Source organism: Oncorhynchus masou, chromosome 5, assembly GCF_036934945.1.
Source record: "Oncorhynchus masou masou isolate Uvic2021 chromosome 5, UVic_Omas_1.1, whole genome shotgun sequence".
Taxonomy (NCBI): domain Eukaryota; kingdom Metazoa; phylum Chordata; class Actinopteri; order Salmoniformes; family Salmonidae; genus Oncorhynchus; species Oncorhynchus masou.
Genome location: NC_088216.1, coordinates 7,633,299 through 7,777,477, shown reverse-complemented (window position 1 = coordinate 7,777,477; position 144,179 = coordinate 7,633,299). Strand labels below are relative to the sequence as shown.

The following is a 144,179-nucleotide window of genomic DNA, read 5'->3' as shown; positions in this document are numbered from 1 at the left end:
AGTGTGTAATATTACTAATTCTATGTCATATGGTATGATAAGTGTGTAATATTATTAATTCTATGTCATATGGTATGATAAGTGTGTAATATTACTAATTCTATGTCATATGGTATGATAAGTGTGTAATATTACTAATTCTATGTCATATGGTATGATAAGTGTGTAATATTACTAATTCTATGTCATATGGTATGATAAGTGTGTAAAATTACTAATTCTATGTCATATGGTATGATAAGTGTGTAATATTACTAATTCTATGTCATATGGTATGATAAGTGTGTAATATTACTAATTCTATGTCATATGGTATGATAAGTGTGTAATATTACTAATTCTATGCCATATGTAATGATAAGTGTGTAATATTACTAATTCTATGTCATATGGTATGATAAGTGTGTAATATTACTAATTCTATGTCATATGGTATGATAAGTGTGTAATATTACTAATTCTATGTCATATGGTATGATAAGTGTGTAATATTACTAATTCTATGTCATATGGTATGATAAGTGTGTAATATTACTAATTCTATGTCATATGGTATGATAAGTGTGTAAAATTACTAATTCTATGTCATATGGTATGATAAGTGTGTAATATTACTAATTCTATGTCATATGGTATGATAAGTGTGTAATATTACTAATTCTATGTCATATGGTATGATAAGTGTGTAAAATTACTAATTCTATATGGTATATAAGGTATGTCATATAAGTGTGTAATATTACTAATGATTATTTATTGTTGTTGACCTGTGTGATTATCAATGAATAGAGGAAGATGAGGTGAACTTACACTGAACGTCCACAAACACAGAAGAAGAGTTGAGTCGTCCATATTTATTCTCAGCCTCACAGTAATATTCTCCTCTGTCCTCAGAGATGATGTTAGTGATGCTGTAACTCTGTCCTGATGCTTTTGGTGAGGCTACGTTCTTCTTGTACCAGGTGTATTTGTCCACAGGTGGGTTGGCATCACTGCTGCAGGTCAGAGTCACTGAACTGCCCTCCACTATTTCACCAGAGGGACTGACTGACACTGAGGTGTTCCTTGGAGCATCTAGTTAAGGAGAATATGTCAGAGGATCAGGACTGTAGTATACTACCTCAAATGAAGTCATGTCAAAAATAAATCATATCTAAAGTCAGAGGACTATCTAAAACTATCACTTACTAAAACTATCACTCACTTATCTAAAACTATCACTTACACAAAACGTTAACAATAATACATAGAGACACTTTAGGACTTTAGTCTACTAAACTATTCTTCAAGTGTCTGAGGTACTGAACACTCTAACTATGGACATGCATACATCTATGACATTGTCTGTCATTTCTATGTAATGATGAATATGTACAGATAAAGCAGTAATACTCTTCTCATTGATTTAAAGTTTTTGATGCTTTCTAAGTAGAATAGTAGTTTAATTCATACTCACACACTGCAGGAGAGTGGAGGTCCTCATGGTGTTCTACAGCACAGGAGTAACTGTCCACAGAATGACCCAACACTACTAGGGTATTACTAGAGTATTGTTGGGAAGTGGGCTCATCTACACGTTGTCCGTTCTTGTACCAGATGTAGGTGGGGTTGTCAGTCAGAGTACAGGTGGTGATACAGGTCAGTGTCTTCTGTCCCTCTGCAGCAGGAGTCACCTTCACCTGCAGACCTGAAACAATATGTATAAAACCACATACACCTCTGTGTCAACAGGATGGTCAATGTATTTATCCTGTAATTCATTATGATTTACAGTTGTATCATACAGTGTAGTATTACCTGTGACAGACAGAGTTGTTCCTGGGAAACTATGACCCCATTCAAAGCTGTGAGTTTTAAAAGTGAAGCGATACTCAGCTGAGTCGTCCTCTCTCAGATCTGTGATTCTCAGGGTGAAGGGACCTCTGTATGTTCCAGTGTACTCCACACGACCTGCATACCCTGGGTCTGTGGTTAGGTCTTCAGGGGTCGACTTATCACTTCTAAACCAGAATGATGATGTGGTGGAATAATAACCAACATAAGTACAGGATATGTCCACTGTTGACCCCTTCAAGACACAGATTCTCCTCTTGGTGTAAGTCACTCTGTTGCAGCTCTGACCCTGAACACCTGAAACACAGTGACATAACAAGAGGTCAACTGGATTCTATTCTCAGTTCTATCTAGAAATGCTAAAAGTTCTCGAGTTCTCATAGTGAAACCAAAACACACAGAGGTTAAACAGTATTGTTAATGAAGAAACACTCACACACTGCAGGAGAGAGGAGACCCTCATGGCCTTTTACAGCACAGGAGTAGCTGTCTGCAGCATTAGGGAGGACTGAATAGGGAGAAGTGTTGTCAGTTACTATCTGTCCGTTCCTGTACCAGATGTAGGTGGGGTTACCAGTCAGAACACAGGTGGTGATACAGGTCAGTGTCTTATACTCTGAAAACTGTTCAGGAGTCACCTTCACCTGAAAACCTGAATTAAAGCAGAGCAAAAACAGATGACATCGTTTAGAATTAATGATTCATTTCCTGACTCTTCAACACTGTATAATGTGCTATGCAGTGTTACCTGTGACATACATACATCTATGACATTGTCTGTAATTTCTATGTAATGATGAATATGGAAGTATTTCCCTTCTCATTGACCTTAAATGACTGATTCTTCCTAAGTAGAATCCTAGTTTCATTCAGACTCACAGACTACAGGAGAGTGGAGAGCCTCGTGACCTTCAACAGCACAGGAGTAAATGTCCACAGTAGAATCCCAGACCACCAGCATATTACTGGAGTGTTGTTGTGAAGTGGGCTCATCTACACGTTGTCCGTTCTTGTACCAGATGTAGGTGGGGTTGTCAGTCAGAGTACAGGTGGTGATACAGGTCAGTGTCTTCTGTCCCTCTGCAGCAGGAGTCACCTTCACCTGCAGACCTGAAACAATATGTATAAAACCACATACACCTCTGTGTTAACAGGATGGTCAATTTATTTATCCTGTAATTCATTATGATTTACAGTTGTATCATACAGTGTAGTATTACCTGTGACAGACAGAGTTGTTCCTGGGAAACTATGACCCCATTCAAAGCTGTGAGTTTTAAAAGTGAAGCGATACTCAGCTGAGTCCTCCTCTCTCAGATCTGTGATTCTCAGGGTGAAGGGACCTCTGTATGTTCCAGTGTACTCCACACGACCTGCATACCCTGGGTCTCTGGTTAGGTCTTCAGGGGTCGACTTATCACTTCTAAACCAGAATGATGATGTGGTGGAATAATAACCAACAGTACAGGATATGTCCACTGTTGACCCCTTCAAGACACAGATTCTCCTCTTGGTGTAAGTCACTCTGTTGCATCTCTGACCCTGAACACCTGAAACACAGTGACATAACAAGAGGTCAACTAGATTGTATTCTCAGTTCTATCTAGAAATGCTAACAGTTCTCAAATGACAAAGTGAAACCAACACACACACAGGTTGTACAGTATTGTTAGTTAAAGAAACACTCACACACTGCAGGAGAGTGGAGAGCCTCGTGGCCTTTTACAGCACAGGAGTAGCTGTCTTTACTGTTAGTGTAGACTGAGTATTTGTACTGGGGGGAGGTGCTCTCATCTAGACGTTGTCCGTTCTTATACCAGATGTAGATGGGGTTGGGGTTACTCAGAGTACAGGTGGTGATACAGGTAATTGTCACCTGATTTTGCCAGCTTGAATAAGTCACCTTCACCTGCAGAGCTGGAGTAGATCACAACATTAAAACCCTGAATCACCTGTTCTTTAGTTTAATCACATGATGCAAGACATTCTCAAACTCATTTCATTCTCAAATCTGTTTCATATATGCAAATCCAATTTCTAGACCTAAATGGACAGTAGATATTAATTCAACAGACTAGCAGTATAAAGCATATTACTGTACCTGTTACAGACAGAGTGACTCCAGGACTTCCAGAATATTTCCCTCCGGTCTGATCTGTTATAAATCTGAACCAATACGTAGCTGAGTCTCTCTCTCTCAGGTCTGTGATTCTCAGGGTACAGTCTTTCTTCTTATCTCCATGATACTCCAGACGACCTGCATACTCTGGGTCCTGACCTAGATCTTCAGGTTCTACACCAGTCCCCCATTTAGTGAACCAGAGTGTTGTTGTGACTTTACCTCTGGGATATGTATAAGAGCAGGACATCTCCACTGTTGACCCCTTCAAGGTACAGATACTCTGACTGGTGTATGTAACACTCCAGCCATTCTGACCCAGTACCACTGAAACACACAGTCACAACACAACACAACATTTATTAAATAAAAATTATTCCAAAATGGCTTTCACTAACAAGATGGTTTGTCCACACTTTGTTGCCATAGTTACTGAGTTGGGTGTGAATGGGAACAACAGATACGCATTGTGTCGACAGAAGAGCAAAAAATGTTTATGCTTTTAGAAATGTATGTAGATCGATAAACAGAGCAACTTAAAGATAAGAATGAGACCATACCTGCTACAGACCAGAGAAAGACCACCAACACACTTCCTGCTGTTCTCAAGGCCATTGTTGCATCTCCCACCCTGCAGTCTTAGAAACATAAACAACAACTCACTCTATAGCTGGTGAATAACTCCACCTGATACATTGAAGTAGAAACTGTAAATGGGGTACAGGGCCTCATTACTGAAAATGAACCAGGCTCATATTGTGTTGTGTTGTATTGTGTTATATGGTTGTCTATGTGAATACTGTCTGTCTGTAAGTCTATTCCACTATGTATGTAATGTGTGTGACGTGTTGCATGTCTGTCTACATCTGTCTATTTAAGATGAATTGATGCAAAAATTACTTCCTAATGTAGTCATCATCATCATTATAAACAACATTGGCGGTCGGTCGGCGCGCACACACACACACACACACACACACACACACACACACACACACACACACACACACACACACACACACACACACACACACACACACACACACACACACACCATCTGTATTGAAGGCCCATAAGGCCCATGGAGTCTGTATCAAAGTCTAGAGAGCTGGTTGTTATGGATGTAGAAAAGTTAAAACACACATCCTACACAGTGTAGATGTCAACCCTCCTCCCTATCAGTCTGGTCTTAAAGGGCTCTCAGATAAACCCACTGTGTCAATCACACACACACAGGCCAGTACACTGAGCAGTGATTCAATTGTTTGTCTGCATGTCTCTTTTACCCTGGTTAATCATCTCATCCCTATGTAGATCAACACTCCTACACTGAGACACTTTATGAATACTGACCCTGATGTAACAACCAAAACAGAGCTCAAAACATAACAAGAAGTAAAATGATACATTAACCTCAAGAATATGACTAATGACTAAAAACAAATAACCAGAAACTATAATTCAAGATATTGTCAAGAGTAGTTACAGAGTGAAGTGAAGAGGAGAGGTCTTGTACAGTGAGTCAACTGTGTGGTAGTGAGTGAAAACCTGAAGTGTTGAAACATTATAAAAGCAGTCAGAACACAAGTAGTGGATGCAGAACTGTCCTTCCTGTTTAGTAAAGACATTAACATCCACGACAACCAGACCAACACGCCAGAAAAGGGCTGTTACTGTAATAGAACAGAAATTGTGTAAAAGACAAGTCTGGGCATATATTTATTTTATTTAAAAAATGTGTCAATTTTCACTGTGGTCTTTTATACTACATACAGAACCATGTAAACACTGTGTTGACTATACTATTTATAACGTTAACATTTTAATGACCTACCTTGCCCTTCTGAGTTCTGCATATACAGGTCAAAGTTCCATGATGTTATTCAATTAGAACCCATTCAATTTAAACACCCATGACCATCACTCCTTATCAGCTGCATCAAAGTGGTACTGAAGGTTCAGTGGTCTAGACTAGAGCTCCACCTACTGGCATCTCAACATTACTGCAGCCTCCAGTCCTCATGATGTCCTCATTCATTTGGGAAGTAATGGGAATAAATTGAATGATGTTCCTGTCATTCCAGCCATTATAATGATCCCATCCACCTGTATACCAGCCTCCTCTGTTGTACAGTGCTGGTAGAAGCTGTATCTAGGAGAGGCATGATTGAACATCACCATAGCCCGCTGTACTGACTGTGTGGTCTATTGTAGTCTGCTGTCCATAAATATTGCCATTTAGTTATCAAAAGCAATGTACAGTCTTTGTGCATATATTTTACCTATGGGTGGTCCCAGGAACGAAACCCATAACGTTGCAGGTGCCATGTTCTACCAACTGAGCTACAGAGGAACATATTCTGAATAGTGTAATGTGCATATATAGATGTCTGATATGATTCAGGAGGCCTGTCAGAGGACAGACAGGAAAGGAGAACAGGGAAGTGATACTGAGTGTGTGCATCTAAACCAACAAAACCACAACCCACCATCACTGTCTCATGTTTATACTACTCCTAAACACAACCCACCATCACTGTGTTTCATGTTAATACTACTCCTACACACAACCCACCATCACTGTGTCTCATGTTAATACTACTCCTAAACACAACCCTCCATCACTGTCTCATGTTAATACTACTCCTAAACACAACCCACCATCACTGTCTCATGTTAATACTACTCCTAAACACAACCCACCGTCACTGTCTCATGTTAATACTACTCCTAAACACAACCCACCATCACTGTCTCATGTTAATACTACTCCTAAACACAACCCACCATCACTGTCTCATGTTAATACTACTCCTAAACACAACCCACCATCACTGTGTCTCATGTTTATGCTACTCCTAAACACAACCACCATCACTGTGTCTCATGTTAATACTACTCCTAAACACAACCCACCATCACTGTGTCTCTTGTTAATACTACTCCTAAACACAACCCACCATCACTGTGTCTCATGTTAATACTACTCCTAAACACAACCCACCATCACTGTGTCTCTTGTTAATACTACTCCTAAACACAACCACCATCACTGTGTCTCATGTTAATACTACTCCTAAAGCTCTTACGAAGCATCCACTCAATCACTCTTAATCTTACTCTCACTCTTACTTGAGGCCATTTTCAAAATGTCTCCACATTAATTGTTTTGCTCTCAGTGCTCTTAAAACAGCAGGCACACGTCTTGTGAAACCACATGAACAATGTACATCCCGTCGTTTGTAGCACACAGCGTCGCTCAGTATTTGTCAAGGGTGGCAATAATTTTGGAGACTGTATATCTAACAATCAGATTAATATGTAAAAATACATTTACACACACATACACATGGACAGAAACATCACATCACACACGTTTTCCTCACCCTGTTATACTATGACAGTGAAAACGACCCTATAGAATTGAGATCCGTCCCCCTTTCGGCATAAATGCATCTGGGTATTACTGGCAAACTCTACTAATCATGCTTTAAACATGCAACTGAATAAACTGAACTAAACTAAACACATGAAACCCCAGTCCAGAGTCAGTATTCACAAAGTGTATCAGAGTAGGAGAGCTGATCTGGGATCAGTTTAGCCTTTTAGATCATAATTATATGGACCGTCTGAGACACTTTATGAATACAGGCCCTGATGTAACAACCAAAACACAGTTCAATATAAACCACCAAGTACAAAGATACAGGCAGTCATGTGATGTTTGGCTAAAAATGTCAAAACTAAAACTATATTTCAAGATATTGTCAAGTGTACTTACAGAGTGAAGTGAAGGGGAGAAGTCTTGAACAGTTAGTCAACCTAATGTCACTGTGTGGAAACAAGAAGTAGTTTACTGTAAGTGTTAGTAGAAGCAGGCGTAGCCTATGTGTGAGTTCTGTGGTTGACACATTTTAAAGTAGCCTAGTCAGGTCATTAACATGCAGCAACAACATGTCACATAAGGGATGTTACTGTATCTAAATAGAAAATGGTCTAAAGTCAGAATACTGTAGTTGCATTTCTTTATTTGAGGAGTGGACCTACATGTTTTACAAGAGACAAAATGTGACCCATTCCCATCACTCCTCATCAGCTGGTACTGAAGGTTCCAGAACAGATGAAAGGGGAGTATCTTTGGTTCCAGTGTTCTAGACTAGAGCTCTCCCTACTGACATCTCAACATTACTGCAGCTTCCAGGCTTCATATGTCCCTTCTAGTCCGATGAAAATATACAAAATAGAAGGTAAAATAACATGACACTGCTGTTATTCAGTGATAAACAAGCATTTTTGTGCATCACACAGCTACTCTGAATGTACTGGATTGTGAACAATATGATGTGCTGCTACTGAATTACAGCAAGACCCCATAGTTAACTAGTGACCTAGTTAGTTAGCTAGTGACCTAGTTAGTTAGCTAGTGACCTAGTTAGTTAGCTAGTGAGCTAGTTAGTTAGCTAGTGAGCTTGTTAGCTAACATTTAGCTATCAACATTAGCTAGCTAGAAACAACAGACAACAGTGAGCTGTCATTATGCCAAGGCCAAGGCAAGCTGCTCTGAGTTTCCACTGTGTTCTTGTGTGAAAGAGATGTCTTCATCTCACTGATCTTCAGGACAACAGACCCAAAGGGAACCCTGACATGCATATACAGTGCCTTGCGAAAGTATTCGGCTCCCTTGAACTTTGCGACCTTTTGCAACATTTCAGGCTTCAAACATAAAGATATAAAACTGTATTTTTTTGTGAAGAATCAACAACAAGTGGGACACAATCATGAAGTGGAACGACATTTATTGGATATTTCAAACTTTTTTAACAAATCAAAAACTGAAGAATTGGGCGTGCAAAATTATTCAGCCCCTGTCAGGATTTGGCCAGGGTTGTTCCGGGTTTTGGTCACTAGATGCCCCCCATTGTGCTTTTTGACCTTATGTTTTTTTCCCTTGATTCCCATTATTATTTGCACCTGTGCCTCGTTTCCCCTGATTGTATTTAAACCCTTAGTTTCCCTCAGTTCTGTGCTCTATGTTTGTATGTTAGCACCCAGCCCTAGTGTCCTGTGTATTCTTGTCGATTCCGGTGGACGCTCTTGTGGAATTCTGTTTTTGTTTTTTGAGTATCTCTTGAGGCTTTTTTGTGCTATACCTACCACCTTTTGGATTTGCCATTTTGTATTGAAGGACTTCTCCTTTTTACTTTATTAAATACACCGTCTTAAGTACTGCTGTGTCTGCCTCATCTTCTGGGTTCTGCTGACTATTCGTGGCTCAGTTGGTTAAGTGACTGTTTCTCACTCCGGAGACCCAGGTTCGTAACCGGGTCCTGACAGAAACACAGAGCCAAAAATGAACCCAGAGGCAGCCAGTTCCCAGGACCTTTTTTGCCATGCTGTCCCACCACCAGGAGACTGTCCAACGCCATGAAGCCGCCCTGGTTCAGCAAGAGGCCTTAATGGCTAGACATTCTCATCTTCTGTCGGAGATGCTGACTTCCATTAAGCAAATATCTGATCGTCTTACCCCGGCAACAGTTCCCGTCCCAGTACCTCAGATTCACGTACCCATGGCAGTTAACCCCCTGGCTGAACCTCGTCTTCCACCTCCCCAACGGTTCTCAGGTGATCCAAGTGCTTGTAAAGGGTTTCTCACCCAATGTTCTCTCTCCTTTGAGCTACAACCCTCGTCGTTTCCCACCGACCGGTCTAAGATCGCTTATATCATCACCCTGCTGTCGGAAAAAGCCCTGGCCTGGGCTACTGCTGTGTGGGATGCCCATAGTTCCTGCTGTGCCAGCTACTGTGCCTTTGCTGAGGAATTCAAACGAGTGTTTCAAGGCCCAAGCAGTGGTTCTGACTCAGCCAAACAGCTCCTGACTCTCCACCAAGGTTGGCGCAGCGTGACGGACTATGCCATCCAGTTCCACACGGTGGCAGCTGCGAGTGGTTGGAACAACGAGGCGCTCACGGTGTGCTTTCTGAAAGGCCTTTCCGACACTATCCAAGATGAACTGGCCACTCGGGAACCACCGGACAATCTCGAGTCCCTGATCAAGTTGGCCTCACGCATTGACCAGCGTCTGAGAGAGAGAGAACTCAACCGTAGACCTCTAGCCCCTATCAGTCCCAGCTCCGAGTCCCCACCTTTATCCTCGCTGGCTCCACCGGAACCCATGCAGATTGGACGCATCTCCCAGGCTGAGAGAGACCGCCGGATGAGGGAGCGACGCTGTCTATATTGCGGCAAACCGGGCCATTTCCGTTCCACGTGTTCCGGGCTCCAGGGAAACGCTCTGTCCCGTACAGACCGGGGGGGAACTGTAACGGGAAACATAACCTCCTCCCATCCGTCCAACTCCCGTCTGCTCATTCCAGTCACCCTCTCCTGGGACAACCACAAGCTTCACCTTCAAGCCTTGGTAGACTCTGGAGCCGCAGGTAACTTCATGGATGGTGTCTGGGCGAAGGAGAATGGCGTTCCCTCTGAACCTCTAAGTGAACCCATGAGGGTCACTACATTGGATGGAAGCCCTTTGGGATCTGGACTTGTCACTCATGTCACTACCTCCTTGCGACTTTCAGTTTCACAACACCAGGAATTGATGAACTTTCATTTGATCTCCTGTTCCGAGTTCCCTCTCGTCCTTGGATACCCCTGGCTTCACAGCCATAACCCTCACATCGACTGGTCTGTGGGCACTATCAAGCAGTGGGGTCCTACGTGCCAAGCTACTTGTATTTTCCAGAATTCCCCGAGTTCTACTCCCGAGTCTTTAGAATCCATCGACCTGACCCGAGTTCCCGAGTGTTACCATGACCTCAAACTGGTGTTTAGCAAACAGAGGGCCACCATGCTACCACCCCATAGACCTTACGATTGCCCCATCGACCTGTTTCCGGGCACTTGCCCCCCAGGGGTCGGATCTTTTCCCTATCTCCACCCGAACGAGCTGCTATGGATACCTACATCAAGGACGCTCTGGAAGCAGGCCTCATGCGTCCATCCACCTCCCCGGCGGGAGCAGGGTTTTTCTGTGTGGCCAAGAAAGACGGTGGATTACGTCCTTGCATCGACTACCGGGGACTCAATGCCATAACCGTCCGTAACCGTTACCCGCTACCCCTTATGGCCACAGCCTTCGAGCTGCTCCAGGAAGCAGTTGTTTTCACTAAGCTTGACCTGCGGAACGCATACCATCTTGTGCGGATCAGACCTGGTGACGAGTGGAAGACCGCTTTCAACACGCCTACTGGTCACTATGAATACTTGGTGATGCCCTTCGGCCTGACCAACGCCCCAGCGGTGTTCCAAGCGCTCATAAACGATGTGCTTAGGGATATGCTTAACATATTTGTGTTCGTTTACTTGGATGACATCCTCATCTTTTCGAGCTCCCTTCAAGAACACACTAAGCATGTCAGACAAGTACTCAAACATCTCCTGGACAGCCATCTGTACGTTAAGCCGGAAAAATGTGAATTCCATTCATCCCGAGTACAATTCCTGGGATTTGTAGTGGAACCCGGTCGAGTCCAAATGGACCCCAGGAAGGTAGGGGCGGTAGCGGATTGGCCCACCCCCAAATCCGTTAAGGAAGTTCAGCGTTTCCTGGGCTTCACAAACTTCTACCGCAAGTTCATCAAGAACTTCAGCTCGGTGGCAGCCCCTCTCTCAGCTTTAACCAAGGGTGGCAATGCAAGGTTTTTGTGGGGAAGAGAAGCTGAGACGGCCTTCCAAGGACTCAAGCAGCGCGTTCTCTCTGCTCCCATCCTGATACTACCGACTACGGATGAACCATTTGTGGTGGAGGTAGACGCATCAGAGGTTGGTGTTGGAGCTGTCCTGTCTCAGAGGGGTGAAGACAAGAAGCTTTATCCGTGCGCTTTCTTCTCACACTGGCTTACCCCGACTGAGAGGAACTACGATGTGGGGGATCGTGAACTCCTAGCAGTTAAGATGGCATTGAAGGAATGGAGACACTGGCTCGAGGGGGCTTCTCACCCGTTTCAAGTGCTTACGGACCACAAAAATCTGGAGTATATCCAGCAGGCGAAGCGGTTGAACTCTAGACAAGCTAGATGGTCTCTTTTCTTCAATCGATTCCAGTTTATCCTCACCTATCGGCCCGGGTCGAAGAATCTCAAACCGGATGCCCTGTCCCGAGTCTACGCTCCTGCCATTCGAGATGACACGGACATGCCTGTCCTTCCTGCTGCTAAGATTGTGGCTCCGATCTCGTGGCAAGTTGAGGATACCGTGAGACGTGCTCAAGCTAGCGAACCGGACCCGAAAGGAGGTCCTGCCAATCGGTTGTTTGTCCCCAAGGCAGTGAGGACTCAGGTCCTTCTGTGGGGGCACTCCTCTCGCCTCACCTGTCATCCGGGCGTAGGTCGCACCTTGGAGTTCATCCAGCGTAAGTTCTGGTGGCCTACCATAAGAGAAGACGTTGCCACTTTCGTCAATGCCTGCCCCGTGTGCTGCCAGGGCAAATCTTCTCACCTCCGCCCTCAAGGACTCCTTCACCCTTTACCTGTTCCCCACAGACCCTGGTCCCATATCTCATTGGACTTTATTACTGGACTTCCTCCATCCCATGGCAGTACTACTATCCTAGTCATAATCGACAGGTTTTCAAAGGCGGCCAGGTTCGTCCCTCTGACTAAGTTACCTTCTGCCAAGGAAACGGCTGAGTTAGTTATTAATCATGTGTTCCGAGTCTTCGGCATTCCTCAAGATATGGTTTCTGACAGAGGTCCCCAGTTCGCCTCAAGGTTTTGGAAGGCCTTCTGCCAACTCATGGGGGCTTCTGCCAGTCTATCTTCAGGGTACCATCCGGAGTCCAACGGCCAAACAGAGAGGATGAATCAAGAGCTGGAAACCACCCTCCGATGTATGACTCGTGACAACCCGTCCACATGGTCATTCTTTATTGTTTGGGCCGAATACGCGCACAACACCTTGCGCTCCTCCTCCACTGGTATGTCCCCGCACGAGTGTCAGTTTGGCTATGCTCCTCCATTGTTCCCGGACCAGGAGGCAGAAGTCAGAGTGCCTTCAGCCTTGAAGTTCGTCAGACGCTGTCGGCTTATGTGGAGGAAGACCCGTCTTAATCTTATGCGTTCCTCACAGAGGTACCAACAACAAGCCAACAGACGTCGCCGTCCCGGGCCTACCCTGCGCCCCGGCCAGAGAGTCTGGCTCTCCACAAGAGACTTACCACTACGGGTGGAGTCTCGCAAGCTGTCCCAGAAATACATCGGTCCCTTCAAGGTTGCCAGGAGAGTTAACCCAGTTTCTTATCGCCTACACTTACCCAGATCCCTTAAGATTAATCCCACATTTCACATTTCATTGTTAAAACCTGTTGTTTTTTCTCCCCTTGTCCCGGCAGACAGACCTCCCCCTCCGCCTCGTGTCATTGGAGGCCAGCCGGCTTATACCGTCCATCGGATACTGGATTCCCGCCGGGTGCAGCGGTCCTGGCAGTATCTGGTGGACTGGGAAGGCTACGGTCCCGAGGAGCGCTCCTGGGTTCCTGCCAAAGACATCCTGGACCCTGACCTCATTCGTCAGTTCAGGGCCCTCCACCCTGAGAGAGCTGGTAGGAACGTCAGGAGCCGTTACTAGGGGGGGGGGGGGATTCTGTCAGGATTTGGCCAGGGTTGTTCCGGGTTTTGGTCACTAGATGCCCCCATTGTGCTTTTTGACCCAATGTTTTTTCCCTTGATTCCCATTATTATTTGCACCTGTGCCTCGTTTCCCCTGATTGTATTTAAACCCTTAGTTTCCCTCAGTTCTGTGCTCTGTGTTTGTATGTTAGCACCCAGCCCTAGTGTTCTGTGTATTCTTGTCGATTCCGGTGGACGCTCTTGTGGAATTCTGTTTTTGTTTTTTGAGTATCTCTTGAGGCTTTTTTGTGCTATACCTACCACCTTTTGGATTTGCCATTTTGTATTGAAGGACTTCTCCTTTTTACTTTATTAAATACACCGTCTTAAGTACTGCTGTGTCTGCCTCATCTTCTGGGTTCTGCTGACTATTCGTGGCTCAGTTGGTTAAGTGACTGTTTCTCACTCCGGAGACCCAGGTTCGTAACCAGGTCCTGACAGCCCCTTTACTTTCAGTGCAGCAAACTCTCTCCAGAAGTTCAGTGAGGATCTCTGAATGATCCAATGTTGACCTAAATGACTAATGATGATAAATACAATCCATCTGTGTGTAATTAAGTCTCTGTATAAATGCACCTGCACTGTGATAGTCTCAGAGGTCCGTTAAAAGCGCAGAGAGCATCATGAAGAACAAGGAACACACCAGGCAGGTCCGAGATACTGTTGTGAAGAAGTTTAAAGCCGGATTTGGATACAAAAAGATTTCCCAAGCTTTAAACATCCCAAGGAGCACTGTGCAAGCGATAATATTGAAATGGAAGGAGTATCAGACCACTGCAAATCTACCAAGACCTGGCCGTCCCTCTAAACTTTCAGCTCATACAAGGAGAAGACTGATCAGAGATGCAGCCAAGAGTCCCATGATCACTCTGAATGAACTGCAGAGATCTACAGCTGAGGTGGGAGACTCTGTCCATAGGACAACAATCAGTCGTATATTGCACAAATCTGGCCTTTATGGAAGAGTGGCAAGAAGAAAGCCATTTCTTAAAGATATCCATTAAAAGTGTTGTTTAAAGTTTGCCACAAGCCACCTGGGAGACACACCAAACATGTGGAAGAAGGTGCTCTGGTCAGATGAAACCAAAATTGAACATTTTGGCAACAATGCAAAACGTTATGTTTGGCGTAAAAGCAACACAGCTCATAACCCTGAACACACCATCCCCACTGTCAAACATGATGGTGGCAGCATTATGGTTTGGGCCTGCTTTTCTGCAGCAGGGACAGGGAAGATGGTTAAAATTGATGGGAAGATGGATGGAGCCAAATACAGGACCATTCTGGAAGAATGGAGTCTGCAAAAGACCTGAGACTGGGACGGAGATTTGTCTTCCAACAAGACAATGATCCAAAACATAAAGCAAAATCTACAATGGAATGGTTCAAAAATAAACATATCCAGGTGTTAGAATGGCCAAGTCAAAGTCCAGACCTGAATCCAATCGAGAATCTGTGGAAAGAACTGAAAACTGCTGTTCACAAATGCGCTCCATCCAACCTCACTGAGCTCGAGCTGTTTTGCAAGGAGGAATGGGAAAAAATTTTAGTCTCTCGATGTGCAAAACTGATAGAGACATACCCCAAGCGACTTACAGCTGTAATCGCAGCAAAAGGTGGCGCTACAAAGTTTTAACTTAAGGGGGCTGAATAATTTTGCACGCCCAATTTTTCAGTTTTTGATTTGTTAAAAAGTTTGAAATATCCAATAAATGTCGTTCCACTTCATGATTGTGTCCCACTTGTTGTTGATTCTTCACAAAAAAATACAGTTTTATATCTTTATGTTTGAAGCCTGAAATGTGGCAAAAAGTCGCAAAGTTCAAGGGGGCCGAATACTTTCGCAAGGCACTGTAGCTAAGTCTGTCTGTCTGGGATTATTGTGTCCCATTGTGTCTGTATGATGCGTGTTCTTTTTAAATGACAATGAATAATCTTTCATGTAATTGTTTATTGCTGCTTCATTATTGTAATTTTATTATCTGATCTGTTTTTTGAAGCATTTTAAAAATAATTTTCAAAAATGGTTTACTTACATAAAAACAACTGCAATGTTAGTTAAGAGCTTGTCATTAACCGTTTCACAGTAAGGTCTACTAGACCTGTTGTATTCGGTGCATTTGACTATTACAATTTGATTTGATTTGTGTGTGTAGGTGCTGGTCATTGCTCCCTCTGACACTGGGTTTCTGATCCTCTAAAAGTCGAAGCCGTTTGCGGGGGTGGGTTGGGGGTTCTACTGGCTGACATATGGAATTGATTTAAGGTGGTCATTCCATGGATCATTTAGATATTTGATTTAGATTTATAGTACCCCTTTAGGTAAACAAGGAGAATGACTAATGTTTGTGAGAGCAGGCAGATGACTGCAATATAGTCTGCCTGGAACATGCCCCATATTCAACTGTAATTCAATTCAAAATAACATTAATGTTTCCCATGTAGGGGCAATTACTAGGCACCCTATAGCATCAGGCTGGCACTGAGTCTCACAATGACATCACAAGGGGTCACATGTCCAGTCACATGACCATATATACATACACAGCAAAACACATGATAACAACAGATGTCAGCCCCCTTAGTGTCTACAACATGGTCATCATAGAGGAGGTTCACTGGGCAGAGATCCCTTCAAGTTCTAATGATGATGTCATTTCCATGTTTCACAGCTCTGGCCGAGGGAGAGGGGGAAGGAAATCAGAGGTGCACTCCTCTTCACTTTGATTGACACTTCACACACTCATTATATATGTCCAGTGTTCTGTCTGGGATCTGTGGTCTGTGCCAGAGGACTACAAACGGGGTGACACCCCCCCCCCCCATCCACCATCCCCCCCAAACCTCCTGTTCCCTTTTAAAGTAGGGACACAGTCCCTCATCCTCATCATTCTCCTCCCTCTGTACTATCCATTCCCTGCGTGGTGGTCAGGGTTGTCATGGTGGACAGGGTTGACATGGTTTCCTGTCTCTTCCTCTCTGGTCAGGCTTGTGTTTGAAGCGGCACTTGTCACCATAGAAACAGCCGGTGGTCCTCCAGAAGAAACACTCGTCACCATTGATGGGAGCCGTCCTCCTGGTCCTGGGAGAGAGAGAGACAAACAGTATGAAAACACAAACACCTGCACCTGAGCTCCTGCTTCCTCCTTCCATCACTTTGTACATTTCAAAAGTGTATATGAGTTGATTGGTAACACTTTAGAATAACTCATAATGATGTGTTGAATGACAGATGGATGTCTTTACCCTGTGGAGGCGTACTGGGAGGCTGAGGAGGTGTTGAGGCCTATAGGGTTGGTCCTCTGAGGAGAGGGAGGGGTTCTCTGGACCCAGCGGTCTGGGTACCTGATCACCAGCCTGGTGCTCTCCAGCTCCACCCTTTGGACAGCAGGACAAACAACAGGAACAGCCAAAATACTTAGAATGGAACCAATAGCATAGTCCCAAAAGTACAATGAACCAAAAGCATTATCCCAAAAGTCCAATGAAACCATTATTTGTAAAAACAGAGTCGTTCGAAATTACAATCTTTGCAGCTAAACTACATTGTAGCTAATCTTCAAAATAAATCAATGCTAGATGTACAGTATGTATTTCTTTATTGTTGTAGTATTTTGGGTAAATCATAAATCAAGCCCCTCTATAGTCAATGGCTATGTCACCTTGGAGTGGGGTCTGGTAGTGCAGCCTGTCTATACTATGTCCCTGTGGTGGGGTCTGGTAGTGCAGCCTGTCTATACTATATCCCTGTGGTGGGGTCTGGTAGTGCAGCCTGTCTATACTATATCCCTGTGGTGGGGTCTGGTAGTGCAGCCTGTCTATACTATGTCCCTGTGGTGGGGTCTGGTAGTGCAGCCTGTCTATACTATGTCCCTGTGGTGGGGTCTGGTAGTGCAGCCTGTCTATACTATGTCCCTGTGGTGGGGTCTGGTAGTGCAGCATGTCTATACTATGTCCCTGTGGTGGGGTCTGGTAGTGCAGCCTGTCTATACTATGTCCCTGTGGTGGGGTCTGGTAGTGCAGCCTGTCTATACTATGTCCCTGTGGTGGGGTCTGGTAGTGCAGCATGTCTATACTATGTCCCTGTGGTGGGGTCTGGTAGTGCAGCATGTCTATACTATGTCCCTGTGGTGGGGTCTGGTAGTGCAGCATGTCTATACTATGTCCCTGTGGTGGGGTCTGGTAGTGCAGCATGTCTATACTATGTCCCTGTGGTGGGGTCTGGTAGTGCAGCATGTCTATACTATGTCCCTGTGGTGGGGTCTGGTAGTGCAGCATGTCTATACTATGTCCCTGTGGTGGGGTCTGGTAGTGCAGCATGTCTATACTATGTCCCTGTGGTGGGATCTGGTAGTGCAGCATGTCTATACTATGTCCCTGTGGTGGGGTCTGTCCCTGTCTATACTATGGTGGTGGGGTCTGGTGCAGCCTGTCTATACTGTCCCTGTGGTGGGGTCTGGCATGTCTATACTATGTCCCTGTGGTGGGGTCTGGTAGTGCAGCATGTCTATACTATGTCCCTGTGGTGGGGTCTGGTAGTGCAGGTCTATACTATATCCCTGTGGTGGGGTCTGGTAGTGCAGCATGTCTATACTATATCCCTGTGGTGGGGTCTGGTAGTGCAGCCTGGTAGTGTCTCTATACTATGTCCCTGTGGTGGGGTCTGGTAGTGCAGCATGTCTATACTATGTCCCTGTGGTGGGGTAGATCACTTATTGGGCTCTCCTCTAGTGCAGCCTGTCTATACTATGTCCCTGTGGTGGGGTCTGGTAGTGCATGTCAGTCCTGTGTTATAGCTGTCTTTATGTCCCTGTGGTGGGGTCTGGTAGTGTCATACCTGTATATTACTATGTCCCTGTGACTGTAGGGCCTGTCTACTTCCCTGTGGTGGGGTCTGACAGTCCCTGTGAAGGGGTCTGGTAGTTTGTTATGCAGCCTGTAAAATTGTTCTGTCATCCTGTATTAGTTATGTTAACTGTGAGGGCTATTTAGCTGACAGAATAGTTACAGTAGACCACTTATTGGCCAGCTCATACTCCACTAGATCACTTATTGGCCAGCTCATAGTCCTCTAGATCACTTATTGGCCAGCTCATCCTCCTCAGGAGTATGACATCATCTTCTATTAGGAAATAGCAAGCATTTTTGAAACAGTCTGTTTGAGGTGAGTTTTAAAAGAATAGTTTAGCTGCAAATACGAGCTTTGTATGAGTCAACAAAATTATTTTGGTATGAGTGTATTGTCAGTAAACAGAATATTAACAGAATATTACATTTTAAAAGTGAGAGTTTCACTGGACAGTTACTTTAAGAACCTGCCATTGTACTGTTAAAAACGTATCTCCAACTGCTTCTTATCTGTTATGCTATTTGTCCCTTCCAACTACCAACTATGCTAGCTAGCTCGTTACCATCTACAGAATAGACTTTCCCATGCAATCTGTTGAGTTATTGGAAATTAGCTATCAAGCTAGCTCGCTAACTAGTTTTCTTACGTTGACTACCTAAGCTGGCAAATAGCTATGCTGTAATGACAACTCTAAAGCTAGCTGGCCTCAATGGTCTAATCTTCCCTGAACCTTGTTCACAGGGTATCGGTACCTCGGTGGTATTATGTAAGACACACCTAGCATGTTAACCTTAGTTAGCTAGCTATATACTCATGTCAGCACACTATCAGTAACATTAGTTACTTCTGAATGTAGCTAAACGCTAGCTAACTAGCTAACTATGGCATGGTAGACGCCAGTCAGTGAGGTTGACCTTTACTGTATCTGATCTGTTAACCCAGATGGTAAACTTTTTGGGTGCAAGTGCTAACAACAACATAATTAGAGCAGGTAGGTAATTAGGGCCTATCTAATATCGGGACACCCACCGCATCAGTCCACGAGAGATTACAACCTTGTGATAGTTATTACTTAATCAAATGCAGCTGAGAAGAAACAAAACACTAAATGTGGGGCCCCGAGTGGTGCAGGGGTCTAAGTCACTGCATCTCAGTGCTAGAGGCACAGACCCTGTTTCGATTCCAGGCTGTACACAACCGGCAGTGTTTGGGAAATCCCATAGGGCGGGGCAGAATGTGTCGGGGTTGGGCCGGGGTAGGCCATCATTGTGAATAATAATTCATTCTTAACTGACTTGCCTAGTTAAATAAAGGTTTAATAAAGTAAAATAAAAATAAAATAAAATGATTGAATTTAGTGAAAACTTTTTGAAACAAGCATCTCTGTAATTACATTTCTACTGCCCTTCAGGATTTATTTCACTAATATATCCTCTATTTGTTATGCACTTGAGTGAAGACCCAAAAGCGGTTTTAACAGAAAACATAGTTCTTTAATGAAAAACAGGAATGGCATAAATTCTCTTCCAACGTTGACAATGGAACAAAAAGAACGTAGTATAGTGCAGGATGCACCTGCCAGGCAGACTCCGACAGGATAGGACAAGGTGGAAGCAAACGAGACGACAGCTTGCTTCTGGCATCAAAAACACAAACAAGAATCAGACACTGAAAGTAGCAGGAACAGAGAGAGAAATAGAGACCTAATCAGAGGGGGAAGAGAGAACAGGTGTGAAAGAGTGAATGAGCTAGTTAGGGGAGATGTAGAACAGCTGAAGAATGAGAGACAGAGAAGGTAACCTAAAAAGACCAGCAGAGAGAGACAGAGTGAAGAGAAAGGACAGGAACAGACATAACAAGACATGACAGTACCCCCCCCCACTCACCGAGCGCCTCCTGGCGCACTCGAGGAGGAAACCTGGCGGCAACGGAGGAAATCATCGATCAGCGAACGGTCCAGCACGTCCCGAGAGGGAACCCAACTCCTCTCCTCAGGACCGTACCCCTCCCAATCCACTAGGTACTGATGACCACGGCCCCGAGGGCGCATGTCCAAAATCCTACGAACCCTGTAGATGGGTGCGCCTCGACAAGGATGGGGGGGAGGGACGAGCGGGGGCGCGAAGAACGGGCTTAACACAGGAGACATGGAAGACCGGGTGAACGCGACGAAGATAGCGCGGGAGAAGAAGTCGCACTGGGACAGGATTAATGACCTGGGAAATACGGAACGGACCAATGAACCGCGGGGCCAACTTGCGAGAAGCTGTCTTAAGGGGAAGGTTCTGAGTGGAGAGCCATACTCTCTGACCGCAACAATATCTAGGACTCTTGGTCCTACGCTTATTAGCGGCCCTCACAGTCTGCGCCCTATTACGGCAAAGTGCCGACCTGACCCCCTTCCAGGTGCGCTCGCAACGCTGGACAAAAGCCTGAGCGGAGGGGACGCAGGACTCGGCGAGCTGAGATGAGAACAGCGGAGGCTGGTACCCGAGGCTACTCTGAAAAGGAGATAGACCGGTAGCAGACGAGGGAAGCGAGTTGTGGGCGTACTCTGCCCAGGGGAGCTGTTCTGACCAAGACGCAGGGTTACGAAAAGAAAGACTGCGTAAAATGCGACCAACAGTCTGATTGGCCCGTTCGGCTTGACCGTTAGACTGGGGATGAAAGCCGGACGAGAGACTGACGGAAGCCCCAATCAAACGGCAAAACTCCCTCCAAAATTGAGACGTGAACTGCGGGCCTCTGTCGGAAACGACGTCAGACGGAAGGCCATGAATTCGGAAAACATTCTCGATAATGATCTGAGCCGTCTCCTTAGCAGAAGGGAGCTTAGCGAGAGGAATGAAATGAGCCGCCTTAGAGAATCTATCGACAACCGTAAGAATAACTGTCTTCCCGCTGATGAAGGCAGTCCGGTGATGAAATCTAAAGCGATGTGAGACCACGGTCGAGAGGGAATGGGAAGCGGTCTGAGACGGCCGGCAGGAGGAGAGTTCCCAGATTTAGTCTGCGCGCAGACCGAACAAGCGGCGACAAATCGACGCGCGTCACGTTCCCGAGTGGGCCACCAGAAACGCTGGCGGATGGAAGCGAGCGTACCCCGAACGCCGGGGTGGCCGGCTAACTTGGCAGAGTGGGCGCACTGAAGAACGGCCGGACGAGTAGGAACGGGAACGAACAGAAGGTTCCTAGGACAAGCTCGCGGCGACGGAGTGTGAGCGAGTGCTTGCTTTACCTGCCTCTCAATTCCCCAGACAGTCAACCCGACAACACGCCCTTCAGGGAGAATCCCCTCGGGTCGGTGGAGACCTCAGAAGAACTGAAGAGACGAGATAAAGCATCAGGCTTGGTGTTTTTTGAGCCCGGACGATAAGAAATAACAAACTCGAAACGAGCGAAAAACAGAGCCCAACGAGCCTGACGCGCATTAAGTCGTTTGGCTGAACGGATGTACTCAAGGTTCCTATGGTCAGTCCAAACGACAAAAGGAACGGTCGCCCCTCCAACCACTGTCGCCATTCGCCTAGGGCTAAGCGGATGGCGAGCAGTTCGCGATTACCAACATCATAGTTACGTTCTGACGGCGATAAGCGATGAGAGAAAAACGCGCAAGGATGGACCTTGCCGTCAGAGAGAGAGCGCTGAGAAAGAATGGCTCCCACGCCCACCTCTGACGCGTCAACCTCAACAACAAACTGACTAGAGATGTCAGGTGTAACAAGAATAGGTGCGGATGTAAAACGATTCTTAAGAAGATCAAAAGCTCCCTGGGCGGAAACGGACCACTTAAAGCACGTCTTAACAGAAGTAAGGGCTGTGAGGGGAGCTGCCACCTGACCGAAATTACGGATGAAACGACGATAGAAATTAGCGAAGCCCAGAAAGCGCTGCAGCTCGACGCGTGACTTAGGAACGGGCCAATCAATGACAGCCTGGACCTTAGCGGGATCCATCTTAATGCCCTCAGCGGAAATAACGGAACCGAGAAAAGGGACAGAGGCGGCATGAAAAGTGCACTTCTCAGCCTTCACATAAAGACAGTTCTCCAAAAGGCGCTGGAGGACGCGTCGCACGTGCTGAACATGAATCGAGAGAGACGGTGAAAAAATCAGGATATCGTCCATGTAAACGAAAACAAAAATGTTCAGCATGTCTCTCAGGACGTCGTTAACTAGTGCCTGAAAGACAGCTGGAGCGTTAACGAGGCCGAAAGGAAGAACCCGGTATTCAAAGTGCCCTAACGGAGTGTTAAACGCCGTCTTCCACTCGTCCCCCTCCCTGATGCGCACGAGATGGTAGGCGTTAAGAAGGTCCAATTTGGTGAAAAACCTGGCTCCCTGCAGGATCTCGAAGGCTGAAGACATAAGAGGAAGCGGATAACGATTCTTAACTGTTATGTCATTCAGCCCTCGATAATCCACGCATGGGCGCAGGGACCCGTCCTTCTTCTGAACAAAAAAAAACCCCGCTCCGGAAGGAGAGGCCTGAGTAGTTGCGCTCACCAGTAGCCCTCCCCTTACTGATGAGCTCTGGCTTTTACTGGACATGAGGTGACAAAATGACCAGCGGAGCCGCAGTAGAGACAGAGGCGATTGGTGATTCTCCGTTCCTTCTCCTTGGCCGAGATGCGGATACCCCCCAGCTGCATAGGCTCAGCATCCGAGCCGGCGGAGGAGGGTGGCAGTGATGCGGCAGGTGGCAGTGATGTGGAGAGGGGAGCAACGGAGAACGCGAGCTCCTTTCCACGAGCTCGGCGACGAAGATCAAACCGTCGCTCTATGCGAATAGCGAGGGCTATTAAGGAGTCCAGACTGGAAGGAACCTCCCGGGAGAGGATCTCATCCTTAACCTCGACGAGGAGACCCTCCAGAAAACGAGCGAGCAAAGCCGGCTGTTCCAGTCACTAGAGGCAGCGAGAGTGCGAAACTCAATAGAATAATCCGTTATGGATCGATTCCCCTGACATAGGGAAGACAGGGCCCTGGAAGCCTCCTCCCCAAAAACAGAACGGTCAAAAACCCGTATCATCTCCTCCTTAAAGTCCTGAAACTGGTTAATACACTCAGCCCTCGCCTCCCAGATTGCCGTGCCCCACTCACGCGCCCGTCCGGTAAGGAGAGAAATGACGTAGGCGATGCGGGCTGCGCTCCTGGAGTAAGTGTTGGGCTGGAGAGAGAACACCACATCACACTGAGTGAGGAATGAGCGGCACTCAGTGGGCTCCCCAGAGTAACAGGGCGGGTTGTTGATCCTGGGCTCCGGAGACTCGGAAACCCTGGAAGTGGGCGGTGGATCGAGGTGGAGTTGGTGAACCTGTCTTGTGAGGTCGGAGACTTGGACGGCCAGGGTCTCAACGGCATGTCGAGCAGCAGACAATTCCTCCTCGTGTCTGCCTAGCATCGCTCCCTGGATCTCGACGGCGGAGTGAAAAGGGTCCGGAGCCGCTGGGTCCATTCTTGGTCTGATTCTTCTGTTATGTACTTGAGTGAAGACCCAAAAGCGGTTTTAACAGAAAACAGAGTTCTTTAATGAAAAACAGGAATGGCATAAATCCTCTTCCAATGTTGACAATGGAACAAAAAGAACATGGTATAGTGCAGGATGCACCTGCCAGGCAGACTCCGACAGGATAGGACAAGGTGGAAGCAAACGAGACGACAGCTTGCTTCTGGCATCAAAAACACAAACAAGAATCAGACACTGAAAGTAGCAGGAACAGAGAGAGCAATAGAGACCTAATCAGAGGGGGAAGAGAGAACAGGTGTGAAAGATTGAATGAGCTAGTTAGGGGAGATGTAGAACAGCTGAAGAATGAGAGACAGAGAAGGTAACCTAAAAAGACCAGCAGAGAGAGACAGAGTGAAGAGAAAGGACAGGAACAGACATAACAAGACATGACACTATTAGGTTAGAGTTAGAGAAGATGGAAGTGAAGGCTGAAAGGCAGGTATCTTACATCACAGTCAGGACAGGAAGGGAGAAGGTATGACTGTCTTGTGGTAGTTGCAGACTGTCAACTTTAACATGGTTCTCAAAAGGGGGTCTGATCAAATAGGGAGGGGATGTTTAGTCTGCTTGTTGTAGGACAGAACTGTACAGTACTGTACCCCAGACATGTGTGTGTTTAGGGAGGGGATGTTTAGTCTGCTTGTTGTAGGACAGTACTGTACAGTACTGTACCCCAGCCATGTGTGTGTTTAGGGAGGGGATGTTAAGTCTGCTTGTTGTAGGACAGTACTGTACCCCAGCCATGTGTGTGTTTAGGGAGGGGATGTTTAGTCTGCTTGTTGTAGGACAGTACTGTACAGTACTGTACCCCAGCCATGTGTGTGTTTAGGGAGGGGATGTTAAGTCTGCTTGTTGTAGGACAGTACTGTACAGTACTGTACCCCAGCCATGTGTGTGTTTAGGGAGGGGATGTTTAGTCTGCTTGTTGTAGGACAGTACTGTACAGTACTGTACCCCAGCCATGTGTGTGTTTAGGGAGGGGATGTTAAGTCTGCTTGTTGTAGGACAGTACTGTACAGTACTGTACCCCAGCCATGTGTGTGTTTAGGGAGGGGATGTTAAGTCTGCTTGTTGTAGGACAGTACTGTACAGTACTGTACCCCAGCCATGTGTGTGTTTAGGGAGGGGATGTTAAGTCTGCTTGTTGTAGGACAGTACTGTACAGTACTGTACCCCAGCCATGTGTGTGTTTAGGGAGGGGATGTTAAGTCTGCTTGTTGTAGGACAGTACTGTACAGTAGTGTACCCCAGCCATGTGTGTGTTTAGTTAGGGGATGTTTAGTCTGCTTGTTGTAGGACAGTACTGTACAGTACTGTACCCCAGCCATGTGTGTGTTTAGTTAGGGGATGTTAAGTCTGCTTGTTGTAGGACAGTACTGTACAGTACTGTACCCCAGCCATGTGTGTGTTTAGTTAGGGGATGTTAAGTCTGCTTGTTGTAGGACAGTACTGTACAGTACTGTACCCCAGCCATGTGTGTGTTTAGGGAGGGGATGTTTAGTCTGCTTGTTGTAGGACAGTACTGTACAGTAGTGTACCCCAGCCATGTGTGTGTTTAGGGAGGGGATGTTTAGTCTGCTTGTTGTAGGACAGTACTGTACAGTACTGTACCCCAGCCATGTGTGTGTTTAGGGAGGGGATGTTTAGTCTGCTTGTTGTAGGACAGTACTGTACAGTACTGTACCCCAGCCATGTGTGTGTTTAGGGAGGGGATGTTTAGTCTGCTTGTTGTAGGACACTACTGTACAGTACTGTACCCCAGCCATGTGTGTGTTTAGGGAGGGGATGTTTAGTCTGCTTGTTGTAGGACAGTACTGTACAGTACTGTACCCCAGCCATGTGTGTGTTTAGGGAGGGGATGTTTAGTCTGCTTGTTGTAGGACAGTACTGTACAGTAGTGTACCCCAGCCATGTGTGTGTTTAGGGAGGGGATGTTAAGTCTGCTTGTTGTAGGACAGTACTGTACAGTACTGTACCCCAGCCATGTGTGTGTTTAGGGAGGGGATGTTTAGTCTGCTTGTTGTAGGACAGTACTGTACAGTACTGTACCCCAGCCATGTGTGTGTTTAGGGAGGGGATGTTAAGTCTGCTTGTTGTAGGACAGTACTGTACAGTACTGTACCCCAGCCATGTGTGTGTTTAGGGAGGGGATGTTAAGTCTGCTTGTTGTAGGACAGTACTGTACAGTAGTGTACCCCAGCCATGTGTGTGTTTAGGGAGGGGATGTTTAGTCTGCTTGTTGTAGGACAGTACTGTACAGTACTGTACCCCAGCCATGTGTGTGTTTAGTTAGGGGATGTTAAGTAGGACAGTACTGTACAGTACTGTACCCCAGCCATGTGTGTGTTTAGGGAGGGGATGTTAAGTCTGCTTGTTGTAGGACAGTACTGTACAGTACTGTACCCCAGCCATGTGTGTGTTTAGGGAGGGGATGTTTAGTCTGCTTGTTGTAGGACAGTACTGTACAGTACTGTACCCCAGCCATGTGTGTGTTTAGGGAGGGGATGTTAAGTCTGCTTGTTGTAGGACAGTACTGTACAGTACTGTACCCCAGCCATGTGTGTGTTTAGTTAGGGGATGTTTAGTCTGCTTGTTGTAGGACAGAACTGTACAGTACTGTACCCCAGACATGTGTGTGTTTAGGGAGGGGATGTTTAGTCTGCTTGTTGTAGGACAGAACTGGACAGTACTGTACCCCAGCCATGTGTGTGTTTAGGGAGGGGATGTTTAGTCTGCTTGTTGTAGGACAGAACTGGACAGTACTGTACCCCAGCCATGTGTGTGTTTAGTTAGGGGATGTTTAGTCTGCTTGTTGTAGGACACTACTGTACCCCAGCCATGTGTGTGTTTAGGGAGGGGATGTTTAGTCTGCTTGTTGTAGGACAGTACTGTACAGTAGTGTACCCCAGCCATGTGTGTGTTTAGGGAGGGGATGTTTAGTCTGCTTGTTGTAGGACACTACTGTATGTTGTGTTTAGGGAGGGGATGTTTAGTCTGCTTGTTGTAGGACAGTACTGTACACTACTGTACCCCAGCCATGTGTGTGTTTAGTTAGGGGATGTTAAGTCTGTTTGTTGTAGGACAGTACTGTACAGTACTGTACCCCAGCCATGTGTGTTTAGTTAGGGGATGTTTAGTCTGCTTGTTGTAGGACAGTAGTGTACCCCAGCCATGTGTGTGTTTAGGGAGGAGATGTTTAGTCTGCTTGTTGTAGGACAGTACTGTACACTACTGTACCCCAGCCATGTGTGTGTTTAGGGAGGGGATGTTTAGTCTGCTTGTTGTAGGACAGTACTGTACAGTACTGTACCCCAGCCATGTGTGTGTTTAGGGAGGGGATGTTTAGTCTGCTTGTTGTAGGACAGTACTGTACAGTAGTGTACCCCAGCCATGTGTGTGTTTAGGGAGGGGATGTTAAGTCTGCTTGTTGTAGGACAGTACTGTACAGTAGTGTACCCCAGCCATGTGTGTGTTTAGGGAGGGGATGTTTAGTCTGCTTGTTGTAGGACAGTACTGTACAGTACTGTACCCCAGCCATGTGTGTGTTTAGGGAGGGGATGTTAAGTCTGCTTGTTGTAGGACAGTACTGTACAGTACTGTACCCCAGCCATGTGTGTGTTTAGGGAGGGGATGTTTAGTCTGCTTGTTGTAGGACAGTACTGTACAGTACTGTACCCCAGCCATGTGTGTGTTTAGGGAGGGGATGTTAAGTCTGCTTGTTGTAGGACAGTACTGTACAGTACTGTACCCCAGCCATGTGTGTGTTTAGGGAGGGGATGTTAAGTCTGCTTGTTGTAGGACAGTACTGTACAGTACTGTACCCCAGCCATGTGTGTGTTTAGGGAGGGGATGTTTAGTCTGCTTGTTGTAGGACAGTACTGTACAGTACTGTACCCCAGCCATGTGTGTGTTTAGGGAGGGGATGTTAAGTCTGCTTGTTGTAGGACAGTACTGTACAGTACTGTACCCCAGCCATGTGTGTGTTTAGGGAGGGGATGTTAAGTCTGCTTGTTGTAGGACAGTACTGTACAGTACTGTACCCCAGCCATGTGTGTGTTTAGGGAGGGGATGTTAAGTCTGCTTGTTGTAGGACAGTACTGTACAGTACTGTACCCCAGCCATGTGTGTGTTTAGGGAGGGGATGTTTAGTCTGCTTGTTGTAGGACAGTACTGTACAGTAGTGTACCCCAGCCATGTGTGTGTTTAGGGAGGGGATGTTAAGTCTGCTTGTTGTAGGACAGTACTGTACAGTAGTGTACCCCAGCCATGTGTGTGTTTAGGGAGGGGATGTTTAGTCTGCTTGTTGTAGGACAGTACTGTACAGTACTGTACCCCAGCCATGTGTGTGTTTAGGGAGGGGATGTTAAGTCTGCTTGTTGTAGGACAGTACTGTACAGTACTGTACCCCAGCCATGTGTGTGTTTAGGGAGGGGATGTTTAGTCTGCTTGTTGTAGGACAGTACTGTACAGTACTGTACCCCAGCCATGTGTGTGTTTAGGGAGGGGATGTTAAGTCTGCTTGTTGTAGGACAGTACTGTACAGTACTGTACCCCAGCCATGTGTGTGTTTAGGGAGGGGATGTTTAGTCTGCTTGTTGTAGGACAGTACTGTACAGTACTGTACCCCAGCCATGTGTGTGTTTAGGGAGGGGATGTTAAGTCTGCTTGTTGTAGGACAGTACTGTACAGTACTGTACCCCAGCCATGTGTGTGTTTAGTTAGGGGATGTTTAGTCTGCTTGTTGTAGGACAGAACTGTACAGTACTGTACCCCAGCCATGTGTGTGTTTAGGGAGGGGATGTTTAGTCTGCTTGTTGTAGGACAGAACTGGACAGTACTGTACCCCAGCCATGTGTGTGTTTAGGGAGGGGATGTTTAGTCTGCTTGTTGTAGGACAGTACTGGACAGTACTGTACCCCAGCCATGTGTGTGTTTAGTTAGGGGTTTATCTGTTGTTGTAGGACACTCTGTACCCCAGCCATGTGTGTGTTTAGTCTGTTGTTGTAGGACAGTACTGTGTGTTTAGGGAGGGGATGTTTAGTCTGCTTGTTGTAGGACACTACTGTACCCCAGCCATGTGTGTGTTTAGGGAGGGGATGTTTAGTCTGCTTGTTGTAGGACAGTACTGTACACTACTGTACCCCAGCCATGTGTGTGTTTAGTTAGGGGATGTTAAGTCTGTTTGTTGTAGGACAGTACTGTACAGTACTGTACCCCAGCCATGTGTGTTTAGTTAGGGGATGTTTAGTCTGCTTGTTGTAGGACAGTAGTGTACCCCAGCCATGTGTGTGTTTAGGGAGGAGATGTTTAGTCTGCTTGTTGTAGGACAGTACTGTACACTACTGTACCCCAGCCATGTGTGTGTTTAGGGAGGGGATGTTTAGTCTGCTTGTTGTAGGACAGTACTGTACAGTACTGTACCCCAGCCATGTGTGTGTTTAGGGAGGGGATGTTTAGTCTGCTTGTTGTAGGACAGTACTGTACAGTAGTGTACCCCAGCCATGTGTGTGTTTAGGGAGGGGATGTTAAGTCTGCTTGTTGTAGGACAGTACTGTACAGTAGTGTACCCCAGCCATGTGTGTGTTTAGGGAGGGGATGTTTAGTCTGCTTGTTGTAGGACAGTACTGTACAGTACTGTACCCCAGCCATGTGTGTGTTTAGGGAGGGGATGTTAAGTCTGCTTGTTGTAGGACAGTACTGTACAGTACTGTACCCCAGCCATGTGTGTGTTTAGGGAGGGGATGTTTAGTCTGCTTGTTGTAGGACAGTACTGTACAGTACTGTACCCCAGCCATGTGTGTGTTTAGGGAGGGGATGTTAAGTCTGCTTGTTGTAGGACAGTACTGTACAGTACTGTACCCCAGCCATGTGTGTGTTTAGGGAGGGGATGTTAAGTCTGCTTGTTGTAGGACAGTACTGTACAGTACTGTACCCCAGCCATGTGTGTGTTTAGGGAGGGGGGATGTTTAGTCTGCTTGTTGTAGGACAGTACTGTACAGTACTGTACCCCAGCCATGTGTGTGTTTAGGGAGGGGATGTTAAGTCTGCTTGTTGTAGGACAGTACTGTACAGTACTGTACCCCAGCCATGTGTGTGTTTAGGGAGGGGATGTTAAGTCTGCTTGTTGTAGGACAGTACTGTACAGTACTGTACCCCAGCCATGTGTGTGTTTAGGGAGGGGATGTTAAGTCTGCTTGTTGTAGGACAGTACTGTACAGTACTGTACCCCAGCCATGTGTGTGTTTAGGGAGGGGATGTTTAGTCTGCTTGTTGTAGGACAGTACTGTACAGTAGTGTACCCCAGCCATGTGTGTGTTTAGGGAGGGGATGTTAAGTCTGCTTGTTGTAGGACAGTACTGTACAGTAGTGTACCCCAGCCATGTGTGTGTTTAGGGAGGGGATGTTTAGTCTGCTTGTTGTAGGACAGTACTGTACAGTACTGTACCCCAGCCATGTGTGTGTTTAGGGAGGGGATGTTAAGTCTGCTTGTTGTAGGACAGTACTGTACAGTACTGTACCCCAGCCATGTGTGTGTTTAGGGAGGGGATGTTTAGTCTGCTTGTTGTAGGACAGTACTGTACAGTACTGTACCCCAGCCATGTGTGTGTTTAGGGAGGGGATGTTAAGTCTGCTTGTTGTAGGACAGTACTGTACAGTACTGTACCCCAGCCATGTGTGTGTTTAGTTAGGGGATGTTTAGTCTGCTTGTTGTAGGACAGTACTGTACAGTACTGTACCCCAGCCATGTGTGTGTTTAGGGAGGGGATGTTTAGTCTGCTTGTTGTAGGACAGAACTGGACAGTACTGTACCCCAGCCATGTGTGTGTTTAGGGAGGGGATGTTTAGTCTGCTTGTTGTAGGACAGAACTGGACAGTACTGTACCCCAGCCATGTGTGTGTTTAGTTAGGGGATGTTTAGTCTGCTTGTTGTAGGACAGTACTGTACCCCACCCCAGCCATGTGTGTGTTTAGGGAGGGGATGTTTAGTCTGCTTGTTGTAGGACAGTACTGTACAGTAGTGTACCCCAGCCATGTGTGTGTTTAGGGAGGGGATGTTTAGTCTGGTTGTAGGATGTTGTGTGTGTTTAGGGAGGGGATGTTTAGTCTGCTTGTTGTAGGACAGTACTGTACACTACTGTACCCCAGCCATGTGTGTGTTTAGTTAGGGGATGTTAAGTCTGCTTGTTGTAGGACAGTACTGTACAGTACTGTACCCCAGCCATGTGTGTGTGTTTAGTTAGGGGATGTTAAGTCTGCTTGTTGTAGGACAGTACTGTACAGTACTGTACCCCAGCCATGTGTGTGTTTAGGGAGGGGATGTTTAGTCTGCTTGTTGTAGGACAGAACTGGACAGTACTGTACCCCAGCCATGTGTGTGTTTAGTTAGGGGATGTTTAGTCTGCTTGTTGTAGGACACTACTGTACCCCAGCCATGTGTGTGTTTAGGGAGGGGATGTTTAGTCTGCTTGTTGTAGGACAGTACTGTACAGTAGTGTACCCCAGCCATGTGTGTGTTTAGGGAGGGGATGTTTAGTCTGCTTGTTGTAGGACACTACTGTACCCCAGCCATGTGTGTGTTTAGGGAGGGGATGTTTAGTCTGCTTGTTGTAGGACAGTACTGTACACTACTGTACCCCAGCCATGTGTGTGTTTAGTTAGGGGATGTTAAGTCTGCTTGTTGTAGGACAGTACTGTACAGTACTGTACCCCAGCCATGTGTGTGTTTAGTTAGGGGATGTTAAGTCTGCTTGTTGTAGGACAGTACTGTACAGTACTGTACCCCAGCCATGTGTGTGTTTAGTTAGGGGATGTTTAGTCTGCTTGTTGTAGGACAGTAGTGTACCCCAGCCATGTGTGTGTTTAGGGAGGGGATGTTTAGTCTGCTTGTTGTAGGACAGTACTGTACACTACTGTACCCCAGCCATGTGTGTGTTTAGTTAGGGGATGTTAAGTCTGCTTGTTGTAGGACAGTACTGTACAGTACTGTACCCCAGCCATGTGTGTGTTTAGTTAGGGGATGTTAAGTCTGCTTGTTGTAGGACAGTACTGTACAGTACTGTACCCCAGCCATGTGTGTGTTTATTGTTGTAGGACAGTACTGTAACCCAGCCATGTGTTTTTAGGGAGGGGATGTTTAGTCTGCTTGTTGTAGGACAGTACTGTACAGTACTGTACCCCAGCCATGTGTGTGTTTAGTTAGGGGATGTTAAGTCTGCTTGTTGTAGGACAGTACTGTACAGTACTGTACCCCAGCCATGTGTGTGTTTAGTTAGGGGATGTTAAGTCTGCTTGTTGTAGGACAGTACTGTACAGTAGTGTACCCCAGCCATGTGTGTGTTTAGGGAGGGGATGTTTAGTCTGCTTGTTGTAGGACAGTACTGTACAGTAGTGTACCCCAGCCATGTGTGTGTTTAGGGAGGGGATGTTTAGTCTGCTTGTTGTAGGACAGTACTGTACAGTACTGTACCCCAGCCATGTGTGTGTTTAGGGAGGGGATGTTAAGTCTGCTTGTTGTAGGACAGTACTGTACAGTAGTGTACCCCAGCCATGTGTGTGTTTAGGGAGGGGATGTTTAGTCTGCTTGTTGTAGGACAGTACTGTACAGTAGTGTACCCCAGCCATGTGTGTGTTTAGGGAGGGGATGTTTAGTCTGCTTGTTGTAGGACAGTACTGTACAGTACTGTACCCCAGCCATGTGTGTGTTTAGGGAGGGGATGTTTAGTCTGCTTGTTGTAGGACAGTACTGTACAGTAGTGTACCCCAGCCATGTGTGTGTTTAGGGAGGGGATGTTAAGTCTGCTTGTTGTAGGACAGTACTGTACAGTAGTGTACCCCAGCCATGTGTGTGTTTAGGGAGGGGATGTTTAGTCTGCTTGTTGTAGGACAGTACTGTACAGTAGTGTACCCCAGCCATGTGTGTGTTTAGGGAGGGGATGTTAAGTCTGCTTGTTGTAGGACAGTACTGTACAGTACTGTACCCCAGCCATGTGTGTGTTTAGGGAGGGGATGTTAAGTCTGCTTGTTGTAGGACAGTACTGTACAGTACTGTACCCCAGCCATGTGTGTGTTTAGTTAGGGGATGTTTAGTCTGCTTGTTGTAGGACAGTACTGTACAGTACTGTACCCCAGCCATGTGTGTGTTTAGTTAGGGGATGTTAAGTCTGCTTGTTGTAGGACAGTACTGTACAGTAGTGTACCCCAGCCATGTGTGTGTTTAGGGAGGGGATGTTTAGTCTGCTTGTTGTAGGACAGTACTGTACAGTACTGTACCCCAGCCATGTGTGTGTTTAGTTAGGGGATGTTAAGTCTGCTTGTTGTAGGACAGTACTGTACAGTACTGTACCCCAGCCATGTGTGTGTTTAGTTAGGGGATGTTAAGTTTGTTGTAGGACAGTCTGCTTGTTGTAGGACAGGGATGTTTAGTCTGCTTGTTGTCGGACAGTACTGTACCCCAGCCATGTGTGTGTTTAGTTAGGGGATGTTAAGTCTGCTTGTTGTAGGACAGTACTGTACAGTACTGTACCCCAGCCATGTGTGTGTTTAGGGAGGGGATGTTAAGTCTGCTTGTTGTAGGACAGTACTGTACCCCAGCCATGTGTGTGTTTAGGGAGGGGATGTTAAGTCTGCCAGTACTGTACCCCAGCCATGTGTGTGTTTAGTTCTGGGATGTTAAGTCTGCTTGTTGTAGGACAGTACTGTACAGTACTGTACCCCAGCCATGTGTGTGTTTAGTTAGGGGATGTTAAGTCTGCTTGTTGTAGGACAGTACTGTACAGTACTGTACCCCAGCCATGTGTGTGTTTAGTTAGGGGATGTTAAGTCCCAGTACAGCCATGTGTGTGTTTAGGGAGGGGATGTTTAGTCTGCTTGTTGTAGGACAGTACTGTACAGTACTGTACCCCAGCCATGTGTGTGTTTAGTTAGGGGATGTTAAGTCTGCTTGTTGTAGGACAGTACTGTACAGTACTGTACCCCAGCCATGTGTGTGTTTAGTTAGGGGATGTTAAGTCTGCTTGTTGTAGGACAGTACTGTACAGTACTGTACCCCAGCCATGTGTGTGTTTAGTTAGGGGATGTTAAGTCTGCTTGTTGTAGGACAGTACTGTACAGTAGTGTACCCCAGCCATGTGTGTGTTTAGGGAGGGGATGTTTAGTCTGCTTGTTGTAGGACAGTACTGTACAGTAGTGTACCCCAGCCATGTGTGTGTTTAGGGAGGGGATGTTTAGTCTGCTTGTTGTAGGACAGTACTGTACAGTACTGTACCCCAGCCATGTGTGTGTTTAGGGAGGGGATGTTAAGTCTGCTTGTTGTAGGACAGTACTGTACAGTAGTGTACCCCAGCCATGTGTGTGTTTAGGGAGGGGATGTTTAGTCTGCTTGTTGTAGGACAGTACTGTACAGTAGTGTACCCCAGCCATGTGTGTGTTTAGGGAGGGGATGTTTAGTCTGCTTGTTGTAGGACAGTACTGTACAGTACTGTACCCCAGCCATGTGTGTGTTTAGGGAGGGGATGTTTAGTCTGCTTGTTGTAGGACAGTACTGTACAGTAGTGTACCCCAGCCATGTGTGTGTTTAGGGAGGGGATGTTAAGTCTGCTTGTTGTAGGACAGTACTGTACAGTAGTGTACCCCAGCCATGTGTGTGTTTAGGGAGGGGATGTTTAGTCTGCTTGTTGTAGGACAGTACTGTACAGTAGTGTACCCCAGCCATGTGTGTGTTTAGGGAGGGGATGTTAAGTCTGCTTGTTGTAGGACAGTACTGTACAGTACTGTACCCCAGCCATGTGTGTGTTTAGGGAGGGGATGTTAAGTCTGCTTGTTGTAGGACAGTACTGTACAGTACTGTACCCCAGCCATGTGTGTGTTTAGTTAGGGGATGTTTAGTCTGCTTGTTGTAGGACAGTACTGTACAGTACTGTACCCCAGCCATGTGTGTGTTTAGTTAGGGGATGTTAAGTCTGCTTGTTGTAGGACAGTACTGTACAGTAGTGTACCCCAGCCATGTGTGTGTTTAGGGAGGGGATGTTTAGTCTGCTTGTTGTAGGACAGTACTGTACAGTACTGTACCCCAGCCATGTGTGTGTTTAGTTAGGGGATGTTAAGTCTGCTTGTTGTAGGACAGTACTGTACAGTACTGTACCCCAGCCATGTGTGTGTTTAGTTAGGGGATGTTAAGTCTGCTTGTTGTAGGACAGTACTGTACAGTAGTGTACCCCAGCCATGTGTGTGTTTAGGGAGGGGATGTTTAGTCTGCTTGTTGTAGGACAGTACTGTACCCCAGCCATGTGTGTGTTTAGTTAGGGGATGTTAAGTCTGCTTGTTGTAGGACAGTACTGTACAGTAGTGTACCCCAGCCATGTGTGTGTTTAGGGAGGGGATGTTAAGTCTGCTTGTTGTAGGACAGTACTGTACCCCAGCCATGTGTGTGTTTAGGGAGGGGATGTTAAGTCTGCTTGTTGTAGGACAGTACTGTTGTGTGTGTTTAGTTAGGGGATGTTAAGTCTGCTTGTTGTAGGACAGTACTGTACAGTACTGTACCCCAGCCATGTGTGTGTTTAGTTAGGGGATGTTAAGTCTGCTTGTTGTAGGACAGTACTGTACCCCAGCCATGTGTGTGTTTAGGGAGGGGATGTTTAGTCTGCTTGTTGTAGGACAGTACTGTACAGTACTGTACCCCAGCCATGTGTGTGTTTAGGGAGGGGATGTTAAGTCTGCTTGTTGTAGGACAGTACTGTACAGTAGTGTACCCCAGCCATGTGTGTGTTTAGGGAGGGGATGTTAAGTCTGCTTGTTGTAGGACAGTACTGTACAGTACTGTACCCCAGCCATGTGTGTGTTTAGGGAGGGGATGTTAAGTCTGCTTGTTGTAGGACAGTACTGTACAGTACTGTACCCCAGCCATGTGTGTGTTTAGGGAGGGGATGTTAAGTCTGCTTGTTGTAGGACAGTACTGTACAGTAGTGTACCCCAGCCATGTGTGTGTTTAGGGAGGGGATGTTAAGTCTGCTTGTTGTAGGACAGTACTGTACAGTAGTGTACCCCAGCCATGTGTGTGTTTAGGGAGGGGATGTTAAGTCTGCTTGTTGTAGGACAGTACTGTACAGTAGTGTACCCCAGCCATGTGTGTGTTTAGGGAGGGGATGTTAAGTCTGCTTGTTGTAGGACAGTACTGTACCCCAGCCATGTGTGTGTTTAGGGAGGGGATGTTAAGTCTGCTTGTTGTAGGACAGTACTGTACCCCAGCCATGTGTGTGTTTAGGGAGGGGATGTTAAGTCTGCTTGTTGTAGGACAGTACTGTACAGTACTGTACCCCAGCCATGTGTGTGTTTAGGGAGGGGATGTTTAGTCTGCTTGTTGTAGGACAGTACTGTACAGTAGTGTACCCCAGCCATGTGTGTGTTTAGGGAGGGGATGTTAAGTCTGCTTGTTGTAGGACAGTACTGTACAGTAGTGTACCCCAGCCATGTGTGTGTTTAGGGAGGGGATGTTTAGTCTGCTTGTTGTAGGACAGTACTGTACAGTACTGTACCCCAGCCATGTGTGTGTTTAGGGAGGGGATGTTAAGTCTGCTTGTTGTAGGACAGTACTGTACAGTAGTGTACCCCAGCCATGTGTGTGTTTAGGGAGGGGATGTTTAGTCTGCTTGTTGTAGGACAGTACTGTACAGTAGTGTACCCCAGCCATGTGTGTGTTTAGTTAGGGGATGTTAAGTCTGCTTGTTGTAGGACAGTACTGTACCCCAGCCATGTGTGTGTTTAGGGAGGGGATGTTTAGTCTGCTTGTTGTAGGACAGTACTGTACATTACTGTACCCCAGCCATGTGTGTGTTTAGGGAGGGGATGTTAAGTCTGCTTGTTGTAGGACAGTACTGTACAGTAGTGTACCCCAGCCATGTGTGTGTTTAGGGAGGGGATGTTTAGTCTGCTTGTTGTAGGACAGTACTGTACCCCAGCCATGTGTGTGTTTAGGGAGGGGATGTTAAGTCTGCTTGTTGTAGGACAGTACTGTACAGTAGTGTACCCCAGCCATGTGTGTGTTTAGGGAGGGGATGTTTAGTCTGCTTGTTGTAGGACAGTACTGTACCCCAGCCATGTGTGTGTTTAGTTAGGGGATGTTTAGTCTGCTTGTTGTAGGACAGTACTGTACCCCAGCCATGTGTGTGTTTAGGGAGGGGATGTTAAGTCTGCTTGTTGTAGGACAGTACTGTACAGTAGTGTACCCCAGCCATGTGTGTGTTTAGTTAGGGGATGTTTCGGGTTGTATGTTGTGTGTGTTTAGGGAGGGGATGTTAAGTCTGCTTGTTGTAGGACAGTACTGTACAGTAGTGTACCCCAGCCATGTGTGTGTTTAGGGAGGGGATGTTTAGTCTGCTTGTTGTAGGACAGTACTGTACAGTAGTGTACCCCAGCCATGTGTGTGTTTAGTTAGGGGATGTTTAGTCTGCTTGTTGTAGGACAGTACTGTACCCCAGCCATGTGTGTGTTTAGTTAGGGGATGTTTAGTCTGCTTGTTGTAGGACAGTACTGTACAGTAGTGTACCCCAGCCATGTGTGTGTTTAGTTAGGGGATGTTAAGTCTGCTTGTTGTAGGACAGTACTGTACAGTACTGTACCCCAGCCATGTGTGTGTTTAGGGAGGGGATGTTTAGTCTGCTTGTTGTAGGACAGTACTGTACAGTACTGTACCCCAGCCATGTGTGTGTTTAGTTAGGGGATGTTTAGTCTGCTTGTTGTAGGACAGTACTGTACTTGTTGTTTAGGGGGATGTTTAGTCTGCTTGTTGTAGGACAGTACTGTACCCCAGCCATGTGTGTGTTTAGTTAGGGGATGTTAAGTCTGCTTGTTGTAGGACAGTACTGTACAGTAGTGTACCCCAGCCATGTGTGTGTTTAGGGAGGGGATGTTAAGTCTGCTTGTTGTAGGACAGTACTGTACAGTAGTGTACCCCAGCCATGTGTGTGTTTAGGGAGGGGATGTTAAGTCTGCTTGTTGTAGGACAGTACTGTATGTTGTGTTTAGTCTGCTTGTTGTAGGACAGTACTGTACAGTACTGTACCCCAGCCATGTGTGTGTTTAGGGAGGGGATGTTAAGTCTGCTTGTTGTAGGACAGTACTGTACAGTAGTGTACCCCAGCCATGTGTGTGTTTAGTTAGGGGATGTTAAGTCTGCTTGTTGTAGGACAGTACTGTACAGTACTGTACCCCAGCCATGTGTGTGTTTAGGGAGGGGATGTTAAGTCTGCTTGTTGTAGGACAGTACTGTACCCCAGCCATGTGTGTGTTTAGGGAGGGGATGTTAAGTCTGCTTGTTGTAGGACAGTACTGTACAGTAGTGTACCCCAGCCATGTGTGTGTTTAGGGAGGGGATGTTAAGTCTGCTTGTTGTAGGACAGTACTGTACAGTAGTGTACCCCAGCCATGTGTGTGTTTAGGGAGGGGATGTTAAGTCTGCTTGTTGTAGGACAGTACTGTACACTACTGTACCCCAGCCATGTGTGTGTTTAGTTAGGGGATGTTAAGTCTGCTTGTTGTAGGACAGTACTGTACAGTAGTGTACCCCAGCCATGTGTGTGTTTAGGGAGGGGATGTTAAGTCTGCTTGTTGTAGGACAGTACTGTACAGTACTGTACCCCAGCCATGTGTGTGTTTAGGGAGGGGATGTTAAGTCTGCTTGTTGTAGGACAGTACTGTACAGTACTGTACCCCAGCCATGTGTGTGTTTAGGGAGGGGATGTTTAGTCTGCTTGTTGTAGGACAGTACTGTACAGTACTGTACCCCAGCCATGTGTGTGTTTAGGGAGGGGATGTTAGTCTGCTTGTTGTAGGAAAGTACTGTATGTTGTGTTTAGTGTTAAGTCTGCTTGTTGTAGGACAGTACTGTACAGTAGTGTACCCCAGCCATGTGTGTGTTTAGGGAGGGGATGTTAAGTCTGCTTGTTGTAGGACAGTACTGTACAGTACTGTATCCCAGCCATGTGTGTGTTTAGGGAGGGGATGTTTAGTCTGCTTGTTGTAGGACAGTACTGTACCCCAGCCATGTGTGTGTTTAGGGAGGGGATGTTAAGTCTGCTTGTTGTAGGACAGTACTGTACAGTACTGTACCCCAGCCATGTGTGTGTTTAGTTAGGGGATGTTAAGTCTGCTTGTTGTAGGACAGTACTGTACAGTACTGTACCCCAGCCATGTGTGTGTTTAGGGAGGGGATGTTTAGTCTGCTTGTTGTAGGACAGTACTGTACAGTACTGTACCCCAGCCATGTGTGTGTTTAGTTAGGGGATGTTAAGTCTGCTTGTTGTAGGACAGTACTGTACCCCAGCCATGTGTGTGTTTAGGGAGGGGATGTTAAGTCTGCTTGTTGTAGGACAGTACTGTACAGTACTGTACCCCAGGCATGTGTGTGTTTAGGAGGGGATGTTAAGTCTGCTTGTTGTAGGACAGTACTGTACAGTACTGTACCCAGCCATGTGTGTGTTTAGTTAGGGGATGTTAAGTCTGCTTGTTGTAGGACAGTACTGTACAGTAGTGTACCCCAGCCATGTGTGTGTTTAGGGAGGGGATGTTTAGTCTGCTTGTTGTAGGACAGTACTGTACAGTACTGTACCCCAGCCATGTGTGTGTTTAGTTAGGGGATGTTAAGTCTGCTTGTTGTAGGACAGTACTGTACAGTAGTGTACCCCAGCCATGTGTGTGTTTAGGGAGGGGATGTTTAGTCTGCTTGTTGTAGGACAGTACTGTACAGTACTGTACCCCAGCCATGTGTGTGTTTAGTTAGGGGATGTTAAGTCTGCTTGTTGTAGGACAGTACTGTACAGTAGTGTACCCCAGCCATGTGTGTGTTTAGGGAGGGGATGTTTAGTCTGCTTGTTGTAGGACAGTACTGTACAGTACTGTACCCCAGCCATGTGTGTGTTTAGTTAGGGGATGTTAAGTCTGCTTGTTGTAGGACAGTACTGTACAGTACTGTACCCCAGCCATGTGTGTGTTTAGGGAGGGGATGTTTAGTCTGCTTGTTGTAGGACAGTACTGTACAGTACTGTACCCCAGCCATGTGTGTGTTTAGGGAGGGGATGTTTAGTCTGCTTGTTGTAGGACAGTACTGTACAGTACTGTACCCCAGCCATGTGTGTGTTTAGTTAGGGGATGTTAAGTCTGCTTGTTTTAGGACAGTCCTGTACCCCAGCCATGTGTGTGTTTAGGGAGGGGATGTTTAGTCTGCTTGTTGTAGGACAGTACTGTACCCCAGCCATGTGTGTGTTTAGTTAGGGGATGTTAAGTCTGCTTGTTGTAGGACAGTACTGTACCCCAGCCATGTGTGTGTTTAGGGAGGGGATGTTTAGTCTGCTTGTTGTAGGACACTACTGTACCCCAGCCATGTGTGTGTTTAGTTAGGGGATGTTAAGTCTGCTTGTTGTAGGACAGTACTGTACCCCAGCCATGTGTGTGTTTAGTTAGGGGATGTTAAGTCTGCTTGTTGTAGGACAGTACTGTACAGTACTGTACCCCAGCCATGTGTGTGTTTAGTTAGGGGATGTTAAGTCTGCTTGTTGTAGGACAGTACTGTACAGTAGTGTACCCCAGCCATGTGTGTGTTTAGGGAGGGGATGTTTAGTCTGCTTGTTGTAGGACAGTACTGTACAGTACTGTACCCCAGCCATGTGTGTGTTTAGTTAGGGGATGTTAAGTCTGCTTGTTGTAGGACAGTACTGTACAGTAGTGTACCCCAGCCATGTGTGTGTTTAGGGAGGGGATGTTTAGTCTGCTTGTTGTAGGACAGTACTGTACAGTACTGTACCCCAGCCATGTGTGTGTTTAGTTAGGGGATGTTAAGTCTGCTTGTTGTAGGACAGTACTGTACAGTAGTGTACCCCAGCCATGTGTGTGTTTAGGGAGGGGATGTTTAGTCTGCTTGTTGTAGGACAGTACTGTACAGTACTGTACCCCAGCCATGTGTGTGTTTAGTTAGGGGATGTTAAATCTGCTTGTTGTAGGACAGTACTGTACAGTAGTGTACCCCAGCCATGTGTGTGTTTAGGGAGGGGATGTTTAGTCTGCTTGTTGTAGGACAGTACTGTACAGTACTGTACCCCAGCCATGTGTGTGTTTAGGGAGGGGATGTTTAGTCTGCTTGTTGTAGGACAGTACTGTACAGTACTGTACCCCAGCCATGTGTGTGTTTAGTTAGGGGATGTTAAGTCTGCTTGTTTTAGGACAGTACTGTACCCCAGCCATGTGTGTGTTTAGGGAGGGGATGTTTAGTCTGCTTGTTGTAGGACAGTACTGTACCCCAGCCATGTGTGTGTTTAGTTAGGGGATGTTAAGTCTGCTTGTTTTAGGACAGTACTGTACCCCAGCCATGTGTGTGTTTAGGGAGGGGATGTTTAGTCTGCTTGTTGTAGGACACTACTGTACCCCAGCCATGTGTGTGTTTAGTTAGGGGATGTTAAGTCTGCTTGTTTTAGGACAGTACTGTACCCCAGCCATGTGTGTGTTTAGGGAGGGGATGTTTAGTCTGCTTGTTGTAGGACACTACTGTACCCCAGCCCTGTGTGTGTTGAGTTAGAGGATGTTATTAAGTCTGCTTGTTGTAGGACACTACTGTACCCCAGCCATGTGTGTGTTTCTCTGTGTGTCGTCCCCCTTCATCCATTCTTCACCTGTTCCTGGGTCTGCTGCCGTTGCTGGGCTGCCTCCTACCAGAGTCTGTAGGGAGGGCAGAGCAGTCCATCTCAGCTGTTATGTACTCAGCCCCCGCCAGGCCCCGGGCGTGGCTTGACATGGGCAACACCCACAGCCACTGCAGGCTCCTCCTGCCTGTACCTCTCCGCCTCGACCAGCCCCCAGAGACCACCACCACCACCTCACAGCCAGGCCCAAAGCAGCCAGGCAGCTGGGGAAATATCAACAGAAGACAACATGGTCAATACAACAATAACAGGCCACTACAGAGAAGAAGTCAGTAAAGGACAGGGTAATGTTCATAAGGCACAACACAGAAGAAACACTGAGAAAGAGAAAGTAGAAAACTATCTGAACTTGTACAATATTAAAAGTTTTTTTTTTTTGTTGCAACACATTTTGTTATGATGTGTGCACTAATGAACACAACCCAGCTTCAATAAAGGACATGTTCAACTCAATAGAGGACAGCACCAACAAGGTTGAGTTCATGTGGATGACCATGTACATGTTGAGTGTTTGTGTGTTTGTGAGTGAATTAATGAACAATGGAGGAGCATCCTAAGCTGGATGCCTGGCTGGCCACAATGTAAAGTTTGCAGAAGCAGTACACACACACACACACAACTTACCCATTGAGTGGATTCAACACCATGGAGTTAGTGAGAGCCACACAAATGGACACAACCACAAAACCAGGCCATGCAGCTAGTAGACCTAAGATAAATACCTTGACGACTGAAGGAGCAGGAAAGGGATGGAAAGGTGCCACCACTGTCACTCTCCACTTAGTAGAGCAAATGAATGGGAACTGTAAGTCGCTCTGGAAAGAGCGTGACTTAAATGTAATGTAACTGTACAGTAGTAAGCTGGACTGTTCTTCCATTCTTCCACGCTGCTGTTGATGATGGCTTTAAAACCTCTTCAGGATCGGTGGGTCGATTGAGCTAAAGTAGGCTAATGCGATTAGCATGAGATTGAAGGTAACGAGAACATTTCCCAGGACATAGACATATCTGATGTTGGCAGAAAGCTTAAATTCTTGTTATTCTAACTGCACTGTCCAATTTACAGTAGCTATTACAGTGAAAGAATACCATGCTATTGTTTGAGGAGAGTGCACAGTTTTGAACTTGATTATTAATAAACAAATTAGGCACAGTTGGGCAGTCTTGATACAACATATGAACAGAAATGCAATCATTCATTTGCTCAGCTATAAAGTTTGCACATACACTGCTACCATCTAGTGGCCAAAACGTAAATTGATTCTGGGCTGGAATAATACATTATGGCCTTTCACTTGCATTTCAAAGATGATGGTACAGAAAGTTCAACGTTTTTCTGTAATTATCTTTTACCAGATCTAATGTTTTGTATTATCCTACATTCATCAAGTGTATCCAGAATTGCCTCAGACATGTGAAACTATCAGAGTCATGAGCACGTTTCATGTAAATTCACGCACACGGTTTAATATTTAATATTTTTGGATGTTTTATAATTTATTAGCTCTTTTTATAAATCATGATCATGTTTAATATAAATTCATGCACACATTTGAGTAATTAATTAGTATGTTTTATAATTTGTGAACTCATTTTATAAATCATAAGCACGTTATATTACTCGTGTTGAAAATACAAATCTCAGTCAATGTCACCTCCAGGGCTCTGCAGTTTACACATTGTTTTGGTTATTGATTTAAAAAATAGATATTTGAAAAGCTTTTATTTTTCTCTCAACTAAAGATACTGTTAAAACAAGTTAAAAACAACAACAATTAAGTTTAATATTTCAAGTTTATTTGTCAAAGATTCCTGTAATCAGATTGTGTTTGTTGTAAATATATTTTTTGAAAATTAACTTGAAAAATATATATTTTTTAAGCTCCTTTTCATGTTCATCATAGTTTAAAAGGCAAAACCGACCCTAGATCAGCACTCCTACTCTAATTTACGACTCTACCCTAGCATGGCTCTACCAACTGCTGGGACTACCGATATGATCCTGGGTAGTTTGGTTCCTGGATGCCGATTGGTTGAAACAACATTTCAGAAGTGTGTACTGTATATCAGACAAAAAACCACCATTGCTCATCATGCATTGCTGTGATAAGGTGCGTCTAGGTGACAGGTGTAGGAGTCAGGCGCAGGAGAGCAGGGATGCCTGAGAAGCGTGCTTTTATAAGACCGTTCACCAACACTGGAATGGCACAATCGAAAAGGACAACGCCCTCGTAATAGAGAACCCGTGCAAACGCACGGAGGAACAAACACAGTTCTGACACTATATACACTTACGTAACCGTGAAAACAAATAACACTGAGCACATCAAATAAAAAGACTAATCCCGCACAAACTTAGGCAGGCAACAGGTTACCCTTATACACACAGAAATTAATGTAAATGAAACCAGGTGTGAAAAATAACCAAAGACAAAACAAACAGAAAAGGACAAATGGATCGTTGGGGAGAGGAGTTACCTTCTTTAGAAGTCGTTACCATTGCTCTGATCATTTTGAAAAGTTTGCAGCCAAAAATGTATTTTCCTATGAATGAAGTCGCACAAAATGTGTGTATTTTGCAAAAAATTAAATCGCTAAAAAAGGAGTGTCTTTTCCCATGAATTAATCCACACAAAAACGCAAAAAAACATGAAATCTGCTGAAATAGTTTTTGTTCATATTTGCACAAATGGAGTGTGAGATTGTGTTGGTATATCAGACAATAAAGCACGGGTATGACGCAAAAATACTTTTTTTACTTTTCTATTGATGTTGGTAGCCAGTTTATAATAGCAATAAGGCATCTCAGGGGTTTGTGGTTTATGGCCAATATACCACTGCTAACGGCTGCATCCAGGAACTCTGCGTTGTGTCGTGCTTAAGAACAGTCCTTAGCCGTGGTACAGTATATAGGCCAATATACCACTGCTAACGGCTGTATCCAGGAACTCTGCGTTGTGTCGTGCTTAAGAACAGTCCTTAGCCGTGGTACAGTATATAGGCCAATATACCACAGCTAACGGCTGTATCCAGGAACTCTGCGTTGTGTCGTGCTTAAGAACAGTCCTTAGCCGTGGTACAGTATATAGGCCAATATACCACAGCTAACGGCTGTATCCAGGAACTCTGCGTTGTGTCGTGCTTAAGAACAGTCCTTAGCCGTGGTACAGTATATAGGCCAATATACCACAGCTAACGGGCTGTATCCAGGAACTCTGCGTTGTGTCGTGCTTAAGAACAGTCCTTAGCCGTGGTACAGTATATAGGCCAATATACCACAGCTAAGGGCTGTATACAGGAACTCTGCGTTGTGTCGTGCTTAAGAACAGTCCTTAGCCGTGGTACAGTATATAGGCCAATATACCACAGCTAACGGCTGTATCCAGGAACTCTGCGTTGTGTCGTGCTTAAGAACAGTCCTTAGCCGTGGTACAGTATATAGGCCAATATACCACAGCTAAGGGCTGTATCCAGGAACTCTGCGTTGTGTCGTGCTTAAGAACAGTCCTTAGCCGTGGTACAGTATATAGGCCAATATACCACAGCTAAGGGCTGTATACAGGAACTCTGCGTTGTGTCGTGCTTAAGAACAGTCCTTAGCCGTGGTACAGTATATAGGCCAATATACCACAGCTAACGGCTGTATCCAGGAACTCTGCGTTGTGTCGTGCTTAAGAACAGTCCTTAGCCGTGGTACAGTATATAGGCCAATATACCACAGCTAAGGGCTGTATACATGGAACTCTGCGTTGTGTCGTGCTTAAGAACAGTCCTTAGCCGTGGTACAGCATATAGGCCAATATACCACACCCCCTCGGACGTTATTGCTTAATTATACCACTTAGTTATTATATACGGGTCCAGATATACAAGGTCTTCTTGGTTCTGGGTTTGTTGTTTTCAGTTCTTGGTTCTGGGTTTGTCAGGTCTTCTTGGTTCTGGGTTTGTTGTGTTCAGGTCTTCTTGGTTCTGGGTTTGTTGTGTTCAGTTATTGGTTCTGGGTTTGTCAGGTCTTCTTGGTTCTGAGTTTGTTGTGTTCAGGTCTTCTTGGTTCTGGGTTTGTCAGGTCTTCTTGGTTCTGGGTTTGTTGTTTTCAGTTCTTGGTTCTGGGTTTGTCAGGTCTTCTTGGTTCTGGGTTTGTTGTTTTCAGTTCTTGGTTCTGGGTTTGTCAGGTCTTCTTGGTTCTGGGTTTGTTGATTTCAGTTCTTGGTTCTGGGTTTGTCAGGTCTTCTTGGTTCTGGGTTTGTTGTTTTCAGTTCTTGGTTCTGGGTTTGTCAGGTCTTCTTGGTTCAGGGTTTGTTGTTTTCAGTTCTTGGTTCTGGGTTTGTCAGGTCTTCTTGGTTCTGGGTTTGTTGTTTTCAGTTCTTGGTTCTGGGTTTGTTGTTTTCAGTTCTTCTTGGTTCTGGGTTTGTTGTGTTCAGGTCTTCTTGGTTCTGGGTTTGTTGTTTTCAGTTCTTGTTTCTGGGTTTGTCAGGTCTTCTTTGTTCTGGGTTTGTTGTTTTCAGTTCTTGGTTCTGGGTTTGTCAGGTCTTCTTGGTTCTGGGTTTGTTGTTTTCAGTTCTTGGTTCTGGGTTTGTCAGGTCTTCTTGGTTCTGGGTTTGTTGTTTTCAGTTCTTGGTTTTGGGTTTGTTGTTTTCACTTCTTGGTTCTGGGTTTGTTGTTTTCAGTTCTTGGTTCTGGGTTTGTCAGGTCTTCTTGGTTCTGGGTTTGTTGTTTTCAGTTCTTCTTGGTTCTGGGTTTGTTGTTTTCAGTTCTTGGTTCTGGGTTTGTTGTGTTCAGGTCTTCTTGGTTCTGGGTTTGTTGTGTTCAGGTCTTCTTGGTTCTGGGTTTGTTGTGTTCAGGTCTTCTTGGTTCTGGGTTTGATGTGTTCAGGTCTTCTTGGTTCTGGGTTTGATGTGTTCAGGTCTTCTTGGTTCTGGGTTTGTTGTGTTCAGGTCTTCTTGGTTCTGGGTTTGTTGTGTTCAGGTCTTCTTGGTTCTGGGTTTGTTGACTGTACTGTAGAGAACAGAGGGATCCTCCTCAGCTGCTTGTTCCACCGTGGACCTGGAGAAAGAAACAGACGTTAAACTGAATGTCCCAAATGGCACCCTACTCCCTTTTTGCATGCACTACTTTCGACCAGTAGTGAACTAAATAGGGAATAGGGTGCCATTTTGGAATGCAAGCAGAACAGTTACTCAAAACCATCATCACATCACATCACTCCTTCATTATAGACATGTCATAGTAACTGTCTTGAGATGTAAATTGTTGAGTTTAGTTTCAGGAAATTCCATTTGGCCTGAAGAAAACTACTGGAACCTTTTAGACATTGAAACTGCAACTTTTCAAAATGTTCACTGTCACACCATAGTATGCCCCTAGAGTTCACCATAGAGTTCAATGAAATGTCATTTGATATGAATATTTCTCCTTCAACCCTCAGATAGTGATGGAGGGAGTTATCAGGGAGCAATGAGGGGTCACTAGGGGTCAACTGTTTGGTTATTTTAATGGCATCATTGTCCTCTCCTCCAATAAGCAGCAGCATATGAATGGCCTTGATGCTGTCTGTGTTCACATGTTCAAAATAGATGACTCTATGTTGTTGTAATGGCAGAATATGCTCACCAGGTGGCAGCACTGGGAAGGTTGAAATTCAAAGCAGCGTACAGGACATCCTCATCCTCTTTCTGGGGTTGAGGCAGCTGGACGGTGGAGTAGAGAGGCACTTCCTGGTTTTTTAAGCGAGAGTGAACATCACTGGCATAGTGAACATCATCCTGGTCGACGGTGGCCGCTGTCTGTGCTGCAGTAGGGGTGAAGGCCATGCCTGAGATGTTGTCATACACTGGACTAGAGTCTCCCTGATGGAGAGAGAGAACAGACAACATAAATAGACCTGGGGACAGACAGCATGAAGTGTGGAAATGTCCCACAAAGCAATAAAGACAATCCTACATCTATTTCAACAGACTCACCTGTCCATTGCCTGCCGTGTGTCTTGTGTCAGAGGTGGTTTTGAAGACCTTCTTCCTGTTTTGTAAATGAATGAGTGAATGAATATATTAACAAAGTAATGAAGATAATAAAGTGAAATAATCTTTAAAATATGCATTTTCACTCACCTGAACCACATGAGTCCAGAGAGACATGAAGCCAGTATGACACCCAGAACAACCACTATGATTCCTACAGCTGCAGTTAGAACTGAGGTTTGTTTCTCTAAAATATAATATAGATGATACGAGTACAGGTTATTATGAAGTGAAAACGAATACAGCAAAACAGGACATTAATGTAATACTTGAATATAGAAGCCCATGTATAGTTAAAAACCAATATGTAATAAGGCCAACTAGAAGAAGATTACCATGAAAAACAATTAGTTATTGAACATCATTTTGTATCTAAGATGTAACTTTACCTGCTACAATGATCATCAGAGCTGTAGAGTTATTAGATCCTCTTCCATTCTGGGCCTCACAGTAATATTCTCCTCTGTCCTCAGAGATGATGTTAGTGATGCTGTAACTCTGTCCTGATGCTTTTGGTGAGGCTACATTCTTCTTGTACCAGGTGTATTTGTCCACAGGTGGGTTGGCATCACTGCTGCAGGTCAGAGTCACTGAACTGCCCTCCACTAGTTCACCAGAGGGACTGACTGACACTGAGGTGTTCCATGGACCATCTGGTGTAAAATAAATTGTATTTATTTATAGCAACATTTGTGTTTAGTTGAAATAATTTATAAATTATAATAAATTATTAATTCAGAGCAAAAGAAAATGTGAAACAGAATCACAATAAATAATGATGACATTGTGGTAATGCACATTCAGGGAAATGGATGAGTCACGATCGTGTGGAGAGACGGACCAAGGCGCAGCATGATTGGAGTTCTACATCTTTATTTTTAGTGAAACTTAAAATAAACCAAGAAACTAACAACGACGACAGTACTGAGGTGCAACATGAACTCACTCAAAAACAACATCCCACAAAGCAGGTGGGATAAAGGGCTTCCTAAATATGATCCCCAATTAGAGGCAACGATGACCAGCTGCCTCTAATTGGGAACCGCACAAACCAGCCACATAGAAAATAAATGACTAGAACTCCCCCCTAGTCACGCTCTGACCTAAACACCATAGAGAACCGAGGGCTCTCTATGGTCAGGGAGTGACAGGATGTTACACACTAAAATATGTATTGATAGATATATTTATGTGTAAAACAATCTATTCTAAATTCAACTATCAACATTGTCAGTATATCAAACTGGACATTAAAATCCCCAATGTACTTACATGTGACAATGAGAGTCTCTTCAGCAGAGGGGAGATCCTCATGTCCTTCTACAGAACAGGAGTATCTGCCTGTATCCTCACTGCTGACTGAGAACAGGATATAGAAAGGAGAGTAGGTGTTGCTGTTTGGTATAGGCTGTCCATTCTTATACCAACTGTAGGCTGTGATGGGGTCCAGTGTACAGTTGGTTCTACATCTCAGTGTGACTCTCTCCCCCTCTGACACAGATGTAGGATCCATCTCCAACACAACATCTGGAGTAAAAGGAACCACATCATTATTCTCCTCCTATATATGTCCTCTTATGTGAAATATCATATTTGTTTTTTCCCCTGTTACATAACACTGCAGTGTCTGCATGACTGCCCTTAAATAAGGTAATTACGGTCATTAATTTGATATATTTAGACAGGACAGTCAACTCTGTAATAATTTCCACTGTTTTCCAGGAAGTCCTGGGTTCCATAGAATCAATAAAACAGATTAAAACACAACATTCTCATTAGCATACATACAAAACAACACTCACATTACAGCTATCTAGATATGTGTCATAGATGTGAGATGAGTGACAGATTACCTGTGACAGTCAGAGAGACAGGTGAGCCAGAAAACTTTCCTCCAGATGTTATGAATCTGAACCTGAACCCTGCAGAGTCATTCAATCTCAGGTCTGTGATTCTCAGGGTACAGTCACTCTTCTTATCCCCAAGGTACTCTATATGACCCTCATACCCTGGCACTGAGCTCAGATCTTCAGCCTCCAGACCAGACCATTTAGTAAACCAGAAAGATTGTTTGATCTCATGATTACTGGGATATGTGTAAGAGCAGGAAATGTCCACTGTTGACCCCTTCAAGGCACAGATCTTCTGATGGGTGTAAGTCACACTCCAACACTTCTGACCTGAAATACAAGACAATATAACACCTTTATAAAATTCTTAATTACAATATCTACTGTATTCACTTATGCTGTTACGTTCCCCAGCAAGAAAACCTCAAATATAACCAAAACAAAAGTGGGAATTAATAAGAGTCACTGACAAAGACAAAAATGAGACCAGTGGGCTCTGAAAGACACTCATGGGGGAGTCCATTGAAAATGTACTATCAACAACAACTGGAACAAAAAGACATGAGCTTCCACAACATTTACCCAAGAAGAGGCAAACAAAATAAAACCCCCCAGTTGTAACACATTCTGACTAACGAGTGACACCAATCAGGGCACCTCACCTCCAAGTATCATTGAAAACAACAAAACAACAATGTTTAAATCATATGCTGTGAAAGTAACCAGGAAGTGACTATCAGCTTTGTAGTTTATAAACTTTTCATGGGTCTTCAGTGCTCAAAAACAGACGTGCAATGGTGTACAAGCACAACAACGTAATGAAATGTATTTTGTAGAAGTAAATTCATCCATTGACTGCATTTTCATGAATTTGATTATACACTGCTCAAAAAAATAAATGGAACACTAAAATAACACATCCTAGATCTGAATGAATGAATTATTCTTATTAAATACTTTTTTCTTTACATAGTTGAATGTGCTGACAACAAAATCACACAAAAATTATCAATGGAAATCAGATTTATCAACCCATGGAGGTCTGGATTTGGAGTCACACTCAACATTAAAGTGGAAAACCACACTACAGGCTGATCCAACTTTGATGTAATGTCCTTAAAACAAGTCAAAATGAGTCTCAGTAGTGTGTGTGGCCTCCACGTGCCTGTATGACCTGGGCATGCTTCTGATGAGGTCGCGGATGGTCTCCTGAGGGACCTCCTCCCAGACCTGGACTAAAGCATCCGCCAACTCCTGGACAGTCTGTGGTGCAACGTGGCGTTGGTGGATGGAGCGAGACATGATGTCCCAGATGTGCTCAATTGGATTCAGGTCTGGGGAACGGGCGGGCCAGTCCATAGCATCAATGTCTTCCTCTTGCAGGAACTGCTGACACACTCCAGCCACATGAGGTCTAGCATTGTCTTGCATTAGGAGGAACCCAGGGCCAACCGCACCAGCATATGGATAAACAAGGGGTCTGAGGATCTCATCTCGGTACCTAATGGCAGTCAGGCTTCCTCTGGCGAGCACATGGAGGGCTGTGCGGCCCCCCAAAGAAATGCCACCCCACACCATGACTGACCCACCGCCAAACCGGTCATGCTGGAGGATGTTGCAGGAAGCAGAACGTTCTCCACGGTGTCTCCAGACTCTGTCACGTCTGTCACGTGCTCAGTGTGAACCTGCTTTCATCTGTGAAGAGCACAGGGCACCGGTGGTGAATTTGCCAATCTTGGTGTTATCTGGCAAATGCCAAACGTCCTGCACAGTGATGGGCTGGAAGCACAACCCCCACCTGTGGACGTCGGGCCCTTACCACCCTCACAGAGTCTGTTTCTGACCTTTTGAGCAGACACATGCACATTTGTGGCCTGCTGGAGGTCATTTTGCAGGGCTCTGGCAGTGCTCCTCCTGCTCCTCCTTGCACAAAGGCGGAGGTAGCGGTCCTGCTGCTGGGTTGTTGCCCTCCTACGGCCTCCTCCACGTCTCCTGATGTACTGGCCTGTCTCCTGGTAGTGCCTACATGCTCTGGACACTAGGCTGACAGACACAGCAAACCTTCTTGCCACAGCTTGCATTGATGTGCCATCCTGGATGAGTTGAAATACCTGAGCCACTTGTGTGGGTTGTAGACTCAGTCTCATGCTACCACTAGAGTGAAAGCACCGCCAGCATTCAAAAGTGACCAAAAAATCAGCCAGGGAGCATAGGAACTGAGAAGTGGTCTGTGGTCACCACCTGCAAAACCACTCCTTTATTGGGGGTGTCTTGCTAATTGCCTATAATTTCCACCTGTTCTCTATTCCATTTGCACAACAGCATGTGAAATTTATTGTGTTGCTTCCTAAGTGGACAGTTTGATTTCACAGAAGTGTGATTGACTTGGAGTTACATTGTGTTGTTTAAGTGTTCCCTTAATTTTTTTGAGCAGTGTATATCTTGAAGCCCATTCAACACTGCGTGGCAAAGCATACAGAACTAAAGCAGAAGTGGACATCACATTCACAGCAAATTCAATAATGATCGTCTGACGACCTGAAACAAATGTTGTATGTAAAAGTCCACACTTACACACTGCAGGAGAGAGGAGATCCTCATGGCCTTTTACAGCACAGGAGTAACTGTCTGCATCACTAAAGGAGTCTGAGTCCAGGCTGGAAGTGTCCTCCTTTACTTTGTGTCCGTTCTTGTACCAGATGTAGGTGGGGTTGTCAGTCAGAGTACAGGTGGTGATACAGGTCAGTGTCCTCTTCCCTGCCTCTGTGGCAGGAGTCACCTTCACCTGCAGGTCTGAATACAGAGTCAATGACAATAACATCATTAAACCAATAGTGTATTATGGATAAAACATGTATAATGAAACATCTAATAGAAATGTATGTATTAACATGATCCTGTATGTATAAACATGATCCAGTGTTACCTGTGACAGTCAGAGTTGTTCCAGGGAAGCTGTGTCCCCATCTTGATGTCTGTGTGTTGAATATGAACTTGTACTCAGCAGAGTCCTCCTCTCTCAGATCTGTGATTCTCAGGGTGGAGCGACCTCTCTCCTTCTCTCCAACATACTCCACACGACCTGCATACCCTGGGTCTGTGGTTAGGTCCTCAGGGATCAACTCATCCCTCCAGCTGTCACTCTGTTTGGGACTAAACCAGAGTGTTGATTTGACTGTATCATAACCACTGAAATAACTACAGGATATGTACACTGTTGACCCCTTCAAGGCACAGATTGTCCTCTTGGTGTAAGTCACTCTGTTGCAGTCCTGACCCTGGACACCTGCAATATAATGGAATCACATAAGTACATTATACAGTATTTTCAGATATTTTCATAAAAGCCCCATCAAATTATACAGTGAGACCAAAAGGACGTAGTACAAACATTCTGTATACTTGCTGTATTAGATTCATATTAGATTCACACTCACACACTGCAGGAGAGAGGAGATCCTCATGGCCTTTTACAGCACAGGAATAACTGTCTCCATAGTTACTGGAGACTGGGTCTTTGTACTGGGGGGAGGTGCTCTCATCTAGATGTTGTCCGTTCTTGTACCAGATGTAGGTGGGTTTGTCAGTCAGAGTACAGGTGGTGATACAGGTCAGTGTCTTATCCTGATGTCCACCAGTCACCTTCACCTGAAGACCTGGAGAAAAAACAATATCACTGTAAATCCCTTTATCACTGACTTATCACTCTAATACAAAGATGGAGGAAATCCTATGTTATACAGACATAAACACAAACCAAGACATTTTTCCTGAACTAAATGGAATTCAACAGTTTAATTATATTGAATGTTACTGTACCTGTGACAGACAGAGTGACTCCAGGACTTCCAGAATATTTCCCTCCTTCCTGATCTGTTAATAATCTGAACTTGTACTCAGCTGAGTCTCTCTCTCTCAGGTCTGTGATTCTCAGGGTACAGTCTTTCTTCTTATCTCCATGATACTCCAGACGACCTGAATACTCTGGGTCCTGACCTAGATCTTTAGGTTGTACACCAGTCCCCCATTTAGTGAACCAGAAGGTTGTTGTGACTTTACCTCTGGGATATGTATAAGAACAGAACAGCTTCACTGTTGACCCCTTCAAGGTACAGATACTCTGAGTGGTGTATGTCACACTCCAGCCATCCTGACCCAGTACCACTGAAACACAGTTAGATATCACAATGGTATCAGAATTAGAACAAGGTATTCTGGCTCACACTTTGTTTAGGGTTTGTCCACACTTTGTTGCCATATTGGAAACCACAGATAATCATCACTCAGTGAGGTGTGAAACATAACTATTTAAAGTGAAGTGGAGATGCCTAACAGAACACAAGCCAATGTAATACAAATGTCTGTAGATTGACCAACATATAAGTTATGAATGAGACCATACCTGTCACAGACCAGAGAAAGACCACCAACACACTTCCTGCTGTTCTCAAGGCCATTGTTGCATCTCCCACCCTGCAGTCTTAGAAACATAAACAACAACTCACTCTATAGCTGGTGAATAACTCCACCTGATACATTGAAGTAGAAACTGTAAATGGGGTACAGGGCCTCATTACTGAAAATGAACCAGGCTCATATTGTGTTGTGTTGTATTGTGCTAAATGGTTGTCTATGTGAATAATGTCTGTCTGTAAGTCTATTGCACTATTTATGTATGTAATGTGTGTGATGTGTTGCATGTCTGTCTACGTCTGTCTACTTAAACTGACATGATGCAACAAATAAATTCCTAATATATACAGTAGTCATCATCATCATTGTAAACAACAACAACAACAACAATCACCTATTGAACAGGTCTGTATTACTGTAAACACATATTTCTACATTGATTGTTCTGAAGCTGTTTTATTCTCAGAACCCCAAATATAGGAGGATAAATGTTCAATCCTCTACAGGTCCGTCAAGCTGTACAGCACACAGAACAGATCTAAAGACTGACCACCAGGTTCAATGACAGCACCTATCCTCAAGCTGTGAGGCTAAACAGTCAGTGACTAAAGACTGACCACCAGGTTCAATGACAGCACCTATCCTCAAGCTGTGAGGCTAAACAGCCAGTGACTAAAGACTGACCACCAGGTTCAATGACAGCACCTATCTTCAAGCTGTTCTAAACAGCCAGTGACTAAAGACTGACCACCAGGTTCAATCAGCACCAAGCTTCAAGCTGTGAGGCTAAACAGCCAGTGACTAAAGACTGACCACCAGGTTCAATGACAGCACCTATCTTCAAGCTGTGAGGCTAAACAGCCAGTGACTAAAGACTGACCACCAGGTTCAATGACAGCACCTATCCCAAGCTGTGAGGCTAAACAGCCAGTGACTAAAGACTGACCACCAGGTTCAATGACAGCACCTATCTTCAAGCTGTGAGGCTAAACAGCCAGTGACTTTCACTCTACTCTCAAGCCCTCACTCTCTTTCTCTCTGTCTCAAACACACACACACACACACACACACACACACACACACACACACACACACACACACACACAACACAATACATTACCCTCAAGTATTTGACTTATGAATAAAAACAAATAACCCAAAAACATATTTCAAGATATTGTCAAGTGTACTTACAGAGTGAAGTGAAGAGGAGAGGTCTTGTACAGTGAGTCAACTGTCTGGTAGTGAGTGAAAACCTGAAGTGTTGAAACATTATAAAAGCAGTCAGAACACAAGTAGTGGATGCAGAACTGTCCTTCCTGTTTATTAAAGACATTAACATCCACGACAACCAGACCAACACGCCAGAAAAGGGCTGTTACTGTAATAGAACAGAAATTGTGTAAAAGACAAGTCTGGGCATATATTTATTTTATTAAACAAATGTGTCAATTTTCACTGTGGTCTTTTATACTACATACAGAACCATGTAAACAATGTGTTGACTAAGCTATTTATAACGTTAACATTTTAATGACCTACCTTGCCCTTCTGAGTTCTGTATGTACAGGTCAAAGTTCCATGATGTTATTCAATTAGAACCCATTCCATTTAAACACCCATGACCATCACTCCTCATCGGCTGCATCAAAGTGGTACTGAAGGTTCAGTGATCTAGACTAGAGCACCAATGGGTGGTCCTGGGAACCAAACCCATAACGTTGCAGGTGCCATGTTCTACCAACTGAGCTACAGAGGAACATGTTCTGTAAAGTCTAATGTGTATATACAGATTTCTGATATGACTCGGGAGGTCTGTCAGAGGACAGACAGGAAAGGAGAACAGGGAAGTGATACTGAGTGTGTGCATTTAAACCAACAAAACCACAACCCACAGTCACTGTCTCATGTTTATACTACTCCTAAACACAACCCACCATCACTGTGTCTCATGTTAATACTACTCCTAAACACAACCCACCATCACTGTGTCTCATGTTAATACTACTCCTAAACACAACCCACCATCACTGTGTCTCATGTTAATACTACTCCTAAACACAACCCACCATCACTCATGTTAATACTACTCCTAAACACAACCCACCATCACTGTCTCATGTTAATACTACTCCTAAAGCTCTTACGAAGCATCCACCTAATCACTGTTACTTTCAGTCTTACTTTAGGTCATTTTCAAACAAGTCTCCACAACAATCTATTGCTTTCAGAGTCCTTAAAATACCATGCTAAAGTATTATATGCGTAACCACATGTACAATACTGTATCAGATTACTACGCAGAAATACATCTACAGAGTATACTGTAAATAACAGAAAAACAAAACATACATTACAATAGCATCGCCATGCGCACAACAGGATACAGAAGTTCATGGAAACAAACAAATGATAAAATAAACATATTTTAAGATATCATCAAGCATACTTACAGAGTGAAGGGGAGATGTGTTGCAAGTTAACTTACTGGAAGTCTATATAAATAGACACTGAGTGTGAGGTTTGAAGTCCGGTTGACACAACATTGAAGCAGTCAGGGACAATAGAGTTGAATAGAGGGCGTACTTGCTTCAAAGCCCATTTTAGCATGACTAAAGCCATTGAATACACCATTTCAGTTGGTATACCGACTGTTATTAAACTTATGGAAGTTGAAGATATTAACTACTTTAATATGGAAATAGCCCTCAATGGTGCTGCTCATTCTGCTCCAGAAGACATGACAAAGATGTCAAGATGTACCTTCTATCCAACTCTATGTCAGGGACCAAGAAGCTTATGCAGAGAAGGCTTCCTTCAGCAGTCACTCAGACAGTGTTCGAGAACATCCAAACTGATGTATCATGGGTAAATTGTGACTGACTGAATGATCTATAAATAATATTGAGTAGTTATTCATCATGCAAGGTGAATAGAGTGTAAGGACTAGCTTTGGTTTGGGGTCATAGCTCTTTAGTCCAGGTTCTGTGGTGGTTCTCTTCAGTCCATGTGTTGTGATGGTTCTCTTCCCTCCAGGTTCTGTGATGGTTCTCTTCCCTCCAGGTTCTGTGGTGGTTCTCTTCAGTCCATGTGTTGTGATGGTTCTCTTCAGTGCAGGTTCTGTGATGGTTCTCTTTAGTCCAGGTTCTGTGGTGGTTCTCTTCAGTGCAGGTTCTGTGGTGGTTCTCTTTAGTCCAGGTTCTGTGGTGGTTCTCTCCAGTGCAGGTTCTGTGGTGGTTCTCTTTAGTCCAGGTTCTGTGGTGGTTCTCTTTAGTCCAGGTTCTGTGGTGGTTCTCTTCAGTGCAGGTTCTGTGGTGGTTCTCTTTAGTCCAGGTTATGTGGTGGTTCTCTTTAGTCCATGTGTTGTGATGGTTCTCTTCAGTGCAGGTTCTGTGATGGTTCTCTTCAGTGCCGGTTCTGTGATGGTTCTCTTCAGTCCAGGTTCTGTGGTGGTTCTCTTTAGTCCAGGATCTGTGGTGGTTTTCTTCAGTGCAGGTTCTGTGGTGGTTCTATTCTCTCCAGGTTCTGTGGTGGTTCTCTTCCCTCCAGGTTCAGTGGTGGTTCTCTTCCCTCCAGGTTCTGTGGTGGTTCTCTTCCCTCCAGGTTCTGTGGTGGTTCTCTTCAGTGCAGGTTCTGTGGTTTCAATTTTGGTCCACCAGCCATGGACTGGGACAATCTTCCCTGATGACGACAGGTCTTCCCTCCAGGTTCTGTGGTGGTTCTCTTCCCTCCAGGTTCAGTGGTGGTTCTCTTCCCTCCAGGTTCTGTGGTGGTTCTATCAGTCCAGGTTCTGTGGTGGTTCTCTTCCCTGGATGGTCTGATATACGGAGTGCTGAGCGTCTATCTGAAGAGATGTGAACGTGTCACTGTGGGGGATTTTCACACTCAGAGAGACAGCGACAAAGGAAACACAGTATGAACACTTTACACACTGCTCTATAGCATTCTCTCTTACTTCTACTTTCTGTGTTCATCTCTCTGTGTCACCCACTCACACACACAAACACAAATATTATATACAAAATAAACACATATATGAATATGTTATAACATACCTACTGCCAGAGTGTCTGGTCCTCATTTTCAGTGGTGTGTGTGTCCTAGTTAGGGTCAGGATGGACACTCTGGAGAGAGAGCTGTGTCAAGGTACAGGGGAAATAGTAGAAAGAGACTATTGTGACACAGTAAAAAATAAAAGCAGTAACTTATCAACAGGACATGTGTTGATAGAATGACCATCTGTAGAGCATCTATCCAGACTATCCAAATAAAGTGACTAAAAAACTATCACTGTAAATCCCTTTATCACTTAGTATTCACTCTAATGCACAGATGGAAGAAATCCTATGTTATACAGACAAACACAAACCAAGACATTTAACTGAACTAAACGGAATTCAACAGTTTAGCTTAATTGAATGTAACTGTGACAGACAGAATTACTCCAGGATGACCACTATATTTCCTTAGGGTCTGATCTGTTATAAAGCTGAACTTGCACATAGCTGAGTCACACTCTCTCAGATCTCTGATTGTCAGGGTGTGGCCATTCTTCTTGTTGCTACAGTACGTCACATGACCTGTGTAGTCTGGTTCATCACTCAGAGTCACATGATTCCCCTCAGCATCATTTCTAGTGAACCAGAAGGTTGTTGTGATTGTATAGCCACTGGGATATGTGTAAGAGCAGGTCAGCTCTACTGTTGACCCCTTCAAGGTACAGATACTCTGAGTGCTGTACTTCACACTCCAGCCATCCTGACCCAGTAACACTGAAACACAATCACACATGATAGTGATTATACATTACAGACCCATTTCCTCACACAATCAGTGTTTGTCCACACTTTGTTGCCGTACTTTACTTGCTGAGTGTGAATGGAAACCACAGAAAGGACCTAAGTGTTACTCAGTGAGGTGTGAAAGACAACTATTCCAGAAAAGAAGAAGCCCCTAACAGACAATGTCACTGAACACACAGAATAACATTACTAAAACATTATGAATGAGACCATACCTGCTACAGACCAGAGAAAGACCCCCAACACACTTCCTGCTGTTCTCAAGGCCATTGTTGCATCTCCCACCCTGCAGTCTTAGAAACATAAACAACAACTCACTCTATAGCTGGTGAATAACTCCACCTGATACATTGAAGTAGAAACTGTAAATGGGGTACAGGGCCTCATTACTGAAAATGAACCAGGCTCATATTGTGTTGTGTTGTATTGTGCCAAATGGTTGTCTATGTGAATAATGTCTGTCTGTAAGTCTATTCCACAATGTATGTAATGTGTGTGATGTGTTGCATGTCTGTCTACATCTGTCTATGTAAGATGACATGTTGTGTGATGCAAAAACAATTTCCTAATGTATATAAATAGCCATCAACAACAACAATCACTTTTTAAACAGGTCTGTAGTACTGTAAACACATTTCTATATTGATTGTGAAGCTGTTTTTTTCTCAGAACCCCAAATATAGGAGGATAAATGTTCAATCCTCTACGGTCCGTCAAGCTGTACAGCAGCCTAAAGACTGACCACCAGGTTCAATGACAGTACCTATCCTCAAGCTGTGAGGCTAAACAGCCAGTGACTAAAGACTGACCACCAGGGACACAACTCCCACAGAAGGAGGCCCCCCTGCCTGTTCGGGCGGCGCTCAGCGGTCGTCGTTGCCGGTCTACTAGCCGCCACCGATCCCCTTTTTTGTTCGCTTGGTCTTCTTGGTTGCACCTGTCTCTTATTTTGTTTCTTGATTTATGTCTATTTAAGCCTGTTAGGCCCGACTATGTTTGTGTGGGATCCTCTGTTAGTTTGTGCATTTGTACTTTATTTTCTCCGGACTGTTTGGGTCCTGTGTTTGGGTCCTGTGTTTGGGTCCTGTGTTTGGGTCCTGTGTTTGGGTCGGTCAGTTCCTAGTGTTTTGACCATTTGTACCAGAATAAAATCCGATTGTCCGAAGCCTCTGCTCTCTGACTCCAAAACCCTCCTAGATGACGTGACAACCAGGTCCAATGATAGTACCTATCCCCAAGCTGTGAGGATAAACAGCAATGACAAACGCACACACACATACACACAGCACTATATGACTTATGACTAAAAACAAATAACCAAAAACTATATTTTGAGATATTGTCAAGAGTAGTTACAGAGTGAAGTGAAGGGGAGAGGTCTTGTACAGTAAGATAGCTTATTGGTAGTGTGTGGTTCCTGCTAGTAGGTGTCAGTTCTGTGGTTGATTCATATGTAAAGTAGTCAGGATACATGTATCTGATACAGAACTGTCCTCTCCTTCCTCTTTGAGACATTAACATACATGAAGACCAGAACAGCATGTCAGAAAAGGGAGGTTACTGTATTAGAGTGGGCCCTACATTTCTATAATGGACAAAATGTCCCGCATTTCAACTTTTATAAAAATACAAAACCATGTAAACAATATGTTGACTATTCTATATAGAATGTTGATAAATATTAGAATGTGTTGCCTTGTCCCTTTGAGTTCTTCTTGGAACAGGTCAAAGTTCCTTTTACATTTGGTCAGTTCCATGATGTCATTCATTCTATTCTACAAACACATTATATTTACTCTACTCATCAGCTGTATCAATGTGGTACTGAAGGTTCCAGTGTTCTAGACTAGAGCTCCTCCTACTGGCATCTCAACATTACTGCGCCATCCTAATAATAATGACCTCAATACTGTTGGGCAAATATCAACTTCACAAACTGGAAAATAATCAGACTATCCATATATAGTCGAATGGCCCAGTACTACGCCTGAACACAACCCTCACTGTGTCTCATGTTAATACTACTCCTAAACACAACCACCATCACTGTGTCTCATGTTAATACTACTCCTAAACACAACCCACCATCACTGTGTCTCATGTTAATACTACTCCTAAACACAACCCACCATCACTGTGTCTCATGTTAATACTACTCCTAAACACAACCCACCATCACTGTGTCTCATGTTAATACTACTCCTAAACACAACCCACCATCACTGTGTCTCATGTTAATACTACTCCTAAACACAACCCACCATCACTGTGTCTCATGTTAATACTACTCCTAAACACAACCCACCATCACTGTGTCTCATGTTAATACTACTCCTAAACACAACCCACCATCACTGTGTCTCATGTTAATACTACTCCTAAACACAACCCACCATCACTGTCTCATGTTAATACTACTCCTAAACACAACCCACCATCACTGTGTCTCATGTTAATACTACTCCTAAACACAACCCACCATCACTGTGTCTCATGTTAATACTACTCCTAAACACAACCCACCATCACTGTGTCTCATGTTAATACTACTCCTAAACACAACCCACCATCACTGTGTCTCATGTTAATACTACTCCTAAACACAACCCACCATCACTGTGTCTCATGTTAATACTACTCCTAAACACAACCCTCCATCACTGTGTCTCATGTTAATACTACTCCTAACCACAACCCACCATCACTGTGTCTCATGTTAATACTACTCCTAAACACAACCCACCATCACTGTGTCTCATGTTAATACTACTCCTAACCACAACCCACCATCACTGTGTCTCATGTTAATACTACTCCTAAACACAACCCACCATCACTGTGTCTCATGTTAATACTACTCCTAAACACAACCCACCATCACTGTGTCTCATGTTAATACTACTCCTATACACAACCCTCCATCACTGTGTCTCATGTTAATACTACTCCTAAACACAACCCACCATCACTGTGTCTTAGGTTTATCCTACTCCTAAACACAACCCACCATCACTGTGTCTCATGTTAATACTACTCCTAAACACAACCCACCATCACTGTGTCTCATGTTAATACTACTCCTAAATACAACCCACCATCACTGTGTCTCATGTTAATACTACTCCTAAACACAACCCACCATCACTGTGTCTCATGTTAATACTACTCCTAAACACAACCCACCATCACTGTGTCTCATGTTAATACTACTCCTAACCACAACCCACCATCACTGTGTCTCATGTTAATACTACTCCTAAACACAGCCCAACATCACTGTGTCTCATGTTAATACTACTCCTACACACAACCCACCATCACTGTGTCTCATGTTAATACTACTCCTAAACACAACCCACCATCACTGTGTCTCATGTTAATACTACTCCTAAATACAACCCACCATCACTGTGTCTCATGTTCATACTACTCCTATACACAACCCACCATCAATGTCTCATGTTCACACTACTCCTAAACACAGCCCACCATCACTGTGTCTCATGTTAATACTACTCCTAAACACAACCCACCATCACTGTGTCTCATGTTCATACTACTCCTAAAGCTCTTATGAAGTATCCACTCACTCTTACTTTCACTCTAAACAAAAAAGTCTCCCCAACAATCTATTGCTCTCAGAGGCCTCAAAATAGCATGAACAAGTCTTATATTTGAAACGACGTCATTAAACTCACCGAAGACGCGCTGCCCATGCTGTCACAAAATACAGTGTTTTTCTGCACTTAAAATGCATGTAAAATATTGACCCAAAATTCATGAAACACCATCCAAATATCTTACGCATAGATTCACATGCAAAGCGTAATTCATACTCAAATTTTCTACATTATGTCTGTCGAGGTTAACAGGCAAAAAAACTGTATGTAGGTCTACATTATGTATGTCTAGGCTAACAGACAAACAAACTGTATGTAGGTCTACATTATGTATGTCTAGGCTAACAGACAAACAAACTGTATGTAGGTCTACATTATGTATGTCTAGGCTAACAGGCAAAAAAACTGTATGTAGGTCTACATTATGTATGTCTAGGCTAACAGACAAACAAACTGTATGTAGGTCTACATTATGTATGTCAAGGCTAACAGACAAACAAACTGTATGTAGGTCTACATGACACATGTCTAGGCTAACAGACAAACAAACTGTATGTAGGTCTACATTATGTATGTCTAGGCTAACAGACAAACAAACTGTATGTAGGTCTACATTATGTATGTCTAGGCTAACAGACAAACAAACTGTGTGTAGGTCTACATTATGTATGTCTAGGCTAACAGACAAACAAACTGTATGTAGGTCTACATTATGTATGTCTAGGCTAACAGACAAACAAACTGTATGTAGGTCTACATTACACATGTCTAGGCTAACAGACAAACAAACTGTATGTAGGTCTACATTATGTATGTCTAGGCTAACAGACAAACAAACTGTATGTAGGTCTACATTATGTATGTCTAGGCTAACAGACAAACAAACTGTGTGTAGGTCTACATTATGTATGTCTAGGCTAACAGACAAACAAACTGTATGTAGGTCTACATTATGTATGTCTAGGCTAACAGACAAACAAACTGTATGTAGGTCTACATTATGCATGTCTAGGCTAACAGAGAATCAGACTGTATGTTGGTCTACATTATGTATGTCTAGGTTAACAGAGAAGCAGACTGTATGTAGGTCTACATTATGTATGTCTAGGTTAACAGACAAACAAAACAGCAGTATAAAACATTGTCATGCCCGGCAGAAGCTTAAATTGTCATGCCTGGCAGAAGTTTGATGACTCGAAACAAGTAATAATGAAAAGATAGACATCATCAAGCGTACTTACAGCGTGAGGAGAGAGAGGGGAGGTGAGCTCACTGTCCAAGCAGAGAATGAAACAGAATGGTGTGAGTTCTGTGGTTGACAGCAACTAGATGTACTGAGGGGCTGAAAGGTGCTGCAGAGCTGGCTTCCTGTCTTCATGATGCCTCTTCCTGGCAACCAACACGCCAGTGAAGGGCTTTAAGAACGGTGTGGACATCTTCATGAGGAGAGAGAGGGACTTTACAAGAAATGTCTGTCTGATATGTCATAGGCTACTTGTATTTCTTCATTGGTGGCTCCAATATGGAGAGTGGATAGATGGGTCCCTCCTGAGAGGATTGAGAAACACTAGTTCTGGTGGGGGTGCTGTTCATTCCCCAAACATGTTTAGGATAGGATAAGTAATCCTTCTCACCCCCCCTTAATGATTTAGATGCACTATTGTAAAGTGGCTGTTCCACTGGATGTCAGAAGGTGAATTCACCAATTTGTAAGTCGCTCTGGATAAGAGCGTCTGCTAAATGACTTAAATGTAAATGTAAATGTAATGTTGCTAAAACTGTTTTTGGTTTTTAGAACACCAGTATCCATAGCCTTTCTGAATAATGACATTACATTAATAATGACACTACATATGATTTGATTAAACTGTATTTTATTATGAATTAATACAACTGATTGATGTAATAAACCAGTAGTCATTTGTTCACTCAGCTCCCCCACATGCTGAGAGGATACAGACAGATTGTCTTTTTACATTGATGCTATCAATCAATCATTATGTGCTCCTCATATTGTCACTTTAGTCAACTTGAATTGAATTAGTCCACTGAACATCATGTTCATTTGCAATTGAATTCAAAATCAGCTCAGGCTGAGGAAGCAGGGAAAGGGAATCAGAGGAGCCCTCCTCTTCACTTTGATTGACACTTCACACACTCATACTGTATGTCCAGTGTTCTGTCTGTGCTGTGTGTCAGAGGACTACAAAAGTGGTGCCCCCCCAACACCCCCATTCTGTCCAAGCTTCCTGTTCCCTTTTAAGGTAGGTACACGGTCCCTATTCCTCTACCTCAATCTTCATATTCATTATTCTGGTCTTCCTCTTCCTCCTCTTCTTCTTCCCTCTGTTATATCCGGACGGTGCGAGGTGTTCAGGGTGGTCAGTGGGTCACGGTGGTCAGGGTAGTCTGGGTGGTCAAGGTAGTCTGGTTGGTCTGGGTGGTCACGGTGGTCAGGGTAGTCAGGGTGGTCTGGGTGGTCAGGGTAGTCTGGGTGGTCAGGGTAGTTTGGGTGGTCTGGGCGGTCAGGGTAGTCTGGGTGGTCAGGGTAGTCAGGGTAGTCTGGGTTTTCAGGGTAGTCAGGGTAGTCTGGGTGGTCAGGGTGGTCAGGGTAGTCTGGGTTTTCAGGGTAGTCAGGGTAGTCTGGGTGGTCAGGGTGGTCAGGGTGGTCAGGGTAGTCAGGGTGGTCAGGATAGTCTGGGTGGTCAGGGTAGTCTGGGTGGTCAGGGTGGTCAGGGTGGTCAGGATAGTCTGGGTTTTCAGGGTAGTCAGGGTAGTCTGGGTGGTCAGGGTGGTCAGGGTGGTCAGGGTAGTCTGGGTGGTCAGGGTAATCTGGGTGGTCAGGGTAGTCAGGGTTGTCAGGGTGTTCAGGGTTGCCATGGTTTCCTGTCTCTTCCTCTATGGTCAGGCTTGTGTTTGATGCTCCATTTGTCACCATACAGGCAGCCAGTGGTCCTCCAGAAGAAACACTCATCACCATTGATGGGAGCCATCCTCCTGGTCCTGGGAAAGACAAACAAACAGTATGAAAACACAAGCACCTCCACGCAAGTGCTCCCATCCACACCTTCTGTCAGTTATCTGTAATTTTGTACAATTCATGGCCCATAGATTAGTAGCAATTTAGAATACAACATTATAAATGCTTATATATGTTTATAATATATAGTTGATGTTTTGACAGATAGTCGGATGTCCTTACCCTGTGGCGGCGTACTGGGAGGCTGAGGAGGTGTTGAGGTCTCGGTTGGAGGTTGGTCCTCTGAGGAGAGGACCTAGCGGTCTGGGTACCAAATCACCAGTCTGGTGCTCTCCAGCTCCACCACCTGGACAGTAGGACAAACCGCAGTCACAGTCAAAATACATACAACATCATCCACTGTCAAAATACAAACAACATCATCCACTGTCAAAATACAAACAACATCATCCACTGTCAAAATACAAACAACATCATCCACTGTCAAAATACATAGAACATCATCCACTGTCAAAATACATTCAACATCATCCACTGTCAAAATACATACAACATCATCCACTGTCAAAATACAAACAACATCATCCACTGTCAAAATACATACAACATCATCCACTGTCAAAATACAAACAACATCATCCACTGTCAAAATACATACAACATCATCCACTGTCAAAATACATACAACAGCAGCCACTGTCAAAATACATATAACAGCAGCCACTGTCAAAATACATTAAATGGAACCAATATCATAGTCCCAAAAGTTCAAGGAACCAATAACAGAGTCAAAAAAGTACAATGGAACCAATAGCCTAGTCCCAATAGTACAAGCATTGTCACAATAGTACAAAGGAACCAATAGCATATTCCCAAAAGTACAATCTCCTTTTTTTCAAGCTAAATAATTGATAGCACATCTCACATAGTAAAATGCATTTGACAGCATTATGTTTCATCCCACCACTCACCTGGAGCCTCTCCAAGGCGAGAGCAGCCATGTTGCTATTCTTGATGTTCACAAAGCTGTGAACTGCGATGCTCTCTATGTTCTGTACTGTAGGTGAGGGGAGATATAATTAGAATGTAGAACTGTGATACTCTCTATGTTCTGTACTGTAGGTGAGGGGAGATATAATTAGAATGTGGAACTCTGATACTCTCTATGTTCTGTACTGTAGCTGAGGGGAGATATAATTAGAATGTGGAACTGTGATACTCTCTATGTTCTGTACTGTAGGTGAGGGGAGATATAATTAGAATGTGGAACTGTGATACTCTCTATGTTCTGTACTGTAGGTGAGGGGAGATATAATTAGAATGTGGAACTCTGATACTCTCTATGTTCTGTACTGTAGGTGAGGGGAGATACAATTAGAATGTAGAACTCTGATACTCTCTATGTTCTGTACTGTAGGTGAGGGGAGATATAATTAGAATGTAGAACTGTGATACTCTCTATGTTCTGTACTGTAGGTGAGGGGAGATATAATTAGAATGTGGAACTCTGATACTCTCTATGTTCTGTACTGTAGGTGAGGGGAGATATAATTAGAATGTAGAACTGTGATACTCTCTATGTTCTGTACTGTAGGTGAGGGGAGATATAATTAGAATGTGGAACTCTGATACTCTCTATGTTCTGTACTGTAGGTGAGGGGAGATATAATTAGAATGTGGAACTCTGATACTCTCTATGTTCTGTACTGTAGGTGAGGGGAGATATAATTAGAATGTAGAACTCTGATACTCTCTATGTTCTGTACAGTAGCTGAGGGGAGATATAATTAGAATGTGGAACTCTGAAAGTCATCCTGTAAGTCTCTGGATAAGAGCGTCTGTTGACTAACATGTAGTTAGAGATGCAGATACAGAACTAAAACAGATGGGGCATGATGGTCATACGTTTTGAAAAGGTCCAATATGTGTTTCTCAGTGAGGTCCATGGTGACGTTCCCCACCCAGAGACAGGGACAGGGGGACCAGAGGAGGAGAGGAAGGGAGGGGACCATGGTCAGAATAAATCCATTACAGCAACCTTACAACAACCCAACATTATGAATGTGACCTAAATGACACCCTATCCCCTACACAGTGCACTATGTTTGACCGTGACTATGAGGCTCTGGTAGAAAATAGTGCACTATGTAGGAATAGGGTGCTATTTTGGACAGTCTATAGCTGTAGGTATACACACTCACATTAAAGTATGTATAATTTAGATGTGGAATAACCAAACAACAGACTGGGTGTGATTTCAGTGAACGGAGCTGGTCTGTAATGATGAGAAAACCTTGTCTTAGACCTGGAGATTCAGGTTAGCTAACAGGAGCTAATGTCTACACTTTAGCTCAGTGGGCTAGCATGGTCTAGAATCACAGTAACAACCCAGGTATGATAGCCAGAGTTAAAAATACACACCCAGTAGAGTCCTGAGGAGAGGTCCACCACTGGAGTCCTGAGGGGAGGAGAGGTCCACCACTGGAGTCATGAGGGGAGGAGTGGTCCACCGCTAGAGTCCTGAGGGAAGGAGAGGTCCATCACTGGAGTCCTGAGGGGAGGAGAGGTCCACCACTGGAGTCATGAGGGGAGGAGAGGTCCACCACTGGAGTCCTGAGGGGAGGAGAGGTCCACCGCTAGAGTCCTGAGGGGAGGAGAGGTCCACCACTGGAGTCCTGAGGGGAGGAGAGGTCCACCACTGGAGTCATGAGGGGAGGAGAGGTCCACCGCTAGAGTCCTGAGGGAAGGAGAGGTCCATCACTGGAGTCCTGAGGGAAGGAGAGGTCCATCACTGGAGTCCTGAGGGGAGGAGGTCCACCACTGGAGTCCTGAGAGGAGGAGAGGTCCACCACTGGAGTCCTGAGGGGAGGAGAGGTCCACCACTGGAGTCCTGAGGGGAGGAGAGGTCCATCACTGGAGTCATGAGGGGATGAGAAGTCCACTACTGGAGTCCTGAGGAGAGTAGAGGTCCACCACTGGAGTCATGAGGGGATGAGAGGTCCACTACTGGAGTCATGAGGGGAGGAGAGGTCCACCGCTAGAGTCCTGAGGGGAGGAGAGGTCCACCACTAGAGTCATGAGGGGAGGAGAGGTCCACCACTGGAGTCATGAGGGGAGGAGAGGTCCACTACTGGAGTCATGAGGGGAGGAGAGGTCCACCACTGGAGTCATGAGGGGAGGAGAGGTCCACTACTGGAGTCATGAGAGGAGGAGAGGTCCACCACTGGAGTCATGAGAGGAGGAGAGGTCCACCACTGGAGTCATGAGGGGAGGAGAGATCCACCACTGGAGTCCTGAGGGGAGGAGAGGTCCACCACTGGAGTCATGAGAGGGGAGCCGAGAGCAGTCTGCACAGTGGTAAACTTCTCCAGCAGCAACAAACTGGGGGGAGGGGGAGAGAGAGGGGGGGAGGGGGAGAGGGGGGGAGGGGGAGAGAGAGGGGGGGGAGGGGGAGAGAGAGGGGGGGGGAGGGGGGAGAGAGAGAGAGAGAGGAGAGAGAGGGGAGAGAGGGGGGAGAGAGGGGGGGAGAGGGAGAGAGGGAGGAGAGAGGGGAAAGCGGGGGAGAGAGGGGGGAGAGGGAGAGAGATGGGGAGATAGAGAGAGGGGAGAGAGTGGGAGAGAGGGGGGGGGAGAGAGGGAGAGAGGGGGGGAGAGGGGGGAGAGAGGGGAGAGAGAGAGGGAGAGAGGGGGAGAGAGGGAAAGAGGGAGAGAAGGGGGAGAGAGGGAGTGAGAGGTGATGAACAGTGCTTGGTGTTGATCTTTGACAGTGTATCTCCTGACAGTAATGTAGTATCCCTGACCTGCCTATAGCCAAGCTATGTGGTTCAATGGTTCCATCATGTCTCCAATAGGTAGAAATACAAGAAACGAGCAGAATGGATTTAGTTATGAATCAATGCATGTTAGTCAAACAATCAATTTATTTGTTGTCTTTTTATTGTCTACCTTTGAGCTTATTTACAACATGATGCTTATACTGTATTCAATGTGTCTAAAATATGTCATTATTAATTATTTGATAATAAAACAAGCAATATCATGACACTGAACAATATAGTATTACATAATATAAAATATAGAATGACCAGTAATGACTGACAGCAATACAAAGTAAAACATATTTTAACACATCAGGAACAACTCCAGAGATACAAACATTTAAAAGATCTTGTCAATATTATTCCTTTTTGTGTCACTAAGACAAGACATAACTTTATATGTTATAAAAATCTGGAATTGGCAAAATCCCATAAAAAAGATAAGCAATACAATCTACAGATAGTAAACAGATAAGTTGACATGTTGAACCTGTAAATGAACCCACAAATGCTGATGCTCCAGATACTCAACTAGTGTAAAAAAGGCCAGTTTCATTGCTTCTTTAATCAGCGAGCACAACAGTTTTCAGCTGTGCTAACATAATTACAACATGGTTTTCTAATGATTAATTTACCTTTTAAAATGATAAACTTGGATAACACAACGTGCCATTGGAACACATGAGTGATGGTTGCTGACAATGGGCCTCTGTCTGCCTTTGTAGATATTCCATAAAACAACTGCCATTTCCAGCTACAATAGTAATTTACAACATTAACAATGTCTACACTGCATTTCTGATCAATTAGATGCTATTTTAATGGACTTTTTTTTTTGCTTTTCTTTCAAAAACAAGGACATTTTAAGCGACCCCAAACTTTTGAATGGTAGTGCACAAACTGTATTTATCATAAGGAGAACAATCTAAATTCCAGCACTTACTCAAAAGTTAAAGCTCATTGTCTCAAACCTTCTAGATTAAAAAGCAACATGATAGTAAGAGAATAACATTGTGAGGCCGGGCTTTGGTTTGATGCTGTTGCTCTTCAGTCCAGGTTCTGTGGTGGTTCTCTTCGGTCCAGGTTCTGTGGTGGTTCTCTTCTGCCCAGGTTCTGTGGTGGTTCTCTTCAGTCCAGAATCTTTGGTGGTTCTCTTCAGTCCAGGTTCTGTGGTGGTTCTCTTCAGTCCAGGTTCTGTGGTGGTTCTCTTCAGTCCAGGTTCTGTGGTGGTTCTCTTCAGTCCAGAATATTTGGTGGTTCTCTTCTGCCCAGGTTCTGTGGAGATTCTATTCAGTACAGAATCTTTGGTGGTTCTCTTCAGTCCAGGTTCTGTGGTGGTTCTCTTTTGTCCAGGTTCTGTGGTGGTTCTCTTAAGATCTCATAATCGGAGGGCTCAGCATGTATCTGAGGGCTGTGTCACTGCGAAGTCCCTCACATTCTGAAAGGAGACACATTGAATGAGCACTTTACAAACCCCTCCCTCTAACACGTGTATGTACACGGACACACAGACTGCATTATAAGAGACTTACTGCCAGGGTGTCATACTCTGGTGACCTGGTCTTCATGTTCAGAGATGTGTACATGTCACTGTTGGGGTCAGGATGGACACTCTGGGGGGTGGGGGGAAGAGGGGAGAGAGAGAGAGAGGGAGAGACAGAGAGAGAAACACAAATACTCTCAATACTGTATAGAGCACAAATCCATTAATCCATTCACTTACTGTCTATGTCTGTGGCATTGGGATTGAAATAGCTTTGGTTGTTGACAATATTACCTGTCTGTCTGCTGTGTCATCACTTCCTCCTGTGTGTCTCCTGTAATGAGGGACAGAGTGAGTTCTGCTCTCTACTGACTTCTAGAAGTTGCTATGTTACTAATAGAGTTCATGTAAATGGCTGGCTCACCTCTTCATATAGCAGTAGATGGTGACAAGAAGAGCTCCAACAGTCAGGGCAGCCCCCACACCCATCACAGGAACCCAGAGAAACAATGCTGTAGTATCTTGAGATTTTAAATGCAAGGTGGAGATATGACATAGAAGAAACCAGGGAAGAAGAAAATAAAACAATTATTTAAATACAGGCCAACTAATACTATGTCATATGGTATGATAAGTGTGTAATATTACTAATTCTATGTCATATGGTATGATAAGTGTGTAATATTACTAATACTATGTCATATGGTATGATAAGTGTGTAAAATTACTAATTCTATGTCATATGGTATGATAAGTGTGTAATATTACTAATTCTATGTCATATGGTATGATAGGTGTGTAATATTATTAATTCTATGTCATATGGTATGATAAGTGTGTAATATTACTAATGATAAGCCTATTAATTCTATGTCATATGGTATGATGTGTGTTACATTACTAATGATTATTTATTGTTGTTGACCTGTGTGATTATCAATGAATAGAGGAAGATGAGGTGAACTTACACTGAACGTCCACAAACACAGAAGAAGAGTTGAGTCGTCCATATTTATTCTCAGCCTCACAGTAATATTCTCCTCTGTCCTCAGAGATGATGTTAGTGATGCTGTAACTCTGTCCTGATGCTTTTGGTGAGGCTACGTTCTTCTTGTACCAAGTGTATTTGTCCACAGGTGGGTTGGCATCACTGCTGCAGGTCAGATTCACTGAACTGCCCTCCACTATTTCACCAGAGGGACTGACTGACACTGAGGTGACCTTTGGGCCATCTGGTAAAGAGGGTGACAGAAAAGGTCAGAGTACACATTGTATAATGCAACAAAATATGTAAATGTTTTCTTCAGAAAACTTGAGTGGGGCCAAGTTTGGCCTGCAGACCACCAGTTGTGTAGATCTGGTCTATGTCATGGAAAAAGCAGGTGTTCTTAATGTTTTGTATAATCAGCATGTAGTTCTAGAATTATATCCCACATACTCACATCTGACAGTGAGAGTCTCTTCAGCAGAGGGGAGATCCTCCTGGCCATTAACAGCACAGGAGTATCTGCCTGCATCCTCACTGCTGACTGGGTCTAGGATCAGGTACTTAGTCTCGTGTCTGAACAGACGTTGTCCGTTCTTGTACCAGATGTAAGAGGGGTTGTTCTGCAGAAAGCATATGGACTCACAGAACAGACAAAGACCCTTTCCCTCTATGATGTTGGTTGGATCCTTAATCCGCACCTGAAGACCTGGAGTAAAAACATAATTAAAAGCTCTTAGTGCAAGGTGGGACGCTAGTGTTCCATCTGGCCAACATCTGGTGAAATTGCGGAGCGCCAAATTAAAATGACAGGAATAGTGATAATAAACTTTCATGAAAATACAAGTGTTATACATCGGTAAAAAATGTACTTCTTGTTAAAACCTGTTACATCTATGGGGGCGCTATTTCATTATTGGATAAAAAAACGTGCCCGTTTTAAGCGCAATATTTTGTCACAAAAAGATGCTCGACCTTGCATATAATTGACAAGCTTTGGAAAGAAGACACTCTGACGTTTCCAAAACTGCAACGATATTGTCTGTGAGTGCCCCAGAACTGATGCTACAGGCGAAACCAAGATGAAACTTCAACCAGGAAATGAGCAGGATTTTGAGGCTCTGTTTTTTATTGTCTCCTTATATGGCTGTGAATGCGCAAGGAATGAGCCTGCCCGATCTATTGTTTCCCCAAGGTGTCTGCAGCATTGTGACGTATTTGTAGGCATATCATTGGAAGATTGACCATAAGAGACTACATTTGCCAGGTGTCCGCCCGGTGTCCTCTGTCGAAATTGGTGCGTCATCTTCAACTGCACGTCTTTTTCCAAGCGATTCACCGGAGAAAGTAGACTACCACAAACGATATATCAATGAAGAGATATGTGAAAAACACATTGAGGATTGATTCTAAACAGCGTTTGCCGTGTTTCAGTCGATATTATGGAGTTAATTTGGAAAACAGTTTGCCGTTTTGATGACTGAATTTTTGTTTTTTTTTGGTACCCAAACGTGATGTACAAAACGGGGCGATTTCTCCTACACAAAGAATCTTTCAGGAAAAACTGAACATTTGCTATCTAACTGAGAGTCTCCTCATTGAAAACATATGAAGTTCTTCAAAGGTAAATGATTTTATTTGAATGATTTTCTTGTTTTTGTGAAAAAGTTGCTGGCTGAATTCTAGGCTTATAGCTATGCTAGCTATCAATACTCTTACACAAATGCTTGTTTAGCTATGGTTGAAAAGCATATTTTGAAAATCTGAGATGACAGTGTTGTTAACAAAAGTCTAAGCTTGAGAGCAAATATATTTATTTCATTTCATTTGCGATTTTCATGAATAGTTAACGTTGCGTTATGCTAATGAGCTTGAGGCTATAAATGGGATCCCGGATCCGGGATTGCTCGACGCAAGAAGTTAACAAAGACTTTCCGACACAGAAGGTTGCTATTGTATCAATGTAAAATAATACATTAAGATATTCATCCACCCACTGCTGCATTGTCAGTGTGGCAGGAACAGGGTTCAACAATTCTGTTAACTCTCCCAAAATCCCCATGATTTACACAATATTCCCAGAATCCGAACAAATTAATCCTCCAACCAGGATTTCTGGAATTTGGGGAAAGTTACCAACATGTTGCATCACCAGACAGGAGTCACATTCACCTGCAGGTTGTGAGTTCAGTGTTACCTGTGACAGTCAGAGTTGTTCCAGGGAAACTGTATCCCCATCTTGATGTCTGTGTGTTGAATATGAACTTGTACTCAGCAGAGTCCTCCTCTCTCAGATCTGTGATTCTCAGGGTGGAGCGACCTCTCTCCTTCTCTCCAACATACTCCACACGACCTGCATACCCTGGGTCTGTGATTAGGTCCTCAGGGATCAACTCATCCCTCCACCTGTCACTCTGTTTGGGACTAAACCAGAGTGTTGATGTGATCGTATCATAACCACTGTCATACGTGGAGGATATATCCACTGATGACCCCTTCAAGGCACAGACTCCCTGATGGGGGTAAGTCACACTCCAACACTTCTGACCACGGACACCTTAAACAATAACATGACAATATAGTGTTTTCTGTATTCTTTTCTCAGATCTTTCTGTGTGATGAGTGTTTCAGATGTGTAATTCCCCAACATGAATGAATATAGCCTAATGAGGAGGAATACTGTAGTTGAATCTATACTCACACACTGCAGTAGAGTGGACGTACCCATGGCCTTTTACAGCACAGGAGAAGCTGTCTTCAGTGTTACGGTAGTGTGAGTCCAGTCTGGAAGTGTCCTCCTTTACTTTGTTTCCGTTCTTGTACCAGATGTAGGTGGGGTTGTCAGTCAGAGTACAGGTGGTGATACAGGTCAGTGTCACCTGTCTTGAAAACAGTGAAGATGTAATCTTTACCTGAAGATCTGGAGAGAAATACAACACATGAAAATACTGTATGACTTTATTGAGTTCTCTTCTGAAGAAATGATGCAAACCAGTCCTATTACAGTCTGTACATCCTGTATCATCCTGACCCTTATACTGAATAAACCAAATCAAGATATGTTGAACTAACCTACAGTAAAACTATTCATTTTGTTTGAATTCAAATTATTGTTAGTCCGTAGATTGATGAGGCACATTTGTATTGAATTACTCTAGTATTTACACGGTATTACCTGTGACAGAGTAACTCCATGTCATACTGCCCTCCTGGATCTGATTCAACTATTATATAGATAATACATGACAGTCTCTCTCAGGTCTTTGTTTCAACTACACTGAACAGAAATATGAATGCAACAGGTAAAGTGTTTCATGAGCTAAATTAACGTTACCTGCCCGAATGCATAGTGCCCACTGTAAAGTTTGGTGGAGGAGGAATAATGGTCTGGGCTGTTTTTCATGGTTTTGGCTAGGCGCTTTCGTTCCAGTGAAGGGAAATCGTAATGCAACAGCAAACAATGACATTCTAGAAGATTCTGTGCTTCCAACTTCCAACCATTTGAGGAAGACTCTTTCCAATGCCCCCCACAAAGTGAGGTCCATACAGAAATGGATTGTCGAGATCGGTGTGGAAGAACTTGACTGGCCTGTTTTATGCGTCATACATTCAGCCATGTCACCCGGGATATAAGTTAGTTGTCAACATAACTCTGTTATTTTTCTTATCTATTTAATACCACAAAGAAAAATATAAACACAACATCAAATCAACCTTTATTGGTCACATACACATGGTTAGCAGATGTTAATGCAAGTGTAGCGAAAGATTGTGTGTAGCGAAATGCTTGTTTCACACATGCAACAATTTCAAAGATTTTACTGAGTAATATTTCAAATAAGGTAATCCGTCCTTGAAATTTCAATAAGTTCCTTAAGCCCTAATCTATGGATTTCACATGATTCGAATACAGAAATCCATCTGCTGGTCACAGATACCTTAAAAAAAAGGTAGGGGCGTGAATCAGAAAACCAGTAGTATGACAACCATTTGCCTCATGCAGCGCGACACATCTCCTTTGCATAGAGTTGATCAGGGTGTTGATTTTGGCCATACACGTGGTCTGCGGTTGTGAGGCCGGTTGGAACTACTGACAAATTCTCAAAAACGTCATTGGAGGTGAATTACGGTAGAGAAATTAACATCAAATTATCTGGCAGCAGCTCTGGTGTCTATTCCTGCAGTCAGCATGCCAGCTGCATACTCCCTCAGAACATGAGACATCTGTGGCATTGTGTTATGTGACAAAACTGCACATTTTAGAGTGGCATATTATTGTCCCCAGCACAAGGTGCACCTGTGTTGTGATCATGCTGTTTAATCAGCTTCTTAATATGTCACACCTGTCAGGTGAATGGATTATCCTGGCCAAGGAGAAATTCTCGCTAACAGGGATGTACACAAATGTTTGCACAAAAGTTGAGAGAAAAGGTTTTTGTGCGTATGGCAAATTTTGGGGATATTTTATTTAAACTCATGAAACAGGGGACAAACACCTTATATGTTGCGTTTATATTTTTGTTCAATGTGAAGTATGTCCTCTTATGTGAAATACTACATTTGGTATTTTTCCATCACATACCACTACTGTGTCTGTATGACTTCCCTAAATAAGGCAATTACTGTAATAGATGTGAGATGAGTGACAGTTTACCTGTGATAGTCAGGGAGACAGGTGAGCCAGAATACTTTCCTCCAGATGTTATGAATCTGAACCTGTACCCTGCAGAGTCATTCAATCTCAGGTCTGTGATTCTCAGGGTACAGTCACTCTCCTTATCCCCAAGGTACTCTATATGACCTTCATACCCTGGCATTGAGCTCAGATCTTCAGTGTCCATACCAGACCATTTAGTAAACCAGAGAGCATTTTTGATCTCATGATAACTGGGATATGTGTAAGAGCAGGATATGTCCACTGTTGACCCCTTCAAAGCACAGATACTCTGATGGGTGTAAGTCACACTCCAACACTTCTGACCTGAAATACAAGAAGACAATATAACACCTTAGATAAATCTTTCATGACAATATCTACCAGTATACACTGATGTTGTTTATAAAGTAGAAAAACAAACAAGTTTAACTGTCACGCCCACCATAGAGAGGCTTTAATTTTCTATTTTGGTTAGGCCATGGTGTGACTAGGGTTGGCATTCCAGCGTTTTTATTTCTATGTTTTATATTTCTTGGTGTTTGGCCAGGTGTGGTTCTCAATCAGTGGCAGCTGTCTAGCGTTGTTTCTGATTGAGAACAATACTTAGGTAGTCCTTTTTTCCACCTGTCTTTGTGGGAAGTTGACTTTGTTTAGGGAACATAGCCTTTAGCTTCACGGTTTGTTTTTGTAGTGTTTCGTTCGTCATCATTTTTATTAAATAAATGAAAATATACGCTCACAACGCTGCACCTTGGTCCTCTTCTTTTCACGGCCGTGACAGAACTTCCCACCACCAACAACGGACCAAGCAGCGTGGTAAGGAGGAGTAGCGTGTCCAGGATTCATGTACTTGGGAGGAGATCCTGGACGGTAAGTTACCCTGGAGGCAGGCTGGGGAGTATCGCTGTCCACGGGAGGAACTGGAGGCAGCAAGAGCAGAGCGGCAGCGTTACGAAGGGACCCGGCTAGCAATGAAGCCCGAGAGGCAAATGTTTTGGGGGGAAACGGCGAGTGTGGCTGAGTCAGGTTGGAGACCTGAGCCAACTCCCCGTGCTTACAGGGCTCACCGGCCTGGTGAGCCCTGTGGCAGCTCAACGTACCAGACTGCCCATACGTTTCCTCCTCCAGTGATGATCCATGGCACGAAGCCTCCAGCGACAATCCATGGCACGAAGCCTCCAGCGACAATCCATGGCACGAAGCCTCCAGCGACGATCCATGACACGAAGCCTCCAGCGACGATCCATGGCACGAAGCCTCCAACGACGATCCATGGTACGAAGCCTCCAACGAAAGCCTCCAGTCCGGAGCCTCCAGCGAAGGCCTCCAGCGAGGGTGCCCAGTCCGGGGCCCGCTCCGCTCTCACCAGAGGCGCCACCAAAGTGGGTGGAGCCAGAGGCGGAGGGGGGTTTCTGTCCCGCACCAAAGCCGCCGCCGTGAAGGAAGCCCACCCGGACCCTCCCCTTTAGATTCAGGTTATGAGGCCGGGGGGTTACTGTCACACCCTGGTCATAGAGGCTTTTATGCTCAATTTTGGTTAGGCCAGGGTGTGACTAGGGTGGGCATTCTAGTGTCTTTATTTCTATGTTTTCTATTTCTTTGTGTTTGGCCAAGTGTGGTTCTCAACAGTGGCAGCTGTCTCTCATTGTCTCTGATTGAAAACTACACTTAGGTAGCCATTTTTTCCACCTGTCTTTGGGAAGTTGACTTCGTTTAGGGCACATAGCCTTCAGCTCCACGGTTTGTTTTTGTAGTGTTTTTTGTTTTGTTCGGCGTCATTTTTATCAAATAAAATGTACGCTCATCACGCTGCACCTTGGTCCTCTTCTTTTCACGGCCGAAACATTAACAGTTTACATTTGTGACAACCATCATTATTAAATAATGATCAATATTAATTGATAAGACTCAAGACCTGAACAAAATTGTATTTATATGACATTTTTGTATTAAAAAAGTCCAGACTTACACATTGCAGGAGAATGGAGATTCTCGTGGCCTTTTACAGCACAGGAGTAACTGTCTTCATAGTTGCTGGAGACTGAGTCTTTGTACTGGGGGGAGGTGCTCTCATCTAGATGTTGTCCGTTCTTGTACCAGATGTAGGTGGGGTTGTCAGTCAGAGTACAGGTGGTGATACAGGTCAGTGTCTTATCCTGATGTCCACCAGTCACCTTCACCTGAAGACCTGGAGAAAAAACAATATCACTGTAAATCCCTTTATCACTGATTTATCACTCTAATACAAATATGGAAGAAATCCTATGTTATACAGACATAAATACAAACCAATACAATTTTCCTGAACTAAATGGAATTCAACAGTTTAACTATATTGAATGTAACTGTACCTGTAACAGACAGAGTGACTCCAGGATTGCCAGTAAATGTCCCTCCATCCTGATCTGTTAATAGTCTGAACCAATACGTAGCTGAGTCTCTCTCTCTCAGGTCTGTGATTGTCAGGGTACAGTCTTTCTTCTTATCTCCATGATACACCAGACGACCTGCATACTCTGGGTCCTGACCTAGATCTTTAGGTTCTACACCAGTCCCCCATTTAGTGAACCAAAGGGTTGTTGTGACTGTACCACTGGGATATGTATAAGAACAGGTCAGCTCCACTGTTGACCCCTTCAAGACACAGATACTCTGAGTGGTGTGTGTAACACTCCAGCCATTCTGACCCATTACCACTGAAACACACAGTCACACAACACAACATTTATGAAAAAAACATTTCTTCCAAAATGGCTTTCACTAACAAGATGGTTTGTCCACACTTTGTCGACATAGTTACTGAGTTGGGTGTGAATGGGAACAACAGATAAGCATCGCTCAATGAGTGAAAGACAACTATGTAAAATTACGCCAAACAGACCAGCAGAATAACATTATGACATTAACATTGTAGAAATGTCTGTCAATTGAAAAACAGGGCAGTTTAAACAGTTCTTTGTGCCGTCTAGATAACATTGTGAAAGTTAGTCTTCTCATTATGAAATGGTGTCAGTATTTAGAACTGTAAAAGCAACCACCATTAACCTGTTACATCTATGGGGGAGCTATTTCATTATTGGATAAAAAAAAAACGTGCCCGTTTTAAGTGCAATAATTTGTCACAAAAAGATGCTCGACTATGCATATAATTGACAGCTTTGGAAAGAGAAAACTCTGACGTTTCCAAAACTGCAAAGATATTATCTGTGAGTGCCCCAGAACTGATGCTACAGGCGAAACCAAGATGAAACTTCAAACAGGAAATTAGCAGGATTTTTGAGGCTCTGTTTTTCATTGTCTCCTTATATGGCTGTGAATGCGCAAGGAATGAGCCTGCCCGATCTATCGTTTCCCCAAGGTGTCTGCAGCATTGTGACGTATTTGTAGGCATATCATTGGAAGATTGACCATAAGAGACTACATTTGCCAGGTGTCCGCCCGGTGTCCTCCGTCGAAATTGGTGCGTCATCTTCAACTGCACGTCTTTTTCCAAGCGATTCACAGGAGAAAGTAGACATTCACGAACGATATATCAATGAAGAGATATGTGAAAAACACCTTGAGGATTGATTCTAAACAGCATTTGCCGTGTTTCAGTCGATATTATGGAGTTAATTTGGAAAACAGTTTGCCGTTTTGATGACTGAATTTTAGGTTTTTTTTTGGTACCAAACGTGATGTACAAAACGGAGCGATTTCTCCTACACAACAAATCTTTCAGGAAAAACTGAACATTTGCTATGTAACTGAGAGTCTCCTCATTGAAAACATCCGAAGTTCTTCAAAGGTAAATGATTTTATTTGAATCCTTTTCTGGTTTTTGTGCAAATGTTGCCCGCTAAATGCTATGCTAAATGCTACACTAGCTATCAATACTCTTACACAAATGCTTGTTTTGCTATGGTTGAAAAGCATATTTTGAAAATCTGAGTTGACAGTGTTGTTAAGAAAAGGCTAAGCTTGAGAGCAAGCACATTCATTTCATTTCATTTGCGATTTTCATAAATAGTTAACGTTACGTTATGCTAATGAGCTTGAGGCTATAACTGGATACAGGTTTTTTTCATAGCCAAACGTGAACAAAACGGAGCGATTTGTCCTACACAAATAATATATTTTTGAAAAACTGAACACTTGCTATCTAACTGAGAGTCTCCTCATTGAAAACATCTGAAGTTCTTCAAAGGTAAATGATTTTATTTGAATGATTTTCTTGTTTTTGTGAAAATGTTGCTGGCTGAATTCTAGGCTTATAGCTATGCTAGCTATCAATACTCTTACACAAATGCTTGTTTAGCTATGGTTGAAAAGCATATTTTGAAAATCTGAGATGACAGTGTTGTTAACAAAAGTCTAAGCTTGAGAGCAAATATATTTATTTCATTTCATTTGCGATTTTCATGAATAGTTAACGTTGCGTTATGCTAATGAGCTTGAGGCTATAAATAGGATCCCGGATCTGGGATTGCTCGACGCAAGAAGTTAATCTAAATTAAATAGTAGCTCTATCTCATGTCTGTTTCACTAAACATCAACACTGACCAGTGATGTATTGGATGATTTTGACAGACTTTAAAAGTGTATCAGTCACACTCACACACTGCATTAGAATTGATGCCTTTTACAGCACAGTAGAAGCTGTCTTCAGTTTTAAAGCGGACTTTGTATGAGGGAGAGGAGTCCTGTTGTACAATTTTACTGTTCCTGTACCAGATGTAGGTGGGGTTGGGGTTGTCAGTCAGAGTACAGGTGGTGCTACAGGTCAGTGTCGTTGACCACCATGTAGTGGTCACCTTCACCTGCACGCCTGGAGTAGAAAACAACATTAAAACCATCAATGACCTGTTGTCTAGTTCAAATGAGACAGGAGTGGACGTTCTCAAATCATCAATTCAGACATTCCTATTATACCATACATTCATATGAATTATATTATTTCTGTACAAATCAAGACAATTTCCCAGAACCAATTAAACAGTTTAGGATTATATACAATGTCACTGTACCTGTAACAGACAAAGTGACTCCAGGGCTCCCAAAATATTTCCCTCCGGTCTGATTTGTTATAAATCTGAACTTGTACGTTGCTGAGTCACTCTCTCTCAGGTTTGTGATTGTCAGGGTGTGTCCATTCGTCTTATCACTACGGTACGTCACACGACCTTTGTAGTCTGGGTCATCTAACAGACTCTCATAATTCTCCACATCATAAATTTCAGTGAACCACAAGGTTGTTGTGACGATATAACCTCTGGGATATGTGTAAGTGCAGGACATCTCCACTGTTGACCCCTTCAAGGCACAGATACTCTTCTTGGTGTAGGTAACACTCCAGACATTCTGCCCCAGTACCACTGAAACACAGTTAGACATCACAAGGACGTTACATTAAGTTCAAGGTCTTGTGGCTCACACTAACACTTTGTTCCATAGTTGCTGAGTTGAGATATTGATACTCTTTGGTTTAGTGTGAGAAAGACAACTGTAGTTTGACAAACCGGGCAAGGAAAAGATAAGAATGAGACCATACCTGCCACAGACCAGAGAAAGACCACCAACACACTTCCTGCTGTTCTCAAGGCCATTGTTGCATCTCCCACCCTGCAGTCTGAGAAACATAAACAACAACTCTCTCTATAGCTGGTGAATAACTCCACCTGATACATTGAAGTAGAAACTGTAAATGGGGTACAGGGCCTCATTACTGAAAATGAACCTGGCTCATATTGTGTTGTGTTGTATTGTGCTATATGGTTGGCTATGTGAATACTGTCTGTCTGTAAGTCTATTGCACTATGTATGTAATGTGTGTGACGTGTTGCATGTCTGTCGACCTCTGTCTATTTAAGATGTCTGTATAACTGCAAACACATGTCTTTCCCTTCATCGTTCTGAAGTTGTTTTATTCTCAGATCCCCAAATACAGGAGGATAAATGTTCAATCCTCTACGGTCCATCAAGTTGTACAGCAGCCTAAAGACTGACCACCACGTTCAATATAGCTTCTACCCTAAAGCTGTGAGTCTAAACAGCAAGTGACTCACACACACAGTGCTTTTAAAGGCTGGTCATGGCTCACATCAACAACGTTATCCCAGAAACCCTAGACCAACTCCAATTTGCATACTGCCCCAACAGATCCACAGATGATGCAATCTCTGTTGAACTCCACACTGCCCTTTCAGACCTGGACAAAAGGAACACCTATGTGAGAATGCTATTCATTGACTACAGCTCAGTGTTCAACACCATAGTGCCCTCAAAGCTCATCACTAAGCTAATTAGCCTCTAAAAGAGCGTGTTAATTTTTTCAGCTTTTTGTTAAAAATTGCGCAAAATGTCAACGTCCTGCTACTCATGCCAGGAATATAGTATATGCATATGATTAGTATGTGTGGATAGAAAACACTCTGACGTTTATAAAACTGGTTAAATCATGTCTGTGACTATAACAGAACGTGTGTAGCAGGCAAAACCCCAAGGAAAACTGTTCACAAAAAACAAAAACAAATATCCCTCCGCCAGTTCTCTGTATTGACTTCCGGCGCCGACATTGATGGCCGCCTCGCTTTGCATTCCTAGGAAACTATGCAGTTTTTTGTTTTTTTACGTGTTATTTCTTACATTAGTACCTCAGGTCATCTTAGGTTTCATTACATACAGCCGAGAAGAACTACTGTATATAAGATCAGCGTCAACTCACCATCAGTACGACCAAGAATATGTTTTTCGCGACGCGGATCCTGTGTTCTGCCTTACAAACAGGACAACGGAATGGATCGACTCCGAATAAGAGGGAAACGTAGCGGTCTTCTGGTTAGACTACGGAGACGGGCACATCGGGCCCCACTTCCTAGCATTCTTCTTGCCAATGTCCAGTCTCTTGACAACAAGGTTGATGAAATCCGAGCAAGGGTAGCATTCCAGAGGGACATCAGAGACTGTAACGTTCTGTGCTTCACGGAAACATGGCTCACTGGAGAGACACTATCCGATGCGGTGCAGCCAACGGGTTTCTCCACGCATCGCGCCGACAGAAACAAACACCTTTCTGGTAAGAAGAGGGGTGGGGTGTATGCCTTATGGCTAACGAGGCATGGTGCGATGAAAGAAACATACAGGAACTCAAATCCTTCTGTTCACCTGATTTAGAATTCCTCACAGTCAAATATAGACCGCATTACCTACCAAGAGAATTCTCTTCGATTATAATCACAGCCGTATATATCCCCCCCCAAGCAGACACATAGATGGCTCTGAACGAACTTTATTTAACTCTTTGCAAACTGGAAACCATTTATCCGGAGGCTGCATTCATCGTTGTTGGGGATTTTAACAAGGCTAATCTGAAAACAAACAAAAAAAATTCCCTAAATTTTATCAGCATATTGATTGCTAACCAGGGGCGGAAAAACCTTGGATCACTGTTACTCTAACTTCCGCGACGCATATAAGGCCCTGCCCCGCCCCCCTTTCGGAAAAGCTGACCACAACTCCATTTTGCTGATACCTGCCTACAGACAAAAGCTAAAAAAAGAAGCTCCCACGCTGAGGTCTGTCCAACGCTGGTCCGACCAAGCTAACTCCACACTCCAAGACTGCTTCCATCACGTGGACTGGGACATGTTTCGTATTGCGTCAAATAACAACATTGACGAATACGCTGATTCGGTGTGCGAGTTCATTAGAACGTGCGTTGAAGATGTCGTTCCCATAGCAACGATTAAAACATTCCCTAACCAGAATCCTTGGATTGATGGCAGCATTCGTGTGAAACTGAAAGCGCGAACCACTGCTTTCAATCAGGGCAAGGTGTCTGGTAACATGACTGAATACAAACAATGCAGCTATTCACTCCGTAAGGCTATCAAACAAGCTAAGCGTCAGTACAGAGACAAAGTAGAATCCCAATTCAACGGCTCAGACACAAGAGGCATGTGGCAGGGTCTACAGTCAATCACGGACTACAGGAAGAAATCCAGCCCAGTCACGGACCAGTGCCACTGACACTGCCTGCAACGGAAAAATGCAGTCTCTCCTTCACTGCAGCCGAGGTGAGTAAAACATTTAAACGTGTTAACCCTCGCAAGGCTGCAGGCCCAGACGGCATCCCCAGCCGCGCCCTCAGAGCATGCGCAGACCAGCTGGCTGGTGTGTTTACGGACATATTCAATCAATCCCTATACCAGTCTGCTGTTCCCACATGCTTCAAGAGGGCCACCATCGTTCCTGTTCCCAAGAAAGCTAAGGTAACTGAGCTAAACGACTACCGCCCGAAGCACTCACTTCCGTCATCATGAGGTGCTTTGAGAGACTAGTCAAGGACCATATCACCTCCACCCTACCTGACTCCCTAGACCCACTCCAATTTGCCTACCGCTCAAATAGGTCCACAGACGATGCAATCTCAACCACACTGCACACTGCCCTAACCCATCTGGACAAGAGGAATACCTATGTGAGAATGCTGTTCATCGACTACAGCTCGGCATTCAACACCATAGTACCCTCCAAGCTCGTCATCAAGCTCGAGACCCTAGGTCTCGACCCCGCCCTGTGCAACTGGGTACTGGACTTCCTGACGGGCCGCCCCCAGGTGGTGAGGGTAGGTAACAACATCTCCTCCCCGCTGATCCTCAACACTGGGGCCCCACAAGGGTGCGTTCTGAGCCCTCTCCTGTACTCCCTGTTCACCCTAAACTGCGTGGCCACGCACGCCTCCAACTCAATCATCAAGTTTGCGGACGACACAACAGTGGTAGGCTTGATTACCAACAACGACGAGACGGCCTACAGGGAGGAGGTGAGGGCCCTCGGAGTGTGGTGTCAGGAAAATAACCTCACACTCAACGTCAACAAAACTAAGGAGATGATTGTGGACTTCAGGAAACAGCAGAGGGAACACCCCCCTATCCACATCGATGGAACAGTAGTGGAGAGAGTAGCAAGTTTTAAGTTCCTCGGCATACACATCACAGACAAACTGAATTGGTCCACTCACACAGACAGCATCGTGAAGAAGGCGCAGCAGCGCCTCTTCAACCTCAGGAGGCTGAAGAAATTCGGCTTGTCACCAAAAGCACTCACAAACTTCTACAGAGGCACAATCGAGAGCATCCTGGCGGGCTGTATCACCGCCTGGTACGGCAACTGCTCCGCCCTCAACCGTAAGGCTCTCCAGAGGGTAGTGAGGTCTGCACAACGCATCATCGGGGGCAAACTACCTGCCCTCCAGGACACCTACACCACCCGATGTTACAGGAAGGCCATAAAGATCATCAAGGACATCTACCACCCGAGCCACTGCCTGTTCACCCCGCTATCATCCAGAAGGCGAGGTCAGTACAGGTGCATCAAAGCTGGGACCGAGAGACTGAAACACAGCTTCTATCTCAAGGCCATCAGACGGTTAAACAGCCATCACTAACATTGAGTGGCTGCTGCCAACACACTGACTCAACTCTATAGCAACTTTAATAATTAAAAATTGGATGTAATAAATGTATTATTGCTCACTTTAAACAATGGCACTTTATATAATGTTTACCTACCCTACATTACTCATCTCATATGTATATACTGTACTCTATACCATCTACTGCATCTTGCCTATGCCGTTCGGCCATCGCTCATCCATATATTTATATGTACATATTCTTATTCATTCATTTACACTTGTGTGTATAAGGTTAGTTGTTGTGAATTTGTTATATTACTCGTTGGTTATTACTGCATGGTCGGAACAAGAAGCACAAGCATGTCGCTACACTCACATTAACATCTGCTAACCATGTGTATGTGACCAATAAAATGTGATTTGATCACACACACATTTATACTTGACACTGTTATACTTTGACAGGGAACAATGACCCTATTGAATGGAGATCTGAGTATTACTGGTATACTCTACTCTACTGATGATACAACTTTTGCCGAAGTCGGTCCCTCTCCTTGTTCGGGCGGCGTTTGTTTCAAACCCAGGTTTGTTTGTTGTGCTTAATCTGGTTGATGTTACTGTGGTTGTGCTTTGTGCTGCCTCGCCTGTGCCCTTGGGCCAGGGTGTATATTAAAGTTCTCCTGTTATCACCCATCTCTGCTCTCCTGCGCCTGACTTCCCGGCAACCAGTCACTCACCCCATTAAAACTGATCATGTTTTAAACATGCAATTGAATAAACTGACCTAAACTACACACATGAAACCACAGTCAAGGGTCAGTTTTCACAAAGTGTATCAGAGTAGGAGAGCTGATCTGGGATCAGTTTAGCCTTTTAGATCATAATTATATGGACCATCTGAGACACTTTATGAATACAGGCCCTGATGTAACAACCAAAACACAGTTCAAAATAAACCAACAAGTACAAAGATACAGTAAGCCATGTGATGTTTGGCTAAAAACAACAAAGCTTAAACTATATTTCAAGATATTGTCAAGTGTACTCACAGAGTGAAGTGAAGGGGAGAGGTCTTGAACAGTCAGTCAACTTACTGTCACTGAATGGAAACAAGAAGTAGTCTACTGTAAGTGTTAGTAGAAGCAGGCAAAGCCTATGTGTGAATTCTGTGGTTGACACATTTTAAAAGTAGCCTAGTCAGGTCATTAACATGCAGGAAAAGCGTGTCACATAAGGGATGTTACTGTATCTAAATAGAAAATGTGCTAAAGTCAGCATACTGTTGTTGCATTTCTTCATTTGAGGAGTGGGCCTACATGTTTTACAAGAGACAAAATGTGACCCATTCCCATCACCTCTTATCAGCTGGTACTGAAGGTTCCAGAACAGATGGTTCCAGTGTTCTAGACTAGAGCTCTCCCTACTGACATCTCAACATTATTGCAGCCTCCAGGCTTCATATGTCCCTACTCGTCCGATGAAAATAAACAAAATAGAAGGTAAAATACCATTTGAAAATGTCAAATATTTATATAGAATAAACCAGGCATGCACGTAACAATACTGTGTTATTTGAATTGAGCAAATTAGTGATCTCGGCTAGCTTGTTAGCTACATGAAGCTGCTGTTATTCAGTGATAAACAAGCATTTTTGTGCATCACACAGCTACTCTGAATGTACTGGATTGTGAACAATATGATGTGCTGCTACTGAATTACAGCACGACCCCATAGTTAACTAGTGAGCTAGTCAGTTTGCTCTCATTTAGCTGTCAACATTAGCTAGCTAGAAACAACAGACAACAGTGAGCTGTCATTATGACAAGGCCAAGGCAAGCTGCTCTGTATATCCACTGTGTTCTTGTGTGAAAGAGATGTCTTCAGCTCACTGATCTTCAGAACAACGGACTCAAAGTGAACCCTGACATGAATATAACTAAGTCTGTCTGGGATTAGTGTGTCCTACTGTATCTGAGTGATGCGTGTTTTTTGAAAATGACAATGAATAATCTTTCATGTAATTGTTTATTGCTGCTTCATTATTATTATTTAATTATGTGATTTATTTAGTTTTTTTAATCAATTTTTTAAATTAAAAAATCTAATCTTCCATGAAACAACTGCATTGTTGCTTAAGGGCTTGTCAGTAACCATTTCACAGGATGGTCCACCTGTTGTATTAAGGCGCATGTGACTAATACAGTTTGATTTGTTTTGTGTGTCTCGCTGCTGGACATTGCTCCCTCTGACACTGGGTTTCTGAACCTCTAAAAGTCTGAGCCGTTTGGGGGGTGCTACTAGCTGACATATGGAATTGTTTTAAGGTGGTCATACCATGGATCTCTTAGCTATTTGATTTTGGTTTTGGTACATTGGTTTATATACCTCACATTTCATCATAAATGTCCCTCCTCCTCTCAGATACAATGGAAATATAGTTCACAAGCCTTCTCACATTGTCTGCCACCTGTTAAACAATCTACTACAAGCCCAAGGTCTCTCCCCTCCCTAGGTGGGGACAGAATGTCCAGTAAGGAACACAGTATTCCAGCCGGTCTGACGATAGCTCCATTCATTTCTAACAAGGAACAGAAAGTCCTTGTTCCAATTCTTGACTAAAACTACACACATTATATTCAGTGTTATGATTATAATAAGATTCATACATTCATACAGTGACAGGGTAGTATTCTGTTTAGTTATAGTTCTATGTTAAATATAGACATCATTTAGTCATTATTCATATAAATCCCATAACAGTCTCACAGTGACATCACAAGGGGTCACATGTCCCGTCACATGACCATATATACATACACAGTAAAACACATGATAACAACAGATGTCAGCCCCCTTAGTGTCTACAACATGGTCATCATAGAGGAGGTTCACTGGGCAGAGATCCCTTCAAGTTCTAATGATGATGTCATTTCCATGTTTCACAGCTCAGGCCGAGGGAGAGGGGGAAGGAAATCAGAGGTGCACTCCTCTTCACTTTGATTGACACTTCACACACTCATTATATATGTCCAGTGTTCTGTCTGGGATCTGTGGTCTGTGCCGGAGGACTACAAATGGGGTGACACCCCCAGCCTCCTGTTCCCTTTTAAAGTAAGGACAGAGTCCTTCATCCTCTTCCTTCATCTTCATCACTCTCCTCCCTCTCTCATATCCAGTCGCTGCGTGGTGGTCAGGGTTGTCATGCTGGACAGGGTTGCCATGGTTTCCTGTCTCTTCCTCTCTGGTCAGGCTTGTGTTTGAAGCAACACTTGTCACCATAGAAACAGCCGGTGGTCCTCCAGAAGAAACACTCGTCACCATTGATGGGAGCCGTCCTCCTGGTCCTGGGAGAGAGAGAGACAAACAGTATGAAAACACAAACACCTGCACCTGCTTCCTCCTGCTTCCACCTGCTTCCTCCTTCCATCACTTTGTACATTTCAAAAGTTTATATGAGTTGATTGGTAACACTTTAGAATAACTCATAATGATGTGTTGAATGACAGACGGATGGATGTCTTTACCCTGTGGAGGCGTACTGGGAGGCTGAGGAGGTGTTGAGGCCTGTAGGGTTGGTCCTCTGAGGAGAAGGTGGGGTTCTCTGGATCTAGTGGTCTGGGTACCTGATCACCAGCCTGGTGCTCTCCAGCTCCACCCCCTGGACAGGAGGACAAACCGCAGGTGCAGTCCAAATACATACAATGGAACAAATAGCATAGTCCCAAAAGTACAATTGAATTAATAGCATCGTCCCAGAGTACGATGAAACCAATAACATTATATTGGGTTTTATTACTGGCTTGTTTTTCAATTCCCGACAGAAAGGAGTTGAAACGTTGTACTTTTCTCTCTGTGTTGGACAATGATGATACTATTTATGTGCAAGACTCAAGCTCTCCACTGAAGGCTCTTGACTCTGTGTATGACGCAGAGACGTCTAACTCACCATTGTGATCTCTACAGTGCTGTCAGGTGGACATCAGTAGCAACACCCAGGCTCTAACACTGGTACATTCTTATTCAGAAGAACATCTAAGGAAAACTGATATATTATATCCTCTCTTCTAGCATGAAATGAGAACACATACAAACTCAGATCTCAATCTTGTTCTATGATAACAGTACCGAGAATTGGAAAAAAGTCCTTTCATTATTCAGCCCCTTGATCTTGGAATATGTCCTCCATTGGATGAGTTCAAAGAACATGTAGATGAACAGGTTATGGAGACATGTAGCTGTTTCTAGTTGTCAGCACGTCACTCGTTTGCATTGCCTTTTTTAACCCCCGTTCCCACAGGAGACCTTATGCCTCTTGAAAGGCCACCATTGTAAATAAGAATTTGTTCTTAATTGACTTGCCTGGATAAAATAAACATTAAATAAAGATTATCCCAAAAGAACAATGGAACCAATCGCATAGCCCTAAGCGTACAATGGAACAAATAGTATAGTCCCAAAAGTACAATGGAACCAATGGCATAGTCCCCAAAGTACAATGGAACCGATGGCATGGTCCCAAAAGTACACACTCCTTAAGTTCAAGCTAAAAAATTGAAAGCACATTTCACATAGTTAAATGCATATGACAGCATTAGTTTCATCCCACCTCTCACCTTTAGCCTCTCCAAGGTGCAAGTGGACATGTTGGGATTCTTGAAGTTGACAGAGGCATATAATCTCTCTTGTCGAACTCTGACACCCTCTCTCTCCACACCTACAGTACATAACCTAGATTTAGAATGTAGAACTCTGACACTCTCTCTCTCCACACCTACAGTACATAACCTAGATTTAGAATGTAGAACTCTGATACTCTCTCTCTCTCCACACCTACAGTACATAACCTAGATTTAGAATGTAGAACTCTGATACTCTCTCTCTCTCCACACCTACAGTACCTAACCTAGATTTAGAATGTAGAACTCTCAATACTCTATCTCCACACCTACAGTACATAACCTAGATTTAGAATGTAGAACTCTCGATACTCTATCTCCGAACATTTACAGTAGAGAACATAGAGAGTATCAGAGTTCTACATTGGTTTTTTATTGAAGTCATTGTACCCAGTGGAGGACGAAAACTAGCTGTCCTCCGGTTACACCATGGTGCTAACCTACAAAGTGCTGTTGAGGCTACAATAGACATTCATTGGAAAACAGCTGTTTAAGTGAAAATAAATACTGGCCGTGCTCATACAGCTGAATACCCTTCACCGGAGGAGCACACAAAGGGATAAACAAGAGTCATTTCAGTAAATATAAATGATATTTCTGAGGTTAATAAGACAACTAAGCAGCACTGCCTCTGTGTTTGAGTAATCAACTCGACACTAAGATTATATTATTTGAATCAGCTGTGTAGTGCTTGGGCAAAAACCAAAACGTTCACACCTTGGGGTCCCCAGGACTGAGTTGAGGAGACGCTGGCCGAGCCGCTCATGGTTAAATGATTCAATGTCGCCATCATGTGTCTAATAGGCAGAAATACAAGAAACAAGAGCTGAGTGGAAATAGTTATGAATAAATGTATAATTAGTTGATCAAATAATCTGTGTATTTATTGTCTTAAATGTTGATCTTATTTACAACATGATGCTTATACTGTATTGACACTAAACCACGCTGTAAAAACTGCAAAGGTAAACATGTATTTAACGTATATAAAATACATAATAATGATAGTTAATAATGAAAAATGTGATGACAAAACACGTGATATCATGAAACTGAACAATATATTATTATGTAATATAAAATTATAATTAATATAAAATGTAAAAAACTGCAAATGTTTAAATGTATGTAATGTGCTGATTACATGTTTCTAAACAAAAAAATATAAAATATAAAATAAGTAATAATGTCTAACAGCAATACAAAGTAAATCATCCTTAAACACATCAGGAGAAACTTAGTCGGGGCTCCTGAGTGGTGCAGTGGTCTAAGGCACTGCATCACAGTTACTAGCTGTGCCACTAGAGATCCTGGTTTGAGTCGGCCGCGACCGGGAGACCCATCAGGCGGTGGATAACTGGCCCAGCTTCTTCCGGGTTAGGGGAGGGTTTGGTAGGCAGGGACGTCCTTGTTCCATTGCGCTCTAGCGACTCCTGTGGCGTGTCGGGTGTGACACAGTCGCCAGGTGCAAGGTGTTTCCTCTGACACATCAGTGTGGCTGGCTTGAGTGTTCTGTGGGAAGTGTGGCTTGGTTGGGTTATGTTACGGAGGACGCATGGCTCTTGACCTTCGACTCTCCCAAGTCCATACGGGAGTTGGACTGGACATGATAACAGGCTACACTAGACTATATATGGATAACATGCTACATTCAACTATATATGGATAACAGGCTACATTAGACTATATATGGATAACATGCTACATTAGACTATATATGGATAACAGGCTACATTAGACTATATATGGAAAACAGGCTACATTAGACTATATATGGATAACATGCTACATTAGACTATATATGGATAACAGGCTACATTAGAATATATATGGATAACAGGCTACTTTAGACTATATATGGATAACAGGCTACATTAGACCATATATGCATAACAGGTTACATTATACAATATTTTGACAACAGGCTACAATAAACTATGTATGGATAACATGCTACATTAGACTATATATGGATAACAGGCTACTTTAGACTATATATGGATAACAGGCTACATTAGACCATATATGCATAACAGGTTACATTATACGATGTTTTGACAACAGGCTACAATAAACTATGTATGGATAACATGCTACATTAGACTATGTATGGATAACATGCTACATTAGACTATGTATGGATAACAGGCTACATTAGACTATATATGGATAACATGCTATATTAGACTATATATGGATAACAGGCTACTTTAGACTATATATGGATAACATGCTATATTAGACTATATATGGATAACAGGCTACTTTAGACTATATATGGATAACATGCTACATTAGACTATATATGTATAACAGGCTACATTAGACTATATATGGATAACAGGCTACATTAGACTACATATGGATAACAGACTACTTTAGACTATATATGGATAACAGACTACATTAGACTATATATGGATAACATGCTACATTAGACTATATATATGGATAACATGCTACTTTAGACTATATATGGATAACAGGCTACATTAGACTATATATGGATAACATGCTACATTAGACTATATATGGATAACAGGCTACTTTAGACTATATATGGATAACAGACTACTTTAGACTATATATGGATAACAGTCTACTTTAGACTATATATGGATAACAGGCTACTTTAGACTATATATGGATAACAGGCTACATTAGACTACATATGGATAACATGCTACATTAGACTATATATGGATAACATGCTACATTAGACTACATATGGATAACATGCTACATTAGACTACATATGGATAACATGCTACATTAGACTATATATGGATAACATGCTACATTAGACTACATATGGATAACATGCTACATTAGACTACATATGGATAACAGACTACTTTAGACTATATATGGATAACAGACTACATTAGACTATATATGGATAACATGCTACATTAGACTATATATATGGATAACATGCTACTTTAGACTATATATGGATAACAGGCTACATTAGACTATATATGGATAACATGCTACATTAGACTATATATGGATAACAGGCTACTTTAGACTATATATGGATAACAGACTACTTTAGACTATATATGGATAACATGCTACATTCGACTACATATGGATAACATGCTACATTAGACTATATATGGATAACAGGATACTTTAGACTATATATGGATAACAGGATACTTTAGACCATATATGCATAACAGGTTACATTATACGATATTTTGACAACAGGCTACAATAAACTATGTATGGATAACATGCTACATTAGACTATATATGGATAACAGGCTACTTTAGACTATATATGGATAACAGGCTACATTAGATCATATATGCATAACAGGTTACATTATACGATGTTTTGACAACAGGCTACAATAAACTATGTATGGATAACATGCTACATTAGACTATGTATGGCTAACAGGATATTTTAATGTGCGGAAACATACAGTATATGTAAACATACAGTATACTTAACAGTGATGTAATGTATTCTCTAACTACTAGTTGGACAAAATGGTGGACTGTCATTCTCTAACTACCAGTTGGACAAAATGGTGGACCGTCATTCTCTTACTACCAGTTGGACAAAATGGTGGACTGTCATTCTCTAACTACCAGTTGGACAAAATGGTGGACTGTCATTCTCTAACTACCAGTTGGACAAAATGGTGGACCGTCATTCTCTTACTACCAGTTGGACAAAATGGTGGACTGTCATTCTTATATCAGGCAATAATCTCACTGCCTGGTCTGAACTTGTTAACTGTCAGATATATTATTGTCAATCATCAACATTCCAGAATGTTCTATCTCTCAGTGTTCTGGATTGGAATGCCATCACTGACTGAATTACCCTCCACACTCCAAACATAGATGTTATGTCATGTTGTGTGTTTTAAAAATGACAATGAATAATATTTAATGTAACTGGTTGTGTGTCTAGGTGCTGGACATTGCTCCTTCTGAAAGTGTCTGTGTAGTTTTTGTACCGACATGATAATAATGATGAAGATGAATGAACCACTATTGCTATACAAACTAATGTAAATGTCTTATTTGTAGTTACTGTATGTAGTGTAAAGTACAAGAGGTGTGATTTTGAAAGCGTTTCACTTTCTCTCCACTGAAGATTCTGTTATAACAAGGTAAAAACAATGACAATGAAGTTTATTCTTAAAAGTCTATTTAAAAAAATGTAACAACACAGTTTACAAAAAAGAACATTTGATAAAAGCATTAAGAAACATTGCATCAAGCAGAACTCTTTCCTGGACGTTGAGGCAAAAGTCTCACAAGTTTGATGATTGTTTCAGAAACATAACATAAAAAAGATAGAATTATATACAATGCATTGGGAAAGTATTCAGACCCCTTGACTTTTTTCAAATGTTGATATGTTACAGCCTTATTCCAAAATAGATTAAATAAAAATATACCACACTGTCCCCATAATGGCAAAACAAAAACAGGTTTTTAGAAAGGTTTTCAAATGTATTAAAACTAAAAAACAGAAATACATTATTTAGATAAGTGTTCAGACCTTTTGATTTGAGACTCGAAATTGAACTCAGCTGCATCCTGTTTCTATTAATCATCCTTGAGATGTTTCTACAAGTTGATTGGAGTCCAACTGTAGTAAATTAAATTAATTGGATATGATTTGGAAAGGCACACACCTGTCTACAAGGTCCCACAGTTTGCAGTGCATGTCAGAGCAAAAATAATGAGGTCGAAGGATTTGTCTCTAGAACTCCAAGACAGGATTGTGCTGAGGCACAGATCTGGGGAAGGGTACCAAAACATTTCTGTATTTTTTAATGTCCAAGAAAACAGTGGCCTCCATCATTCTTAAATAGAAGACGTTTGGAACCACCAAGACTCTTCCTAGAGCTGGCCGCCTGGCCAATCTGATCAATCGGGGGAGAAGGGCCTTGGTCAGCGAGGTGACCAAGAACCCAATGTTCACTCTGACAGAACTCCAGAGTTCCTCTGTGGAGATGAGAGAGACTTCAAGAAGGACAGCCATCTCTGCAGCACTCCACCAATCAGGCCTTTATGGTAGAGTGGCCAGACAGAAGCAGAAGCCAATGGCACATGAAAACCTGCTTGGAGGTTGCCAAAAGGCAACTAAAGACTCTCAGACCATGAGAAACAAGATTATCTGGTCTGATGAAACCTGAATGCCAAGCATCGCGCCTGGAGGAAACCTGGCACCATCCCTACGTTAAAGCATGGTGTTGGCAGCATCGTGCTGTGGGGATATTTTTCAGCGGCAGGGACTTGGAGACTAGTCAGGATCGAGGGAAAGATGAATGGAGAAAAGTACAGAGAGATCCTTGACGAAAACCAGCTCCAGAGGGCTCAGGGCCTCAGACTGGGGTGAAGGTTCAACCTTCCAATAGGACAAGGACCCTAAGCACACAGCCAAGACAAAGCAGGAGTTGCTTCGGGAGAAATCTCAATGTCCTTGAGTGGCCCAGCCAGAGCCCGGACTTGAACCTGATCGAACATCCCTGGAGAGACCTGGAAATATCTGTTCAGCGACGCTCCCCATCCAACACGACCAAGCTTGAGAGGATCTGGCGATAAGAATGGGAGAAATTCCCCAAATACAGGTGTGCCACGCTTGTAGCGTCATACCCAAGAAGACTCGAGGCTGTAATCGCTGCCAAAGGTGCTTTGACAAAGTACTGATTAAAGGGTCTGAAAACTTATGTAAATGTGATATTGCAGTTTTTTTGTATTTATTCATTTGCAAAATTGTCTAAAAACATTTTTTGCTTTAGCATTATGAGTTTAGTGTGTTGATTGATGAGGAGAGAACTATTTCATCAATTTGAGCAAAAGTTAGAAACATCACAACATGTGGAAAAAGTCAAGGGGTCTGAATACTTTCCGAATGCACTGTAAGATATAAATGGAACTCAAGGTTGCCTACGTCAGAAATACAATCTTTTTCAACGTAAAATATATATAAAAAATGTTAAGGTCCCTTATTAAGGTCCACATTCATCATTGTTTCAGAGTCATAACTGACCCTAGATCAGAACTCCTACTCTACATTTGAATAGAGTCGTCCTGTGGCTCAGTTGGTACAGCATGGTGCATGGGTTCAATTCCTGCTGGGACTTCCCATACGAAAAGTGTTTTCAAACATGACTAATGACTTGGATAAAAGTGTCTACTCGATGGCATATATTATTAAATACTATTATAAACTGGGTAGTTTTGGCCCTGGATGCTGATTGGCTGAAACAGCATTTCAGAAGTCTATACTGTATATCAGACAATATACCACGGGTATGACGTAAAAATACTTGTTTACTGTTCTATTTATGTTGTCAACCAGTTTAAAATAAGCCGTGGAACAGTATGTTGGTCATATACCACAAACCCCTGAAGTACCTTGTTGTCATTATAAACTGAAGCAATAAGGCCTGAGGAGGTGTGGTATATGGCCAATATACTACCGCTAAGGGCTGTTCTTATGCACAATGCAACGCGGAGTGCTTGGATGCACCACAAACCCCGAGGTGCCTTATTTTAAACTGGTTACCAATGTACTTAGACCAGTAAATACAAATGTTAATACCCATGGTATACGGTCTGGTATACCACGCCTGTCAGCTAATCAGCATTCAGGGCTCAAACCACCCAGTTTATAATGGTCAATATTCCACACCTCCACAGGCATTATATCACTTAGTTTAGATATACAGGTCCAGATATACAAGGTTTTTGTCAAACTTGTTGTGTTCAGGTCTTCTTCTTTCTGGGTTTGTTGTGTTCAGGTCTTCTTGGTTCTGGGTTTGTTGTGTTCAGGTCTTCTTGGTTCTGGGTTTGTTGTTTTCAGGTCTTCTTGGTTCTGGGTTTGTTGTGTTCAGGTCTTCTTGGTTCTGGGTTTGTTGTGTTCAGGTCTTCTTGGTTCTGGGTTTGTTGTGTTCAGGTCTTCTTGGTTCTGGGTTTGTTGTGTTCAGGTCTTCTTGGTTCTGGGTTTGTTGTGTTCAGGTCTTCTTGGTTCTGGGTTTGTTGTGTTCAGGTCTTCTCGGTTCTGGGTTTGTTGTGTTCAGGTCTTCTTGGTTCTGGGTTTGTTGTGTTCAGGTCTTCTTGGTTCAGGGTTTGTTGACTGTACTGTAGAGAACAGAGGAGTCCTCCTCAGCTGCTTGTGTTGCTGAGGGTCTGAAGCAGAGAAACAAAAATGAAACAAAGACAGCGTCCCAAATGGTGGCACCCTATAGGGCTCTGTCTAAAGTAGTGCACTAAATAGGGAATAGGGTGCCATTTGGAACAGAAGAACAGTTCCTCAAAACCATCATCACATCACATCCCTCATTATAGACATGTCATAGTAACTGTCCTGAGATGTCCATTGTTGGGTTCATAGTTTGGCTTCATAGTGTTCACTAAGGGTCAACTGTTTTGCTCATTGATGACATCTCCTACAATAAACTGCAGCATATGAATGACCTTAATTCAGAATATGCTCACCAGGTGGCAGCACTGGGGAGGTTGAATTTCAGAGCAGCGTACTGGACATCCTCATCCTCTTTCTGGGGTTGAGGCACCTGGACGGTGGAGTACAGAGGCATTTCCTGGTTTTTGGAGCCAGAGAAGTGGACACTGGCGTAGTGAACATCATCCTGGTTGTCTGTGTCAGCTGTCTGTGCTGCAGTAGAGGTCATGGCCATGTCTGAGATGTTGTCATACACTGGACTAGAGTCTCCCTGATGGAGAGAGAGGACAGACAACATGAGGAGTGGAAATGTTCCACAAAGAATACAGTCATCACAGTCTCCTTCTGATTCCAACAGACTCACCTGTCCATCATCTGCTGTGTCTCTTGTGTTGGTGGGTTTGGAGGCCTTCTTCCTGTTTTGCACATTAATAATGAATAAATAAATTAATAAATTAATGAAGTTAACAACAAATCAGAGGGCTACATTTAAATAATGAACAAAATAAAAAGATACATTTAAACAAATCTGAGTGTTAAGGTGAAAGAATAATACAAATATCAGTTTTCCTTCTTCACTCACCTGAACAACATGAGTCCAGAGAGACAGAGGATGAGAACCAGAACAACCACTATGATTCCTACAGCTGCAGTCACAACTGAGGTTTGTTTCCCTATAATACAATATGGATGATATGAGAACATGGCATTATATAATAAACTAAAAATAAACTATAATACAGGACAGTAATGCAATACTTGTTAAGGGATCTTATAACCCAATGTATAGTTATAAACTAAGGTGTAATAAGCCAAAACATAATGATTAAAATTAGCTTGAAACATGTAGTTTTGTATTGAAGATGTAACTTTACCTGCTACAATGATCATCAGAGCTGTAGAGTTCATAGATCCTCTTCCATTCTGGGCCTCACAGTAATATTCTCCTCTGTCCTCAGAGATGATGTTAGTGATGTTGTAACTCTGTCCTGATGCTTTTGGTGAGGTTACGTTCTTCTTGTACCAGGTGTATTTGTCCACAGGTGGGTTGGCATCACTGCTGCAGGTCAGAGTCACTGAACTGCCCTCCACTATTTCACCAGAGGGACTGACTGACACTGAGGTGTTCCTTGGTCCATCTGATGTATAATACAGTGGATTTAAAAATAATTTAAATTTGATCAGGTAAAAAATATTACACAAACTTTCCACAAATGTACTTTTCCACACACTGACTTTTAGCTCCATCCTCTTATTGAAGATTCTCTATTCAAGTATCATGTGGAGCCAATATCTGTCACTACAATGTTATTATACCAAACTAAAGGGTTAAACCCCATGTACTTACATGTGACAGTGAGAGTCTCTTCAGCAGAGGGGAGATCCTCATGTCCTTCTACAGAACAGGAGTATCTGCCTGTATCCTCACTGCTGACTGAGAACAGGATATAGACAGGAGAGGAGGTGTTGCTGTTTGGTAGAGACTGTCCATTCTTATACCAACTGTAGGCTGTGATGGGGTCCAGTGTACAGTTGGTTCTACATCTCAGTGTGACTCTCTCCCCCTCTGACACAGATGTAGGATCCATCTCCAACACAACATCTAGAGTAAAAGGAACCACATCATTATTCTCCTCCTTTGTGTCTGTATAGCTGCCCTTCATAAGGTCATTACAGTCATTCATTTAATGAATTTGAAGGATTTAGTCAGGATAGTCAACTCCGGAATATTTTCCACTGTTTCCCAGGAAGTCCTGGGTTAAATAGAACCAATTTAATCAGATTAAAACACAACATTCTGATTAGCTTACATACAAAAGCACAGCTAAAATCACAGCAAACACTGAAGCACACACATCATATGCATTAGCATACATACAATACCACACTCACATTACAGCTGTCTAGATATGTGTCATAGATGTGAGATGAGTGACAGATTACCTGTGACAGTCAGGGAGACAGGTGAGCCAGAAAACTTTCCTCCAGATGTTATGAATCTGAACCTGAACCCAGCAGAGTCACTCAATCTCAGGTCTGTGATTCTCAGGGTACAGTCACTCTCCTTATCCCCAAGGTACTCTATATGACCCTCATACCCTGGCACTGAGCTCAGATCTTCAGCCTCCATACCAGACCATTTAGTAAACCAGAAAGCTTGTTTGATCTCATGATAACTGGGATATGTGTAAGAGCAGGATATGTCCACTGTTGACCCTTTCAAGGCACAGATTCTCCTCTTGGTGTAAGTCACTCTGTTGCAGTCCTTACCCTGGACACCTGCAATATAATGGAATCTCATGAGTACATTATACAGTATTTTCAGATATTTTCATAAAAGCCCCATCAAATTACACTTTGAGACCAACAGGACGTAGTACAAACATTCTGTATACTTGCTGTATTAGATTCCATATTAGATTCACACTCACACACTGCAGGAGAGAGGAGATCCTCATGGCCTTTTACAGCACAGGAGTAACTGTCTTCATAGTTACTGGAGACTGAGTCTTTGTACTGGGGGGAGGTGCTCTCATCTAGATGTTGTCCGTTCTTGTACCAGATGTAGGTGGGGTTGTCAGTCAGAGTACAGGTGGTGCTACAGGTCAGTGTCTTCTGTCCCTCTGCAGCAGGAGTCACCTTCACCTGCAGACCTGAAACAAAATGTATAAAACCACATACACCTCTGTGTTAACAGGATGGTTAATATATTTATCCTGTAATTCATTATGATTTACAGTTGTATTATACAGTGTAGTATTACCTGTGACAGACAGAGTTGTTCCTGGGAAACTATGACCCCATTCAAAGTCTTCTGTTTTAAAAGTGAAGCGATACTCAGCTGAGTCGTCCTCTCTCAGATCTGAGATTCTCAGGGTGGAGGGACCTTCGTTTCTCCGTGTCTCTTTGTCAGGGTACTTCACACGACCTGCATACCCTGGGTCAGTGGTTAGGTCTTCAGGGGTCGACTTATCACTTCTAAACCAGAATGATGATGTGGTGGAATAATAACCAACATAAGTACAGGATATGTCCACTGTTGACCCCTTCAAGACACAGATTCTCCTCTTGGTGTAAGTCACTCTGTTGCAGCTCTGACCCTGAATACCTGAAACACAGTGACATAACAAGAGGTCAACTGGATTATATTCTCAGTTCTATCTAGAAATGCTAACAGTTCTCATATGACAAAGTGAAACCAACACACACACAGGTTGTACAGTATTGTTAGTTAAAGAAACACTCACACACTGCAGGAGAGTGGAGAGCCTCATGGCCTTTTACAGCACAGGAGTAGCTGTCTTTACTGTTACTGGAGACTGAGTCTTTGTACTGGGGGGAGGTGCTCTCATCTAGACGTTGTCCGTTCTTATACCAGATGTAGGTGGGGTTGGGGTTACTCAGAGTACAGGTGGTGATACAGGTAATTGTCACCTGATTTTGCCAGCTTGAATAAGTCACCTTCACCTGCAGAGCTGGAGTAGATCACAGCATTAAACCCTGCATCACCTGTTCTATAGTTTAATCACATGATGCAAGACATTCTCAAACTCATTTCATTCTCAAATCTGTTTCATATATACAAATCCAATTTCTAGACCTAAATGGACAGTAGATATTAATTCAACAGACTAGCAGTATAAAGCATGTTACTGTACCTGTTACAGACAGAGTGACTCCAGGACTTCCAGAATATTTCCCTCCGGTCTGATCTGTTATAAATCTGAACCTGTACGTAGCTGAGTCTCTCTCTCTCAGGTCTGTGAGTCTCAGGGTACAGTCTTTCTTCTTATCTCCTTGATACACCAGACGACCTGCATACTCTGGGTCCTGACCTAGATCTTCAGGTTCTACACCAGTCCCCCATTTAGTGAACCAGAGTGTTGTTGTGACTTTACCTCTGGGATATGTGTAAGAGCAGGACATCTCCACTGTTGACCCCTTCAAGGTACAGATACTCTGAGTGGTGTATGTAACACTACAGCCATTCTGACTCAGTACCACTGAAACACAGTTAGACATCACAAGGACGTTACATTAAGTTCAAGGTCTTGTGACTCACACTAACACTTTGTTCCATAGTTGCTGAGTTGAGTGTGAATGGAAACCACAGATAAGCTTCACTCAGTGAGGTGTGAAAGATAACTGTTTAAAGTGAAGTGGGGACGCCAAATGTGTCGACAGTAGAACATAAAAATGGTTATGCTTTTAGAAATATCTGTAGATCGATAAACAAGGCAACTTAAAGATATGAATGAGACCATACCTGCTACAGACCAGAGAAAGACCACCAACACACTTCCTGCTGTTCTCAAGGCCATTGTTGCATCTCTCACCCTGCAGTCTTAGAAACATAAACAACAACTCACTCTATAGCTGGTGAATAACTCCACCTGATACATTGAAGTAGAAACTGTAAATGGGGTACAGGGCCTCATTACTGAAAATGAACCAGGCTCATATTGTGTTGTGTTGTATTGTGCTACATGGTTGTCTATGTGAATACTGTCTGTCTGTAAGTCTACTGCACTTTGTATGTATGTAATGTGTGTGATGTGTTGCATGTCTGTCTACATCTGTCTTCTTAAGATAATATGTTGTATGATGCAAAAATAAACTCCTAATATATACAATAGTCATTATCATCATCATCATCGTCACTATAATCAACATCAACATCATAAACATCAAGTTCATCAATCAGATCCCCAAATACAGGAGGATAAATGTTCAATCCTCTACAGTCCGTCAAGTTGTACAGCAGCCTAAAGACTGACCACCAGGTTCAGTATAGCTTCTACCCTAAAGCTGTGAGTCTAAACAGCAAGTGACTCACACACGCACACATTCACACACACACACACACACACACACACACACACACACACACACACACACACACACACACACACACACACACACACACACACACGCACACATTCACACACACACACACACACACACACACACACACACACACACACACACACACACACACACACACACACACACACACACACACACACACACACACACACACACACACACACACACCATCTGTAGGGAAGCCCATAACTCCCATGGAGTCTGTATTAAAGTCTAGAGAGCTGGTTGTTATCATATCAAATCAAATCAAATGTATTTATACAGCCCTTCTTACAACAGCTGATATCTCAACGTGCTGAACAGAAACCCAGCCTAAAACCCTAAACAGCAAGCAATGCAGATGTAGAAGCACAGTGGCTAGGAAAAACTCCCTAGAAAGGCCAAAACCTAGGAAGAAACCTAAAGAGGAACCAGGCTATGTGGGGTGGCCAGTCCTCTTCTGGCTGTGCCGGGTGGAGATTATAACAGAACATGGCCAAGATGTTCAAATGTTCATAGATGACCAGCATGGTAAAATAATACTAATCACAGGCAGAACAGTTGAAACTGGAGCAGCAGCATTGGATGTAGAATATATGTAGAAAAGTTAAAACACACATCCTACACAGTATAGATGTCAACCCTCCTCCCTATCAGTCTGGTCCTAAAGGGCCCTCAGATAAACCCACTGCGTAACACACACACCATCTGTAGTATGTCGTATCAGTATAGATGTCAACCCTCCTCCCTATCAGTCTGGTCCTAAAGGGCCCTCAGATAAACCCACTGCGTAACACACAACCACACCGGGGGAGACACTTTATGAATACTGGCCCTGATATAACAACCAAAACACAGCTCAAAACACAGCATGAAGTAAAATGATACAATAACCTCAAGAATATGACTAATGACTGAAAACACATAACCAATAACTATATTTCAAGATATAGTCAAGAGTAGTTACAGAGTGAAGTGAAGAGGAGAGGTCTTGTACAGTGAGTCAACTGTCTGGTAGTGAGTGAAAACAAGAAGTAAGTGTTGAAACCTTATAAAAGCAGTCAGAACACAAGTAGTGGATGCAGAACTGTCCTTCCTGTTTATTAAAGACATTAACATCCACGACAACCAGACCAACACGCCAGAAAAGGGCTGTTACTGTAATAGAACAGAAATTGTGTAAAAGACAAGTCTGGGCAGATATTTATTTTATTTAAAAAATGTGTCAATTTTCACTGTGGTCTTTTATACTACATACAGAACCATGTAAACAATGTGTTGACTATACTATTTATAACGTTAACATTTTAATGACCTACCTTGCCCTTCTGAGTTCTGCATATACAGGTCAAAGTTCCATGATGTTATTCAATTAGAACCCATTCCATTTAAACACCCATGACCATCACTCCTCATCGGCTGCATCAAAGTGGTACTGAAGGTTCAGTGTTCTACTGGCATCTCAACATTACTGCAGCCTCCAGTCCTCATGATGTCCTCATTCATTTGGGAAGTAATGGGAATAAATTGAATGATGTTCCTGTCATTCCAGCCATTATAATGATCCCATCCACCTGTATACCAGCCTCCTCTGTTGTACAGTACTGGTAGAAGCTGTATCTAGGAGAGGCATGATTGAACATCACCACAGCCCGCTGTACTGACTGTGTGGTCTATTGTAGTCTGCTGTCCATAAATATTGCCATTTAGTTATCAAAAGCAATGTACAGTCTTTGTGCATATATTTTACCTATGGGTGGTCCCAGGAACGAAACCCATAACGTTGCAGGTGCCATGTTCTACCAACTGAGCTACAGAGGAACATATTCTGAATAGTGTAATGTGCATATATAGATGTCTGATATGATTCAGGAGGCCTGTGAGAGGACAGACAGGAAAGGAGAACAGGAAAGTGATACTGAGTGTGTGCATTTAAACCAGCAAAACCACAACCCACCGTCACTGTCTCATGTTAATACTACTCCTAAACACAACCCACCATCACTGTGTCTCATGTTAATACTACTCCTAAACACAACCCACCATCACTGTGTCTCATGTTAATACTACTCCTAAACACAACACACCATCACTGTGTCTCATGTTAACACTACTCCTAAACACAACCCTCCATCACTGTGTCTCATGTTAACACTACTCCTAAACACAACCCACCATCACTGTGTCTCATGTTAATATTACTCCTAAACACAACCCACCATCACTGTGTCTCATGTTAATACTACTCCTAAACACAACCCACCATCACTGTGTCTCATGTTAATACTACTCCTAAAAACAACACACCATCACTGTGTCTCATGTTAACACTACTCCTAAACACAACCCTCCATCACTGTCTCATGTTAATACTACTCCTAAACACAACCCACCATCACTGTCTCATGTTTATACTACTCCTAAACACAACCCACCATCACTGTGTCTCATGTTAACACTACTCCTAAACACAACCCACCATCACTGTGTCTCATGTTAATGCTACTCCTAAACACAACCTACCATCACTGTGTCTCATGTTAATACTACTCCTAAACACAACCCACCATCACTGTGTCTCATGTTAATACTACTCCTATACACAACCCACCATCACTGTGCCTCATGTTAATTCTACTCCTAAACACAACCCACCATCACTGTCTCATGTTAATACTACTCCTATACACAACCCACCATCACTGTGTCTCATGTTAATACTACTCCAAAACACAACCCACCATCACTGTGTCTCATGTTAATACTACTCCTAAACACAACCCACCATCACTGTGTCTCATGTTAATACTACTCCTATACACAACCCACCATCACTGTGTCTCATGTTAATACTACTCCTAAACACAACCCACCATCACTGTGTCTCATGTTAATACTACTCCTATACACAACCCACCATCACTGTGCCTCTTGTTAATACTACTCCTAAACACAACCCACCATCACTGTGTCTCATGTTAATACTACTCCTAAACACAACCCACCATCACTGTGTCTCATGTTAATTCTACTCCTAAACACAACCCACCATCACTGTCTCATGTTAATACTACTCCTATACACAACCCACCATCACTGTGTCTCATGTTAATACTACTCCAAAACACAACCCACCATCACTGTGTCTCATGTTAATACTACTCCTAACCACAACCCACCATCACTGTGTCTCATGTTAATACTACTCCTAAACACAACCCTCCATCACTGTGTCTCATGTTAATACTACTCCTAAACACAACCCACCATCACTGTGTCTCATGTTAATACTACTCCTATACACAACCCACCATCACTGTGTCTCATGTTAATACTACTCCTAAACACAACCCACCATCACTGTGTCTCATGTTAATACTACTCCTATACACAACCCACCATCACTGTGCCTCTTGTTAATACTACTCCTAAACACAACCCACCATCACTGTGTCTCATGTTAATACTACTCCTAAACACAACCCACCATCACTGTGTCTCATGTTAATTCTACTCCTAAACACAACCCACCATCACTGTCTCATGTTAATACTACTCCTAAACACAACCCACCATCACTGTGTCTCATGTTAATACTACTCCAAAACACAACCCACCATCACTGTGTCTCATGTTAATACTACTCCTAACCACAACCCACCATCACTGTGTCTCATGTTAATACTACTCCTAAACACAACCCTCCATCACTGTGTCTCATGTTAATACTACTCCTAAACACAACCCACCATCATTGTTTCTCATGTTAATACTACTCCTAAACACAACCCACCATCACTGTGTCTCATGTTAATACTACTCCTAAAGCTCTTACGAAGCATCCACTCAATCACTCTTAATCTTACTGTCACTCTTACTTGAGGCCATTTTCAAAATGTCTCCACAGCAATTGTTTTGCTCTCAGTGCTCTTAAAACAGCAGGCACACGTCTTGTGAAACCACATGAACAATGTACATCCCGTCGTTTGTAGCACACAGCGTCGCTCAGTATTTGTCAAGTGTGGCAATAATTTTGGAGACTGTATATCTAACAATCAGATTAATATGTAAAAATACATTTACACACACACACATGGACAGAAACATCACATCACACACGTTTTCCTCACCCTGTTATACTATGACAGTGAAAACGACCCTATAGAATTGAGATCCGTCCCCCTTTCGGCAGAAATGCATCTGGGTATTACTGGCAAACTCTACTAATCATGCTTTAAACATGCCACTGAATAAACTGAACTAAACTAAACACATGAAACCACAGTCCAGGGTTTGTATTCACAAAGTGTATCAGAGTAGGAGAGCTGATCTGGGATCAGTTTAGCCTTTTAGATCATAATTATATGGACCGTCTGAGACACTTTATGAATACAGGCCCTGATGTAACAACCAAAACACAGTTCAAAATAAACCACCAAGTACAAAGATACAGGAAGTCATGTGATGTTTGGCTAAAAACAGCAAAACTAAAACTATATTTCAAGATATTGTCAAGTGTACTTACAGAGTGAAGTGAAGGGGAAAGGTCTTGAACAGTTAGTCAACTTACTGTCACTGCGTGGAAACAAGAAGTAGTCTACTGTAAGTGTTAGTAGAAGCAGGCGTAGCCTATGTGTGAGTTCTGTGGTTGACACATTTTAAAGTAGCCTAGTCAGGCCATTAACATGCAGCAACAGCATGTCACATAAGGGATGTTACTGTATCTAAATAGAAAATGGTCTAAAGTCAGAATACTGTAGTTGCATTTGGACCTACATGTTTTACAAGAGACAAAATGTGACCCATTCCCATCACTCCTCATCAGCTGGTACTGAAGGTTCCAGGAGTCCTGAGGGGAGGAGATATCCACTACTGGAATCCTCATGGGAGGAGATGTCCACTACTGGAATCCTCTTGGGAGGAGATGTCCACTACTGGAATCATCATGGGAGGAGATGTCCACTACTGGAGTCCTGAGGGGAGGAGATGTCCACTACTGGAATCCTCATGGGAGGAGATGTCCACTACTGGAATCATCATGTGAGGAGATGTCCACTACTGGAGTCCTGAGGGGAGGAGATGTCCACTACTGGAATCCTCATGGGAGGAGATGTCCACTACTGGAATCATCATGGGAGGAGATGTCCACTACTGGAATCCTCATGGGAGGAGATGTCCACCACTGGAGTCCTGAGGGGAGGAGATATCCACTACTGGAATCCTCATGGGAGGAGATGTCCACTACTTGAATCATCATGGGAGGAGATGTCCACTACTGGAATCATCATGGGAGGAGATGTCCACTACTGGAATCATCATGGGAGGAGATGTCCACTACTGGAATCCTCATGGGAGAAGATGTCCACCACTGGAGTCCTGATGGGAGGACTTGTCCATCACTGGAGTTATGAGAGAAGGAGAGGTCCACCACTGGAGTCCTGAGGAGACACTGGAGTCCAGAAGAGAGGAGAGTTCCACCACTGGAGTCCTGAGGGGAGGAGAGGTCCACCACTGGAGTCATGAGGGGAGGAGATGTCCACTACTGGAATCATCATGGGAGGAGATGTCCACTACTGGAATCCTCATGGGAGGAGATGTCCACTACTGGAGTCATGAGGGGAGGAGATGTCCACTACTGGAATCATCATGGGAGGAGATGTCCACTACAGGAATCAACATGGGAGAAGATGTCCACTACTGGAGTCATGAGGGGAGGAGATGTCCACTACTGGAATCCTCATGGGAGGAGATGTCCACTACTGGAATCATCATCGGAGCAGATGTCCACTACTGGAATCATCATGGGAGGAGATGTCCACTACTGGAATCCTCATGGGAGGAGATGTCCACCACTGGAGTCCTGAGGGGAGGAGATGTCCACTACTGGAATCATCATGGGAGGAGATGTCCACTACTGGAATCCTCATGGGAGGAGATGTCCACTACTGGAATCATCATGGGAGGAGATGTCCACTACTGGAATCCTCATGGGAGGAGATGTCCACTACTGGAATCATCATGGGAGGAGATGTCCACTACTGGAATCCTCATGGGAGGAGATGTCCACTACTGGAATCCTCATGGGAGGAGATGTCCACTACTGGAATCATCATGGGAGGAGATGTCCACTACTGGAATCATCATGGGAGGAGATGTCCACTACTGGAATCCTCATGGGAGGAGATGTCCACCACTGGGGTCCTGAGGGGAGGAGATGTCCACTGGAGTCACAAGGGTAGGAGAGGTCCACCACTGGAGTCATGAGGGGAGGAGAGGTCCACCACTGGAGTCCTGAGGGGAGGAGAGGTCCACCACTGGATTCCAGAGGGGAGGAGAGGTCCACTACTGGAGTCCAGAAGAGCGGAGAGTTCCACCACTGGAGTCCTGAGGGGAGGAGAGGTCCACCACTGGAGTCATGAGGGGAGGAGAGGTCCACTACTGGAGTCATGAGGGGTAGGAGATGCCCTCCCCTCCAGAAACATTGTAGCTAAACCTCACAATAAATCAATGTTAGATGTACAGAATGTATTTCTTTATTCTCGTGTTTTGGTTAAATCAGAAATAATGGCTATGCTCCCTGTGTGGGGTCTGGTAGTGCAGTCTGTATATACTATGCCCCCTGCGGTGGGGTCTGGTAGTGCAGTCTGTATATACTATGCCCCCTGCGGTGGGGTCTGGTAGTGCAGTCTATTTATAATATGCCCCCTGTGGTGAGGTCTGGTAGTGCATTCTGTATATTCTATGCCCCCTGTGGTGAGGTCTGGTAGTGCAGTCTGTATATTCTATGGATAACATGCTACACTGTGGTGTGGTAGTGGAGGGAGGGAGGGAGGGAGGGAGGGAGGGAGGGAGGGAGGGAGGGAGGGAGGGAGGGAGGGAGGGAGGGAGGGAGGGAGGGAGGGAGGGAGGGAGGGAGGGAGGGAGGGAGGGAGGGAGGGAGGCAGGCAGGCAGGCAGGCAGGCAGACAGACAGGCACATTTAAAATTAGGGAGGACGCACATTTTTGGACTGGACATGATAACAGGCTACACTAGACTATATATGGATAACATGCTACATTCAACTATATATGGATAACAGACTACATTAGACTATGTATGGATAACAGGCTACATTAGACTATATATGGATAACATGCTACATTAGACAATGGATAACAGGCTACATTAGACTATATATGGATAACAGGCTACATTAGACTATATATGGATAACAGGCTACATTAGACTATATATGGATAACATGCTACATTGGAATATATATGGATAACAGGCTACATTAGACTATATATGGATAACATGCTACATTAGACTATATATGGATAACAGGCTACATTAGACTATATATGGATAACATGCTACATTAGACTATGGATAACAGGCTACATTAGACTATATATGGATAACAGGCTACATTAGACTATGGATAACAGGCTACATTAGACTATATATGGATAACAGGCTACATTAGACTATATATGGGTAACAGGCTACTTTAGACTATATATGGATAACAGGCTACATTAGACTATATATGGGTAACAGGCTACACTAGACTATATATGGATAACATGCTACATTAGACTATATATGGATAACAGGCTACATTAGACTATATATGGATAACATGCTACATTAGACTATATATGGATAACATGCTACATTAGACTATATATGGATAACAGGCTACATTAGACTATATATGGATAACAGGCTACATTAGACCATATATGCATAACAGGTTACATTATACGATGTTTTGACAACAGGCTACAATAAACTATGTATGTATAACATGCTATATTAGACTATGTATGGATAACATGCTACATTAGACTATGTATGTATAACATGCTATATTAGACTATGTATGGATAACATGCTATATTAGACTATGTATGGCTAACAGGATATTTTAATGTGCGTAAACATACAGTATACTTAACAGTGATGTAATGTATTCTCTAACTACTAGTTGGACAAAATGGTGGACTGTCATTCTCTAACTACCAGTTGGACAAAATGGTGGACTGTCATTCTCTAACTACCAGTTGGACAAAATGGTGGACTGTCATTCTCTAACTACCAGTTGGACAAAATGGTGGACCGTCATTCTCTAACTACCAGTTGGACAAAATGGTGGACTGTCATTCTCTTACTACCAGTTGGACAAAATGGTGGACTGTCATTCTTATATCAGGCAATAATCTCACTGCCTGGTCTGAACTCGTTAACTGTCAGATATATTATTGTCAATCATCGACATTCCAGAATGTTCTATCTCTCAGTGTTCTGGATTGGAATGCCATCACTGACTGAATTACCCTCCACACTCCAAACATAGATGTTATGTCATGTTGTGTGTTTTAAAAATGACAATGAATAATATTTAATGTAACTGGTTGTGTGTCTAGGTGCTGGACATTGCTCCTTCTGAAAGTGTCTGTGTAGTTTTTGTACAGACATGATGATGATGATGAAGATGAATGAACCACTATTGCTATACAAACTAATGTAAATGTCTTATTTGTAGTTACTGTATGTAGTGTAAAGTACAAGAGGTGTGATTTTGAAAGCGTTTCACTTTCTCTCCACTGAAGATTCTGTTATAACAAGGTAAAAACAATGACAATGAAGTTCATTCTTAAAAGTCTATTTTTTTAAATGTCACAACACAGTTTACAAAAAAGAACATTTGATAAAAGCAATAAGAAACATTGCATCAAGCAGAACTCTTTCCTGGACGTTGAGGCAAAAGTCTCACAAGTTTGATGATTGTTTCAGAAACATAACATAAAAAATATAGAATTAAATACAATGCATTGGGAAAGTATTCAGACCCCTTGACTTTTTTCAAATGTTGATATGTTACAGCCTTATTCTAAAATAGATTAAATAAAAATATACCACACTATCCCCATAATGGCAAAACACAAAATGTATTAAAACTAAAAAACAGAAATACCTTATTTAGATAAGTGTTCAGACCTTTTGCTTTGAGACTCGAAATTGAACTCAGCTGCATCCTGTTTCTATTAATCATCCTTGAGATGTTTCTACAACTTAATTGGAGTCCACCTGTAATAAATTCAATTAATTGGACATGATTTGGAAAGGCACACACCTGTCTACAAGGTCCCAGAGTTTGCAGTGCATGTCAGAGCAAAAATAATGAGGTCGAAGGATTTGTCTCTAGAACTCCGAGACAGGATTGTGCTGAGGCACAGATCTGGGGAAGGGTACCAAAACATTTCTGTATTTTTTAATGTCCAAGAAAACAGTGGCCTCCATCATTCTTAAATAGAAGACGTTTGGAACCACCATGACTCTTCCTAGAGCTGGCCGTCTGGCCAAACTGATCAATCGGGGGAGAAGGGCCTTGGTCAGCGAGGTGACCAAGAACCCAATGTTCACTCTGACAGAACTCCAGAGTTCCTCTGTGGAGATGAGAGCCTTCAAGAAGGACAGCTAAAGACTCTCAGACCATGAGAAACAAGATTATCTGGTCTGATGAAACCTGAATGCCAAGCATCGCGCCTGGAGGAAACCTGGCACCATCCCTACGTTAAAGCATGGTGGTGGCAGCATCATGCTGTGGGGATATTTTTCAGCGGCAGGGACTGGGAGACTAGTCAGGATCGAGGGAAAGATGAATGGAGAAAAGTACAGAGAGATCCTTGACGAAAACCAGCTCCAGAGGGCTCAGGGCCTCAGATTGGGGTGAAGGTTCAACCTTCCGATAGGACAAGGACCCTAAGCACACAGCCAAGACAAAGCAGGAGTTGCTTCGGGAGAAATCTCAATGTCCTTGAGTGGCCCAGCCAGAGCCCGGACTTGAACCTGATCGAACATCCCTGAAGAGACCTGGAAATATCTGTTCAGCGACGCTCCCCATCCAACACGACCAAGCTTGAGAGGATCTGGCGATAAGAATGGGAGAAATTCCCCAAATACAGGTGTGCCACGCTTGTAGCGTCATACCCAAGAATACTCGAGGCTGTAATCGCTGCCAAAGGTGCTTTGACAAAGTACTGATTAAAGGGTCTGAAAACTTATGTAAATGTGATATTGCAGTTTTTTTGTATTTATACATTTGCAAAATTGTCTAAAAACATTTTTTGCTTTAGCATTATGAGTTTAGTGTGTTGATTGATGAGGAGAGAACTATTTCATCAATTTGAGCAAAAGTTAGAAACATCACAACATGTGGAAAAAGTCAAGGGGTCTGAATACTTTCCGAATGCACTGTAAGATATAAATGGAGGTTGCCTACGTCAGAAATACAATATTTTTCAACGTAAAATATATATGAAAAATGTTAAGGTCCCTTTCTAATTCATCATTGTTTCAGAGTCATAACTGACCCTAGATCAGAACTCCTACTCTAAGTGTGAATAGAGTCGTCCTGTGGCTCAGTTGGTACAGCATGGTGCATGGGTTCAATTCCTGCTGGGACTTCCCATACGAAATGTGTTTTCAAACATGACTGTAATGACTTGGATAAAAGTGCCTACTAGATGGCATATATTATTAAATACTATTATAAACTGGGTAGTTTTGGCCCTGGATGCTGATTGGCTGAAACAGCATTTCAGAAGTCTATCCTGTATATCAGACAATATACCACGGGTATGACGTAAAAATACTTGTTTACTGTTCTATTTATGTTGTTAACCAGTTTAAAATAAGCCGTGGAACAGTATGTTGGTCATATACCACAAACCCCTGAAGTACCTTGTTGCCATTATAAACTTAAGCAATAAGGCCTGAGGAGGTGTGGTATATGGCCAATATACTACCGCTAAGGGCTGTTCTTATGCACAATGCAACGCGGAGTGCTTGGATGCACCTCAAACCCCGAGGTGCCTTATTTTTAACTGGTTACCAATGTACTTAGACCAGTAAATACAAATGTTAATACCCATGGTATACGGTCTGGTATACCACGCCTGTCAGCTAATCAGCATTCAGGGCTCAAACCGCCTGGTCAATATTCCACACCTCCATAGGCATTATATCACTTAGTTTAGATATACAGGTCCTGATATTCAAGGTTATTGTCAAACTTGTTGTGTTCAGGTCTTCTTGGTTCTGGGTTTGTTGTTTTCAGGTCTTCTTGATTCTGGGTTTGTTGTTTTCAGGTCTTCTTGGTTCTGGGTTTGTTGCGTTCAGGTCTTCTTGGTTCTGGGTTTGTTGTGTTCAGGTCTTCTTGATTCTGGGTTTGTTGTGTTCAGGTCTTCTTGATTCTGGGTTTGTTGTTTTCAGGTCTTCTTGGTTCTGGGTTTGTTGTGTTCAGGTCTTCTTGGTTCTGGGTTTGTTGCGTTCAGGTCTTCTTGGTTCTGGGTTTGTTGTGTTCAGGTCTTCTTGGTTCTGGGCTTGTTGTGTTCAGGTCTTCTTGGTTCTGGGTTTGTTGTGTTCAGGTCTTCTTGGTTCTGGGTTTGTTGTGTTCAGGTCTTCTTGGTTCTGGGTTTGTTGTGTTCGGGTCTTCTTGGTTCTGGGTTTGTTGTGTTCAGGTCTTCTTGGTTCTGGGTTTGTTGTGTTCAGGTCTTCTTGGTTCTGGGTTTGTTGTGTTCGGGTCTTCTTGGTTCTGGGTTTGTTGTGTTCAGGTCTTCTTGGTTCTGGGTTTGTTGTGTTCAGGTCTTCTTGGTTCTGGGTTTGTTGCGTTCAGGTCTTCTTGGTTCTGGGTTTGTTGTGTTCAGGTCTTCCTGGTTCAGGGTTTATTGACTGTACTGTAGAGAACAGAGGAGTCCTCCTCAGCTGCTTGTGCTGCTGCGGGTCTGAAGTAGAGAAACAAAAATGAAACAAAGACAGTGTCCCAAATGGTGTCACCCTATAAGGGCTCTGTCTAAAGTAGTGCACTAAATAGGGAATAGGGTGCCATTTGGAACATAAGAACAGTTCCTCAAAACCATCATCACATCTCTCCCTCATTATAGACATGTCATAGTAACTGTCCTGAGATGTCCATTGTTGGGTTCATAGTTTGGCTTCATAGTGTTCACTAGGGGTCAATTGTTTTGCTTGTTGATGACATCTCCTACAATAAACAGCAGCATATGAATGGCCTTAATGCAGAATATGCTCACCGGGTGGCAGCACTGGGGAGGTTGAATTTCAGAGCAGCGTACTGGACATCCTCATCCTCTTTCTGGGGTTGAGGCACTTGAACGGTGGAGTACAGAAGCACTTCCTGGTTTTTGGAGCCAGAGAAGTGGACGCTGGCGTAGAGAACATCATCCTGGTCATCTCTTGTAGCTGTCTGTGCTGCAGTAGGGTTCATTGCCATGCCTGAGATATTGCCATACACTGGACTAGAGTCTCCCTGATGGAGAGAGAGGACAGACAACATGAGGAGTGGAAATGTTCCACAAAGAATACAGTCATCACAGTCTCCTTCTGATTCCATCAGACTCACCTGTCCATCGTCTGCTGTGTCTCTTGTGACAGAGGGAGAATTGGAGGCCCTCTTCCTGTTTTATAAATGCATTAATCTATTAATTCATTAATTCATCTTCTAAAGTGAAATAAAAACAACAAAAAACTCACCTGAACCACATGAAGCCGGAGAAACAGAGGATGAGAACCAGAACAACCACTATGATTCCTACAGCTGTAGTCAGAACTGAGGTGTTCTTTGGGCCATCTGGTGGACAATATGTAACACATTGTTCATACATAGAGCTTTACATGAGGAGCATCATGGAACTTACACTTGTGATTGAAATAAGTTAAATATTACTTTAAATATGTGTGATTATCTGATCAAAAGAAGACAAGGTTAAGTGTATTTACATTGAATGTCCACAGACACAGAAGAAGAGTTGAGACTCCCATATATACTCTCAGCCTCACAGTAGTATTCTCCTCTGTCCTCAGAGTTAATGTTGGTGATGAGGAAGGTGTTTTCAGATCCCTTCAGTGAAGCTCCATTCTTCTTGTACCAGGTGTATTTGTCCACAGGTGGGTTGGCATCACTGCTGCAGGTCAGAGTCACTGAACTGCCCTCCACTATTTCACCAGAGGGACTGACTGACACTGAGGTGTTCTTTGGAGCATCTAGTAAAGCAGAAGTTGGGGTTTAGGACTGTTGTATACTACCTCAAATGACGTCATGTCTAAAAAATATATATATCTAAAGTCAGAGAACTATCTAAAACTATCACTTACACAAAACATGAACAATAATACATTTAGAGATACTTTAGGATTAGGACTTTAGTCTACTAAACTATTCTTCAAGTGTCTGAGGTACTGAACATTCTAAATATAGACATGCATACATCTATGACATGACCTCATGGTGTTCTACAGCACAGGAGTAACTGTCCACAGAATGACCCAACACTACTAGGGCATTACTAGAGTATTGTTGGGAAGTGGGCTCATCTACACGTTGTCCGTTCTTGTACCAGATGTAGGTGGGGTTGTCAGTCAGAGTACAGGTGGTGATACAGGTCAGTGTCTTCTGTCCCTCTGCAGCAGGAGTCACCTTCACCTGCAGACCTGAAACAATATGTATAAAACCACATACACCTCTGTGTTAACAGGATGGTTAATATATTTATCCTGTAATTCAATATGATTTACAGTTGTATCATACAGTGTAGTATTACCTGCGACAGACAGAGTTGTTCCTGGGAAACTATGACCCCATTCAAAGTTGTCTGTTTTAAAAGTGAAGCGATACTCAGCTGAGTCCCCCTCTCTCAGATCTGTGATTCTCAGGGTGAAGGGACCTCTGTATGTTCCAGTGTACTCCACACGACCTGCATACCCTGGGTCAGTGGTTAGGTCTTCAGGGGTCGACTTATCACTTCTAAACCAGAATGATGATGTGGTGGAATAATAACCAACATAAGTACAGGAAATGTCCACTGTTGACCCCTTCAAGACACAGATTGTCCTCTTGGTGTAAGTCACTCTGTAGCAGCTCTGACCCTGAACACCTGAAACACAGTAAAATAACAAGAGGACAACTGGATTGTGTCCTCAGTTCTTTCTAGAAATGCTAAACGTTCTCAAATGACAAAGTGAAACCAATACACACAGGTTGTATAGTATTGTTAATTAAAGAAACACTCACACACTGCAGGAGAGCGGAGATCCTCATGGCCTTTTACAGCACAGGAGTAGCTGTCTTTACTGTTAGTGTAGACTGAGTATTTGTACTGGGGGGAGGTGCTCTCATCTAGATGTTGTCCGTTCTTGTACCAGATATAGATGGTGTTGGGGTTACTCAGAGTACAGGTGGTGCTACAGGACAGTGTCTTTGACTCTGAACTCCATTTAGGAGTCACCTCCACCTGAGAACCTGAATTAAAGGAGAGCAAAAAAGAGTATATGGTTCAGTAAATTATTAACATTATGACCCTTCAAAACGTTATAATGTGGTATGTTACCTGTGACAGTCAGAGTTGTTCCAGGAAGCTGTTTCCCCATCTTGCCTCATCAGTTGTAAATCTGAACTTGTACTGAGTTGAGTCACTCTCTCTCAGGTCTGTGATTCTCAGGGTGGAGTCCTTCTCTGTTTGTCGATGGTATTCCACACGATCTGCATACTCTGGGTTCAGGCTGAGGTCTTTAGTTCTACACCAGACTCCCATTTGTTGAACCAGGACACTTCTGTGACGTTATGCCAACTGGGATGTGTGTAAAAGCAGGATATGTCCACTGTTGACCCTTTCAAAGCACAGATACTCTGATGGGTGTAAGTCACATTCATACAGCTCTCACCCACAACACCTGAAACAAAATGTAGCTGATCAATTCCTGAAACCATAATGAGACTCAATGTTATAGATGTATTGGACAGGTTCATTTTGAATAATAAACAATATATATATTGACATAGATCTATAAAACTGTTTATCATTCCAATATATCGAGTTAGGAATATTGACAGAGAAAGTAAAACCATTCTTATTTGTTCCAAATGATACCACATAAAATACTAGTTTCATTCATACTCACACACTGCAGGAGAGTGGAGATCCTCATGGCCTTTTACAGCACAGGAGTAACTGTCTTCATAGTTGCTGGAGACTGAGTCTTTGTACTGGGGGGAGGTGCTCTCATCTAGATGTTGTCCGTTCTTGTACCAGATGTAGGTGGGGTTGTCAGTCAGAGTACAGGTGGTGATACAGGTCAGTGTCTTCTGTCCCTCTGCAGCAGGAGTCACCTTCACCTGCAGACCTGAAACAATATGTATAAAACCACATACACCTCTGTGTCAACAGGATGGTCAATTTATTCATCCTGTAATTCATTATGGTTTACAGTTGTATCATACAGTGTAGTATTACCTGTGACAGACAGAATTGTTCCTGGGAAACTATGACCCCATTCAATGTTGTTTGTTTTAAAAGTGAAGCGATACTCAGCTGAGTCCCCCTCTCTCAGATCTGTGATTCTCAGGGTGAAGGGACCTCTGTATGTTCCAGTATACTCCACACGACCTGCATACCCTGGGTCAGTGGTTAGGTCTTCAGGGGTCGACTTATCACTTCTAAACCAGAATGATGATGTGGTGGAATAATAACCAACATAAGTACAGGATATGTCCACTGTTGACCCCTTCAAGACACAGATTCTCCTCTTGGTGTAAGTCACTCTGTTGCATCTCTGACCCTGAACACCTGAAACACAGTGACATAACAAGAGGTCAACAGATTGTATTCTCAGTTCTATCTAGAAATGCTAACAGTTGTCATATTATAAAATGAAACCAACACAGATATACATTGTATACAGTTTTACAGTGATGTATTAGGGACCTATTTAGTTTTTGTTTTGGGGAGGATTGTGTGTTTTTTACATTCAGCCCAGGATTTCCACCGGCTTCTTCACCTGCGGATCATCTGAGAACAGCCACCCAGACAGCTGATGAAACTGAGGAGTAATTCTGTCTGTCATAAAGCCCTTTGTTGGGAAAACCTCAGTCTGATTGGCTGGGCCTGGTTCCCCAGTGGGTGGGCCTATGCCCTCCCAAGCCCACCCATGGTTGTGACCCTGCCCAGTCATGTGAAATCCATAGATTAGGACCTAATGAATATACAGTATTTCAACTGACTGATTTCCTTATATGAACTGTAACTCAGTAAACTGGTTGAAATTGTTGCATGTTGCGTTTATATTTTTGTTCAGCATAATTATATATGTATTTATGTAAAACATAGGGACCACAATGAAAATAAGTCACCAACTTTATTGTGCAATCCTGTTCACTTAAAATAATATTGTTTATATATGTATTATTTTAATTGACAAATAAAATCGATCAGTCAATCAATCCAAACTGAGCAGCAGCCATTTGATGAACGGAAAGAGACATTGGTTACAAAAGACCAAAAGGTTGAATGACATTCAGAGATTGTCAAGCCTTCAATACTGGGTAAGACTACAAGGTAGGGAGGGATGTATTCTCTGTTTGTCCAGATTTACATTGTCTATTTATTGTGGTGTTGAAAACACAAACCATGACATTGAAGTGCCCAAAGTCAGTATGCTTTGTGTATTGGTTGTGTGCTGCATTGGCACAGAAACCTGTTGGTGGAAAATGTGTTGCATATATTCTGTATATGATCGCAGTGTAATAGAACAGGCAGGGTGAGCTTGTCTGTGGTGGTCGGGAACCCTCAAACTTCTGGCCCGTAGCCCTGCGTGGCATCGATCAGTCGGAATTCACGTTTATCAATGCAGGTCGCTGCAGTTATTCTTATTTGTGGTCGTAAACATTAGTTTGAGTTAATTCTATGAGGGGGAGGGAGTTCAATTTATTTTACAGTACAAGGGGAGGGTCATGTTAAAATATTTTAAACTTTGAAGACCAGTCCTGTCCCGTCCCACAGTAAATTTCAATCTGTCCCTTAATAAATAAACACTCACACACTGCAGGAGAGTGGAGATCCTCATGACCTTTTACAGCACAGGAGTAACTGTCTTCATAGTTACTGGAGACTGGGTCTCTGTACTGGGGGGAGGTGCTCTCATCTAGATGTTGTCCGTTCTTGTACCAGATGTAGGTGGGGTTGTCAGTCAGAGTACAGGTGGTGATACAGGTCAGTGTCTTCTGTCCCTCTGCAGCAGGAGTCCCCTTCACCTGCAGGTCTAAAACAAAATGTATAAAACCACATACACCTCTGTGTCAACAGGATGGTTAATTTATTTTCTCCTGTAATTCATTATGATTTACAGTTGTAAAATACAGGGTAGTATTACCTGTGACAGTCAGAGTTGTTCCTGGGAAACTATGACCCCATTCAATGTTGTCTGTTTTAAAAGTGAAGCGATACTCAGCTGAGTCCTCCTCTCTCAGATCTGTGATTCTCAGGGTGAAGGGACCTCTGTATGTTCCAGTGTACTCCACACGACCTGCATACCCTGGGTCTCTGGTTAGGTCTTCAGGGGTCGACTTATCACTTCTAAACCAGAATGATGATTTGGTGTAATAATAACCAACATAAGTACAGGATATGTCCACTGTTGACCCCTTCAAGACACAGATTCTCCTCTTGGTGTAAGTCACTCTGTTGCAGCTCTGACCCTGAACACCTGAAACACAGTGACATAACAAGAGGTCAATTGGATTGTGTTCTAACTTCTTTCTAGAAATGCACAAAGTTCTCAAGTTCTCATAGTGAAACAGTATAATTTATTAAATGAACACTCACACACTGCAGGAGAGTGGAGATCCTCATGGCCTTTTACAGCACAGGAGTAACTGTCTTCATAGTTACTGGAGACTGAGTCTTTGTACTGGGGGGAGGTGCTCTCATCTAGATATTGTCCGTTCTTGTACCAGATGTAGGTGGGGTTGTCAGTCAGAGTACAGGTGGTGATACAGGTCAATGTCATATCCTGATGTCCACCAGTCACCTTCACCTGAAGACCTGGAGAAAAAACAATATCACTGTAAATCCCTTTATCACTGACGTATCCCTCTAATACAAAGATGGAGGAAATCCTATGTTATACAGACATAAACACAAACCAAGACATTTATCCTGAACTAAATGGAATTCAACAGTTGAACTATATTGAATGTAACTGTACCTGTGACAGACAGAGAGACTCCAGGACTTCCAGAATATTTCCCTCCTTCCTGATCCGTTAGAAATCTGAACTTGTATTGAGCTGAGTCTATTCTCTCAGGTCTGTGATTCTCAGGGTACAGTCTTTCTTCTTATCTCCATGATACTCCAGATGACCTGAATACTCTGGGTCCTGACCTATATCTTCAGGTTCATATACCAGCCTCCATTTTAGTGAACCAGAGTGTTGTTGTGACTTTACCTCTGGGATATGTATAAGAGCAGGTCAGCTCCACTGTTGACCCCTTCAAGGTACAGATACTCTGAGTGGTGTAAGTCACACTCCAGCCATCCTGACCCAGTACCACTGAAACACAATTAAACATCATAATGATTATACATTAGAACAAGGTATTTGGCTCACACTAACTTTGTTTATTTGTCCACACTTTGTTGCCGTATTGGAAACCACAGATAATCATCACTGAGTGAATGGAAACCACAGAAAGGACCTATTTAAAGTGAAGTGGAAATGACAACTATTCAGAAACAAGAATGTAATAAAATGTCTGTGTCACTTGACCAACATAATAACATTACTAAAACATTATGAATGAGACCATACCTGCTACAGACCACACCTGCTACAGACCAGAGAAAGACCCCCAACACACTTCCTGCTGTTCTCAAGGACATTGTTGCATCTCCCACCCTGCAGTCTTAGAAACATAAACAACAACTCACTCTATAGCTGGTGAATAACTCCACCTGATCCATTAAAACAGTCCAGGTTCCATATTCACAAAGTGTCAAAAATGTAAGTAAAAGTAAAATGATACAGTACATATATATATATATATCTAATGATCTTGTCAACCGTACTTACAGAGTGAAGGGGGGAGGTCTTGTACAGTGAGTCAATTTACTGTCGTAGCTGTGCAGAGAAACAAGAAGTGTGATTTTAGTGACTGACACATTGTGAAATTAGCCTGGTCAGGCATTTAAGACAATCACATGCATCAACAGCATGTCAGAAAGGGATGTACTGGATGTACTGATAAAGACTGCACAGCTATTTACATTTCTTCATTTGAGGAGTGGGCCTACATTTTTTAATGGGGCAAAATGCAGCCCATTTTCAACATAGTCTTTTCTTTAAATACAGATCCACAACAAAGTGTTGACTGTTCTATATGGTTTCTTAATGTGTTTCCTCACAAGATGTGACCCATCACTCCTCATCATCTCCATCAAAGTGCTCCTGAAGGTTCCAGTGTTCTAGACTAGAGCTCCCCCTACTGGCATCTCAACATTACTGCAGCCTCCAGTCTCTCTTCATACAGTATGTCCCAATCATGTCCTCATCCACTTGGATCAATAACAAAATATCAAACTGGTAATAAGGTGCTTGAGACTGAGGTCCCGATTCCCAACCCTTTCCTAAGTGTGCAAGTTCACTCTTCCCGTCATGGATTTAAAAGTATGAGACTGGTGTGAACATTGGAGTTTCCATATTTGTTAGCTGAATCCATATCAGTGGAACAGGCGAAGCTGAAATCTTTGCCCTATACACATTCTATGTCTTTGCCAGGGGTCAAGGAATCGGACGAGGGATTCACATTTTCTCAAAATGTATTTTCATCAATGTTGTTTTTTTCTGTGATTGACACTCAACTAGTGAATTCAGACAATCCGATCAGACAATCCGAAACATGCAAATCTACGATGCTCACAAGGTCTACTTCTGGGAAGAAGTGGGCGGAGTCAGGTCTACTTCGGTGAAGAAGTGGGCAGAGTCAGGTCTACTTCGGGGAAGAAGTGGGTGGAGTCAGGTCTACATCGGGGTTGAATAACATTTGAAAATGTAAAAAACTTGATACAGAACAAACCAACAATGTAAAGAACATTTTTAATCAATTTGCAAACCTTTCTAAATACCTGTTTTTGCTTTGTCATTATGGGGTATTGTGTGTAGATTGATGAGGGGAAAAAAATTCTATTCAATTTTAGAATAAGGCTGTAACATAACAAAATGTGGAAAAAGTCAAGGGGTCTGAATACTTTCTGAATGCACTGTATATTACTAGATACTATTATAAACCAGGTAGTTTAGGTCCTGGATGCTGATTGGCTGAATAAGCATTTCATTTCACATACAGTATTTCAGACAATAGAACACTGGTATGACACCAACATATTTGTTTACTTTCTATTTATGTTGGTAACCAGTTTATAATAGCAATAAGGCCCTCGTGCTTGTAGTATATGGTCAATATACCACGGCTAAGGGCTGTATCAAGGCACTCTGCATTGTGCAGAACAACAGTGATTAGCCGTGGTACAGTATATAGGCCAATATACCACAGCTAACGGCTGTATCGAGGAACTCTGCGTTGTGTCGTGCTTAAGAACAGTCCTTAGCCGTGGTACAGTATATAGGCCAATATACCACAGCTAACGGCTGTATCCAGGAACTCTGCGTTGTGTCGTGCTTAAGAACAGTCCTTAGCCGTGGTACAGTATATAGGCCAATATACCACAGCTAACAGCTGTATACAGGAACTCTGCGTTGTGTCGTGCTTAAGAACAGTCCTTAGCCGTGGTACAGTATATAGGCCAATATACCACAGCTAACAGCTGTATACAGGAACTCTGCGTTGTGTCGTGCTTAAGAACAGTCCTTAGCCGTGGTACAGTATATAGGCCAATATACCACACCCCCTCTGACCTTATTGCTTAATTATACCACTTAGTTATTATATACGGGTCCAGATATACAAGGTCTTCTTGGTTCTGGGTTTGTTGTTTTCAGGTCTTGGTTCTGGGTTTGTTGTTTTCAGTTCTTGGTTCTGGGTTTGTTGTGTTCAGGTCTTCTTGGTTCTGGTTTTATTGTTTTCAGTTCTTGGTTCTGGATTTGTGAGGTCTTCTTGGTTCTGGGTTTGTTGTTTTCAGTTATTGGTTCTGGATTTGTCAGGTCTTCTTGGTTCTGGGTTTGTTGTTTTCAGTTCTTGGTTCTGGGTTTGTCAGGTCTTCTTGGTTCTGGGTTTGTTATTTTCAGTTCTTCTTGGTTCTGGGTTTGTTGTTTTCAGTTCTTGGTTCTGGATTTGTTGTGTTCAGTTCTTGGTTCTGGGTTTGTTTTTTTCAGTTCTTGGTTCTGGGTTTGTCAGATCTTCTTGGTTCTGGGTTTGTTTTTTTCAGTTCTTGGTTCTGGGTTTGTTGTGTTCAGTTCTTGGTTCTGGGTTTGTCAGATCTTCTTGGTTCTGGGTTTGTTGTTTTCAGTTCTTGGTTCTGGGTTTGTCAGGTCTTCTTGTTTCTGGGTTTGTTGTTTTCAGTTCTTGGTTCTGGATTTGTTGTGTTCAGTTCTTCTTGGTTCTGGGTTTGTTGTTTTCAGTTCTTCTTGGTTCTGGGTTTGTTGCTTTCAGTTCTTGGTTCTGGTTTGTTGTTTTTAGTTCTTCTTGGTTCTGGGTTTGTTGTTTTCAGTTCTTGGTTCTGGGTTTGTTGTGTTCAGTTCTTGGTTCTGGGTTTGCCAGGTCTTCTTGGTTCTGGGTTTGTTGTTTTCAGTTCTTGGTTCTGGGTTTGTCAGGTCGTCTTGGTTCTGGATTTGTTGTTTTCAGTTCTTGTTTCTGGATTTGTTAGGTCTTCTTGCTTTTGGGTTTTTTGTGTTCAGGTCTTCTTGGTTCTGGGTTTGTTGTTTTCAGTTCTTGTTTCTGGATTTGTCAGGTCTTCTTGCTTTTGGGTTTGTTGTGTTCAGGTCTTCTTGGTTTATTGTTTTCAGTTCTTGGTTCTGGATTTGTCAGGTCTTCTTGGTTCTGGGTTTGTTGTTTTCAGTTATTGGTTCTGGATTTGTCAGGTCTTCTTGGTTCTGGATTTGTTGTTTTCAGTTCTTGGTTCTGGGTGTGTTGTTTTCAGTTCTTGGTTCTGGGTTGGTCAGGTCTTCTTGGTTCTGGGTTTGTTATTTTCAGGTCTTCTTGGTTCTGGGTTTATTGTGTTAAGGACTTCTTGGTTCTGGGTTTGTTGACTGTACTGTAGAGAACAGAGGGATCCTCCTCAGCTGCTTGTACCACCGTGGACCTGAAGAAATAAACATTAAACTGAATGTGAGTCCCAAATGGCACCCTACTCCATTTTTGCATGCACTCCTTTAGACCAGTAGTGAACTAAATAGGGAATAGGGTGCCATTTGGAATGCAAGCAGAGCAGTTACTCAAAACCATCATCACATCACATCCCTCCTTCATTATAGACATATCATAGTAACTGTCTTGAGATGTAAATAGTTGAGTTTGTAGTTTCAGGAAATGCCATTTGGCCTGAAGAATGGCCCTGGAACCTTTTAGACATTAAAACTGCAACTTTTCAAAATGTTCACTGTCACACCATAGTATGCCCCTAGAGTTCACTATAGAGTTCAATGAAATGTCACTTGACATGAAGATTTCTCCTTCAACCCTCAGATAGTGATGGAGTTATCAGGGAGCAATGAGGGGTCACTAGGGGTCAACTGTTTTGCTTATTTTAATGAAATCATTGTCCTCTCCTCCAATAAGCAGCAGCATATGAATTGTCTTGATGCTGTCTGTGTGGTCACATGTTCTACATAGTATAGACTCTATATTGTTGTAACGGCAGAATATGCTCACCAGGTGGCAGCACTTGGGAGGTTGAAATTCACAGCAGCGTACTGGACATCCTCATCCTCTTTCTGGGGTTGAAGCAGCTGGACGGTGGAGTACAGAGGCACTTCCTGGTTTTTGGAGTGAGAGAAGTGGACGCTGGCGAAGTGAATGTCATCTTGGTCGACGGTGGCCGCTGTCTGTGCTGCAGTAGGGGTGAAGGCCATGCCTGAGATGTTGTCATACACTGGACTAGAGTCTCCCTGATGGAGAGAGAGAACAGACAACATAAATAGACCTGGGGACAGACAGCATGAAGTGTGGAAATGTCCCACAAAGCAAAAAAGACAATCCTACATCTGTTTCAACAGACTCACCTGTCCATTGCCTGCTGTGTGTCTTGTGTCAGAGGTGGTTTTGGAGACCTTCTTCCTGTTTTGTAAATGAATGAGTGAATGAATATATAAATAAAGCAATGAAGATAATAAAGTGAAATAATCTTTAAAATATGCATTTTCACTCACTTGAACCATATGAGTCCAGAGAGACATGAAGCCAGTATGACAACCAGAACAACCACTATGATTCCTAAGGCTGCAGTTATAACTGAGGTCTGTTTCCCTAAAAGATAATATAGATGATATGAGTACAGGTTATTATGAAGTGAAAATGAATATACAGCAAAACAGGACATTAATGCAATACTTGTATATAGAAGCCCATGTATAGTTATAAACCAAAGTGGAATGAGGCAAACTAGAAGAAGATACCTTGAAACATAATTTTGTATTGAAGTATTGAAGATGTAACTTTACCTGCTACAATGATCATCAGAGCTGTAGAGTTCATAGATCCTCTTCCATTCTGGGCCTCACAGTAATATTCTCCTCTGTCCTCAGAGATGATGTCAGTGATGCTGTAACTCTGTCCTGATGCTTTTGGTGAGGTTACGTTCTTCTTGTACCAGGTGTATTTGTCCACAGGTGGGTTGGCATCACTGCTGCAGGTCAGAGTCACTGAACTGCCCTCCACTAATTCACCAGAGGGGCTGACTGACACTGAGGTGTTCCATGGACCATCTGGTGTAAAATAAATTGTATTTATTTATAGCAACATTTGTGTTTAGTTGAAATAATTTATAAATTATAATAAATTATTAATTCAGAGCAAAAGAAAATGTGAAACAGAATCACAATAAATAATGATGACATTGTGGTAATGCACATTGAGGGAAATGGATGAGTCACGATCGTGTGGAGAGACGGACCAAGGCGCAGCATGAGTGGAGTTCTACATCTTTATTTTTAGTGAAACTTAAAATAAACCAAGAAACTAACAACGACGACAGTACTGAGGTGCAACATGAACTCACTCAAAAACAACATCCCACAAAGCAGGTGGGATAAAGGGCTTCCTAAATATGATCCCCAATTAGAGGCAACGATGACCAGCTGCCTCTAATTGGGAACCACACAAACCAGCCACATAGAAAATAAATGACTAGAACTCCCCCCTAGTCACGCTCTGACCCAAACACCATAGAGAACCGAGGGCTCTCTATGGTCAGGGAGTGACAGGATGTTACACACTAAAATGTGTATTGATAGATATATTTATGTGTAAAACATGCTATTCTAAATTCAAGTATCAACATTGTCAGTATATCAAACTGGACATTAAAATCCCCAATGTACTTACATGTGACAGTGAGAGTTTCTTCATCAGAGGGGAGATCCTCATGTCCTTCTACAGAACAGGAGTATCTGCCTGTATCCTCACTGCTGACTGAGAACAGGATATAGACAGGAGAGGAGGTGTTGCTGTTTGGTAGAGACTGTCCATTCTTATACCAACTGTAGGCTGTGATGGGGTCCAGTGTACAGTTGGTTCTACATCTCAGTGTGACTCTCTCCCCCTCTGACACAGATGTAGGATCCATCTCCAACACAACATCTGGAGTAAAAGGAACCACATCATTATTCTCCTCCTATATATGTCCTCTTATGTGAAATATTATATATATTTTTCCCTATTACATAACACTGCAGTATCTGCATGACTGCCCTTAAATGGGTACAGGGTGGGTACAGGGTACAGTCACTCTCCTTATCCCCAAGGTACTCTATATGACCCTCATACCTTGGCACTGAGCTCAGATCTTCAGCCTCCATACCAGACCATTTAGTAAACCAGAAAGCTTGTTTGATCTCATGATAACTGGGATATGTGTAAGAGCAGGATATGTTCACTGTTGACCCCTTCAAGGCACAGATCTTCTGATGGGTGTAAGTCACACTCCAACACTTCTTATCTGAAATACAAGATCTACTGTATACATTTATGCTGTTACGTTCCCCAGCAAGAAAACCTCAAATTTAACCAAAACAAAAGTGGGAATTAATAAAAGAGTCACTGACAAAGACAAAAATGAGACCAGTGGGCTCTGAAAGACACTCATGGGGGAGTCCATTGAAAATGTACTATCAACAACAACTAGAACAAAAAGACATGAGCTTCCACAACATTTACCCAAGAAGAGGCAAACAAAATAAAACCCCACAGTTGTAACACATTCTGACTAACGAGTGACACCAATCAGGGCACCTCACCTCCAAGTATCAATGAAAACAACAACACAACAATGTTTAAATCATATGCTGCGAAAGTAACCAGGAAGTGACTATCAGCTTTGTCGTTTTTAAACTTAGTAGTTATTTCTCATGGGTCTTCAGTGCTCAAAAAAGTAGTGCAATGTTGTACAAGCACAACAACATAATGAAAGATATTTGGTAGAAGTAAATTCATCCATTGAATGCATTTTCATGAATTTGATTATATATCTTGAAGCCCATTCAACACTGCGTGGCAAAGCATACAGAACTAAAGCAGAAGTGGACATCACATTCACAGCAAATTCAATAATGATCGTCTGACGACCTGAAACAAATGTTGTATGTAAAAGTCCACACTTACACACTGCAGGAGAGAGGAGATCCTCATGGCCTTTTACAGCACAGGAGTAACTGTCTGCATCACTAAAGGAGTCTGAGTCCAGGCTGGAAGTGTCCTCCTTTACTTTGTGTCTGTTCTTGTACCAGATGTAGGTGGGGTTGTCAGGCAGAGTACAGGTGGTGATACAGGTCAGTGTCCTCTTCCCTTCCTCTGTGGCAGGAGTCACCTTCACCTTCAAATCAAAATCAAATCAAATCAAATTTATTTGTCACATATACATGGTTAGCAGATGTTAATGCGAGTGTAGCGAAATGCTTGTGCTTCTAGTTCCGACAATGCAGTAATAACCAACAAGTAATCTAACTAACAATTCCTAAACTACTGTCTTATACACAGTGTAAGGGGATAAAGAATATGTACATAAGGATATATGAATGAGTGATGGTACAGAGCAGCATAGGCAAGATACAGTAGATGGTATCGAGTACAGTATATACATATGAGATGAGTATGTAAACAAAGTGGCATAGTTAAAGTGGCTAGTGATAAATGTATTACATAAGGATGCAGTCGATGATATAGAGTACAGTATATACGTATGCATATGAGATGAATAATGTAGGGTAAGTAACATTATATAAGGTAGCATTGTTTAAAGTGGCTAGTGATATATTTACATCATTTCCCATCAATTCCCATTATTAAAGTGGCTGGAGTTGAGTCAGTGTCAGTGTGTTGGCAGCAGCCACTCAATGTTAGTGGTGGCTGTTTAACAGTCTGATGGCCTTGAGATAGAAGCTGTTTTTCAGTCTCTCGGTCCCAGCTTTGATGCACCTGTACTGACCTCGCCTTCTGGATGATAGCGGGGTGAACAGGCAGTGGCTCGGGTGGTTGATGTCCTTGATGATCTTTATGGCCTTCCTGTAACATCGGGTGGTGTAGATGTCCTGGAGGGCAGGTAGTTTGCCCCCGGTGATGCGTTGTGCAGACCTCACTACCCTCTGGAGAGCCTTACGGTTGAGGGCGGAGCAGTTGCCGTACCAGGCGGTGATACAGCCCGCCAGGATGCTCTCGATTGTGCATCTGTAGAAGTTTGTGAGTGCTTTTGGTGACAAGCCGAATTTCTTCAGCCTCCTGAGGTTGAAGAGGCGCTGCTGCGCCTTCTTCACGATGCTGTCTGTGTGAGTGGACCAATTCAGTTTGTCTGTGATGTGTATGCCGAGGAACTTAAAACTTGCTACTCTCTCCACTACTGTTCCATCGATGTGGATAGGGGGTGTTCCCTCTGCTGTTTCCTGAAGTCCACAATCATCTCCTTAGTTTTGTTGACGTTGAGTGTGAGGTTATTTTCCTGACACCACACTCCGAGGGCCCTCACCTCCTCCCTGTAGGCCGTCTCGTCGTTGTTGGTAATCAAGCCTACCACTGTTGTGTCGTCCGCAAACTTGATGATTGAGTTGGAGGCGTGCGTGGTCACGCAGTCGTGGGTGAACAGGGAGTACAGGAGAGGGCTCAGAACGCACCCTTGTGGGGCCCCAGTGTTGAGGATCAGCGGGGAGGAGATGTTGTTACCTACCCTCACCACCTGGGGGCGGCCCGTCAGGAAGTCCAGTACCCAGTTGCACAGGGCGGGGTCGAGACCCAGGGTCTCGAGCTTGATGACGAGCTTGGAGGGTACTATGGTGTTGAATGCCGAGCTGTAGTCGATGAACAGCATTCTCACATAGGTATTCCTCTTGTCCAGATGGGTTAGGGCAGTGTGCAGTGTGGTTGAGATTGCATCGTCTGTGGACCTATTTGAGCGGTAAGCAAATTGGAGTGGGTCTAGGGTGTCAGGTAGGGTGGAGGTGATATGGTCCTTGACTAGTCTCTCAAAGCACTTCATGATGACGGAAGTGAGTGCTACGGGGCGATAGTCGTTTAGCTCAGTTACCTTAGCTTTCTTGGGAACAGGAACAATGGTGGCCCTCTTGAAGCATGTGGGAACAGCAGACTAGTATAGGGATTGATTGAATATGTCCGTAAACACACCAGCCAGCTGGTCTGCGCATGCTCTGAGGGCGCGGCTGGGGATGCCGTCTGGACCTGCAGCCTTGCGAGGGTTAACACGTTTAAATGTTTTAACCACCTCGGCTGCAGTGAAGGAGAGACCGCATGTTTCAGTTGCAGGCAGTGTCAGTGGCACTGTATTGTCTTCAAAGAGGGCAAAAAAGTTATTTAGTCTGCCTGGGAGCAAGACATCCTGGTCCGTGACTGGGCTGGATTTCTTCCTGTAGTCCGTGATTGACTGTAGACCCTGCCACATGCCTCTTGTGTCTGAGGTGTTGAATTGGGATTCTACTTTGTCTCTGTACTGACGCTTAGCTTGTTTGATAGCCTTACGGAGGGAATAGCTGCATTGTTTGTATTCAGTCATGTTACCAGACACCTTGCCCTGATTGAAAGCAGTGGTTTGCGCTTTCAGTTTCACGCGAATGCTGCCATTAATCCAAGGTTTCTGGTTAGGGAATGTTTTAATCGTTGCTATGGGAACGACATCTTCAACGCACATTCTAATGAACTCGCACACCGAATCAGCGTATTCGTCAATGTTGTTATTTGACGCAATACGAAACATGTCCCAGTCCACGTGATGGAAGCAGTCTTGGAGTGTGGAGTCAGCTTGGTCGGGTCTGAATACAGAGTACATGACAATAACATCATTAAACCAATAGTGTATTATGGATAAAAACATGTATAATGAAACATCTAATAGAAATGTATGTATTAACATGATCCTGTATGTATTAACATGATCCAGTGTTACCTGTGACAGTCAGAGTTGTTCCAGGGAAGCTGTGTCCCCATCTTGATGTCTGTGTGTTGAATATGAACTTGTACTCAGCAGAGTCCTCCTCTCTCAGATCTGTGATTCTCAGGGTGGAGCGACCTCTCTCCTTCTCTCCAACATACTCCACACGACCTGCATACTCTGGGTCTGTGATTAGGTCCTCCGGGATCAACTCATCCCTCCAGCTGTCACTCTGTTTGGGACTAAACCAGAGTGATGATTTGACTGTATCATCACCACTTCTATAAGTACAGGATATATCCACTGTTGACCCCTTCAAGACACAGATTGTCCTCTTGGTGTAAGTCACTCTGTTGCAGTCCTGACCCTGGACACCTGCAATATAACGGAATCACATAAGTACATTATACAGTATTTTCAGATATTTTCATAAAAGCCCCATCAAATTATACAGTGAGACCAAAAGGACGTAGTACAAACATTCTGTATACTTGCTGTATTAGATCCATATTAGATTCACACTCACACACTGCAGGAGAGAGGAGATCCTCATGGCCTTTTACAGCACAGGAGTAACTGTCTTCATAGTTACTGGAGACTGGGTCTTTGTACTGGGGGGAGGTGCTCTCATCTAGATGTTGTCCGTTCTTGTACCAGATGTAGGTGGGGTTGTCAGTCAGAGTACAGGTGGTGCTACAGGTCAGTGTCTTATCCTGATGTCCACCAGTCACCTTCACCTGAAGACCTGGAGAAAAAACAATATCACTGTAAATCCCTTTATCACTGACTTATCACTCTAATACAAAGATGGAGGAAATCCTATGTTATACAGACATAAACACAAACCAAGACATTTCTCCTGAACTAAATGGAATTCAACAGTTGAACTATATTGAATGTAACTGTACCTGTGACAGACAGAGTGACTCCAGGATCACCAGTATATCTCCATGTTCCAGTCTGATCTGTAAATCTGAATTTGTACGTAGCTGAGTCACTCTCTCTCAGGTCTGTGATTGTCTGGGTGTGACCATTCTCTTCATCCTCACGGTATGTCACACGTCCTTTGTAGTCTGGGTCATCACTCAGACTTACAGGACCAACAGCATCATATTTGTTGAACCAGTAGGTTGTTGTGACTGTACCACTGGGATATGTGTAAGAGCAGAACAGATCCACTGATGACCCCTTCAAGGTACAGATACTCTGAGTGGTGTATGTAACACTCCAGATATCCTGACCCAGTACCACTGAAACACAGTCACACAACACAATGGTATCAGAATTAAGCCAAGGCCAATTGTCTCACACTGAAAGTAGGGTTTGTTCACATGTTGTTGCTGTAGTTGCTGAGTGTGAATGGAAACTGTAGAAAAGCATCACTCAATGAGGTGTGAAAGATAACTATTTAAAGTGAAGTGGCGATGCCTAACAGAACACACCAGAATAACATTATGATTCTTATCCTTTTAGAAATGTCTGTAGATTGATAAACAGAGCAACTAAAAGATAAGAATGAGACCATACCTGCTACAGACCAGAGAAAGACCACCAGCACACTTCCTGCTGTTCTCAAGGACATTGTTGCATCTCCCACCCTGCAGTCTTAGAAACATAAACAACAACTCACTCTATAGCTGGTGAATAACTCCACCTGATACATTGAAGTAGAAACTGTAAATGGGGTACAGGGCCTCAATACTGAAAATGAACCAGGCTCATACTGACTATTTTTCCATGCACACCAATATTCCATTATTATTTGGGATACTCAAGTATTCTGTTTTTGATTTGACGCATATAAACTTCCTATCCCATTTACAATAACCCAAAAAGCTTGTATTCCGGTTATGAGAAACCTGGATAAGATGCCTGGGATATGAGGATTTTAGACAGGATACTGTGGCAGGTAAACCTCTCATCCCATTTACTGTTTTTCGTGGTCTGTGCTGTCAGGCTCAGTTTCTCATATCATGGATGTTGTGTGATGATGTTTTCATCTGATTGTCAAATAAGTCACTTCAAACACTAGGCTACCTTCGCAGTTCGATCCACCATAATTGCAAAAAAAATATTTTGCTGATACTCCATTCTGGACTGGTATAATTGGCTACTTTCACCCCTAATTTAGACAAGTTATCAGGATATGTTAAGACCCAGATGCAGACCGTGTCGAAGCAACAATGTTAATTACAGCAACTGGGGCAAAGGTACAGGACGGCAGGCAGGGTCAGGACAGACAAGGGTCAAATCCAGGAGGATGAGAAAAGAGAGACTGGGGAAAAGCAGGAGCTGAGAACAGACAAACAGAGAACACCGGTATAAATACACAAGAGATAATGGGGAAGAAGGGCAACACCAGGAGGAGGGAGGAGAGAATCACAAAGACAGGTGAAATAGATCAGGGTGTGACACAAGTTTATGCTTGTAATTTACGACATTTGGTAGACCATTTGTTTGTCAACTACAGTGCATTTGTCACGTTCTGACCATGGTTCTTGTGTGTTTTCCTTGTTCTAGTGTTGGTCAGGACGTGAGCTGGGTGGGCATTCTATGTTGTGTGTCTACTTTGTCTATTTCTATGTTTGGTCTGATATGGTTCTCAATCAGAGGCAGGTGTTAGTCATTGTCTCTGATTGGGAAACATATTTAGGTAGCCTGTTTTGTGTTGGGTTTGGTGGGTGGTTGTTTCCTGTGTCAGTGTTTGTGCCACACGGGACTGTTTCGGGTTTTCAAGTTTCTTGTTTTTGTAGTCGTGTTCATGTTGAGTTTTCCTATTAAAACCATGGACAGCTACCACGCTGCGTTTTGGTCCGGCTCTCCTTCGACGGAAGAATCCCGTTACAGAACCACCCACCACAACAGGACCAAGCGGCGTGGTGTCAGGCAGCGGCAGCAGGAGCAGCGCCAAGAGGAATGGACATGGGAGGACGAATTGGACGGTAAAGGATCCTGGATATAGTCAGGAGAATATCGCCGCCCCAAAGAAGAGCTGGAGGCGGAGAATGCGGAGAGGCGCTGGTATGAGGAGGCAGCACGACGACGCGGATGGAAGCCCGAGAGTTAGCCCCAAAAATGTCTTGGGGGGGACACACAGGAAGTGTGGCGAAGCCAGGTAGGAGACCTGCGCCAACTTCCTGTGCTTACCGGAGGGCGTGAGAGACCGGGCAGGCACCGTGTTATGCTATGGAGTGCATGGTTTACGCTGTGGAGTGCACGATGTCTCCAGTGGGTGTGCATAAAACCGGTGCGGTACATACCAGCTCCTCATATCGGCCAGGCTAGAGTGGACATCGAGCCAGGTGACATGAAGCCGGCTCTACGCATCTGGTCTCCAGTGCGTCTCCTTGGGCCAGCGTACATGGCACCAGCCTTACGCATGGTGTCCCCGGTTCGCCTGCACAGCCCAGTGCGGGCTATTCCACCTCGCCGCACTGGCAGGGCGACCGGGAGCATTCAGCCAGGTAAGGTTGGGCAGGCTCGGTGCTCAAGAGCTCCAGTGTGCCTGCAAGGTCCGGTCTATCCAGTACCACCTCCACGCACCAGCCCTCCGTTGGCAGCTCTCCGCACTCGCCCTGAGGTGCCTACAGTGCGCCTTGTCTGTCCAGCGCTGCCAGAGCCTTTCTCCTCTCCAGCGCTAGCAGAGTCTCCCGCCTGTCCAGAGCTGCTAGAGCCTCCCGCCTGTCCAGAGCTGCTAGAGCCTCCCGCCTGTCCAGAGCTGCTAGAGCCTCCCGCCTGTCCAGAGCTGCTAGAGTCTCCCGCCTGTCCAGAGCTGCTAGAGTCTCCCGCCTGTCCAGAGCTGTTAGAGTCTCCCGCCTGTCCAGAGCTGCTAGAGTCTCCCGCCTGCCCAGAGCTGCTAGAGTCTCCCGCCTGTCCAGAGCTGCTAGTCTCCCGCCTGTCCAGAGCTGATAGAGTCTCCCGCCTGTCCAGAGCTGCTAGAGTCTCCCTCCTGTCCAGAGCTGCCAGAGCCGCCAGTCTGCCAGGATCTTCCAGAGCCGCCAGTCAGCCAGGATCTTCCAGAGCCGCCATTCAGCCAGGAGCTGCCAGAGCCGCCATTCAGCCAGGATCTGCCAGAGCCGCCATTCAGCCAGGATCTGCCAGAGCCGCCATTCAGCCAGGATCTGCCAGAGCCGCCATTCAGCCAAGATCTGCCAGAGCCGTCAGTCAGCCAGGAGCTGCCAGAGCCGTCAGTCAGCCAGGAGCTGCCAGAGCCGTCAGTCAGCCAGAAGTTGCCAGAGCCGTCATCCAGCCTGGGCTACCTCTCAGTCCTAAGCTACCTCTCAGTCCTGAGCTACCTTTCAGACCTGAGCTACCCCTCAGACCTGAGCTACCCCTCAGACCTGAGCTACCTTTCAGACCTGAGCTACCCCTCAGTCCTGAGCTACCCCTCAGTCCTGAGCTGCCCCTCAGTCCGGAGCTGCCCCTCAGTCCAGTTGGGCCCGTAGTTAGGGTTCCTAGGCCAAGGTCGGCGGCGAGGTTCGCCACTCAAAGAACGCTAAGGAGGTGGACTAAGACAATGATGGAGTGGGGTCCACGTCCAGCGCCAGAGCCGCCACCGCGGACAGATGCCCACCCAGACCTTTGGGGGGGGGGGGGGGGGTGGTACTGTCACGTTCTGACCATAGTTCTTGTGTGTTTTCCTTGTTCTAGTGTTGGTCAGGACGTGAGCTGGGTGGGCATTCTATGTTGTTTGTCTAGTTTGTCTATTTCTATGTTTGGTCTGATATGGTTCTCAATCAGAGGCAGGTGTTAGTCATTGTCTCTGATTGGGAACTATATTTTGGTAGCCTGTTTTGTGTTGGGTTTTGTGGGTGGTTGTTTCCTGTGTCAGTGTTTGTGCCACACGGGACTGTTTCGGGTTTTCACATTTCTTGTTTTTGTGGTTATGTTCATGTTGAGTTTTCCTATTAAAACCATGGACACCTACCACACTGCGTTTTGGTCCGCCTCTCCTTCGACGGAAGAATCCCGTTACAGCATTTGGAAAGTATTCAGACCCCTTGACTTTTTCCACATTTTGAACATTACAGTCTTATTATAAAATTGACACACAATAACCTCATGACAAAGCAAAAAACAGTTTTTATAAATATTTGCTAATTTATTCACAATAAAAAAATGAAATATAACATTTACATAAGTATTCAGACCCTTTACTCAATACTTTTTTGAAACACCTTTGGCAGTGATTACATCAACAATTGTTCTTGTGTATGATGTTACAAGCTTGGCACACCTGTATTTGGGGAGTTTCTCCCATTCTTCTCTGTAGATCCTCTCAAGCTCTGTTAGGTTGCATGGGGAGCGTTGCTGCACAGCTATTTTCAGGTCTCTCCAGAGATGTTCAATCAGGTTCAAGTCCGGGCTCTAGCTGGGCCACTCAAGGACATTCAGAGACTTGTCCTGAAGCCAGTTCTGTGTTGTCTTGGCTGTTTGCTTAAGGTCTTTGTCTTGTTGGAAGGTGAACCTTCGGCCTAGTCTGAGGTCCTCAGCGATTTGGAGCAGGTTTTCATCAAGGATCTACCTGTACTTTGACCATTCATCTTTCCTTCGATCCTGACTAGACTCCCAGTACCTGCCACTGAAAAACATCCCCACAGCATGATGCTTCCACCACCATGCTTCACCGTAGGGATGGTGCCAGGTTTCCTCCAGATGTGACGCTTGGCATTCAGGCCAAAGTGTTTAATCTTGGTTTCATCAGACCAGAGAATCTTTTTTCTCATGGTCTTTAGGTGCATTTTGGCAAACTCCAAGTGGGCTGTCATGTGCCTTTTACTGAGGAGTGGATTCCGTCTGGTCACTCTACCATAAAGGCCTGATTGGTGGAGTGCTGCAGAGATGGTTGCCCTTCTGGAAGGTTCTCCCCTCTCCACAGAGCTCTGTCAGAGTGACCATTGGGTTCTTGGTCACCTTCCCGACCAAGGCCTACTCTAGGAAGAGTCTTGGTGGTTCCAAACTTCTTCCATTTAAGAATGAAGGAGGCCACTGTGTTCTTGGGTAAAGCAGCAGAAATGTTTTGGTACTGTACCCTTCCCCCTCGACACCATCCTGTCTCGGAGCTCTACGGACAATTCCTTCGACCTCATGGCTTGGTTTTTGCTCTGACATGCACTGTCAACTGTGGAACATTACATAGACAGGTGCGTACCTTTCCAAATCATGTCTAATCAATTGAAGTTACCACAGGTGGACTCCAATCAAGTTGTAGAAGCAGCTCAAGGATGATCAATGGAAATATGATGCACCTGAGCTCAATTCCGAGTCAATCAGCAAAGGGTCTGAATAGTTATATAAATAAACAGGGTTGTGGAGTAACGGGTTATATGTAAGGGATTACAAAGACGGTAACTGTAATCCGTTACGTTACCAGCAAAAATATTGCAATCAGATTACGGATACTTTGGAAAAACTTGATGATTACTTCGAGGTTGACTTTTAAATTCAGAAAGGATGTTTGCAAAAATATATTTGACACTTCTCTGTTTTCTCAATGCCATTCAAATCAGCATTGAGAAAAGGCTCAAGTCAGACACCACTGTGATGACACACCAAATGTGTTTGATCGATGGTGGGAAAAGCTCAGGAATGGGCTTTTGTAGGCTTCGGTCCAAGTTATGTCTTCCAATGGTGCGAATGCTGTCGGCATCCAAAGATTATCCAACTTGAATAAACGCTTGGAGGTAAGGATGACAGCAGTGGTGTAGTCTACGGCGATACGGATATTTCTTATTATTGATATCTACATAGCGCATTGATGTGAATCATACTGCTGCTCTCTCATTTAGCTATCTGCGCCTTACGGATTGTGGTTGTTGTGGACGGCTATTCACAAATCTAAATGTGTATTTTTACCCAATAGTGGTTGAATTCAGGAAGTTTAAGTTGCCTATCAATCATTGCTTTTTAAACCAGTGGACAGCCAGCGAAAAATGTGCTCTTGCAACAGCTGCATAGTGTGGTTCCCAGCCTATGGAACAACAGCTGCATAGTGTGGTTCCCAGCCTATGGAACAACAGCTGCATAGTGTGGTTCCCAGCCTATGGAACAACAGCTGCATAGTGTGGTTCCCAGCCTATGGAACAACAGCTGCATAGTGTGGTTCCCAGCCTATGGAACAACAGCTGCATAGTGTGGTTCCCAGCCTATGGAACAACAGCTGCATAGTGTGGTTCCCAGCTTATGGAACAACAGCTGCATAGTGTGGTTCCCAGCCTATGGAATAAAAGTGGAGCTTTTATTGCTCAATCTAATTCATGCTGATAATAGTTTGTTTTACCCATAGGCCTAATGGACAACTGCTCAAACTATGAACACTTTTGATAGACTTAAAAGGGGCAATCTGTAGTTGCTACATCGATTTTTGGACTTACAAATATACCAGTCAAAAGTTTGGACACACCTACTCATTCAAGGTTTTTTCTTTATTTTTACTATTTCTACATTGTAGTTTGACATCAAAACTATGAAATAACACATATGGAATCATGTAGTAATCAACAAAGTTTTAAACATATGAAAATATATTTCATAAAATATATATTATTTGAATGTTGTTCAACATTTCCCTGGCTAACTAACGGATAATTGATCCAGCTAGGAAGATACTGAAAAATACTTGTTCCACCACTTCCTCCCTATCCTCAAACTTTACAAATATCAGTTGTTTTTCGGTTACAGCTCATGAAGTACATTTCATGCCTTCTCACCCCTGTCTCCGTGGTGACAAAATGCCTTTCCAAGGTGCTGATGCTGTAACTGACAAAACCTCTTCGTTATCATTCAGGGGCACACTGCTGCTGTAACTGACAAAATGCCTTTCCAAGGTGCATGCTGATGCTGTAACTGACAAAATGCCTTTCCAAGGTGCATGCATGCTGATGCTGTAACTGACAAAATGCCTTTCCAAGGTGCATGCTGATGCTGTAACTGACAAAATGCCTTTCCAAGGTGCATGCTGATGCTGATGACAAAATGTAACTGACAAAAAAATGCCTTTCCAAGGTGCATGCTGATGCTGTAACTGACAAAATGCCTTTCCAAGGTGCATGCTGATGCTGTAACTGACAAAATGCCTTTCCAAGGTGCATGCTGATGCTGTAACTGACAAAATGCCTTTCCAAGGTGCACGCTGATGCTGTAACTGACAAAATGCCTTTCCAAGGTGCACGCTGATGCTGTAACTGACAAAATGCCTTTCCAAGGTGCATGCTGATGCTGTAACTAGTAAGTTGGTTATCTCTTCTTTCTTCAGTTGTGTGCTGCGCTGCATTCTGTTGTTATGTAATGTGAACGATTGGCTGAGCCTTGGATACAGCCAGTATTGCTCCAAACGCGCATCACTCGTGCGCTTACAGCCAGCAAGAGATTGCATGGCTGTGTGCTCAATTTAATACACCTGTCAGCATTGGGTTTGGCCCAAAATAACCAAATCCATTCATTTGAAGGTTATGACAGAAGAGAAGCTATGACAGAAGAGAAGTTATGACAGAAGAGAAGCTGCTAACTGTAGTTGAATCTATATATATATATATGTATGTATATGTGTGTATATATGTACATATATATATATATATATATATATATATATATATATATAGATTCAACTACAGTTAGCAGCTTCTCTTCTGTCATAACTTGTTGCCCCAGAGGACTAAATAAAGTAGTGCTAACCAGAGTAATGTCATACATAGAAAGAATGAATGCATTAGTGAGCATTAGTGTGCATTAGTAATTAACACCAGTAAAGTTCTGTGTTTCATTTAGGGACCGGGGAGAAAACACAATAACTCCAAAACAGTGGAAAGTGTCTTCCTGTGCCAAATGTCCAAATGTCATCAGTTTGACCAGTATGAAGGAAATGATGAAACCAGGTTCTGATTGGACTTCAGTCATGGGTGCATATTATATGTGGTTGGAATACTGTCGGCTTGCATAACAGTGTCAAAGATAACACATGACACGCCGTTCCATTTTCTCAAGAGATGCTGAAAGAAAGAAGTCATATTTCTCCACTCCTGTTCCTGATACAAAAGTAACATTTGTTGTTTCATTTTACTGGGGGAAAAAGCACAATTCTACTGGCATTAATAGGATACAGGCCTACAGACAGTGTCCATATTTCAGTTATTATTCCATTTAGCCCATGTTGATTTCAATTATACATGTTCTGTGTATTCATGGGTACAGGGATACTGGTGAGCGGGATATCAAAGGTGCATGTGTAACGGATGTGAAACGGCTAGCTAGTCAGCGGTGGTGCGTGCTAAATGGCGTTTCAATCGGTGACGTCACTTGCTCTGAGACCTTGAAGTAGTGGTTCCCTTTGCTCTGCAAAGGCCGTGGCTTTGTGGAGCGATGGGAAACAATGCTTCGTGGGTGACTGTTGTTGATGTGTGCAGAGGGTCCCTGGTTCGCGCCCGGGTATGGGCGAAGGGACGGTCTAAAGTTATGCTGTTACACATGTAAACTGCTACTATCCAGAATACTGTGTGCATGTAAACATGGTCATTGTGTATGTTTAAACTGAGATGCGGTATGATGCAAAACTATTTCCTAATGTATACAATAGTCATCATCATCAACGACAACAGCAATAAAAACAACACAAACAACATCAACAACAACAATACCTTATAGAACAGATCTGTAGTACTACATTGATTGTTCTGAAGCTCTTTTATTCTCAGAACCCCAACTATTGGAATATAAATGTACAACCCTCCACGGTCCATCAAGCTGTACAGCAGCCTAAAGACTGACCACCAGGTTCAATGATAGCGCTTATCCACAATCTGTGAGGCTAAGTGACTCTCTCTCTCTCTCACACACACACACACACACACACACACACACACTTTTCCTAACCCTAACCTTGACCCCAAAACCGAACCTTGACCCCAAAACCGAACCTTGACCCCAAAACCGAACCTTAACTCTAGCTCCTAAACATAAACCTAATTCTTATGTTAACCCTTATTCTAACCTTAACCCTAAAATCCCTAGAAATAGAATTTGACCCTGTGGGGACAAACAAAAATGTTCCTAGTTGGTCAAATTCTTGTAGATTACTATTCTTGGGGCATCTGGTTCCCACAACTATAGTTAAACATGTCCACAAACACACACACACACACACCTTTTATATCCTACTTATATGGACCAGGGGCCCTGATCCTAGATCAGCACTCCTACACTCTGATATACTTAATGAATACTCACCCTGATGTAACAACCAAAACACAGCTCAAAATAAATCAAAAAGTACATGACTTATGGCTAAAAACCATATTACCAAAACCAATATTTCAAGATTTCATAAAGCATACTTACAGCGTGAAGGGGAGAGGTCTTGTACAGTGAGTTAACTGACTGGTAGTGTGTGGAAACTGCTAGTAAGTGTCAGTTCTGTGGTTGATACATATTTATAGTAGTCAGAACACAAGTAGCTGATGCGGAACTGTCCTGTCCTTCCTCTTTAAGTCATTAACATGCATGAGGACCAGAACAGCATGTCAGAAAAGGGAGGTTACTGTATTTTAATAGAACATTTCTACACACCCTTGAACTTTTTTCACATTTTGCTGCTTTAAAATTAAATATAAAAACAAATTAAATTAAAACAACTTCGCAACAGATATACTCAACCAACTCATCATTTTGAAAGTGAAAGAAAGTTACAGATTATTTTTCTAATTAAGAAAAAAAATCAGAAACATCATAGTTGGATTAGTCTCCACCCCTCTGAGTTAATATTTAGTGGAAACCACTTTGGCAGCCATTACAGCTGGGAAACCTTTGAAATAAGATTCTACCACCTTTGCAAAAATCTTAGGGCAATATCTACCCATTGTTTTTATCCAAATTGCTCAAGTTTTTAACATTTGGTTGGGAATCATTGATGGACAGCAATATTCAAACCTTGTCTCTGATTTTTAAGCAAGTCAGGTGCTGAGACTAGACCACTCAGGAACACTGAACACCTCTTAGTAAGCCATTCTGGTGTGTCTTTGGCATTAACATATGTGTAATTGTAAAAAAAAATATATATATATATACATATATATACACTGCTCAAAAAAATAAAGGGAACACTTAAACAACACAATGTAACTCCAAGTCAATCACACTTCTGTGAAATCAAACTGTCCACTTAGGAAGCAACACTGATGGACAATAAATTTCACATGCTGTTGTGCAAATGGAATAGACAACAGGTGGAAATTATAGGCATTTAGCAAGACACCCCCAATAAAGGAGTGGTTCTGCAGGTGGGGACCATAGACCATTTCTCAGTTCCTATGCTTCCTGGCTGATGTTTTGGTCACTTTTGAATGCTGGCGTTGCGTTCACTCTAGTGGTAGCATGAGACGGAGTCTACTACCCACACAAGTGGCTCAGGTAGTGCAGCTCATCCAGGATGGCACATCAATGCGAGATGTGGCAAGAAGGTTTGCTGTGTCTGTCAGCGTAGTGTCCAGAACATGGAGGCGCTACCAGGAGACAGGCCAGTACATCAGGAGACGTGGAGGAGGCCGTAGGAGGGCAACAACCCAGCAGCAGGACCGCTACCACCGCCTTTGTGCAAGGAGGAGCACTGCCAGAGCCCTGCAAAATGACATCCAGCAGGCCACAAATGTGCATGTGTCTGCTTGAACGGTCAGAAACAGACTCCATGAGGGTGGTATGAGGGTCCGATGTCCACAAGTGGGGGTTGTGCTTACAGCCCAACACCGTGCAGGACGTTTGGCATTTGCCAGAGAACACCAAGATTGGCAAATTCGCCACTGGCGCTCTGTGCTCTTCACAGATGAAAGTTGGTTCACACTGAGCACATGTGACGGACGTGACAGTCTGGAGACCCCGTGGAGAACGTTCTGCTGCCTGCAACATCCTCCAGCATGAACGGTTTGGCGGTGGGTCAGTCATGGTGTGGGGTGGCATTTCTTTGGGGGGCCGCACAGCCCTCCATGTGCTCGCCAGAGGTAGCCTGACTGCCATTATGTACCGAGATGAGTTCCTCAGACCCCTTGTGAGACCATATGCTGGTGTGGTTGGCCCTGGGTTCCTCCTACTGCAAGACAATGCAAGTCCTTATGTGGCTGGAGTGTGTCAGCAGTTCCTGCAAGAGGAAGGCATTGATGCTATGGACTGGCCTGCACGTTCCCCATACCTGAATCCAATTGAGCACATCTGGGACATCATGTATCGCTCCATCCACCAACGCCACGTTGCACCACAGACTGTCCAGGAGTTGGCAAATGCTTTAGTCCAGGTCTGGGAGGAGGTCCCTCAGGAGACCATCTGCCACCTCATCAGGAGCATGCCCAGGTGTTGTAGGGAGGTCATACAGGCATGTGAAGGCCACACACACTACTGAGCCTAATTTTGACTTGTTTTAAGGACATTAAACCAAAGTTGGATCAGCCTGTAGTGTGGTTTTCCACTTTGATTTTCAGTGTGACTCCAAATCCAGACCTCCATGGGTTGATAAATTTGATTTCCATTGATCATTTGTGTGTGATTTTGTTGTCAGCACATTCAACTATGTAAAGAAAAAGGTATTTAATAAGAATATTTCATTCATTCAGATCTTGGATGTGTTATTTTAGTGTTCCCTTTATTTTTTTGAGCAGTGTATATACAGTTGAAGTTGGACGTTTACATACACCTTAGCCAAATACATTTAAACTCAGTTTTTCACAATTCCTGACATTTAATCGTAGTAAAAATGCACTGTGTTAGGTCAGTTAGGATCACCACTTCATTTTAAGAATGTGAAATGTCAGTATAATAGTAGAGAGAATCATTTACTTCAACTTTTATCTCTTTCATCACATTACCAGTGGGTCAGTATTTGGTAGCATTGCCTTTAAATTGTTTAACTTGGTCAAACATTTTGGGTAGCCTTCCACAAACTTCCCACAATAAGTTGGGTGAATTTTGGCCCATTCCTCCTGAGAGAACTGGTGTAACTGATTCAGGTTGGTCGGCCTCCTTGCTCGCACACGCTTTTTCAGTTCTGCCCATGAATTTTCGATTGGATTGAGGTCAGGGCTTTGTGAATGCCACTTCAATACCTTGACTATGTTGCCCTTAAGCCATTTTGCCACAACTTTG

The 144,179-nt window shown here is 43.5% G+C and overlaps 6 protein-coding genes, 1 long non-coding RNA gene and 1 pseudogene across 7 annotated transcripts in view; all 8 read right to left on the bottom strand.

Moving 5' to 3' along the window:
- LOC135525801 (uncharacterized) overlaps positions 1-7,809 on the bottom strand; it is a 36,030-nt gene extending 28,221 nt beyond the window's left edge. Inside the window, 10 exon segments of the mRNA XM_064953685.1 lie at positions 811-1,074; positions 1,457-1,683; positions 1,686-2,130; positions 2,270-2,485; positions 2,713-2,943; positions 3,054-3,383; positions 3,523-3,750; positions 3,935-4,279; positions 4,513-4,590; positions 7,734-7,809. Of these exon segments, the coding sequence (XP_064809757.1) occupies positions 811-1,074; positions 1,457-1,683; positions 1,686-2,130; positions 2,270-2,485; positions 2,713-2,943; positions 3,054-3,383; positions 3,523-3,750; positions 3,935-4,279; positions 4,513-4,567 (2,341 nt within the window). The 5' untranslated portion in view covers positions 4,568-4,590; positions 7,734-7,809.
- Positions 7,810-44,870: 37,061 nt separating this feature from the next.
- On the bottom strand, positions 44,871-55,926 carry LOC135525799 (B-cell receptor CD22-like). Its single transcript, XM_064953672.1, has 13 exons — positions 55,140-55,926; positions 53,935-54,012; positions 53,352-53,696; positions 52,970-53,188; positions 52,459-52,818; positions 52,107-52,325; positions 49,536-49,862; positions 48,955-49,209; positions 48,072-48,335; positions 47,773-47,869; positions 47,626-47,680; positions 47,276-47,511; positions 44,871-46,708 (listed from the first exon to the last, which is right to left on the bottom strand). The coding sequence occupies exons 1-13, from the start codon at positions 55,285-55,287 to the stop codon at positions 46,627-46,629; spliced, it is 2,685 nt and encodes an 894-aa protein (XP_064809744.1). The 5' UTR covers positions 55,288-55,926; the 3' UTR covers positions 44,871-46,626.
- Positions 55,927-69,260: 13,334 nt separating this feature from the next.
- LOC135525792 (B-cell receptor CD22-like) lies at positions 69,261-81,663 on the bottom strand. Its single transcript, XM_064953660.1, has 13 exons — positions 81,297-81,663; positions 80,888-81,097; positions 78,642-78,986; positions 78,260-78,478; positions 76,288-76,614; positions 74,335-74,553; positions 73,831-74,190; positions 72,091-72,342; positions 71,617-71,880; positions 71,073-71,169; positions 70,943-70,982; positions 70,698-70,778; positions 69,261-70,603 (listed from the first exon to the last, which is right to left on the bottom strand). Exons 1-13 carry the CDS (start codon positions 81,661-81,663, stop codon positions 70,559-70,561), a joined length of 2,826 nt encoding a protein of 941 aa, XP_064809732.1. The 3' UTR covers positions 69,261-70,558.
- A 12,860-nt stretch (positions 81,664-94,523) lies between these two features.
- Positions 94,524-132,659, bottom strand: LOC135532151 (B-cell receptor CD22-like; annotated as a pseudogene).
- On the bottom strand, positions 111,336-116,447 carry LOC135525273 (vascular cell adhesion protein 1-like). Its single transcript, XM_064952988.1, has 7 exons — positions 116,432-116,447; positions 116,035-116,178; positions 115,468-115,731; positions 115,222-115,318; positions 115,091-115,145; positions 114,762-114,997; positions 111,336-114,452 (listed from the first exon to the last, which is right to left on the bottom strand). Exons 1-7 carry the CDS (start codon positions 116,445-116,447, stop codon positions 114,386-114,388), a joined length of 879 nt encoding a protein of 292 aa, XP_064809060.1. The 3' UTR covers positions 111,336-114,385.
- On the bottom strand, positions 118,492-120,796 carry LOC135525259 (uncharacterized). Its single transcript, XM_064952982.1, has 5 exons — positions 120,727-120,796; positions 120,345-120,563; positions 119,893-120,225; positions 119,560-119,781; positions 118,492-118,532 (listed from the first exon to the last, which is right to left on the bottom strand). Exons 2-5 carry the CDS (start codon positions 120,526-120,528, stop codon positions 118,492-118,494), a joined length of 780 nt encoding a protein of 259 aa, XP_064809054.1. The 5' UTR covers positions 120,529-120,563; positions 120,727-120,796.
- Positions 120,832-121,726, bottom strand: LOC135532215 (uncharacterized). The gene is made up of 3 exons (XR_010454321.1): positions 121,591-121,726; positions 121,346-121,423; positions 120,832-121,071 (listed from the first exon to the last, which is right to left on the bottom strand). It is a non-coding gene; the product is annotated as an uncharacterized LOC135532215 (long non-coding RNA).
- LOC135532160 (B-cell receptor CD22-like) lies at positions 122,597-128,462 on the bottom strand. The gene is made up of 8 exons (XM_064959782.1): positions 128,291-128,462; positions 127,457-127,628; positions 127,016-127,270; positions 126,133-126,396; positions 125,842-125,938; positions 125,695-125,749; positions 125,345-125,580; positions 122,597-124,775 (listed from the first exon to the last, which is right to left on the bottom strand). Exons 3-8 carry the CDS (start codon positions 127,254-127,256, stop codon positions 124,685-124,687), a joined length of 984 nt encoding a protein of 327 aa, XP_064815854.1. The 5' UTR covers positions 127,257-127,270; positions 127,457-127,628; positions 128,291-128,462; the 3' UTR covers positions 122,597-124,684.
- Positions 132,660-144,179: the final 11,520 nt, after the last annotated feature.

What these genes read in the sequence shown, in the direction of transcription:
- LOC135525792 (XM_064953660.1), bottom strand. Translation starts at nt 81,663, where the DNA reads ATGTCTAACTGTGTTTCAGTGGTACTGGGGCAGAATGTCTGGAGTGTT. An exon ending in AGTCACTTTGTCTGTTACAG is followed by an intron (nt 81,098 to 81,296) that starts GTACAGTGACAT and finishes TTTCTACTCCAG; the next exon opens with GCGTGCAGGTGAAGGTGACC. An exon ending in TGTCTCCCTGACTATCACAG is followed by an intron (nt 74,554 to 76,287) that starts GTAAACTGTCAC and finishes ATTTCTCTCCAG; the next exon opens with ATCTTCAGGTAAAGATTACA.
- LOC135532160 (XM_064959782.1), bottom strand. Translation starts at nt 127,256, where the DNA reads ATGGATCCTACATCTGTGTCAGAGGGGGAGAGAGTCACACTGAGATGT. An exon ending in TCTGATGATCATTGTAGCAG is followed by an intron (nt 125,939 to 126,132) that starts GTAAAGTTACAT and finishes ATTATCTTTTAG; the next exon opens with GGAAACAGACCTCAGTTATA. An exon ending in ACACAGCAGGCAATGGACAG is followed by an intron (nt 125,581 to 125,694) that starts GTGAGTCTGTTG and finishes TCTCTCCATCAG; the next exon opens with GGAGACTCTAGTCCAGTGTA.
- LOC135525259 (XM_064952982.1), bottom strand. Translation starts at nt 120,528, where the DNA reads ATGACATTGACCTGTATCACCACCTGTACTCTGACTGACAACCCCACC. An exon ending in TCTCCACTCTCCTGCAGTGT is followed by an intron (nt 120,226 to 120,344) that starts GTGAGTGTTCAT and finishes ACTGTGTTTCAG; the next exon opens with GTGTTCAGGGTCAGAGCTGC. An exon ending in TCTCCACTCTCCTGCAGTGT is followed by an intron (nt 118,533 to 119,559) that starts GTGAGTGTTTAT and finishes GGCTGTTCTCAG; the next exon opens with ATGATCCGCAGGTGAAGAAG.
- LOC135525273 (XM_064952988.1), bottom strand. An exon ending in TGTGTCTGTGGACATTCAAT is followed by an intron (nt 115,319 to 115,467) that starts GTAAATACACTT and finishes ATTGTCCACCAG; the next exon opens with ATGGCCCAAAGAACACCTCA. An exon ending in CTCCCCAGTGCTGCCACCCG is followed by an intron (nt 114,453 to 114,761) that starts GTGAGCATATTC and finishes TCTCTACTTCAG; the next exon opens with ACCCGCAGCAGCACAAGCAG.
- LOC135525799 (XM_064953672.1), bottom strand. Translation starts at nt 55,287, where the DNA reads ATGTTAATGTCTTTAATAAACAGGAAGGACAGTTCTGCATCCACTACT. An exon ending in TGTCTCTCTGACTGTCACAG is followed by an intron (nt 49,210 to 49,535) that starts GTAATCTGTCAC and finishes CTTTTACTCCAG; the next exon opens with ATGTTGTGTTGGAGATGGAT. An exon ending in ACACGGCAGGCAATGGACAG is followed by an intron (nt 47,512 to 47,625) that starts GTGAGTCTGTTG and finishes TCTCTCCATCAG; the next exon opens with GGAGACTCTAGTCCAGTGTA.